The sequence below is a fragment of the Pseudophryne corroboree genome, chromosome 3, assembly GCF_028390025.1.
Source record: "Pseudophryne corroboree isolate aPseCor3 chromosome 3, aPseCor3.hap2, whole genome shotgun sequence".
Classification (NCBI taxonomy): domain Eukaryota; kingdom Metazoa; phylum Chordata; class Amphibia; order Anura; family Myobatrachidae; genus Pseudophryne; species Pseudophryne corroboree.
Window position 1 is genome coordinate 409,955,499 of NC_086446.1, and position 144,179 is coordinate 410,099,677.

The window sequence follows — 144,179 nt, forward strand, 5'->3', positions numbered from 1 at the left end:
TCCAGTAAATGACCCCCGCTCCCCATGTAAAACATGACATTCATATCCTACTCATCCAACAACACAATAGTGGTACTCTTTTCTATGCATGTCAGACCACTTGCATGCCACAGTTTTTATTCACTGTCCAGTTTCTCAGTAGGTTTCATGAATTGTCCACAATTATACATAAAAGATAAAGAGAGTACAGGTATCAAGGGACATATAAAATAGAAAATGCTAAATCACATGCTAAAGAGACAGCACAATCAAACCAGAGAAACTGAAGCGCCGACTGAGAATGAATGATGGGGGCAATAACCAATGAGATTTGTTTTCAAACTGCAAGGCAGCCAATTGAAAATGGGAAAGGGCGAGAGTGGTAGGAGCAGTGGTTTAGGTTGCCCCCTGCTGCCACTATAAAGCAGAATAGCCAGTACAGGTAGCAATGTGACAGGAAAGGGTTATGAAGGCAGCTGCAATCGACAGAGCTCTGATGGAGAAAAAATATTTGCTTAAAGAAAACTCAATCTGACAGTAAGGTCTCACAGTAAGAAGTACTGATATAGCTCAGTAATAATACGGAAAAAATTTACAGCTACAACATTTTTCTCTGGAAGTTTTGCTTGATAGTGTCTGGGTGCCCCTGCCTTACTTGCTTATTTTTAGGGACTCCCTCTGGAATCTGCAGGAGTGAAGGTCAATACTTTCTTGTTCAGTATACAATTCATGGAATCTTCACTGTTATTAAACTGTATGTATTAGGATTATTAATTTGTGAGATTATTTTTATTAAAATAAAATTGCACTTTGATACGTTATGATTATCTACGTATACACAGTCTATTTGCCAAAATAAATATGCAAGATATCTGTCAGTTTTCAGGGCATATCTGCAATTTTACAGAATCCCCTAAATGTATTCAAGGGTGGGGGGTGCAGCAGATATTGGGGATATGGACTCGGAGCTTAACCCTGGTAGCTAACACCTTCTCCAGATGGCATCAGCAGCTGTATCTTATGGGCTACAGACTGCAAGCGTTATGCTAAGTACACACTAGACGATGTGTGTGCCCTGCGATATCAGCTGCGAAGGGATCCAGCGAGGGTGTCAGCATTGGCAAGTGCATACACACTTGCCAATGCCGGCAGCAACAAAGCGATGTTGGGAGCCATGCTGTATTTGGCAGCATTGCCTTCGCTGGCGATGTTGCCCATCGGACCTGCATGCAGATCTGATGGAGGATGTCGCTGATGACGAGCAGGAGCGTGTACACACTAGACGATCCTAACGATGTGTTGTTCCGATCGATTGGAATCGGGCACATCATTCAAAATATCGTCTAGTGTGTACCCAGCATTACAGTAGAGGGATCCGTAGCATCCCTCCCCGGCACTCTCTGCTCACACATGCATGGTCAGCACACCGCACATTTGCAGTAGTGCTGAAGGAGAAATTAAGTGAGCTCATTAGTGATCACTTCATTTCTACAACGCCACAGGGATGGACTCCTTTTGCTTTCCCTGTGAGTGCTTTTTTAATACATCTGGACGATAATAAATGTATTATTGTCATGATTATTGGCGATAAGAAATTATAATTACTGGGTGTAGGACCTGATAATAAATATGCCACTTAAAGTCATTTTTTTTAAATTGTGTTATATAATGTAATTTATTTAAGCTGAGACTTGTACATCAACACTCATCCTACAGTCATGTGCTTTATGGGCACAGAACTCCTTGGTGACTTCTAATATCCATATCATTTATGGTCTTTCCATAAAGTGCTATAATTTTGTTAATGCCCACTTACCTGATTACAGACAAGTTGATAGAAATATGTATGCATATAATACTGATGTTTGTTGTCCACCTTAGAACATCCTAACAGCAGCCATCTTGTTCAGAGGAGGTCATGTACTTGGAATCTGCCATTATATCTTTGCAGACTGCAATGACACATATCTACAGATTTACCTTTTAAATGTTTATGAACTATTCATGAATGCTGGAGCCTTATTTTATGAGCATTGCAATTTATGGGATATTCATGATGGCTCTAATTAACCAAATGTTCAAGTTGAGGGATTCATAAACATTTATGACTTATTCATTAAATGTCATGACTACAGTATTTCAGGATTACTAAGGGAGACATTTTCTAAATGCACTTTGATCATTAACAAAATGTCCTACTTTATTCTTCTCTACGTACTATATATGCTGTATTCTGTCCAGCAAATAATCTGGTGTATTCTGCTACATACTGTATGTGCTAGTATATTTGCTTTTGTGTGTTTTGCTAGTATATTCTGTTCTACATACAGTAGGAGATGATGTATTCTGTTCAACATATGTATCAATGTTTTCTGTTCTCTCTCTCTCTCTCTCTCTCTCTATATATATATATATATATATATACAGGGAAAGGTATGGCACTCCAAAAGCTCTATTTGTATAATGCCGGTGCCTCCGTAAAACCGAAGTAATATAACAAAGTACAGACGTGGCACTCACGGTAACTCCAAGGAATCACACAGTCAACAGAATTAGTTGTAACATTTCAGTGGACACCCCACTGTCGTCAGTCTGACGACAGTGGGGTGTCCACTGAAACGTTACAACTAATTCTGTTGACTGTGTGATTCCTTGGAGTTGCCGTGAGTGCCACGTCTGTACTTTGATATATATATATATATATATATATATATATATATATATATATATGTACCTTGTAATCCGGCACTTCCAAACAATTATGTCAAAAAACTGTTTGCCCATGCTAAATTCAAATATTCCCTTATTGCAACAGTAGCAATAAGCACGTCACTCCAATGGATCAATGTCCTATTTTATTCGATGAAATATGATATACAAATCATGTGCATAAAAATATAGCCTGACAAAATCAGTCACATGCAGCCTGTCATGTATCTCAATGGCTCATTTCTGGACTTTCTAGGGTCCCGTCATCAGGATGAATCCAGTGCTGCTGTAGTCTAGCATGACTACTGAGTAGATAAGTAAAAGAAAAAACAGAAAAAATGAAAAGGGGACTTTCTCTTTCATTTGTTCTGTTTTAAGAAAAACGTTATTGCGCTATATATCATATTTTTTCAAGTTCCAGTTGTAAAGAAGAGCTCCTAATCTTGAGGACTAACTGACTCTATGCGGGTGATACGCAATGATTAATCTGTCCAATCGTGAGGGGAACCAATAAAATAACTTTGAATTCTATCCTGTCTCTGCATACTACACTTTTGTGTTTCTTTCTGATTTTCAGGGACTGAAAAAATCATATATATATATATATATATATATATATATATATATCTATCTTCCCTAACCACCTTTTTGGGTAGTTTATCAGATCATTCTGAAACAAGAGCCCTCATACCAAAGTACACGCACATAGACACAGATCAGTATTTCAATTGTTGAATGGTTCTTAAGAACTCTTCTGTACATTTTAATAAAAAAAATAAAAAAAAAATATAAAAAAATAATTTTATGTTTGCAATAGATTATTGCTTAAAGAAATACCGCTAGATCAATATCTATGTTTAAACCATGTGGTTATAAAGTGTGGTTCTAAAGTTTCTTCTATCAATATTGTGTTGTGTGTCTTGTTTCATTGCAATATTGATAGAAGAAACCACTCAAGGACCCGGACATTCCAACCAATGGAAAATAGAAGCATGAACAGGAAAGATTACTTAAAACCCCTTCTACTCGATCCAGGACCGTCACAAAAAAACAGGAAAATATCCACCGTACACTCCTAGAAATTTTGCATATCAGGAACGAAATCAGCAGTGCAACACGAAGAAACAAAAAATGCTATGAGCCTGATGAATGTTATAGAATCTAATCATATAGGACCAACATTACCAGGAAAAAATCCCCCAAAATTTATTTTTTAAAGGAAGAAGAAAGTGATGATGAGGAGATTTTTTTAGACTTGGGACACAAATCATGAAAATCACCAGATCAAATGAAGTCAATACAGAAAAAAAGAAGGAAGCACTTACGTGACGACCAAGAGAAATGAGAGGAGGAAAAAGAAAACATAAATTAAATACACAACAAGATATGACATTAGAGAAGCAACCTATATTCAATCTTAGTTCAAGAACTCTTACAAAAGAGGAATAATCAATGTTGAAAAAAGGCTTAAAATTTGCCCCTCAATCAAGTATCAACAAATTTGATTTGTACATCGACATGCAAAAGTTTGTAAGAAAACTGTGTACTGTATAAAGATTTTTTTCTCAAAAGACCCACTCACACGTGAAGTCACAAATCCTTCCAGCGAATACCATCATTCAAATTGTAAACCCAAATCAACCTTTTTTTCCGTCTCACAGTAAAGGACCTCACATAATCACGTTTCAGAAATTGGTTGAATAAAATATAAGAAAGATACCCGAAAAAATGAAAATTCATAACAACCTCTCAGAAAAGGAAAAGAAAGCATTAGTTCTGAAGAAAGACACATTGATTATTATAAAACCTGCAGACAAGGGGGAAGGAGTGACCAAGAATCAATAAGTCTACTATCTGACGAAACTACTAATGGGAAATTGAAAATAGATCCAACAATGGAATTACAACAGCGGGTAAAATTTGGAAGAAGGTCTACAAATAGGGATACTAACACAAAAAGAATTCAGCTTCATCTACCTGGATCATCCAAACATTCCAATGTTTTACCATCTTCCAAAAATTCATAAACATCTGAATGAACCACCCGGAAGACCAATTATCGCTGGCAGGGCTGTTTCTAGCCAATTTGGCTCCCAGTGCGAGATTTAAAAATGTGCCCCCCATGACATAAAAAATGTGCCCCCCCACACACACACCTAGATAAAAAACAACAACTTGCGCGCCACCCGGCAAGGGGGCGTGGCCTCATCTAAATGGGTGTGGCCTCATCTAAATGGGCATGGCCTCGTCTGAAAAGACTACCTCACAATCCAGTTTTTGACCCTGCTCCAACAGATCACGACCACCACAGGAGAAAAAAATTCTACCATATTAAGCCCCACACAGTAATGCCCCCTGCACCATATTATGCCACACACCGCAATGCCCTTGATACATTAAATCCCCACACTACGGCAGGCAAGAGTCCCCATTTCACACATTACGGCAGGTGTCCCCATTTTACACATTGAGAGAGAGAGAGAATACTTACAGAGGCGATTACCGCTCTTCGGCCCGCCTCACCAGTCGCTCCTCGCGCCGGCCTTTTCCTCTTCCTAACTTCGATCCCCCTCTGCACTCTGCTCGGGGGGGGGGGGGGGGGGTGAGAGTTTCGCGGAGTGACGGGGTTGCGTCGTGACGTAACAACGCAACCGCGTCATTCCATGATTCTCTGCCCCCCGAGCGGGTTACTCAGGGAGAAATAGGAGGGGGATGCAGGGAGCCACAGTTAGTGCCGTGGCGGGCGCCCAGTGCGGTTGCACTGCTCGCCTGCCCCAAGAAACGGCCCTGATCGCTGGCATTGGATCATTAACAAGCAACCTCTCAAAATACATAGATTTCTATCTTCAACCATTGGTTTCATCACAAAATAAGTCACCTCAAAGACACAACTAGCATACTGCAGACAATCCAACAATCGGAGTGGAAAAGTACATACACACTTTATACGAGTGATGTAAAATCCCTCTGTCAAAGTCGAAAAATATTGCAGTACACACATCACGTACAAACTACACTCAGATGGCCTCCGTGCGTGTACTTGTTCTGCTGTGCGTGTGCATATTCGCAATTTGCGTATGGTCGCTCCCGCGGTCCTGCGCATTAGCGCGTGGTATGGGTATTTACGGTAGAGTTTGTGAACGCATGGAAAAGCCGTCAAAACACGTGACATATTTAATCCAAATAGTGCACAATGTACACATAGTCTCCCCGCACCACATCAGCAAGTTACAACAGTTTAAATGGTATCAGAACAAAGGGATTCACCTTTACAGGATAGGAGGGGACAGAACAAGGTTATAAGGTGGTGTTTGGTATCCAGCTGTAGGGTATTTTAAGGGTAATATTCCGGTGTTGGTTTGCAGAAGATCGCACGTTCCTGCGAATAGTTATGTGCAGGAGCAGAATATAGATATAAACTGTATTTACTGTACATTAGGCATGCGGCGGGAACCCATAGGAGACCACCAACAAGTGCATCTTGAACAGACATCGCCCACCTATTCAAACCAACCTATGACCTCTCCTGTACTGTAAATGACAATCCCTGTGTCCAATGGACAAAGAGATTACAGTATCCATTGTGTTAAGTTTTGGAAGATTGTATAAAAGGAGCCAGCTGCAGGCCTGGTCACACAAGACTCTCAAAGTTATCTATCTAGATGACCGAGGACTAGACTGGGTAGCGCGGCGAAATCCAAACAATTATGTACCATTTACTGTAGCCATTATTCTCTTGTATTGTATTGCTTTGTTATTGTATCCCCCTTTCAGTAATAATATGTTGTGGTGTCGGAACCCAGCAGTTTAAATACAATCTGGTGTCGTGTTTACCTTTCCCTGCTAAGGTTTAAAGTGTATTACTATCGCATGCAAAGCTGTTAAGGGTTCACGGTGTATCTTTGGGTGTGTACGCGCTGCGTGTACTTTGTACAGTAGGCGCGGCGTTTGTACGCAAAGTCCGTACACGGTGCGGGACTCTGTACGCTAATGGTGTAATAAGTACGTAGGTTGTGGATTAAGTATAGCGGCCGCAGCGGCTTCATTTAAAGTGTATAAAATGTCTTTTAAAGTGTTGCTTTTAGTCCTGTATGTAAACCAGCGTTTACAATTGAGGGCATCGTCCGATTTCCACATACTCACAGCCTAACAGGTCATAGCAGACTTAATCTATCAGCAAAAGGGTGGACAGAAAGTGTCCTACGTAACCTTTTCATAGACGATGGATAGACTGAAAACCCTACTTGTGTGCTGATTAGATGACGTCTGCTCTGTATGGTTTGCAAATATGTGTAACGAAGATCTCTGAATTCTATTATTATGTGGAATTTAGATCTGGTTACGGTTATCATTCAGGGTGCTGGGGGAAACAAATGTCTTTTTTTTCTTGCTTAGAAATACCCCTCCCTTTCGAGCACCTGAATGATATCACTAAGCTAATTGAGCATCTACCAATATATATGTTTGTTGTGAGAGGCAGAGAGGTTTCTGCATTAGGAGGAGGTGCAGGCCCTGACATGCCACATGGAGCATTATGGGGTTGCTCCAAGGTAGGTAGCTCTTAGATTAGACATATTGTAGTAAGGAGCCATTATCATGTGGCTCCTTGCTGGTTAATCTTAGACCCAGATTGGGGTAATGGAGGTGTGAGGTGTGGTGCCTCTGGACTGGCTGAGCTGGATGGCCTTAGTGTGGCATACCTTTACATTCTATTAACACTTTTCACTTATTAATTTTTTAACACTATTTCTCTATTTTAATTGCATTTCATTTTTGTATCACTTTCTCTATAGCTTCGGCTTCCTAAATACTAATTTATTAACATTATAGTTTTTTTCACTGGTATGCTACGCTGGGCTTTCTGGCTTATGCTGGTGTTTTGGGGTGCCACACCCTGGACCTAGATATAGCGCTAGGGACCCCAAATATACAGAGACGCCTTGATGCGGCTTTGGGGCTTATTCACACATTTGCGCAAATATGTGTAACGAAGATCTCTAAATTCTATTATTATGTGGAATTTATATCTGGTTACGGTTATCATTCAGGGTGCTGGGGGAAACAAATGCCTTTTTTTCTTGCTTAGAAATACCCCTCCCTTTCGAGCACCTGAATGATATCACTAAGCTAATTGAGCATCTACCAATATATATGTTTGTTGTGAGAGGCAGAGAGGTTTCTGCATTAGGAGGAGGTGCAGGCCCTGACATGCCACATGGAGCATTATGGGGTTGCTCCAAGGTAGGTAGCTCTTAGCTTAGACATATTGTAGTAATGAGCCATTATCATGTGGCTCCTTGCTGGTTAATCTTAGACCCAGATTGGGGTAATGGAGGTGTGAGGTGTGGTGCCTCTGGACTGGCTGAGCTGGATGGCCTTAGTGTGGCATACCTTCACATTCTATTAACACTTTCCACTTATTAATTTTTTAACACTATTTCTCTATTTTAATTGCATTTCATTTTTGTATCACTTTCTCTATAGCTTCGGCTTCCTAAATACTAATTTATTAACATTATAGTTTTTTTCACTGGTATGCTACGCTGGGCTTTCTGGCTTATGCTGGTGTTTTGGGGTGCCACACCCTGCACCTAGATATAGCGCTAGGGACCCCAAATATACAGAGACGCCTTGATGCGGCTTTGGGGCTTATTCACACATTTGCGCAAATATGTGTAACGAAGATCTCTGAATTCTATTATTATGTGGAATTTATATCTGGTTACGGTTATCATTCAGGGTGCTGGGGGAAACAAATGTCTTTTTTTCTTGCTTAGAAATTCCCCTCCCTTTCGAGCACCTGAATGATATCACTAAGCTAATTGAGCATCTACCAATATATATGGTTTGCAGAGGTGCTGGTAGAACCCGTAAAACAACAGGAAAAAAGCTATTTAAAAATCTGTGAAATTTTTTTGGTGCCAAAAAGCGTACACAAAAGACACCCATACTTTGCATACCCTCTCACATTGTTGCCATAAAACTAAAACTTTTGTTTAAGCTGTATTGCCTCTGGGGTAAAGCTGCCTATCTGAATAAATTGAAATTTTCTGTACAGAAAAACCAAAGTGTATTTGAGTGAGCGAACGTAGGAGTGAGTGGATATTGAACCCAGGGAATTCGGGATCCCACAGTGTGGTACACCAAGTGAGTGGAGGCTTGGTGGCGTGAGGCGGCTGACTCACGTTAATATAGATTGAAATACGCAAATCATGAGGAGATTTGCAGAGGAGCATAATAGGGAATTGTGCATTGTGTAGTATTGAAGTAAAAAGGTTTTTTGTTACGCTCCGAGCAGAGGGTCACAGTTTGTACATTGACCCGTGGTTGTACGGCAGATAGGTAACAAGTACCTATACACTGTGCGATTGGACCGCGCATTTGTGGGTGTGATAGATAGTGCAACTTGATACCCTTTTTTATGAGCTTTTGCGTAGAATCGCGGTATCATTAGCGCTATATAGAGCATACGCAAGCGTGATTTGTGTATAAAAAGTGTATAGGGCGTTTTCGCTGGTCTCTCTCAGGAAGATCTCCAGCGGCAGATATTTACTGGAAAAGGTAAGTCACTCCTAACACTTCCAGTAAATAGAAACCAATAGGGCCTCACTGGGTACGCGGTGTTCACTATTGGAGTGAGTCGTGGTACTCAGCGGAGAAGGAGCGAGTGAAAGTGCTAGGTGTCTTTCACCGTCTCTCTGCGGTGTGCATTGGGGATTGCGTTTATTGGCAAAAAGTCTGCGATGGGATCCAATTGCACAAGCAGTGGGCGTTTGGTAGCTAGGGTTCAGGCTGAAGAAGAGTTGGGACCGAGAAGGTCATACTCAGGACCAAGAAGGTCAGAATTGTGACCGAGAGGGTCAGCAAGGTTTATTATGTGTGAAAAGTATGGTTCACACACGGAGGCTTTTTGCAATGAATGGTTACGTATGACTGACAAAGATAGGGTACCATTCCCTAGGGTGGGCAGCTTTGAACCGAAGGTATTGCAGAACTTAAGGATAAGGATATGTCTGATAAAATCCAGAAAACAAAGGATTAGACATACAGATTGTTTAAACTTATGGCAGCAAGAGGGGGATGTACAAAGGGAATTAGCTCGCGCAGCAGGTTCCAAACCTAGCGGGAAAACAATGGTGACCGCACCACCACCACCATGTATTGTTGGGGAGAAAGTGGCTACAAGCAATGGTGCAATGGTACAGGATAGGAATGTGATTGATAAATGTACTAACGCTAACCCTTGCCAGCTGTATCCCATTTTAAATTTTCCTCAGGATTGTGAGCAGGAAGATGATCCCAGCACGATATCGGCACTCTCTTTAGCAGCCACCATACAAGATACTCAAGTGGGCACAGACCAACCATCAAGAGTTGTAGCAAGGCCCCCTAGCAGAGGGATAAGTGAGGTCGTGTCCACAGGTAAGTACGGTACCATACACTATGCAGAAACAATAGCTCCCCACATTGTAGAATCAAACCAGAAGGACGTAATTGAACTAAATCCTGTCAGGGTGATTGCAGTTCCCAACGGGAGAACTGACGCTCAGGGAGTAACTCCCATCAGGAACATTGCCATGCATTGTCCCTGGTCCCGGGCAGAGTTAAGGTCAATTATGTCTGAATTTCCCGATCTCAGGAAAGATCTAGTCGGATGCCAGAGATTCATTAAAGAGTTAGGTAACGCCCATGAGCCTACAAATAAAGATTGGCGAACAGTGCTACGAGTGTGTTTACCCTCAAATACTGACACCACGAAATTCATAGCAGACAGTAAGTTAGATGCAGACGTACCTCTCACTGATGAATACAATCAGGAGAACGTAAAGCAAATCAATCTACAACTAGGAGTGTATTTCCCTACTGTTGTCAAATGGAATAAAATTTTCTCCATAAGACAAAAGGAAGGTGAAATGGCATCCGAATATTTCCATCGAGCACTGAAGGAAATGGCTAGATACACTGGGATCGAGGACATTAAAGATAATACACATCACAGGGAGGTAGCTGTTACTGTATTAATGGACGGGTTGAAGGAGGCATTAAGAACAAGGGTACAAACCTCTCTTCCTAACTGGAGAGGTATCTCGGTGGCTGCATTGAGAGAGTCCACTATCGAGCACGACCGGAACATCAGTAAGCACAGGGAGTCTCAGGGAGATAAGCTGATGACAGTGAGTATAAATGCTCTTACAACAAAATCACATCAGCCAAAACCCCAGACCCCTGATGGTAAGCCACATGTAGTAAAATGTTATAATTGTCAGAAGGAAAGACATTTTGCAAAGGATTGTAGGAATAAAGGTACACACAACGTATACCGACCCCTAGACCAGAATACGAACCACACTACAATGCACATAATTGGGATCAGGGACCATATAGAAGAGATTATGAGCCACATAGAGGGGAAACAAGAAGGTACCCACCAAGGAGGGACTGGCAGGCCTCCGAAAAATCACAGCTACCCCCCTCACATATTGTAGCTGCCAATGCGCTGCGAGAGGGTACCCATACACAATAGGGGTTGGGCCACACCAGTAGTCTGCAGCCAGTGAAATTGATTGGGTGGAGGATGAGAATGTTGGTGAAGGAGGATTTAGTGCAGACACTGATACGCATGATTATATGGAATACCAGAATCAGACTTTCACAGCGAGACCTGACATCAGTGACAACCCACTGGAAGGAGTAGACTTTACCTTCTACAATGACGGTAGTTGCCACAGACAGACAGAATCGGGAGACTTGTGCACTGGATATGCAGTTGTAGATGACGAAGGTATCATAGAAGCTGAACCCCTGGGCCCACAGCACTCAGCACAAGTTGCTGAGCTGGTCACACTAACCAGAGCATGTGAATTGGCCAAGGGTAAGTCAGCTAATATATACACAGATTCTAGGTACGCTTTTGGAGTAGTGCATGATTTCGGGGGCCCTATGGCACCTCAGAAATTTCATGACGGCAGCTGGCACACCTGTAGCGCATGTGTCCCACATAAAAAGGCTTTTGACAGCAATACAGGAACCAGACAGGGTGGCTGTTATCAAGTGCAAAGCACACACTTACAACCAAGACCCAATTTCACTTGGTAACAGCCGGGCAAATGAAGCTGCTTAATCAGCAGCAAGCACCCCCATACAAATGAACATCACATCACTGATGACATTTAACACGATCAACACACAACAATTAATCGAAATGCAAAATTTGTGTTCCCTACAGGAAAAGGCAGTCTGGAGGGCAAAGGGGTATGGCCAGGAGTACTCAGGACTGTGGACAGGTGGACAAGGTAAGCAGGTGGCCCCCAGAGCATATCTTCCAAGCCTAGCTGAGGTGGCACACGGTTTGCCTCATCTGGGCAAAGAGGGTATGTGCAAATTGGTAAGAGCCTACTGGTGTGCACCAGGATTCTCTTCGCATGCAGGTAAGAGAGCAATGACATGTTTTACTTGCTTGAGGAAGAATATTGGAAAGAGAATACCAACAGAGCCATCCCATATCCCTCCTACAGACGGACCTTTTCAGGTAATACAAATCGACTTCATACAGTTACCACCCTGTAGGAATTTGAAATATGTGTTAGTTTGTGTTGATGTATTTTCCAACTGGGTAGAAGCGTTCCCTGCTGCCACAAATACTGCTATGTTTACTGCAAAGAAAATTGTGCAGGAATTTGTGTGTAGATATGGTATCCCTAGAATAATTGAAAGTGACAGGGGTACCCATTTTACAGGTGAAGTCTTTCAGGTCATGTGCAAACTGAAGGGAATTAATAGCAAGCTGCATACTCCGTACCGTCCACAGGCAAGTGCAAAGGTAGAGAGAGCGAACAGCACTATTAAGAACAAGCTGAGCAAATTAATGGCTGAGACTGGATTGTCGTGGCCAGAAGCTTTGCCACTAGTGTTGTACAGCATCAGAACCACTCCCAGGTCTCCCCTTAACTTATCACCCTTTGAAATTCTTTTTGTTCGACAACCTCATGTAATGATAGACCCCCAGGATGATTTGAAATGTAATAATGAAGTGACTGTGAAATATTTGGTTGGGATGAGCCAGCAGCTAAAAAATCAACAAAGAAATTTAAAGCTGGTGATCCCTGACCTACCGAAGAGTAATTGTCTTGACATTGAACCTGGGGATTATGTGATGATTCGAAATTTCTTACGCTCAGGTTGTCTCATAGACATTAAAGTATGATGTTGTCTGCGCTAACTCCTTTACGGAAAAAAGAAAGACAGATAGAAAAGAAAATCAGGGGAAAAAGGAGGGAGAATTTAAGACAAAAGTGACAAACAAAAATGGTGCAGCCGTAGATTAAACCAGTACCCTCACTGGTTGGGGTTAATTACATACAAAATTCTTGGCGCAACATTTGAAGACAGAGACTGATGTCAGACTGAATATAACATTTAATAATCTCAAATTAAAAAATAGCTTATTGAGCATAAAGTTAAAAATGATTAGTTCATTCAATGGGTATAGTCAATATAGAACACTCTGTAATGAATCAATTTTAAATTAAAATAAAATAAAAAGTCAATGCCTCAACGGCAAAAAATGTCCTGAGACCTGGTATCCTTAGCCAAATAGGCTTGTGATGTATCTCATTAAACCAGTCTATATCAATATTTCAACGGTGCAGCCTCTTGTCTTTTTACACTTTGCTGTGCAAATGATTTAATCCACACTGGGAACCTTTCCGCAACATGCAGTCATTAGGGTAACTTTATGGGGGTAAGTCCACTACTTTCTGGTGACACTTTAGCTGATTACAGCGCTCATGTACCTCTCGCTGGTAGTGTGGTGGATCCCCATCTCCGCCGTCCTCGTTCCCCTCTGCTAATGTCAGCCGCCTCCCAGAGCCGCGGTGATCTGTCGCTCTACACAGCTTGCAGTCTGTGGAACGCACCGCTCTGGCTTCCGGTTTTGCGGTCTCCGGCTTCTGGTGACATTAGCCGGCGTATGTGTGTGGTCCGTAGAAGATTTGGGCTCGTCCTTGCTGTAGAACAATGGTGCAGCTTCCAACACGTTTCCCCCCTTAGGGGCTTCGTCAGGGATAGCTGCTTCCAAAACGTAATCCTCTTTTAAAGGTTACATGGATCCCTTAATTGATCCTTAATTGCATAATTGCTTCTTAACTCTTGCATAGCATAAAAAAAGCTTTCACATATGCAGAAAAATTCATTCAGTCTGACATGAAATAGAAGAAAGGAAGAAGGAAGGTTAAAAAAGGGGGAAAGATGTGCACATATACATATGCACATCTGGACACAAGAAAAAATAGGGGTACTACATTGTAACTGTTTCTTGTACTTTTTTAATTTATTATAAAAAGGCAGCCAAGTCAAAATCTATATTAAGACCCTTGGGGGTGATTGTATCAATTTGATAAATCCACTTTGCTTCCTCCTTAGATATTTCCGTTATTTTGTCGCCACCTCTCCAGTTGTTTCTAATCTTTTTTATCCCTATAAAATTCAATCCTGCAGGGTTACTATTATGATGGGTCTTGAAATGTACTGGGACACTGTGTGTTTCTACATTATTTTTTATATTGCGTATATGTTCTGCAATTCGGCTTTTTAGAGGTCTAATGGTCCTGCCTACATATTGTTGCCCACAAGGGCATTCTAGTAGGTAGATAACCCCCTTTGTATCGCACGTAATTTCATCTTCTACTTTAAATTCCCTTCCATTGGTGTTTGAGGAGAAGGTTTGGATAACTTTAGTACTTGTCTTTTTTGAATTTTTACAATTCTGGCATCTCAAACAATGGTGAAATCCCTTTTTTCTTCTTCCCTTGCTCATCCAAGTTTGTGTTTTCTCTGTTATTGCATCAGGTGGTAGAGTGCTTTTTACTAGTGAAGATCTAATGTTCTTAGCTCTACGGTATATCATCCGTGGTTTCTTAGGGAGTACTCTGCTTAATTTTTCATCTTTTAATAAAATCGGCCAGTATTTGTGCAAGATTCTTTCCAAGTTGTGTGATTGAGAACTGTATTGGGTAATAAACGCCACTTCATTCTCCATTGTGTCTTCCTTCTTTTTTGGAGCCAATAACGTTTTTCTATCCGCATTTAGTACTTCCTCATAATTAGATTTTATTTCTACTTCATCGTATCCTTTTTCCATGAATCTCTTCGTCATTTCATCAGCCTGTTTTTTAAAATCTTCTTTTTTTGAGCAATTCCTTTTAAGTCTCTTAAACTGGCCCTTTGGAATATTGCGGAGCCAGTTTGGATGATGAGCGCTGGTTTTCTCAATGTAGGTATTGCAGTCCACTTATTTAATGTGCGTTCTAGTTTCCAATGTGCTGTTTTCCACATAAATTTCCAAATCCAGAAACATTGCTTTTTCCTTACTGCAATTGGCGGTGAAATGAAGATTTAATTCATTACGATTCATATGAATGATGAAATTATCCAGTTCTTCTTGGGTTCCTGACCAAATGAATATAACATCATCTATGAATCTTTTCCATAGCTTGATGTTCTCCCGCCTGGGATTGTTGTTCCAGATGTTTCGGTTTTCCCATTCTGCTACAAATAGATTTGCGTATCCCGGCGCGAATTTCGTGCCCATCGCGGTTCCGCGAATTTGCCTGTAGTACGTGTTTTCAAACCAAAAATAATTGTGACCTAAAATTAAATTAATGGACTCAATAATGAAGTTAATCTGGCGATGATGAATGTTGCTATCCTCACATAGAATTTTTTCCACAAATCTGCATCCTGCATCATGTTCAATTACACTGTATAGAGAGGTTATATCGCAAGTGACTAAAATGTAGTCATCCTTCCATTCGAAGTCCTCTAGACCTTGCAGAATGTCCATTGAATCCCTTAAATGACTTTTTTGTTTGGAAACTAATGGCTGCAGAAATTTGTCAATGTATTCGGATAAATTACTCGTAAGGGAATTAATTCCGGCAACTATTGGCCTTCCTGGCGGATTCTTTTTATCTTTATGTATCTTCGGCAAGATATAGAATACAGGTAATATCGGGTGTTCTTGATTGATGTACTCATATTCTTTTTTATTTAGGATTCCAAGGTGTAGTGCTTCCCTTAGCAAATTTTCCAATTCTATTTTATATTCCCCTGTGGGGTCCTTGGATAGTATCTCATAAGTGGACGAATCTTCCAAGATTTTCTTTGCTTCTTTTATATATTGTGACCTATCCATAACCACCAGGCCGCCTCCTTTATCCGCTGGTTTGATACATATGTTGGTATTAGCTTCCAGTTCTTTTAATGCTTCCTTTTCCTGTTTTGACAAGTTGTATTTTCTATTCTTGGTACTGAGATCTTCTATCTCCTTTTCTACCATGCGCTGAAATGTCTCCACAAAGGGACCCTTTTGGTGACTTGGGAAGAACTTAGATCGTTTTTTAAGAGCGGTATGTTCATACATGGAGGTAGTGTTGTCTTCCATTTTTTTCTGTAGGCGTCCTCATAAAGTATTTTTTTAGTGTTAATTTCCGTATAAATTGATGTAAACTAATATATGTATCGAATTTATTTAAATTCTTTTGAGGTGCATACTTTAGCCCTTTACTCAAGACTTTTTCCTGATGTTTGCTTAAGATGGTACTACTGATATTGAAAATCCCCTCTGTTTTTACTTCCTTATTTTTGGTCTTGCTCCTTTCAAGTACTCCTCCTCTCTTTCCTCGCTTGGTCTTAACTTTCTTTTTTGGTTTGAATTCCGCTCTGTTTTTTTTATTGGCGTGGTTAGCCCTGCCAGTCCTAAAAAACGATCCATATTTTCATCAGCACTGCCATCATGTTCCTGATCTCTCCTTTTATTGCCTACTATGGCATCTCTTCCTTTGGTATAGGTTTCTAAGTTCATGAGCAGTTCTTTTTTTGTTATGATACTTTCCCTCTTGGCTTCATTTATTCCCTTTTGGTACCCTTCCATGGCCTTAAAGTACCTATGTTCATAGTTGGATATGTTTTTCTGTCTATCCTCATATGTTCTTTGATTGGATGTTGTCCTATCTCTTGGAAAATTCCTCCTTCTTACTTCACCACCATTCCTCCATTCATTGTATTGTGTTCGTCCCCTCGGGGTATGTTGTCTTTCCCGATTGATGTAATCCTGCTTAATTCCATATCTTCCATAGTCCGTTCTTTTGAAGGAATATAGTCTTCCTCTTTTTCCATATTGCTGATCTTGATGGAAATTCCTCTGTTGATACTGCATTTTACCTATCCCCCTTGACCTGATCTCATTTTGATTCCTAATTTCTCTATCTTCTTGTTCGATTTGTAGGCGATTCACTTCCTGAGTTCCCCTACTCGTTTTCTTTCTGTAACCATCCCTATAGTGATAAAGCTGAATATTTATCGTATATAGATCACTTTAAGAGGTCTAAGAACACTGTACGCTATCTACGTAAGAAGTACCGTAAGGGTACGCAAGTTGCGTAGCGATCGCTCAGCCGTAGTCGAGACGCTCAAGCGTCACGTTCGCTTACGGCCCAGTGATCACAGGCAGGCACGCTATTGGCTGCCGACTAACGTAATGATTCGCTATAGCGTAGCGGACGCTCGGGACCACGAGGAGATCACCAGCGGTGCAGACGCTCCCAACGTTAAACCTTTATATCTATACCTTTAACTATGAAATACACAGTAAACCTTAGTGTGGTGATAGAGTGTAAGTGCAACCTGGTGTAACCTGATTAACTACAAAGCTGCTTGAGCGTAATCGACGCTCAGAGAATACTTAACACTATAAAGAATACACAGATACCTGGGCTTAGGGTCCGAAACCTATTATATGTATTATGACTATTATACTTGCAAAAAGGAATCACAGTACAAATGATACACTACAATATAACATAAACCAACTAACCAGATAACTACACAGGAAATAACATACAATACAATTAAAGGAAAATACGAGAGAAAGAGAAAGGAGAGAGAGAGATGGCTCACAATAACATCAAGACAATATGATTGCGGAGAAACACTTACGCACAAGGGGAAACGATCGCATGCGCCTCGATATCCAGCTCCCGATTATCAGCAATGAGAACCGTTGAAGAGAGTGCACTGGATACGGTCGGCCTGCCTATTTATGCCCCACACACAATACAATTCAATGGTCCCTACAATCTCATTGTTCATTGGACATAGGAATTCGGCTTCGTATTATAACAAAAGGTCATAGGTTGATTCATACAGGTGGGCTGTGACTATTTCCAACTGCTCAGGTGGGAGGGAAACTGGGTTTCCCGCCGCATGGGTAATAAAGTGCAAATAAAGTAAATGTTCATAAACTTCTTATGTCCATAACTATTCGCACGAGCGATTGATCTGCTTCAAACCAACACCGGAATATTTCTAATTAAATATTCTTCCGATGGATACTAAACACCACTGTATTACTCCTGTCTGACCCTTCGTATCAAACAAAGAGGGATTCCTCTGTTCATAAACATTCTATATTAACCAAACTTTCAGAATCTATCAAAGGGACCATGATCTATAAAATACATTATTTGTGAAAATATGTAACGATTGAGTCGCACGCTACGACTACACAAACTTTACCGTAAATACGCATACCGTGCACCAGCGGGTGCACGCAACAGCGGGTATGCGCCTTCACGGGAGAGCGCACGCATGCGCAGCGTGGACCAGTGTGAGGTGCAAATATGGCAGTGTGTATAGAGATATTTTTCTGACTTTGACAATAGTCCTGAAGATCTCTTCTGTACTTTTTTTGTTTAATTTTAATCACTTCATCCTCTACTGAATTGAGGTGTTGTTGTGTTATATCCTCCAGTTTTTTGTATTCTTCAAGGTGTTGAATTGGGGAAAGTTTTACTTGTACTACCCCAATTTCCTTTTCAATCACCTTCAGGCTCCTTTGCCTATCTTTGACAATAAGCTCCATCAATTTACGTGAGCAGTCATCCAAAATTTGATTCCATTGTATCCCAAATGACTCATCGGTTGAGGCAAATGAAGCTTCCTTATTAATTCTGAGACCTCTCGGAATTAACTTGTTTTCCAAATATTTAGTTAGCGTGGTGGCGTCCCACCATTGCTTTATCTCTGATATGAGTAATTTCTCATATCTGAGAAAAAGAGTACACACATTGTCCGTTTGAGCAACTGTTTCCTGAGGTGGTTCTTCCTCACAAAAAATGTTTTTTAGTTTTTCCATTCGTTCCTGTCTTAGAATCAACATTTTTATGTATATAATAGGTTTGGAGTGCAGCTGACAATCTCTAGGGTTAATTAATGGAACTTAAAGTATGATGTTGTCTGCGCTAACTCCTTTACGGAAAAAAGAAAGACAGATAGAAAAGAAAATCAGGGGAAAAAGGAGGGAGAATTTAAGACAAAAGTGACAAACAAAAATGGTGCAGCCGTAGATTAAACCAGTACCCTCACTGGTTGGGGTTAATTACATACAAAATTCTTGGCGCAACATTTGAAGACAGAGACTGATGTCAGACTGAATATAACATTTAATAATCTCAAATTAAAAAATAGCTTATTGAGCATAAAGTTAAAAATGATTAGTTCATTCAATGGGTATAGTCAATATAGAACACTCTGTAATGAACCAATTTTAAATTAAAATAAAATAAAAAGTCAATGCCTCAACGGCAAAAAATGTCCTGAGACCTGGTATCCTTAGCCAAATAGGCTTGTGATGTATCTCATTAAACCAGTCTATATCAATATTTCAACGGTGCAGCCTCTTGTCTTTCTACACTTTGCTGTGCAAATGATTTAATCCACACTGGGAACCTTTCCGCAACATGCAGTCATTAGGGTAACTTTATGGGGGTAAGTCCACTACTTTCTGGTGACACTTTAGCTGATTACAGCGCTCATGTACCTCTCGCTGGTAGTGTGGTGGATCCCCGTCTCCGCCGTCCTCGTTCCCCTCTGCTAATGTCAGCCGCCTCCCAGAGCCGCGGTGATCTGTCGCTCTACACAGCTTGCAGTCTGTGGAACGCATCGCTCTGGCTTCCGGTTTTGCGGTCTCCGGCTTCTGGTGACGTTAGCCGGCGTATGTGTGTGGTCTGTAGAAGATTTGGGCTCGTCCTTGCTGTAGAACAATGGTGCAGCTTCCAACGCGTTTCCCCCCTTAGGGGCTTCGTCAGGGATAGCTGCTTCCAAAACGTAATCCTCTTTTAAAGGTTACATGGATCCCTTAATTGATCCTTAATTGCATAATTGCTTCTTAACTCTTGCATAGCATAAAAAAAGCTTTCACATATGCAGAAAAATTCATTCAGTCTGACATGAAATAGAAGAAAGGAAGAAGGAAGGTTAAAAAAGGGGGAAAGATGTGCACATATACATATGCACATCTGGACACAAGAAAAAATAGGGGTACTACATTGTAACTGTTTCTTGTACTTTTTTAATTTATTATAAAAAGGCAGCCAAGTCAAAATCTATATTAAGACCCTTGGGGGTGATTGTATCAATTTGATAAATCCACTTTGCTTCCTCCTTAGATATTTCCGTTATTTTGTCGCCACCTCTCCAGTTGTTTCTAATCTTTTTTATCCCTATAAAATTCAATCCTGCAGGGTTACAATTATGATGGGTCTTGAAATGTACTGGGACACTGTGTGTTTCTACATTATTTTTTATATTGCGTATATGTTCTGCAATTCGGCTTTTTAGAGGTCTAATGGTCCTGCCTACATATTGTTGCCCACAAGGGCATTCTAGTAGGTAGATAACCCCCTTTGTATCGCACGTAATTTCATCTTCTACTTTAAATTCCCTTCCATTGGTGTTTGAGGAGAAGGTTTGGATAACTTTAGTACTTGTCTTTTTTGAATTTTTACAATTCTGGCATCTCAAACAATGGTGAAATCCCTTTTTTTCTTCTTCCCTTGCTCATCCAAGTTTGTGTTTTCTCTGTTATTGCATCAGGTGGTAGAGTGCTTTTTACTAGTGAAGATCTAATGTTCTTAGCTCTACGGTATATCATCCGTGGTTTCTTAGGGAGTACTCTGCTTAATTTTTCATCTTTTAATAAAATCGGCCAGTATTTGTGCAAGATTCTTTCCAAGTTGTGTGATTGAGAACTGTATTGGGTAATAAACGCCACTTCATTCTCCATTGTGTCTTCCTTCTTTTTTGGAGCCAATAACGTTTTTCTATCCGCATTTAGTACTTCCTCATAATTAGATCTTCACTAGTAAAAAGCACTCTACCACCTGATGCAATAACAGAGAAAACACAAACTTGGATGAGCAAGGGAAGAAGAAAAAAGGGATTTCACCATTGTTTGAGATGCCAGAATTGTAAAAATTCAAAAAAGACAAGTACTAAAGTTATCCAAACCTTCTCCTTAAACACCAATGGAAGGGAATTTAAAGTAGAAGATGAAATTACTTGCGATACAAAGGGGGTTATCTACCTACTAGAATGCCCTTGTGGGCAACAATATGTAGGCAGGACCATTAGACCTCTAAAAAGCCGAATTGCAGAACATATACGCAATATAAAAAATAATGTAGAAACACACAGTGTCCCAGTACATTTCAAGACCCATCATAATAGTAACCCTGCAGGATTGAATTTTATAGGGATAAAAAAGATTAGAAACAACTGGAGAGGTGGCGACAAAATAACGGAAATATCTAAGGAGGAAGCAAAGTGGATTTATCAAATTGATACAATCACCCCCAAGGGTCTTAATATAGATTTTGACTTGGCTGCCTTTTTATAATAAATTAAAAAAGTACAAGAAACAGTTACAATGTAGTACCCCTATTTTTTCTTGTGTCCAGATGTGCATATGTATATGTGCACATCTTTCCCCCTTTTTTAACCTTCCTTCTTCCTTTCTTCTATTTCATGTCAGACTTAATGAATTTTTCTGCATATGTGAAAGCTTTTTTTATGCTATGCAAGAGTTAAGAAGCAATTATGCAATTAAGGATCAATTAAGGGATCCATGTAACCTTTAAAAGAGGATTACGTTTTGGAAGCAGCTATCCCTGACGAAGCCCCTAAGGGGGGAAACGCGTTGGAAGCTGCACCATTGTTCTACAGCAAGGACGAGCCCAAATCTTCTACGGACCACACACATACGCCGGCTAACGTCACCAGAAGCCGGAGACCGCAAAACCGGAAGCCAGAGCGGTGCGTTCCACAGACTGCAAGCTGTGTAGAGCGACAGATCACCGCGGCTCTGGGAGGCGGCTGACATTAGCAGAGGGGAACGAGGACGGCGGAGACGGGGATCCACCACACTACCAGCGAGAGGTACATGAGCGCTGTAATCAGCTAAAGTGTCACCAGAAAGTAGTGGACTTACCCCCATAAAGTTACCCTAATGACTGCATGTTGCGGAAAGGTTCCCAGTGTGGATTAAATCATTTGCACAGCAAAGTGTAGAAAGACAAGAGGCTGCACCGTTGAAATATTGATATAGACTGGTTTAATGAGATACATCACAAGCCTATTTGGCTAAGGATACCAGGTCTCAGGACATTTTTTGCCGTTGAGGCATTGACTTTTTATTTTATTTTAATTTAAAATTGGTTCATTACAGAGTGTTCTATATTGACTATACCCATTGAATGAACTAATCATTTTTAACTTTATGCTCAATAAGCTATTTTTTAATTTGAGATTATTAAATGTTATATTCAGTCTGACATCAGTCTCTGTCTTCAAATGTTGCGCCAAGAATTTTGTATGTCTCATAGACAGGTGGGAAGGACCATACCAAGTCTTGTTAACCAGCACGACAGCATTGAAGGTCGCCGAAAGAGAGACTTGGGTCCACTCGTCCCACTGCAAGAAGGTCGCTGACCCGGAGAGAACTTGTGACAAAGAGCAGAGTGTAGAGAATCTCGTAACACTGGAGTGTCTGTTCCGGGAAAGTTGAGTGGCAGGACTGTTGAAGGGCATCTGAGCACAGAGAGTAACAAGATCTAGAACGGTTGTCGTACCATTTTTCTTTTTTCACCCCCCCCCCTGCATTTTCCTTTCTTTTTCTCCTTCTTATTTTCCTCCTTTCCCCTAACGAAATGGATCGATCACAAGAGACTGCGTTTCGGGTTCTGTTAGTAATTATGGTTTTGATCAGGACAGTTTGTTTTGGTGAGGGTCCCAGAGAGGTCGAGCAGGGATCTGGAATGGGTTCTGATGGCGAGTATGAATTTGTAGGATCTCAGGAGCAGCAAATCACTTTAGTAAAGGCTGGCATCAGTAAGCGCTCTGGTAGTCAGGGAGCTCGGAGGCACTGTGAGGGGTTATTGTCTGATGAATATTGTATTTGTAGGAATTGTGAGAATATAGTAGAGGATAGGTGCATCCAACCTTAATATCAACATGGACCGCCATCCGTTGAGTGATTACCACTCACTAGTGGGTAAGGTCTTAAACCAGACAGAATGCTGGGTGTGCTCACAAGTACCTCAAGGTCAGAGTAAGTCAGGATTAGTACCATACCCTTTAGCAATAGATGAGGTACTCGAATTGTGGGGTGGGAGACTGGTGGACAAGAAATTCAATATCTCTAAGCCCCCTAGTTTGAAGCTCCACCAGTATCATGTAGACAGGTCCTTATTGTGTTTTAATATTTCCAATTACCGAAAACCGGGAAATTGGGAAGTGACGTGGAATAACCAGACAATGACCTTTTCACACAGAGCTGATAGGATACCCATAGACTCTGAACTTGTACGCCAAATAGCCAACAGTGGGAGGTATTTCCGGTATAGGTATACTCGTGGAAGCAAGACCATGTGGGTTGGAAAAGTATTGTCAGGGTACTGTGCTCATATCATCCAGCCCGATACTTGTACTGAGCAGATGGGAGAACTAGGGACTGGTTTCTTTACTTGGAAAATTTGTAATATGGTGATATTATATTTTGTTCCCTATGTTCTCCCAGATGATGCCTATTTCATATGTGGGAGGAAGGCATACAAGTGGCTTGCCCCGAGCTCAGAGGGATTGTGTTATATTGGGAGAGTACTACCAGAGGTCATGACCATAACCCATGAGAAAATGAAAGACGTTCACCGCAGTGCTCAGGCTCCTTATACTCATACTCACTACAAACACATCATCAAGAGACACCTCATAGATAGGGCAGAGCATGCAGCCTCTGATTTGATCCACGAATCCACCGGGATTCAGTTCCTTCTCACATTAGACATTACCCGTACTGCCAGAGGAACTATAAATTATAGGTATATCCATGTGCTAGTGAACTTGATAGATAATATCACTGAGATGTATGACGACACCTTCAGGTATACGGGAAGGGAGTTATAAGCTTACAAGAAGGAACTGATTCAGCACAGAATGGTCACAACCGTGACAGGTGGGTACTGTGTTACCCTGGCAACTTAATATGGTGTGAAGTGCTGTACTTATATTACAAACAGCACTGACGACCCAACGGAGATTATCGATCAAAAGATGGACAATATCTTGCAGTTGAAGTGGGAGTTCAGGAGGAAGCACAACCTTACCTTAGCGACTGTGAGTAATGAACTGACCGGCTGGGTCTCATAGTTGAACCCACACAAATGGTTCTCAGGTTTAGGAGAGTGGGCTCAGAATGTCATTATGAGTGTGGGGAAGTTTCTCCTTTGTATCCTGGGAGTCGTCATAATTATTGGTTCGATATTTAGGTGTGTTCAAATTCTAATGCGGCGCAAGCACAGCACAAATTTGATGAGTCTAAGGAGCAAGGGCGCTGTTATAGCAGCAGATTTAATTTATGACCCATCCATAGAGACAGTGTTATGATAAGGATTGCAAATGAATTTCATGGCCTGTTTCTGTCACCCGTTTTTCTTTTGTCTCCCCCTCTGCCCAGAAACATCCATCCGGAAAAGACATCAGCCCTACCCAAAATGTTTATGTGAATGTATTTTTATATATGTGTCTTATCTTCATCTCTGCAACCTCCAGCTAATGGCACACATAGTCAACAGGTGATATCCACATATACTAGCACTCACATAAGTTTCCCCATCCATGTATCATCAACTAAATGTGCACCCCATTTGTTGGAACAAGAAGCCGAAAAGAGTTCGGTAATGTTTGTTGGCCCATTTACAGACCCTTAATACGGGATGAGAAGGATTTAATGTATACTTCGCATATACCTCGAAGCTTATTTAGAACATATACGGCACGATGATATATGCCCCTCAGACATGGATTCATACATACATGCTTTTACTATACCACTAGGTCATATATTTCCCACCTACAACTGTCTCCCGACCATCCAAACTTCTGTAGATATTGTGTAGATATTTTTCTGTTTATTGATTAGGTAGTGGCAGTTATTGGTGACTGCCAAAGGGTGGACTGTCAAAGGCGAAAAATATTGCCGTACACACATCACGTACAAACTACACACAGATGGCCTCCGTGCGTGTACTTGTTCTGCTGTGCGTGCGCATATTCGCAATTTGCGTATGGTCGCTCCCGCGGTCCTGCGCATTAGCGCGTGGTATGGGTATTTATGATAGAGTTTGTGAACGCATGGAAAAGCCATCAAAACACGTGACATATTTAATCCAAATAGTGCACAATGTACACATAGTCTCCCCGCACCACATCAGCAAGTAATAACAGTTTAAATGGTATCAGAAGAAAGGGATTCACCTTTACAGGATAGGAGGGGACAGAACAAGGTTATAAGGTGGTGTTTGGTATCCAGCTGTAGGGTATTTTAAGGGTAATATTCCGGTGTTGGTTTGCAGAAGATCGCACGTTCCTGCGAATAGTTATGTGCAGGAGCAGAATATAGATATAAACTGTATTTACTGTACATTAGGTATGCGGCGGGAACCCATAGGAGACCACCCACAAGTGCATCTTGAACAGACATCGCCCACCTATTCAAACCAACCTATGACCTCTCCTGTACTGTAAATGACAATCCCTGTGTCCAATGGACAAAGAGATTACAGTATCCATTGTGTTAAGTTTTGGAAGATTGTATAAAAGGAGCCAGCTGCAGGCCTGGTCACACAAGACTCTCAAAGTTATCTATCTAGATGCCCGAGGACCAGACTGGGTAGCGCAGCGAAATCCAAACAAGTATGTACCATTGATTGTAGCCATTATTCTCTTGTATTGTATTGCTTTGTTATTGTATCCCCCTTTCAGTAATAATATGTTGTGGTGTCGGAACCCAGCAGTTTAAATACAATCTGGTGTCGTGTTTTCCTTTCCCTGCTAAGGTTTAAAGTGTATTACTATCGCATGCATAGCTGTTGAGGATTCACGGTGTATCTTTGGGTGTGTACGCGCTGCGTGTACTTTGTACAGTCAGCACGGCGTTTGTACACAGAGTCCGTACACGGTACGGGACTCTGTACGCTAATGATATAAGTACGTAGGTTGTGGATTAAGTATAGCGGCCGCAGCGGCTTCATTTAAAGTGTATGAAATGTCTTTTTAAAGTGTTGCTTTTAGTCCTGTATGTAAACCAGCATTTACACCTCTATACTTGCATTGGACACAATGAAGGTTGCGAAGCCACCCACTCTTTTCTATCAATGGAAACAGATATAAGTAATGAACAAATTAACTTCATTATGTACAGTATAGATTTCAAACTGAAAAAGCAACTACTTCTGATACAATGATGAGTTTTATATCCAAAAACAGGGAACAGCCATGGGAGCGTCATTTGCACCAAGCTACGCTAACCTGTTCGTAGCTTGGTGGGAGGAGTCACAAATTTGGAATGACAACTTATACTGGAAACACATAATTTGTTGGAAGACGTACGTAGATGACCTCTTCTTTATCTGGGAATGTTCACATAAACTTCTGGAAGAATTCATACAATATATGAATAATAACAACTTGAATCTTGAATTCACCACAAACAATAGCAAGGAGATAATAGTATTCCTATATTTAGAAATATACATATAGAGGAAAATACTTTAAAGACCAGAAACCACAGTAAAGAGGTGAACAGAAATAATACTTTACCGGTGTCAAGTAACCATCATAGAAAATGGATCCACAATATACCTAGTAGCCAATTTAGACGTATATGACGTAACTGCACAGACAATGCAATGTTCCTTGAACAGAGTAAGAAATTAAAGGAAGATTTCATACATAAAGGATACGAAGAATCGTTTCTACAAAAATGAAATGGATAAGATCTCAGACGTTCCAAGAACTGATATGTTGAAATATAAACAAAAAAACAGAGAAAATACAACAAGAAACTTCCTTCATAATCCAATATACCAGCAATTTTAAAGAAATAGAATTTTTTTTACAGGCTCACTGGCATATACTGCACCTTGATGAAACCCGATGATCAGAACTTTCAGAACGCCCCACATGAGCAGCACCAGAGGTGTAAGTTCTAGCCATGGTCCATGGCAGCAGCACCCTCCCACCCAAGACGTTCCAGATAGTGGCATGTCCAGCATCAAGGGGGAAGTTAAAAAGAAATAAAATGAAATATTATCAGCACATTATATGATACACCTTCAGAATTTAGGAAACTATATCATTCTTTAGAAATATATATTTTCTTGCTTGCTTATTACACCAACTGTATCCCAATCACTATTCACTCAAGCAGGCAGACAGAGCATACACTAGATCATCTGCAATCTGCAATCACAGGCTAAGTGGCAAAGTAATTTTCTTATGTCTATAAGAAGGACCACATGTCCTCAAACAAAACAGGCCCTGCGGGTGCGGCGGCCCACCGGGAATCTTCCCTGTGAACCCTATGGCCAATCCGCCTCTGCCCATGAGTCTTCTATAGGAAGGCAAATTCCCCTCAGTCAGCGGACAGCTGCAAAATCGTTCGCATCACACTCACTATCAAATGTTTTTCCCATTCTGTGCAGTCAATACCTACTCCTCCAGTGCGAAGCAATCGGGCTGATCGGGGAATGCATATGTTTTTCCAGACACAAACACACCGTCAGTTAGGCCAATTACCACAGACAAACGGTGTTCCTGTCAATCACCTTTCTGTCAATCACCTTGCGAATGCCCGTATGATCAAAATTTTCACACCATCCTTTCGCTGAGGTCCGTCACTCATGCGCATTGCGGTGCTTACGCATGCGCAGTGGTTCGATAATCACCTGCTGTGCAAAAATGCACAGCAGTGATGAGGTCTGAATCGGGCCCTTAGTGTGTTAAACGTGTCATTGGTATATTGTGCTCCACCTATGTGTTTATGTATTATATTAAGAGATGAACAAACTCGGTTCTCTGAGAACTGAGCCCAATCAAACTTCTGGGATCCGAGGGAATCCAAGCTGTGATTCGGGTTTTCCTGCCAAGCTCGGATTCCAAAATGAGGCAAAATGTCATATTCCCAACGTTAGATCTCGCATGTTTTGGATTCTCTCGCAGTGATTTTGGCACCATTTCACACAGGACTCTGGAAAGACAACACATCCACTAGACTACCAGGCATTGGGGGTAATTCAGACCTGATCGCTGCTATGCACTTTCACACAGCGGGCAATCAGGTCCAAACTGCGCATGCATATGCGCCGCAATGCGCAGGCGCATCGCACGGGTACAAAGCGGATCGCCGGTCAGCGATGGGTTTGTGCGACGGATCCGTTCTCATGGGCGATCGCAAGGAGATTAACAGGAAGAAGGCGTTTGTGGGTGGCAACTGACCGTTTTCAGCGAGTGTCTGGAAAAACACAGGCATGTCCATACGTTTGCAGGGAGGGTTCCTGACGTCAATTGCGGTCCTGAACAGGCTGATGTGATCGCAGCGGCTGAGTAAGTCCTGGGCTGAGCAGAGACTGCACAAAATCTCTTGTACAACTCTGCTACACATGTGTTCGCACACTTGCACAGCTTAAATACACTCCCACTGTAGGCGGCAACTATCCAATCGCAGCAGTGCAAAAATCACTTGCTAGCAATCAGGTCTGAATTATCCTCATTATAGCAATATTTATATTAGGCCCATAAATGGTTCAATACAGACAGACCAGAGTTCCTCCTAAGGGCAACATTATTATTTTGCTTAACCCATTACTGGTGCACAGCCAGTCACACTGGTGGTGTAACTGCCGGCAGTGCAGCCCAGAGCTCTTAATACAGGGGCAGCAATAATCATGGGTGCACACTGGTGTTCTCTTTACGTTACTGCCTGCAGTGCAGCATTAACCCTTAATTGTAGCACACTGGTGTGTGCCGCCATTACTATAATAAGTGCAATGATTTGCAGCAGCATGTAAAACATATAAACTTGTGTATTTTCAGAGCTGGGCCATGCCACTGCATTAATAATATAAGCACAGTGAACCACAGCAGTGTGTACATAAAAATAAATATAACTCCCCCAAAAAACAAACAGAAAAGAAAAGGTTTGTGTTCAGGGTCTGGCCAAGCCCCACTGTGTTAACAAACATAAGCACTGTGAGTACACAGCGTGAGTGGTCATTTGTGGTAAAAACAAAAACGTGTTTTTTTTTACTACTTGTGTGTTTACAATAATGCTCAGTAGGTGCCATACACCACTGTGTTAATAAATATAAGCACTGTGAATCTGCAGTGTGAAATTGTCTTTTGTGCAAAAAAAATGCAAAAGGTTTTGTTTTGTTTATTTTGTACAACTTGTGCATTCAATAAAGTCCATTTGGTGATGTGCCCCACTGCGTTAATAAATATAAGCATATGAGTTGATATGGATCACAATCAGTCAATAGAAGAGCAAGAACATCAACCAAGTACTTGTGCTATGGCTATTGCCAGTCATGATAGAACTACAACATCTACTAAGGTGGTCCAGGGGGCAGAAAGTTTAGGAAAGGACACCTGAAATCAAAATCTTTCACAATGTTAGAAAAAAGGGGTAGAGGTGTCACATTAAAAACCAACAAATCAGTGAGAAAAAAAAGAACACTAAGGCTGAAGAACAAACTATGTGTTCACAAATCCCTGAGGAGAGTCTAGGGATGTCCACGTTAGATACATATGTGTGAGTCTGACTATACTTTACCTCCTTGCACCATTTCTGTACCATAAGTAAATATAGGGATGAGCAATACAAGTAAAGATGATGATGATGATGATATCATAATATAAATGTAGAATTTCAGACATGGGGGCGGGCGCACATCTCTAATTATATTGCATATAGGTGTTGGTCTACATCAATTTTGGATTTAAGAAAGGGGTTAGCTATGCAAAATAATTTTAAACACAACTAAATAAGTTAAAACAACTTACATAATGCAAACAGCCACAACTGCCACACTAAATCAATTCAATTATAACACACCATTTTAGTAGTCTAGGATACATAAAAAACATCATTTACAGATATGTACTTATACATTTTTTAGAATAGCAATGTTTTAATCTAATTTTGCAGAGCTGTTACATATGTGCCCTCAGACACCTATCCTCAATTGCGCCAAATAGCCCTGTTTTGTGCACCACATACTTTGTGACTAAAGTTACTGCAGGTACACACTTGTTCATTTTACTTATGTTTACACTCATGATTGAAAGTCCCAAACGGCGTGTCAATTCTTGCATACATCTTTACAATCTTCTGTAACTTGCGATCCATGATCCTCATCTGTCAAAAAGAATCTGCTGAAAAGATTGTGAATCCTCTACAAATTGCCTAGCTACATTGCTGCCAGATGTAAACACAATTCGCATAATGGGTTGGAAAAGGGCTGGAATGAACAACACATAAAACATACAGAAGGAGAACTGGAAGCATATCACCATTTCTGTACCGTAGTACCGTAGTGTAGACTACAGTACATAGGCTATAACGAATCCCTACATTTTTTAAGTATTTGCATACTAGAAATAACATTGAATTGATATTCGAATCACCAATTTAGTGATTTTACATTTCTATCAAATCCCACAGTCAATAGTGCGGACATGAACCGCAATAATATTTTCAAAAACGATTATTTCAATGAAATATTGCTTATTTAATTACTATAGGTAAAAGCATACCAAAACTTCTTAATTATATATATATATATATATATATATATATAGAGAGAGAGAGATACAGTATACTAGCTGAATACCCATGCTTCGCTACAGAATTTTAAGTATAATCACAAAGACTTTGTAGTGTGGGAACCTGGACAAAGGGATACCTAAAGCTAACTGGTTAGATTATCACAGAATATCAGCAATTAAACCTATGACAGGACGTGCTCCGCCTGCCTCTGCCAATCTTTGTCTGGCTGCACCTCCTAGCGGGCTTTGCCCAGATTGAAACTGTCAAAAGTCTGGTGCCACTGGCGTATTTATAATGGGTGCAATGTTTGTGGTGCACACGCACACCGTACACCCTGCACCTATTAATTTAAATACTTACCCTACGGAGTCCTGCGGGGCAGCGCAGCGCCATTTTCCCATGATTTGCGCATGTGCAGTAGGAAAATCACTGTGAAAATGGCCACTGCACAATTTTACCTGTGATTTGCTCATGCGATCTAGGCTCTGGGACAGCGCTTAGTGCCCAGAGCTTTACAGCACTGCCGGCTAGATAGGAGGAGCTGGATGGCTTTAGTGTGGCATACCTTTACATTCTATTAACACTTTTCACTTATTAATTTTCTAACACTATTTCTCTATTTTAATTACATTTCATGTTTGTATCACCCCCTCTATAGCTTCGGCTTCCTAAATACTAATTTATTAACACTATAGTTTTTTACACTGGTATGTCACGCTGTGCTTTCTGGCTCATTCTGGTGTTTTGGGGTGCCACACCCTGCACCTAGATATAGCGCTAGGGACCCCAAATATACAGAGAGGCCTTGATGCGGCTTTGGGGCTTAACCACACATTTGCGCAAATATGTGTAACGAAGATCTCTGAATTCTATTATCATGTGGGATTTATATCTGGTTACTGTTATCCATTCAGTGTGCTGGGGAAACAATTGCTTTTTTTCTAGATAGGAGGAGGCCCAGACAAAGCCTGCACACGGGCCTCCTCCTCTCTAGAAATGCCCCAGGTTGGTGCTGAGGAGAATAACCCGCCTCCTTCTCTGCCCCATCCCGCCTCTGATGCTGCCCTGCTTAGTGCTTTAAATGCTGTGACGACAGGCCAAGCTCCGCCCGCTACATGTCAAATATGTAAGGTTTGCAGAGATAGGCTGACTCCATTCCAAAGGGCCCTAGGTCTTGCTTAGCTTCTCACTCTCCTTAGGGCGTCTCCTTTGAGGTAAAAAGGTAACAATGGGGGTCATTCTGAGTTCGCTAGCAGATTTCGGTCGCAGCGCAGAGATCAGGCAAAAAAACGGCACTTCAGCGCATGCGTATGCGCCGCAATGCACACGCGCATCGTACTATTACACCGAACGATGTAGTTTCACACAAGGTCTAACGAAGCATTTCAGTCGCACTGCTTGCCGCAGAGTGATTGACAGGAAGTGGGCTTTTCTGGGTGTCAACTGACCTTTTTCAGGGAGTGTGTGGAAAAACACAGGCATGCCAGATAAAAATGCAGGCGTGGTTGGGGAAACGCAGGCATGGCTCCCCAAATGCAGGGCGTGGTCGTGACGTCAAAACAGGAACTGAATAGTTTGAAGTGATCGCTAGCGCTGAGTAGGTCTGGAGCTACTCTGACACTACACAAAAATATTTTGTAGCCGCTCTGCGATCCTTTCGTTCACACTTCTGCTAAGCTAAAATACACTCCTAGAGGGCGGTGGCTTAGTGTTTGCACGGCTGCTAAAAGCAGCTAACGAGCGAACAACTCAGAATGAGGGCCCATGTTTGCACAACACTTAAGGTCATTGGGAGAGCTGTTGGTACCCTTTACACAGCAGATAAGCAGTTGCTATCAAGCTTGCCTTTAGGAAAGTTTAGATTTTTTTCTAATGGTGCATGGCCACGCCTCCTGTGACTAGACCACACCCCCTGAAAAGTACCTGGGCCCAGCCAGGCTCTCTGCTGCCCTGCTCATCAGCAAACATTTACAGGTGAAACTCAGAAAATTAGAATATTGTGCAAAAGTTCATTTATTTCAATAATTCAACTTAAAAGGTGAAAATAATATATTATATAGACTATATGAGATATTTCAAGCCTTTATTTGTTATAATTTTGATTATTTAGGCTTACAGTTTAGGATAACCCCAAATCCAAAATCTCAGAAAATTAGAATATTACAAAAAATAAATAAAAAAGGATTTTAAATACAGAAATGTCGGCCCTCTGAGAAGTATAATCATACATATGTACTCAGTACTTGGTTTGTCCCCTTTTGCATGAATTACTGCCTTAATGCGGCGTGGAATGGATTCTATCAGCCTGTGGCACTGCTGAGGTGTTATGGAAGGGGTGTAGTATGAGTGTGCGGCCAGCATACCGGCGCTGTGCTCACTATGCTATTTATTTTCCCTCTAGGGGGGTTGTTGACCCCCAAGAGGCAGAACAGTTGTTGGTATGCTGGGTGTCAGGATTCCGGCGTCGGTATACTGAGTGCCGGGATCCCAACAGGCGGCATACTGAATACCACCCTTATGGAAGACCAGGATGCAATAGCGGCCTTTAGCTCTTCTGCATTGTTCGGTCTCATGTCTCTCATCTTTCTCTTGGCAATGCCCCATAGATTGTCTATGGAGTTCAGGTCAGGCGAGTTTGCTGGCCAATCCAGCACAGTAATCCCACGGTCATTGAACCAGGTTTTGGTACTTTTGGTAGTGTAGTGTAGATAAGTCCTGCTGGAAAATGAAGTCAGCATCTCCATAAAGCTTGTCTGCTGAAGGAAGCATGAAATGCTCTAAAATGTCCTGGTAGACGGCTACGTTGACTCTGGACTTAATAAAGCACAGTGGACCAACACCAGCAGATTTCATGGCTCCCCAAATCAACGCAGACTGTGGAAACTTCACACTGGACTTCAAGCATCTTGGATTGTGTGCCTCTTCATTCTTCCTACATACTCTGGGACCTTGGTTTCCAAATGAGATGCAAAATTTGCTCTCATCAGAAAGAGGACTTTGGACCACTGAGCAACAGACCAGTTATTTTTTTCTTTAGCCCAGGTCCAGGATCCGTCTATGTGTGGTGGGTCTTGATGCACTAAATCCAGCCTCAGTCCACTCCTTGTGAAGCTCCCCCACACTTTTGAGTGGCCTTTTCCTGACAATCCTCTCCAGGCTGCGGTCATCCCTGCTGCTTGTGCATCTTTTTCTTCCACACTTTTCCCTTCCACTTAACTTTCTAATAATGTGCTTTGATACAACACTTTGAGAACATCCAACTTCTTTTGCTATTTCCTTTTGAGGCTTTCCCTCCTTGTGGAGGGTGTCAATGGTGGTTTTCTGCACAACTGTCAGGTCAGCAGTCTTCCCCATGATTGTGAATTGTACTGAACCAGACTGAGAGACCATTTAAATGCTCGGGAACCCTTTGCAGATGGTTTGGATTAATTAGCTGATTAGGGTGTGACACTTTGAGCCTACAATATTGAACCTTTTCACAATATTCTAATTTTCTGAGATTTTGGATTTGGGGTTTTCTTAAGCTGTAAGGTACAATCATCAAAATTATAACAAATAAAGGCCTGAAATATCTCACTTTGCATGTAATAAGTCTATATAATATATTAGTTTCACCATTTAAGATGAATTATTGAAATAAATGAACTTGTGCATGATATTCTAATTTTCTGAGTTTAACCTGTATACCTTCACATACCAATCAATTCATCCAGGTAGTGCAGCTGTATGAATAACTTTTCTGTAGAGGGCACCATAATTCTTAACCTGGTCTGCCTCTTGTCCCAGGGAATGAGACCTGTTCTGTGCATCAGAATGTGGCAAAGTACCCTATTTGCCACAGTAACTACTAAAAAAACCTTACTAAATATTAGTGATGTGCACCGGACATTTTTCGGGTTTTGTGTTTTGGTTTTGGATTCGGTTCCGCGGCCGTGTTTTGGATTCGGACGCATTTTGGCAAAACCTCCCTGAAAATTTTTTGTCGGATTCGGGTGTGTTTTGGATTCGGGTGTTTTTTTTACAAAAACCCCTCAAAAACAGCTTAAATCATAGAATTTGGGGGTCATTTTGATCCCATAGTATTATTAACCTCAATAACCATAATTTCCACTAATTTTCAGTCTATTCTGAACACCTCACACCTCACAATATTATTTTTAGTCCTAAAATTTGCACCGAGGTCGCTGGATGACTAAGCTAAGCGACCCAAGTGGCCGACACAAACACCTGGCCCATCTAGGAGTGGCACTGCAGTGTCAGACAGGATGGCACTTCAAAAAAATAGTCCCCAAACAGCACATGATGCAAAGAAAAAAAGAGGCGCAATGAGGTAGCTGTGTGACTAAGCTAAGCGACCCAAGTGGCCGACACAAACACCTGGCCCATCTAGGAGTGGCACTGCAGTGTCAGACAGGATGGCACTTCAAAAAAATAGTCCCCAAACAGCACATGATGCAAAGAAAAAAAGAGGTGCACCAAGGTCGCTGGATGGCTAAGCGACACAAGTGGCCGACAAACACCTGGCCCATCTAGGAGTGGTACTGCAGTGTCAGGCAGGATGGCACTTCAAAAAAATTGTCCCCAAACAGCACATGATGCAAAGAAAAATGAAAGAAAAAAGAGGTGCAAGATGGAATTGTCCTTGGGCCCTCCCACCCACCCTTATGTTGTATAAACAGGACATGCACACTTTAACAAACCCATCATTTCAGTGACAGAGTCTGTCACACAACTGTGACTGAAATGACTGATTGGTTTGGGCCCCCACCAAAAAAGAAGCAATCTCTCCTTGCACAAACTGGCTCTACAGAGGCAAGATGTCCACCTCCTCCTCATCGTCCGATTCCTCACCCCTTTCACTGTGTACATCCCCCTCCTCACAGATTATTAATTCATCCCCACTGGAATCCACCATTTCATGTCCCTGTGTACTTTCCGGAGGCAATTGCTGGTGAATGTCTCCACGGAGGAATTGATTATAATTCATTTTGATGAACATCATCTTCTCCACATTTTCTGGAAGTAACCTCGTACGCTGATTGCTGACAAGGTGAGCGGCTGCACTAAACACTCTTTCGGAGTACACACTGGAGGGTGGGCAACTTAGGTATAATAAAGCCAGTTTCTGCAAGGGCCTCCAAATTGCCTCTTTTTCCTGCCAGTATAAGTACGGACTGTCTGACGTGCCTACTTGGATGCGGTCACTCATATAATCCTTCACCATTCTTTCAATGGTGAGAGAATCATCTGCAGTGACAGTAGACGACATGTCAGTAATCGTTGGCAGGTCCTTCAGTCCGGACCAGATGTCAGCACTTGCTCCAGACTGCCCTGCATCACCGCCAGTGGGTGGGCTCGGAATTCTTAGCCTTTTCCTCGCACCCCCAGTTGCGGGAGAATGTGAAGGAGGAGCTGTTGACGGGTCACGTTCCGCTTGACTTGACAATTTTCTCACCAGCAGGTCTTTGAACCTCTGCAGACTTGTGTCTGCCGGAAAGAGAGATACAACGTAGGTTTTAAATCTAGGATCGAGCACGGTGGCCAAAATGTAGTGCTCTGATTTCAACAGATTGACCACCCGTGAATCCTGGTTAAGCGAATTAAGGGCTCCATCCACAAGTCCCACATGCCTAGCGGAATCGCTCTGTTTTAGCTCCTCCTTCAATGTCTCCAGCTTCTTCTGCAAAAGCCTGATGAGGGGAATGACCTGACTCAGGCCGGCAGTGTCTGAACTGACTTCACGTGTGGCAAGTTCAAAGGGTTGCAGAACCTTGCACAACGTTGAAATCATTCTCCACTGCGCTTGAGTCAGGTGCATTCCCCCTCCTTTGCCTATATCGTAGGCAGATGTATAGGCTTGAATGGCCTTTTGCTGCTCCTCCATCCTCTGAAGCATATAGAGGGTTGAATTCCACCTCGTTACCACCTCTTGCTTCAGATGATAGCAGGGCAGGTTCAGGACTGTTTGCTGGTGCTCCAGTCTTCGGCACGCGGTGGCTGAATGCCGAAAGTGGCCCGCAATTCTTCGGGCCACCGACAGCATCTCTTGCACGCCCCTGTCGTTTTTTAAATAATTCTGCACCACCAAATTCAATGTATGTGCAAAACATGGGACGTGCTGGAATTTGCCCAGATGTAATGCACGCACAATATTGCTGGCGTTGTCCGATGTCACAAATCCCCAGGATAGTCCATTTGGGGTAAGCCATTCTGCGATGATGTTCCTCAGTTTCCGTAAGAGGTTGTCAGCTGTGTGCCTGTTCTGGAAAGCGGTGATACAAAGCGTAGCCTGCCTAGGAACGAGTTGGCGTTTGCGAGATGCTGCTACTGGTGCCGCCGATGCTGTTCTTGCTGCGGGAGGCAATACATCTACCCAGTGAGCTGTCACAGTCATATAGTCCTGAGTCTGCCCTGCTCCACTTGTCCACATGTCCGTGGTTAAGTGGACATTGGGTACAACTGCATTTTTTAGGACACTGGTGACTCTTTTTCTGAGGTCTGTGTACATTTTTGGTATCGCCTGCCTAGAGAAATGGAACCTAGATGGTATTTGGTACCGGGGACACAGTATCTCAATCAAGTCTGTAGTTGCCTGTGAATTAACGGTGGATAACGGAAACATGTTTCTCACCGCCCAGGCTGCCAAGGCCTGAGTTATCCGCTTTGCAGCAGGATGACTGCTGTGATATTTCATCTTCCTCGCAAAGGACTGGAAGTAGTACAAGTGGTCTTCCGACTTCCCCTCTGGGATGACGATCGACTCCCAGCAGCAACAACAGAAGCGCCAGCAGCAGGAGGCGTTACACTCAAGGATGCATTGGAGGAATCCCAGGCAGGAGAGGACTCGTCAGACTTGACAGTGACATGGCCTGCAGGACTATTGGCTTTCCTGTGTGAGGAAATTGACACTGAGGGAGTTGGTGGTGTGGTTTGCAGGAGCTTGGTTACAAGAGGAAGGGATTTAGTGGTCAGTGGACTGCTTCCGCTGTCATCCAAAGTTTTTGAACTTGTCACTGACTTATGATGAATGCGCTGCAGGTGACGTATAAGGGAGGATGTTCCGAGGTGGTTAACGTCCTTACCCCTACTTATTACAGCTTGACAAAGGCAACACATGGCTTGACACCTGTTGTCCGCATTTGTGTTAAAATAATTCCACACCGAAGAGCTGATTTTTTTTGTAATTTGACCAGGCATGTCAATGGCCATATTCGTCCCACGGACAACAGGTGTCTCCCCGGGTGCCTGACTTAAACAAACCACCTCACCATCAGAATCCTCCTTGTCAATTTCCTCCTCAGCGCCAGCAACACCCATATCCTCATCCTGGTGTACTTCAACAGTGACATCTTCAATTTGACTATCAGGAACTGGACTGCGGGTGCTCCTTCCAGCACTTGCAGGGGGCGTGCAAATGGTGGAAGGCGCCACCTCTTCCCGTCCAGTGTTGGGAAGGTCAGGCATCGCAGCCGACAAAATTGGACTCTCCTTGGGGATTTGTGAATTAGAAGAACGCACAGTTCTTTGCTGTGCTTTTGCCAGCTTAAGTCTTTTCATTTTTCTAGCGAGAGGATGAGTGCTTCCATCCTCATGTGAAGCTGAACCACTAGCCATGAACATAGGCCAGGGCCTCAGCCGTTCCTTGCCACTCCGTGTTGTAAATGGCATATTGGCAAGTTTACGCTTCTCCTCAGACGCTTTTAATTTAGATTTTTGGGTCATTTTACTGAACTTTTGTGTTTTGGATTTTACATGCTCTCTACTATGACATTGGGCATCGGCCTTGGCAGATGATGTTGATGGCATTTCATCGTCTCGGCCATGACTAGTGGCAGCAGCTTCAGCACGAGGTGGAAGTGGATCTTGATCTTTCCCTATTTTACCCTCCACATTTTTGTTCTCCATTTTTTAATGTGTGGAATTATATGCCAGTAGCAATAGCAATGGCCTACTACTACATATACTGCGCACAACTGAAATGCACCACAGGTATGGATGGATAGTATGCTTGACGACACAGAGGTAGGTAGAGCAGTGGCCTACTGTACCGTACTGCTATAACATACTGGTGGTCAGCAAACTGTGCAAAACTGAAATGCACCACAGGTATGGATGGATAGTATACTTGACGACACAGAGGAAGGTAGAGCAGTGGCCTACTGTACCGTAATGCTATATATTATATACTGGTGGTCAGCAAACTGTGCAAAACTTAAATGCACCACAGGTATGGATGGATAGTATACTTGACGACACAGAGGTAGGTAGAGCAGTGGCCTACTGTACCGGACTGCTATATATTATATACTGGTGGTCAGCAAACTGTGCAAAACTGAAATGCACCACAGGTATGGATGGATAGTATACTTGACGACACAGAGGTAGGTAGAGCAGTGGCCTACTGTACCGTACTGCTATATATTATATACTGGTGGTCAGCAAACTGTGCAAAACTGAAATGCACCACAGGTATGGATGGATAGTATACTTGACGACACAGAGTTAGGTAGAGCAGTGGCCTTCTGTACCGTACTCCTATATATTATATACTGGTGGTCAGCAAAATTATGCACTGTACTCCTACTATATACTACAATGCAGCACAGATATGGAGCGTTTTTCAGGCAGAGAACGTATAATACTGGTGGTCACTGGTCAGCAAAACTCTGCACTGTACTCCTCCTATATAATACTGCTGGTCCCCAGTCCCCACAATAAAGCAGTGTGAGCACAGATATATGCAGCACACTGAGCACAGATATGGAGCGTTTTTCAGGCAGACAACGTATAATACTGGTGGTCACTGGTCAGCAAAACTCTGCACTGTACTCCTCCTATATAATATACTGCTGGCCCCCAGTCCCCACAATAAAGCAGTGTGAGCACAGATATATGCAGCACACTGAGCACAGATATGGAGCGTTTTTCAGGCAGAGAACGTATAATACTGGTGGTCACTGGTCAGCAAAACTCTGCACTGTACTCCTCCTATATAATATACTGGTGGTCCCCAGTACCCACAATAAAGCAGTCTGAGCACAGATATATGCAGCACACTGAGCACAGATATGGAGCGTTTTTCAGGCAGACAACGTATAATACTGGTGGTCACTGGTCAGCAAAACTCTGCACTGTACTCCTCCTATATAATATACTGCTGGTCCCCAGTACCCACAATAAAGCAGTGTGAGCACAGATATATGCAGCACATTGAGCACAGATATGGAGCGTTTTTCAGGCAGACAACGTATAATACTGGTGGTCACTGGTCAGCAAAACTCTGCACTGTACTCCTCCTATATAATATACTGGTGGTCCCCAGTACCCACAATAAAGCAGTGTGAGCACAGATATATGCAGCACACTGAGCACAGATATGGAGCGTTTTTCAGGCAGACAACGTATAATACTGGTGGTCACTGGTCAGCAAAACTCTGCACTGTACTCCTCCTATATAATATACTGGTGGTCCCCAGTACCCACAATAAAGCAGTGTGAGCACAGATATATGCAGCACACTGAGCACAGATATGGAGCATTTTTCAGGCAGACAACGTATAATACTGGTGGTCACTAGTGATGAGCGGGTTCGGTTTCTCGGAAACCGAACCCCCCCGAACTTCACGCTTTTTACACGGGTCCGAGGCAGACTCGGATCTTCCCGCCTTGCTCGGCTAACTCGAGCGCGCCCGAACGTCATCATCCCGCTGTCGGATTCTCGCGAGGCTCGTATTCTATCGCGAGACTCGGATTCTATATAAGGAGCCGCGCGTCGCCGCCATTTTCACACGTGCATTGAGATTGATAGGGAGAGGACGTGGCTGGCGTCCTCTCCATTTAGATAGAGAGTGAGACACTTGATTTACTGGAGCATTAGGAGTACTCAGAGAGTGCAGAGTTTTGCTGATAGTTATACTAGTGACCACCAGTTTTATTTATTATTTAATATAATCCGTTCTCTGCCTGAAAAAAAAACGATACACAGTCACATACCATATCTGTGCTCAGCCTCAGTGTGCTGCATGATAATATCATCTATGTATATCTGACTGTGCTGAGTAGTGCTCACTGCTCACACAGCTTAATTGTGGGGGAGACTGGGGAGCAGTTATAGCAGGAGTACATATTTAACAGTGCACACTTTTGCTGCCAGAGTGCCAGTGTGACTGACCAGCAGTGACCACCAGTATATTGTCTGCCTGAAAAAGTTAAACACTCGTGTGGTGTGTTTTTTTTTTATTCTATAAACGCATTCTGCTGACAGTGTCCAGCAGGTCCGTCATTCATTATATTTCTATCTTCTTCATACTAGTAGTTTAGGAGTCTGCAGTGCTGACAGTGTCCAGCAGGTTCGTCATTATATAATATATACCTGTCCTGCAGTAGTGATATATATATATTTTTTATATCATTATCATCCAGTCTATACTAGCAGATGCAGTACGGTAGTCCACGGCTGTAGCTACCTCTGTGTCGGCAGTCGCTCGTCCATAATTGTATACCTACCTGTGGTGGTTTTTTTTTTTCTATCTTCTTCATACTAGTAGTTTAGGAGTCTGCAGTGCTGACAGTGTCCAGCAAGTCCGTCATTATATAATATATACCTGTCCTGCAGTAGTGATATATATATATATTTTATATCATTATCATCCAGTCTATACTAGCAGACGCAGTACGGTAGTCCACGGCTGTAGCTACCTCTGTGTCGGCACTGGCAGTCGCTCTTCCATAATTGTATACCTACCTGTGGTGGTTTTTTTTTTCTATCTTCTTCATACTAGTAGTTTAGGAGTCTGCAGTGCTGACAGTGTCCAGCAGGTCCGTCATTATATAATATATACCTGTCCTGCAGTAGTGATATATATATATTTTTTATATCATTATCATCCAGTCTATACTAGCAGACGCAGTACGGTAGTCCACGGCTGTAGCTACCTCTGTGTCGGCACTGGCAGTCGCTCGTCCATAATTGTATACCTACCTGTGGTGGTTTTTTTTTTTCTATCTTCTTCATACTAGTAGTTTAGGAGTCTGCAGTGCTGACAGTGTCCAGCAGGTCCATCATTATACAATATATACCTGTCCTGCAGTAGTGATATATATATATTTTTTATATCATTATCATCCAGTCTATACTAGCAGACGCAGTACGGTAGTCCACGGCTGTAGCTACCTCTGTGTCAGCAGTCGCTCGTCCATAATTGTATACCTACCTGTGGTGGTTTTTTTTTTTTCTATCTTCTTCATACTAGTAGTTTAGGAGTCTGCAGTGCTGACAGTGTCCAGCAGGTCCGTCATTATACAATATATACCTGTCCACCTCGTGCTGAAGCTGCTGCCACTAGTCATGGCCGAGACGATGAAATGCCATCAACGTCGTCTACCAAGGCCGATGCCCAATGTCATAGTACAGAGCATGTAAAATCCAAAACACCAAATATCAGTAAAAAAAGGACTCAAAAATCTAAAATAAAATCGTCGGAGGAGAAGCGTAAACTTGCCAATATGCCATTTACCACACGGAGTGGCAAGGAACGGCTGAGGCCCTGGCCTATGTTCATGGCTAGTGGTTCAGCTTCACATGAGGATGGAAGCACTCAGCCTCTCGCTAGAAAAATGAAAAGACTTAAGCTGGCAAAAGCACAGCAAAGAACTGTGCGTTCTTCGAAATCACAAATCCACAAGGAGAGTCTAATTGTGTCGGTTGCGATGCCTGACCTTCCCAACACTGGACATGAAGAGCATGCGCCTTCCACCATTTGCACGCCCCCTGCAAGTGCTGGAAGGAGCACCCGCAGTCCAGTTCCTGATAGTCAGATTGAAGATGTCAGTGTTGAAGTACACCAGGATGAGGAGGATATGGGTGTTGCTGGCGCTGGGGAGGAAATTGACCAGGAAGATTCTGATGGTGAGGTGGTTTGTTTAAGTCAGGCACCCGGGGAGACACCTGTTGTCCGTGGGAGGAATATGGCCATTGACATGCCTGGTGAAAATACCAAAAAAATCAGCTCTTCGGTGTGGAAGTATTTCAACAGAAATGCGGACAACATTTGTCAAGCCGTGTGTTGCCTTTGTCAAGCTGTAATAAGTAGGGGTAAGGACGTTAACCACTTCGGAACATCCTCCCTTATACGTCACCTGCAGCGCATTCATCATAAGTCAGTGACAAGTTCAAAAACTTTGGGCGACAGCGGAAGCAGTCCACTGACCAGTAAATCCCTTCCTCTTGTAACCAAGCTCACGCAAACCACCCCACCAACTCCCTCAGTGTCAATTTCCTCCTTCCCCAGGAATGCCAATAGTCCTGCAGGCCATGTCACTGGCAATTCTGACGAGTCCTCTCCTGCCTGGGATTCCTCCGATGCATCCTTGCGTGTAACGCCTACTGCTGCTGGCGCTGCTGTTGTTGCTGCTGGGAGTCGATGGTCATCCCAGAGGGGAAGTCGTAAGACCACTTTTACTACTTCCACCAAGCAATTGACTGTCCAACAGTCCTTTGCGAGGAAGATGAAATATCACAGCAGTCATCCTGCTGCAAAGCGGATAACTGAGGCCTTGGCATCCTGGGCGGTGAGAAACGTGGTTCCGGTATCCATCATTACTGCAGAGCCAACTAGAGACTTGTTGGAGGTACTGTGTCCCCGGTACCAAATACCATCTAGGTTCCATTTCTCTAGGCATTTCTGAGGCAGGCGATACCGAAAATGTACACAGACCTCAGAAAAAGACTCACCAGTGTCCTAAAAAATGCAGTTGTACCCAATGTCCACTTAACCACGGACATGTGGACAAGTAGAGCAGGGTAGACTCAGGACTATATGACTGTGACAGCCCACTGGGTAGATGTATTGACTCCCGCCGCAAGAATAGCAGCGGCGGCACCAGTAGCAGCATCTCGCAAACGCCAACTCTTTCCTAGGCAGGCTACGCTTTGTATCACCGCTTTCCAGAATACGCACACAGCTGAAAACCTCTTACGGCAACTGAGGAAGATCATCGCAGAATGGCTTACCCCAATTGGACTCTCCTGTGGATTTTTGGCATCGGACAACGCCAGCAATATTGTGTGTGCATTAAATCTGGGCAAATTCCAGCACGTCCCATGTTTTGCACATACCTTGAATTTGGTGGTGCAGAATTATTTAAAAAACGACAGGGGCGTGCAAGAGATGCTGTCGGTGGCCAGAAGAATTGCGGCACACTTTCGGCGTACAGGCACCACGTACAGAAGACTGGAGCACCACCAAAAACGCCTGAACCTGCCCTGCCATCATCTGAAGCAAGAAGTGGTAACGAGGTGGAATTCAACCCTCTATATGCTTCAGAGGTTGGAGGAGCAGCAAAAGGCCATTCAAGCCTATACAACTGAGCACGATATAGGAGGTGGAATGCACCTGTCTCAAGCGCAGTGGAGAATGATTTCAACGTTGTGCAAGGTTCTGCAACCTTTTGAGCTTGCCACACGTGAAGTCAGTTCAGACACTGCCAGCCTGAGTCAGGTCATTCCCCTCATCAGGCTTTTGCAGAAGAAGCTGGAGACATTGAAGGAGGAGCTAACACAGAGCGATTCCGCTAGGCATGTGGGACTTGTGGATGGAGCCCTTAATTCGCTTAACAAGGATTCACGGGTGGTCAATCTGTTGAAATCAGAGCACTACATTTTGGCCACCGTGCTCGATCCTAGATTTAAAACCTACCTTGGATCTCTCTTTCCGGCAGACACAAGTCTGCTGGGGTTCAAAGAACTGCTGGTGAGAAAATTGTCAAGTCAAGCGGAACGCGACCTGTCAACATCTCCTCCTTCACATTCTCCCGCAACTGGGGGTGCGAGGAAAAGGCTCAGAATTCCGAGCCCACCCGCTGGCGGTGATGCAGGGCAGTCTGGAGCGACTGCTGATGCTGACATCTGGTCCGGACTGAAGGACCTGACAACGATTACGGACATGTCGTCTACTGTCACTGCATATGATTCTCTCCCCATTGAAAGAATGGTGGAGGATTATATGAGTGACCGCATCCAAGTAGGCACGTCAGACAGTCCGTACTTATACTGGCAGGAAAAAGAGGCAATTTGGAGGCCCTTGCACAAACTGGCTTTATTCTACCTAAGTTGCCCTCCCACAAGTGTGTACTCCGAAAGAGTGTTTAGTACCGCCGCTCACCTTGTCAGCAATCGGCGTACGAGGTTACATCCAGAAAATGTGGAGAAGATGATGTTCATTAAAATGAATTATAATCAATTCCTCCGTGGAGACATTGACCAGCAGCAATTGCCTCCACAAAGTACACAGGGAGCTGAGATGGTGGATTCCAGTGGGGACGAATTGATAATCTGTGAGGAGGGGGATGTACACGGTGATATATCGGAGGATGATGATGAGGTGGACATCTTGCCTCTGTAGAGCCAGTTTGTGCAAGGAGAGATTAATTGCTTCTTTTTCGGTGGGGGTCCAAACCAACCCGTCATTTCAGTCACAGTCGTGTGGCAGACCCTGTCACTGAAATGATGGGTTGGTTAAAGTGTGCATGTCCTGTTTATACAACATAAGGGTGGGTGGGAGGGCCCAAGGACAATTCCATCTTGCACCTCTTTTTTCTTTCATTTTTCTTTGCGTCATGTGCTGTTTGGGGAGTAGTTTTTGGAAGGGCCATCCTGCGTGACACTGCAGTGCCACTCCTAGATGGGCCAGGTGTTTGTGTCGGCCACTTGGGTCGCTTATCTTAGTCACACAGCTACCTCATTGCGCCTCTTTTTTTCTTTGCGTCATGTGCTGTTTGGGGGGTGTTTTTTGGAAGGGCCATCCTGCGTGACACTGCAGTGCCACTCCTAGATGGGCCAGGTGTTTGTGTCGGCCACTTGGGTCGCTGAGCTTAGTCATCCAGCGACCTCGGTGCAAATTTTAGGACTAAAAATAATATTGTGAGGTGTGAGGTGTTCAGAATAGACTGAACATGAGTGGAAATTATGGTTATTGAGGTTAATAATACTTTGGGATCAAAATGACCCCCAAATTCTATGATTTAAGCTGTTTTTTAGGGTTTTTTGAGAAAAAAAACACCCGAATCCAAAACACACCCGAATCCGACAAAAAAAATTCGGTGAGGTTTTGCCAAAACGCGTTCGAACCCAAAACACGGCCGCGGAACCGAACCCAAAACCCGAAAAATTTCCGGTGCTCATCACTAGTGGTCACTGGTCAGCAAAACTGCACTGTACTCCTCCTATATTATATACTGGTGGTCCCCAGTACCCACAATAAAGCAGTGTGAGCACAGATATATGCAGCACACTGAGCACAGATATGGAGCGTTTTTCAGGCAGACAACGTATACTGGTGGTCACTGGTCAGCAAAACTCTGCACTGTACTCCTCCTATATAATACTGCTGGTCCCCAGTCCCCACAATAAAGCAGTGTGAGCACAGATATATGCAGCACACTGAGCACAGATATGGAGCATTTTTCAGGCAGACAACGTATAATACTGGTGGTCACTGGTCAGCAAAACTCTGCACTGTACTCCTCCTATAATACTGCTGGTCCCCAGAATAAAGATATGCAGCCCCCTGAAACAAAGTGAGAGGACGCCAGCCACGTCCTCTCACTATCATTTCCAATGCACGAGTGAAAAATGGCGGCGACGCGCGGCTCCTTATATATAATCCGAATCTCGCGAGAATCCGACAGCGGGATGATGACGTTCGGGCGCGCTCGGGTTAACCGAGCCATACGGGAGAATCCGAGTATGCCTCGGACCCGTGTAAAATGGGTGAAGTTCGGGGGGGTTCGGTTTCCGAGCAACCGAACCCGCTCATCTCTACTAAATATATGAGACACCACCAATGTAAAAAAACCTTCATTGGTGGTGTCTCATTTATTAACTACAACTTTTGCAACACTGGTATACAGTTGTCACTTGATGAATTCTCAATTCTCAAAACAGAGGACACCAAAACATTTGGATGTCTTCATTTTGTAATTATATTCAAGTTCTATTGAAAATTATGTATGTTGCTAATTTCAACATTTTGCGCACATTAAGGTGGAATTGTGTTTGCTTGACTATAGCTAGCATTACATAATGAAATAGTTTTAAAATTCAGGATTCAGAAGAACTGAAACTGAAATTTTCTTTAGGAAGCTACAGCTCCGTCCCCCAAACTCATCTTAGCATAAGGAATTCCTACCTTTTTTAAGGATTTTTTTTCTTTTATTTTGTTCCCTGGACTACCACCTTGTCCCCTAGTCCACTATGAGCACATCTAGAACTCAGCATTTTGCAGTCCCCTGCAACACAGATGACCCTGATAAGTGACTATTGCACTTACTGTAACCCACTCCTTTTAGAATGTAAGTTGTCAGGGCCGTCTTTTCGTATGGGCTGAATGGGCTCTTGCCCAAGGGCCCCAGGAGTATAAGGGCCCTAGGCTGATAGCTGAGGGTCCCCTCTTTCCAGGGGTACCAGATTTTTAAAAATCGGCCTTGGGGAACCAGAGATATCTTACTTGGAAGCAGTAGTCCCCATCCAAGCCTGTTAATTGCTCTTCCCAGCCAGATATCTCGGGTTCTGTCTAACTTAAGAGTTTTTCTGAGGGTATAATCAAAATCTGTGATTCTCCCCTTTTGGTGGACACTAGCAGCTTGTCTCTACTATGCCCAGAACCAGAGATATCAGCCTCCCAGCAGCTGTCCCTGCTCCAGCTCCACACGCCTAATATGCAGTTTTAGATTTTCGTTGGTGAATTGCTCTGGCTCCTGAACTCTCATACTGAAGTCCCCAGAACCTTCTGAAAGGTGGGACTCTCTAGTGTATTATCCCATTCAAAGCTAAGAAATATATTTTCAGGAACTGGAGATATCTGCAATCAAGCAAGCTGCCCTCCCACCAGAAAATGATAAATATTAAACCCCCTCCAATATCCACCCCTTCCCTACTTATTAAACACCCCCTACCATCCTGGAAGTTATGTATCCTGGCCACTTCATTCAGCTCAATGCTCACCTTTACAGTTTAGTGTTCTCTCTCCTTCCCCATCTATGCAGTAAAGGAGTAATTCGAAGAAATTACTGCTCCAGGTCCTACGTGCTGAGCGGAAGATAGAACACCCCCTACTGCCTGCAGAACATCAAAGCTGCCACTGATATCACCCCCCACCCCTAACGCTGGAGGATGGGTAGGGGGCCCAGTGCATTGCTGTGCCCAGGGGCCTACACTGCTGTTAAGATGGAACTGCTTTAAGTTGTCATGGACAGGGTCCTTCACCTTACATCTCATGTCTGTCCACTCTCTGTTTTCCTCACATGTCCTTGTCATATCTTATGCTGAACTGATTTGATTCTACATGCATTAAAAATTGTATTTATTATTTATTTACTGTAATTAGCATCAACATATTATGTAGCTCTTTATAGAGGCACTTCATCATTCAACCTCTGCCCCAGGATAGATCACAGTTCAAATTCTGTACCACACACAATAGAGTCAGTAAACCTACAAGTATATGTTTGATCTGCAGAAGGCACCTGAAAAAAATCTATTGTTGAGCGATGAACCCTGGATTCGCAGAGACCTCTTTTGATTTAGGCATGTTGTAAATTACTGTTGATATGGACAGAAATTGATAAGATATTAATATCAGATTGTTATTCTAAAGAAGGGCATACACTATACAATTGTCTGGCAGATCATCTGCCAGATCTGACAGGTTTGAATCAAAATATGGTAATGTATGAGAGCAAATGACAATCAACCATGCTCCCCTCTGTACATGAGTTGTTTGCACTATTATTGTTATGCATGAACTCATATGTGCCAACTTTTGGGTAGCATGGAGAGGGACACTGTGTGCCTGCTGAAGGTATGCATCCAAATAAGGGGTGTGACTTTGGGGCATGGGACATGACTTTACAGCATAGGTCCTGTCCATGCATCATACATACTGTATAACAGAGGGGAGACCCATACAGTGGGAATCCCTCCACCATCATTCCATCAGCCCTAGCTAGTTGGCACCAGGTTGGTTCCAACAGGGGAGTGAGGACCCCCTCTTGGATCCAACAAGCCCTAGTGCCTTTATTACTAGGGATCTTCTTTGTAACCCCTTGATGGTGGGTACATGTTTGAATTAAGCCTTGGGGGGCCAGCCATGGGGCACTTAAGATGGTGGGCTGAGCCAACTCCACCAGCCCTCCACCGCTTATCATCATCACCCCCAGGGGTGTATAAATGGGGGGGAACCATTGCATTCTTAACCTTTCTAATAGAATTCTAGGATCTTTGAAGGAGCTGGTCTTTCAACATCATAGGATTGGTACCAGGGCCATACCTGGGGTGGTGCAGGTGATGCCTTGCACACTACGTGGTTATCATGTGGGCATACCATCTGCATCAACCCCAATTCGTGCAGGTCGACCGCTGCAGAGCTGGATGCTGTAGATATCAGAGAAGGCATCATGTATGCCCTTGATGTGCTCCACCTCCCCTTATTTTCTCATGCGGGACTTCCGAGTATAGGAGGCGGCTGCGCCAGTACTCTTTCTGGCATGGGGCACTAAAATGTCTAGTTACGACTCTGCTTGGTACTGTAGATCAAACACTATGGATTTTTATAAAAGAAGATTACTCCTTTCCAGTTTTGTATATTTTAACAAAGATCCATAAAGATACTTGTAATCTGCCAGGCAACCCAATTGTGGCAGGTAATCACTCGATTACCTCTAACCAATTATTACTCATAGATCACCACCTTTAACCAGTGGTAATGAAAGGAAAATCCCACCCGATAGACACTAAAGATGTATTGAATACTTTGAGTGGTATTAAATGGGCAGAGGGTCTGGTCACTGGTGAAGTAACATCACTAAATAAAATCATTAAGCATAACACAACAGAGATGATTTGCAGAGTCTGTTATATGTTGACTACTAGTGTCCCTAAATGCAGTTTTTCTACTAAAATGTTGCTCATTTTAGACCTTTTTATGGCATATACTCTGAGAAAGCGATGATATTGGATGTATTTTTGTTACATTGCTCATAATGTACCTACTGTAGTTACTGAATGTCCTTCCCCATTGCATTGCAACATAAAGATAAAAATTCACCTAATTAAGGGGGTCTTTCCGAGTTGTTCGCTCATTGCCAAAAATGCGCATGCTTCGCAGTGTGCATGTGGTTAGTATTTTAACACAAAATTTAGTAGATTTACTCACGCCCGAACGAAGATTTTTCCTCGTTGAAGTGATCGTAGTGTGATTGACAGGAAGTGGGTGTTTCTGGGTGGAAACTGGCCGTTTTCTGGGAGTGTGCGGAAAAACGCAGGCGTGCCAGGGAAAAACGCGGGAGTGTCTGGAGAAACGGGGGAGTGGCTGGCCGGACGCTGGGCGTGTGTGTGACGTCAAACCAGGAACGAAACTGACTGAACTGATCGCTATTTGTGAGTAAGTCTCGAGCTACTCAGAAACTGCTAAGAAATTTCTTTTCGCTATTCTGCGAATCTTTCGTTCGCAATTCTGCTAAGCTAAGATACACTCCCAGAGGGCGGCGGCTTAGCGTGTGCTATGCTGCTAAAGGCAGCTAGCGAGCGAACAACTCAGAATCACCCCCTAAAAGTATAGGATAATATGTGACCGCTAGCACTATAGAGTGACCATATTATCCCTTTTACCTGCGACGCTCATGGATTATACAGGTTCTGTGGCTGATTAAAAGTAAAAACCAACTCAAATGTAGGCTTGAAGTCAGCCAGCCACAGAACCTGTGTAATCCATGAGTGTCCCAGGTAAAAGGGATAATATGGTCACTCAGCACTATGCTGTGCCAATGTAAAGTTGAAACCTCCTTTCAAAGAGAGTAGCTAACCATATCCTGCTTTCCAAAGTTCAATGATGATGCATTGCAGGACTGATGTGCCTAGTTTCATCTGTTTTGCACTATGTTAATGATGTCCACAAAAACAAATCTTTCCACACAATTGTCTACAGAATTCGTTGGTTCAATAACCCAATAAAACATCTGTGGTCATCTTGTTTTGTCCATACCCACTACGATTTATCAGTGTGTAGAAAGTAACAACTGTGATTGCCGATCAGTCCTGTAATATATACATTCTGAAACAGCTGCTTGTGATTTCAATGTTTTAACAGCTGTTTTATGGGTCAGCAGATCCGTACTGGACACAACAGCCGCCACTTTGAAAAAGAGGGCATATTGGACCATCAAGGCTGATTACTGAGACTTGAACTGTCATAATGAAATCCAATGCTTCCACGTAACTGAAATAAAATGACATTACAAATCATATTGCTTGTTTTCTCTGCAAGCAACTACCCTATTCCTTTTGTGCTAGCAATCCTCTCCGTAGTGATCAGATTTAATCCTTCATATGTTTAAATTGCATCCAGGCAATCCCAATATGTGTAATGAAAATCAGTTAGGTACAAATAATCCACTCACCCATGAGAAGGCTTGATCAGTGATTATAACCCAGGGCTATTACATGCTTTTGAAATGGCAGAGGAGTAATTGCACAGCCTGTGTACCTATCATCAGATAATCCACTCCAGTGATGGTGACAAATTACTCTAAATACTGCTATGAAAAGCCGACGGGAGAACAGTTAAACACAGCCCTATATTGAGTTTATGTTATCTTGGGTTGTGTGTGATTTTGCAAGTGATAATGGTGTCTGGTATATAGAGATGCAAATTGTACCATATTACATAAGGTATATAGATAAGTTTTGCACTATAGCACTACACTTATGTAATTATTACTGCAGGCACAAAAAAGCTGATGCACAGTTTTAGCAAAATAGTGAATACAAAAATGACAGAGTTCTACACATTTAGAGAGCAATACGCATCTTGAGATGTGTATGCCTCCGCATCAGCAACATGTGCACCTCATCTTCATCAGCAGTAATATGCCTCTTAGAGCATCATTGTTGTAGACATACCCTTACTGAACTCTGCCGTAACAACAACAACACCCCTTCCTACCACATACCTCCCAAAATGACCCTCTCCAAGAGGGACAGAATGCTCTGATCCTGGACTTCCCTCTTAATTTATGATTGTCCTCACCTGTGCTGAAATACCTTTCTTATCCATTAACCTGTTCAAAACAGGTGCCGGCAATCATAAATTAAGTGGAAAGTCCAGAAGCAGAGCATTATGTCCCTCCTGAAGAGGGTCATGTTGGGAGGTATGCTACCATTGTTCCAACACTCCGGTTATAAGGCTCTATGGGGTCAATTCAATTCAGCACGTGCCTCACAGTGCGCGTGGCTCACCTGCCAACCTTATCCGCTTATCTCTGATCAAAACTTACATTTCCTGTAGTATATACTGCTGCACCTGTGTATAAAACCCACATGAACCCTTTGGCTCATATATTGGTACTCTACTACTAGCCAGTGCCTCCTCAGCCCTTTACCACACCGCACATCCCTGCTTTGCGGTACCTCCAGTGTCGAATTGGGGCATGAAGGGCCCATCGGGATAATGTACCCTGTGGGTATATTTACTAAAGTTCAATTTTGACATAGGGGGTCATTCCGAGTTGATCGCTAGCTGAAATTGATCGCTGCGCAGCGATGTTGCAAAAAATGGCATTTCTGCGCATGCGTCGCAATACGCACGCGCGATGTACTTTCACAACGGCCAATGTAGTTTCACACAAGGTCTAGCGAAGCTTTTCAGATGCACTGCTGGCCGCAGAGTGATTGACAGGAAGTGGGCGTTTCTGGGTGTCAACTGACCGTTTTCAGGGAGTGATCGGAAAAACGAAGGCATGCCAGGAAAAACGCAGGTGTGCCAGGAAAAACGCAGGCGTGGCTGGGCGAACGCAGGGCGTGTTTGTGACGTCAAAACAGGAACTGAACAGTCTGAAGTGATCGCAAGCGCTGAGTAGGTCTGGAGCTGCTCTGAAACTGCACTATTTTTTTTCGTAGCCGCTCTGCGATCCTTTCGTTCGCACTTCTGCTAAACTAAAATACACTCCCAGTGGGCAGCATATCGTTTGCACAGCTGCTAAAAACTGCTAGCGAGCGATCAACTTGGAATTAGTGATGTGCACCGGAAATTTTTCGGGTTTTGTGTTTTGGTTTTGGGTTCGGTTCCGCGGCCGTGTTTTGGATTCGGACCGAGGTCGCTGGATGGCTAAGCTAAGCGACACAAGTGGCCGACACAAACACCTGGCCCATCTAGGAGTGGCACTGCAGTGTCAGGCAGGATGGCACTTCAAAAAAAATTGTCCCCAAACAGCACATGATGCAAAGAAAAAAAGAGGCGCAATGAGGTAGCTGTGTGACTAAGCTTAAAGCGACCCAAGTGGCCGACACAAACACTTGGCCCATCTAGGAGTGGCACTGCAGTGTCAGACAGGATGGCACTTGAAAAAAATACTCCCCAAACAGCACATGATGCAAAGAAAAAAAGAGGCGCACCAAGGTCGCTGTGTGACTAAGCTAAGTGACACAAGTGGCCGACACAAACACCTGGCCCATCTAGGAGTGGCACTGTAGTGTCACGCAGGATGGCCCTTCAAAAAAATACTCCCCAGACAGCACATGATGCAAAGAAAAAAAGAGGCGCAATGAGGTAGCTGTGTGACTAAGCTAAGCGACCCTAGTGGCCAACACAAACACCTGGCCCATCTAGGAGTGGCACTGCAGTGTCACGCAGGATGGCCCTTCAAAAAAATACTCCCCAAACAGCACATGACGCAAAGAAAAAAAGAGGCGCAATGAGGTAGCTGTGTGACTAAGATAAGCGACCCAAGTGGCCGACACAAACACCTGGCCCATCTAGGAGTGGCACTGTAGTGTCAGACAGGATGGCACTTCAAAAAAATTGTCCCCAAACAGCACATGATGCAAAGAAAAATGAAAGAAAAAAGAGGTGCAAGATGGAATTGTCCTTGGGCCCTCCCACCCACCCTTATGTTGTATAAACAGGACATGCACACTTTAACGAACCCATCATTTCAGCGACAGGGTCTGCCACACGACTGTGACTGAAATGACTGGTTGGTTTGGGCCCCCACCAAAAAAGAAGCAATCAATCTCTCCTTGCACAAACTGGCTCTACAGAGGCAAGATGTCCACCTCATCATCATCGTCCGATTCATCACCCCTTTCACTGTGTACATCCCCCTCCTCACAGATTATTAATTCATCCCCACTGAAATCCACCATCTCAGGTCCCCGTGCACTTTCTGGAGGCAATTGCTGCTGGTGAATGTCTCCACAGAGGAATTGATTGTAATTCATTTTAATGAACATCATCTTCTCCACATTTTCTGGAAGTAACCTCGTACGCCGATTGCTGACAAGGTGAGCGGCGGCACTAAACACTCTTTCGGAGTACACACTGGAGGGAGGGCAACTTAGGTAGAATAAAGCCAGTTTCTGCAAGGGCCTCCAAATTGCCTCTTTTTCCTGCCAGTATACGTACGGACTGTCTGACGTGCCTACTTGGATGCGATCACTCATATAATCCTCCACCATTCTTTCAATGGTGAGAGAATCATATGCAGTGACAGTAGACGACATGTCAGTAATCGTTGGCAGGTCCTTCAGTCCGGACCAGATGTCAGCACTCACTCCAAACTGCCCTGCATCACCGCCAGCGGGTGGGCTCGGAATTCTTAGCCTTTTCCTCGCACCCCCAGTTGCGGGAGAATGTGAAGGAGGAGCTGTTGACGGGTCACGTTCCGCTTGACTTGACAATTTTCTCACCAGCAGGTCTTTGAACCCCTGCAGACTTGTGTCTGCCGGAAAGAGAGATACAACGTAGGTTTTAAATCTAGGATCGAGCACGGTGGCCAAAATGTAGTGCTCTGATTTCAACAGATTGACCACCCGTGAATCCTGGTTAAGCGAATGAAGGGCTCCATCCACAAGTCCCACATGCCTAGCGGAATCGCTCTGTTTTAGCTCCTCCTTCAATGTCTCCAGCTTCTTCTGCAAAAGCCTGATGAGGGGAATGACCTGACTCAGGCTGGCAGTGTCTGAACTGACTTCACGTGTGGCAAGTTCAAAGGGTTGCAGAACCTTGCACAACGTTGAAATCATTCTCCACTGCGCTTGAGACAGGTGCATTCCACCTCCTTTGCCTATATCGTGGCCAGATGTATAGGCTTGAATGGACTTTTGCTGCTCCTCCATCCTCTGAAGCATATAGAGGGTTGAATTCCACCTCGTTACCACCTCCTGCTTCAGATGATGGCAGGGCAGGTTCAGGTGTGTTTGGTGGTGCTCCAGTCTTCTGTACGCGGTGCCTGAACACCGAAAGTGGCCCGCAATTCTCCGGGCCACCGACAGCATCTCTTGCACGCCCCTGTCGTTTTTTAAATAATTCTGCACCACCAAATTCAAGGTATGTGCAAAACATGGGACGTGCTGGAATTTGCCCAGATGTAATGCATGCACAATATTGCTGGCGTTGTCCGATGTCACAAATCCCCAGGAGAGTCCAATTGGGGTAAGCCATTCTGCGATGATCTTCCTCAGTTGCCGTAAGAGGTTTTCAGCTGTGTGCGTATTCTGGAAAGCGGTGATACAAAGCGTAGCCTGCCTAGGAACGAGTTGGCGTTTGCGAGATGCTGCTACTGGTGCCGCCGCTGCTGTTCTTGCAGCGGGAGGCAATACATCTACCCAGTGGGCTGTCACAGTCATATAGTCCTGAGTCTGCCCTACTCCACTTGTCCACATGTCCGTGGTTAAGTGGACATTGGGTACAACTGCATTATTTAGGACACTGGTGACTCTTTTTCTGAGGTCTGTGTACATTTTCGGTATCGCCTGCCTAGAGAAATGGAACCTAGATGGTATTTGGTACCGGGGACACAGTACCTCAATCAAGTCTATAGTTGGCTCTGAAGTAACGATGGATACCGGAACCACGTTTCTCACCGCCCAGGCTGCCAAGGCCTGAGTTATCTGCTTTGCAGCAGGATGACTGCTGTGATATTTCATCTTCCTCGCAAAGGACTGTTGGACAGTCAATTCCTTACTGGAAGTAGTACAAGTGGTCTTCCGACTTCCCCTCTGGGGTGCCGATCGACTCCCAGCAGCAACAACAGCAGCGCCAGCAGCAGTAGGCGTTACACTCAAGGATGCATCGGAGGAATCCCAGGCAGGAGAGGACTCGTCAGACTTGCCAGTGACATGGCCTGCAGGACTATTGGCTTTCCTGGGTAAGGAGGAAATTGACACTGAGGGAGTTGGTGGTGTGGTTTGCGGGAGCTTGGTTACAAGAGGAAGGGATTTAGTGATCAGTGGACTGCTTCCGCTGTCGCCCAAAGTTTTTGAACTTGTCACTGACTTATGATGAATGCGCTGCAGGTGACGTATAAGTGATGATGTTCCGAGGTGGTTAACGTCCTTACCCCTACTTATTACAGCTTGACAAAGGCAACACACGGCTTGACACCTGTTGTCCGCATTTGTGTTGAAATAATTCCACACCGAAGAGCTGATTTTTTTTTGTATTTTGACCAGGCATGTCAATGGCCATATTCGTCCCACGGACAACAGGTGTCTCCCCGGGTGCCTGACTTAAACAAACCACCTCACCATCAGAATCCTCCTTGTCAGTTTCCTCCCCAGCGCCAGCAACACCCATATCCTCATCCTGGTGTACTTCAACACTGACATCTTCCATTTGACTATCAGGAACTGGACTGCGGGTGCTCCTTCCAGCACTTGCAGGGGGCGTGCAAATGGTGGAAGGCGCAAGCTCTTCCCGTCCAGTGTTGGGAAGGTCAGGCATCGCAACCGACACAATTGGACTCTCCTTGGGGATTTGTGATTTCGAAGAACGCACAGTTCTTTGCTGTGCTTTTGCCAGCTTAAGTCTTTTCTTTTTTCTAGCAAGAGGATGAGTGCTTCCATCCTTATGTGAAGCTGAACCACTAGCCATGAACATAGGCCAGGGCCTCAGCCGTTCCTTGCCACTCCGTGTCGTAAATGGCATATTGGCAAGTTTACCCTTCTCCTCAGACGCTTTTAATCTTGATTTTTGGGTCATTTTACTGATCTTCTGTGTTTTGGATTTTACATGCTCTGTACTATGACATTGGGCATCGGCCTTGGCAGATGACGTTGATGGCATTTCATCGTCTCGGCCATGACTAGTGGCAGCAGCTTCAGCACGAGGTGGAAGTGGATCTTGATCTTTCCCTATTTTTTTAACCTCCACATTTTTGTTCTCCATATTTTAATGCGCACAACTAAAAGGCACCACAGGTATACAATGTAGATGGATGGATAGTATACTTTATGGATGACGAGTGACGACACAGAGGTAGGTATAGCAGTGGCCTACCGTACTGCTATATACAGTATAATGGACCTGGTGGACACTGTCAGCAGACTGCGTTTATAGTATAAAAAAAAAAGACACCACAGGTATACAATGTAGATGGATGGATAGTGTACTTATGGACGACGAGTGACGACACAGAGGTAGGTACAGCAGTGGCCTACCGTACTGCTATATACAGTATAATGGACCTGGTGGACACTGTCAGCAGACTGCGTTTATAGTATAAAAAAAAAAGACACCACAGGCATACAATGTAGATGGATGGATAGTATACTTATGGACGACGAGTGACGACACAGAGGTAGGTACAGCAGTGGCCTACCGTACTGCTATATACAGTATAATGGACCTGGTGGACACTGTCAGCAGACTGCGTTTATAGTATATAAAAAAAGACACCACAGGTATACAATGTAGATGGATGGATAGTATACTTATGGACGACGAGTGACGACACAGAGGTAGGTACAGCAGTGGCCTACCGTACTGCTATATACAGTATAATGGACCTGGTGGACACTGTCAGCAGACTGCGTTTATAGTATAAAAAAAAAGACACCACAGGAGTGTTTTTCAGGCAGACAAACGTATACTGGTGGTCACTGTCAGCAAAACTGTGCACTGTACTCCTGCTATAGCTGCTCCCTAGTCCCCACAATTAAGCAGTGTGAGCACTCAGCACAGATATATCATGCAGCACACTGAGCACAAATATGGTATGGAGCGTTTTTTTCAGGCAGAGAACGGATAAAAAACTGATGGTCACTATTAGCAAAACTCTGCACTGTACTCCTCCTAACAGCTGCTCCCCAATCCTCCCCACAATAAGCTAAGCAATCAGATCAACTGTGTAGTATATAACTATATAAATGGAGAGGACGCCAGCCACGTCCTCTCCCTATCAATCTCAATGCACGTGTGAAAATGGCGGCGACGCGCGGCTGCTTATATAGAATCCGAATCTTGCGAGAATCCGACAGCGGGATGATGACGTTCGGGCGCGCTCGGGTTAACCGAGCCATACGGGAGAATCCGAGTATGGCTCGGACCCGTCTAAAAAGGGTTAAGTTCGGGGGGGTTCGGTTTCTCGGAAACCGAACCCGCTCATCACTACTTGGAATGACCCCCATAGTCTTTATGAATCTAAAAAAATTGCCTGAAATCGAGTCCATTTGATTTTCTAAATCCATTCAAAAATCCTACATTTACTAAAAAACGATTTTGCATTCGATTTTCAAATAGAATTTGATTTTGATTCATGTTTAGAAGGGATTTTGTGTTGAGGATTTGAAATCCCTTCCAAAATCGAACCGCAAATCCCCATTAATTAAAGGGGAGGCTCTCTTTTACACTGTTTTATACATGAAAACCTAACTGATGATTTTTTTTTTAAATCTTACAGCTGCAATAGTTGCCAATAAGCTTAGCCCTGATCTGCCTTCCTGCCTGCCTTCCACTTTCTGTGCTCACAGTCAGTTGTTGGTAACAAAACCTTTGCCTGCTCCCTGTTTATTGCATAATCTGGGGCTAGTGGATTATTTAATGCATGATTATGCAATAGATGGCAACAGAGCACAATATCAGACACTTTTGCCAAATGATATAACAATATGCCTCCTGAATTTTCTATTTTTAATGGACCAAATGTGCATTCTGTCATGGATTGGATGTCTATATGTTCATCTTTATATTTATGCTCAGCAGGAGTTTGATGATTTTAAATGGACAAACAGAAATGGGGTGGGCTGCTCCCCCTGGTATCCCCCTAGTACACTGACTAATACCTGTAACAATACTTGAACCTATCTGGTAATAGAATTTCAGAGATATTTGTTACATGAATTTGCAAATAGTGGCTCAAGAGATTCCCATGTATTTGCAAATTCATGTAACAAATATCTCAGAAATTCTATCAGGTTCAAGTATGGTTACAGGTAATAGTCATTGTGTTGGGAGGATACCAGGGGGAAAAGCTTTCTGTTTGCCGTTACCCCTCCCCTTTTCTAGTACCTGATAAGTACCGGTATATCCAGAGTGATTGAGCTGCTACCACTGTTTGTTTGCATGTGTGATAAGGCATTGAATGAAAGCAGCATTTGCAAGGCATGCTGGTCCTTGTAGTGCTAATGGGAGATTTTAGGGGTGGCTCCCAGGTAAGCTAGACCTCAATCAGGATGTATTTTTATATGAACTTTTATCATGAGGCCTTACTGTAGACAAATCACATGGCCCTATGTGGGCACTGCTGTTATGTAGTGTAGGACTGCTGATGTCAGAGAAACCATGAAGTGGCTCAGGAGCGTCCCATGTATTTGCAAATTCATGTAACAAATATCTCTGAAATTCTATTACCAGATGCCAGGAGCAACAGCCATAGCCTAAATCACCTGTTGTGAGGGAAAGGGGGTATTTGAACAATATAGGAACAAATACTATTAGCTGCTTCATTAACGCATATAGGTAACTTACCCAACAACCATCCCTCTGGCATTTGACTCATTTCAAATTTTGCAGACAGGGATGATTTGCTGAGGATGTAGGCTTCTTGGCACAAACCAGGATAGCCAGTAACAACACTTATGCATTTAAGTTTCATTTTATCATCTGACAAGTGTCAGATATTGTGCTATGCTGCTACAGTATCTATTGCACATTCATGGACTTGTATAAAAATGTGCAGTATTCAATGAATGAAGCTGCTGATGTTGCTCTGATTAAGGTCTTTTCTCAGTCAGGAGGTGATTTACATACTGCAGATAGGTGCACAACATACCATAACCTTGGACAGCCATTATTCCTACAGTTAAATGCTCCACATGTTTTTGGGTACTGTAAAAGTAATCACAATCAATTTCCGACCAATAGAATGGTGTTTAGAAGCACAAATCAAATGTCTAACATGATTCAGTTAATTTGGGGATTTAAAGTTCGATTTAGAGTTCGATTCAGAGTTCGATTTCAAATCAAATATTAGTAAATGAGGGGATCTTATATTCGACTATGGGAAAAAATTGATGTTTTTCTGAAATTCTTGATGGGATTTGAGTTGAATTCACTTTTTAAATTGATTTGAAATTCAATTGTGCCTTTAGTAAATCTCTTCAATCAATTTGAATGGAAATCGAATGCCAAATCCCTAGAAAATCAAAATTTAACTATAGTAAATATACCCCCTGATGGTAATTGGAGCAACAATAAATGTACTTTTTCCAGGTAACTTAGCACACTCTGGCCCTGATTCTGAGTCACATGTCAACATTTTATACTGCACAGCTTTTAGCAGCATTGCACATGCTAAGCCGCCACCCTCTGGGAGTGTATCTTAGCTTAGTAGAAGTGCGAACGAAAGATTAGCAGAATTGCGAATAGAAATTTCTTAGCAGTTTCTGAGTAGCTCCAGACTTACTCAGCCATTGCGACCAGCTCAGTCCTTTTCGTTCCTGGTTTGACGTCACAAACACACCCAGCGTTTGCCCAACCACTCCCCCGTTTCTCCAGCCACTCCTGCGTTTTACAACTCGAACGCCTGCGTTTTTCCGCACACTCCCATAAAACGTCCAGTTTCGGCCCAGAAACACCCACTTCCTGTCAATCACACTCCGATCAGCACAGCGATGAAAAAGCTTTGTTATGCCGTGAGTAAAATACCTAACTTTTGTGTAAAATAACTAAGCGCATGCGCTCTGCGAACATTGCGCATGCGCAGTAAGCGACTAATCGCAGTATAGCAAAAATCGGCAACGAGCGAACAACTCGGATTGACCCCCATTGCACATGCATCTAAGTCGCATTGCATATGTGTCCCGATCAGTTGAGGAAAATCCACCACTGCTCTACCATCCTTAACCCCCGATTTATCAAGCCTTGGAGAGTGAAAAATTGCACGGTGATAAAGTACCAACCAATCAGCTCCTAACTAGAGATGTGCACCGGAAATTTTTTGGATTTTGTGTTTTGGTTTTGGATTCGGTTCCGTGGCCGTGTTTTGGATTTGGCAAAACCTCCCTGAAAATTTTTTGTCGGATTCGGGTGGTTTTTTTAAAAAACCCCTCAAAAACAGCTTAAATCATAGAATTTCGGGGTAATTTTGATCCCATAGTATTATTAACCTCAATAACCATAGTTTTCACTAATTTCCAGTCTATTCTGAACACCTCACACCTCACAATATTATTTTTAGTCCTAAAATTTGCACCAAGGTCGCTGGATGACTAAGCTAAGCGACCCAAGTGGGCAGCACAAACACCTGGCCCATCTAGGAGTGGCACTGCAGTGTCAGACAGGATGGCACTTAAAAACATTGGCCCCAAACAGCACATGATGCAAAGAAAAGAAAAAAAGAGGTGCACTGTGGTCGCTGGATGGCTAAGCTAAGCGACACAAACACCTCAATATCACAGGAATTATTTGTTCTAATCAATGGTATTATTGGCCCAAATCACTGGAAGAAAATGACAAAATCACAGGAATTATTTGTTCTAACCAATGGTATTATTGGTCCAAATCACTGGAAGAAAATGACAAAATCACAGGAATTATTTGTTCTAATCAATGGTATTATTGGTCCAAATCACTGGAAAAAAATGACAAAATCACTGGAATTATTTGGCAAGATCACTGTAATTAATAATTATAAATCACTGATATTAATTGGTAAAATCTCGCTATCGCCTGCCTAGTGAAGTGGAATCTAGATGGAATTTTGTACCGGGGACACAATAACTTCATCAATTGTCTAAATCCCACTGCACTAATGGCGGAAAACGGGCACATGTCTAACAGCGCACTGATTATACTGAGAACTGATTATACTGATCACTGATGATACTACGGAGAACTGACACTGAGCAGCGAGAACAGCACTGGACTATTGTACTGTAGTATACTGGTCACCACAATGCAGCACTGACACTGAGCACAGATATTAAGCACTGATCAGGATACTAGAAGTGACACAGAGCAGCAAGATACAGCAATGGCCTACTGTACTGTACTACTATATACTGGTGGTCACCACAATGCTGCACACTGAGCACAGATATTACCAGGTGTATCTCACACATCGCTCAGTACAGATTACAGGATGTATAATCACCAGGTGTATCACACGCCGTACAGTATAGTATACAGGGTGTATAATCCCCAGGTGTATCTCACACATCGCTCAGTACAGTATATAGGGTGTATAATCCCCAGGTGTATCTCACACATTGCTCAGTACAGTATATAGGGTGTATAATCATCACCAGGTGTATCACACGCCGCACAGTACAGTATACAGGGTATATAATCCCCAGGTGTATCTCACACATCGCTCAGTACAGTATATAGGGTGTATAATCCCCAGGTGTATCTCACACATCACTCAGTACAGTATATAGGGTGTATAATCATCACCAGGTGTATCACACGCTGCACAGTACAGTATACAGGGTGTATAATCATCCACAGGTGTATCATACGCCGCACAGTACAGTATACCGGGTGTATAATCCCCAGGTGTATCTCACACATCGCTCACTACAGATTACAGGATGTATAAAATCACCAGGTGTATAACACACGTCGCACAGTACAGTATACATACTGGTCACTACAATGCAGCAGATATTGATACTGATCAGGATACTAGAAGTGACACAGAGCTGCAAGATACAGCAATGGCCTACTGTACTGTACTATATGTATACTGCTGGTCACCAAAATGCTGCACTGTCCTACTATATACTGCTCACAATAATGCAGCACAGAGATAGTATACTTGACACAGAGCTGCAAGATACAGCAATGGCCTACTGTACTGTACTATATGTATACTGCTGGTCACCAAAATGCTGCACTGTCCTACTATATACTGCTCACAATAATGCAGCACAGAGATAGTATACTTGACACAGAGCTGCAAGATACAGCAATGGCCTACTGTACTGTACTACTATAATTATATACTGGTGGTCCCCTGTCCCCACAATGCAGCACACTGAGCACAGATATTTGCAGCACACTGAGCTCAGATATGGAGCGTTTTTAGGCAGAGAACGTAGATATTTTCAGCACACTGAGCACAGATATTTGCAGCACACTGAGCACAGATATTTGCAGCACACTGAGCACAATTACGGAGCTTTTCAGGGAGAGAACGCAGCCACGTCCTCTCCATTCAATCTCCAATGCACGAGTGAAAATGGCGGTGACCTGCCGGTTCTTGCCCTTGTGGTGCCTCGGGCAAAATGATAGGGGCGTGGTCAGTTACGCCCCCATTTGTGCCCCCTGTAGCGCAGCTGGAAGAGAAAAAAAATATGTATACTTACTATCCCCGCTCCTAATTCCAGACCGCTGCAGACAGCCGCCGGCGCCGCTCCTTTCCTCGGATCAGCATAGACACTAGAGGTCAATTATGACCCCTAGTATCTGTGCCACAATGCTGTGCGGTGCGCGATGACGTCATCGCGCACCGCACAGCAAAGGTCCCCTCCACGAAGGGAAAGTAGACGCGTAGCGTCTGGTTCCCTTCACAGCGGGGGACCAGCGGGTGGGGGCACAGCGGCGGGGGGCACAGTAGCGGATCTTGCCATGGTGCGGCGCCCTCCGGATGGCGTCGGCGCCCTCTGGATGGTGTCGGCGCCCTCTGGATGGCGTCGGCGCCCTCCAGAAGGCGGCGCCCCGGGCAAAAGTCCTGCTTGCCCGTGGCAAGATCTGCTACTGCATGCATGCCAAATCTAGTGAGATCGCTCATTTCACCGCTGGGTGAAATGAGCAGGCCCCCCCGTCCTCCCCACCTTGCTCAGCACACATCGCACTGAATGCTGAGCGTGGAGAGAGATGTGTCCTGAGCGTTCATGCTAGAACGCTTAGAACACATCTCTGGGCACACATCCCCGTGTGTAGCAGCCTTTTCTGTCATTTCATAGATGCTGATTGATTGCTTTGGGCAGTTTCTCCCCTTTATCCCTCTCTGACACTTGATATATCTACCACTCTTTCACAAATGACACACCTATTACAGATACCAAGCAGGTACATTTCCCTTTGTCATTCTTTCTGACCTTTTTGCATAAGCTAGCAGTACTTCTCTATTTCCCTCTCTTTTGTCTAGTGGGAGATCATCAGAAACTGGAGCCTGGGGAGGGGTTGTTCTGTAATGTCAAGGGGGTTATTGGCTAGAATAAGGAAAATCATCATGTTCCCATTCACATTAATCTTCACTCTCTGAAGGGTCACTCCCACTTGATCCAGATGAAGATGTCAACACCAACATCAGGGCATTTTTGGTGCACCATATCACGTTGGAATGTGGGTAACTCCCGTTACCCGGGATCTCCACTCTCTCTTTCGCTTCGTAGGTCAGTGAGCAGGACTGTCCATCAGCACTGGCATTGAACTAGCTGCTTCAGTAGTTGGCTAGTCTAGATGACCATGTCTGTTCTAGAGCTCTAAGGTGTGCCATCTGCAAGTAGGATGTGGTGACTAAGGGGTCTATTCATGAAGCAGTGAAAAGAGTGGAGAAGTGAGCCAGTGGAGAAGTTGCCCATGGCAACCAATCAGCTGCTCTGTATAATTTTATAGTATGCAAATTTTAAATGTTACGTCAATGCTGATTGGTTGCCATGGGCAGCTTTTCCACTGGCTCACTTCTCCACACTTTTCACTGCTTCATGAATAGACCCCTATGTAATCCTTGAAGTATGATCTACACTAGTCCAAGGGTTCCAATTTGAAGGCCCTGTAATTATCATCATTCCTTTTATCTAGCTCTTCTTTGTGGTAAACAGGGGTGTGCTACTAAGAGCTTGAGAGAAGCTATTTCTGTAAAAATAAAATAAAGTCACAAACTTCCCAGTTAAATTGATGAAAGAACTAGAGGAATTTGTCTGAATTTGGTTTGGTTTGGGCTTGTCCCATACAGTTATTCATGTTTTCAGCATGTTCTTTATATGTTTCTTTTTATTCCTCTATGTGTAGAATTACCACTGGTCTATTTCTTCTCAGTAGAAAACCAAGAAACAAATGTATCACCCCATCATGCCATACACACTGTACATCTAATGCATTCCAGACAATTTAAGTACACAATATCTATCAACATCAGAACACTAAATAAAAAAAAAAATCAGAAGTATTTTTAGATATGTGCTTCAGGAATCTCATCTGTAAACATTCTTTTTACCACAAAATGACTTAATCATAAGTATCCCATAGTGTTCAACGATGATTATTAGGGTGGTCAATCAAGAGGTTTGGCTGTTCTCTCTGCATCACATATCCCTTTCATATGGGTCCAGCAACAAAATGAGGACGGCAGATGGCTCTTTATCAAAGGCACAATAGCAAACATGACGTACTCATTTGCAGTGTTCCTACCCAAAATCATTTTAAATTCGTCAAAATTGCTCACTGAAATCTGATTAAGTTTTTACTACTACTATATCTGCCATTTTGTTTTACTGTGTAACTGCATAACACACCATTGTGATATATTACATATAAGATAAAATAGAGATCTCATACATACAGATGGCATTCCAGCGGCAGCCACAGATTATACAAATTGCTTGACAGTGCTGGGGATTAAGAATTGAGGAGTGCATCAGTAATATTAACATCAAGTACTTACCTGTGGAGTGGACAAAATTAAAGCCGTCGGAGTCTGGTAATGGAACTCTTATATAGGTGACAAATGTGGTGTTTATATGTGTGTGCAACCCTAATCAGCTTTGGATCTTGAACCAGCAACCAGGACATATTATTTTTTTGTGCTCTGTGTGCACTGGCGGGGATTGGCGGAGGCTTTGGCAGACAAGATGTTAATCTTGTTATTATAGCTTTCTGCTTTGCGCCGGTAAAGAGGCGAAGAAGGAAATGTTATACCTGCATGATAATTGTGGGTTTAACACATCTACCCCCTAATTCTGTTACTTAAGTTGATAAATTTACTTTGGAAATATGTGGAATGAGTACTTTTCATATGTAATACATATATACAGACTTGTCCTGTTACAGCCTTGCTGTGTAGCGTACACAGCATGACTTCCGGTTAACGAGATTCACGGGTGAAAGCGTACACATGCGCCCGTGATCCATTTGCTTCTATGGATAGCCGTGGCTGCAAATGGATCACAGCCTTCTGCGGCAAAGCTCATCAAGGGATTAAATGCGGCAAGGCAGTAGTAGGACACATCTGTAATAAAGGCACAGTGGGGTCTATTTTCTAAGCCTTAGAGAGAGAGATAAAGTAGATGGAGATAAAGTACCAGCCAATCAGCTCCTAGCTTCCATGTTACAGGCTGGGTTTGAAAAATGACAGTTAGTAGCTGGTTGGCCATGATAAAGCAGTGATAAAATAGGATTTTAATACCTACCGGTAAATCCTTTTCTCTTAGTCCGTAGAAGATGCTGGGGTCACTTCAAGAACCATGGGGTATAGACGGGCTCCGCAGGAGACATGGGCACTTTAAGACTTTCAAAGGGTGTGACCTGGCTCCTCCCTCTATGCCCCTCCTCCAGACTCCAGTTTAAGGAAACTGTGCCCAGGGAGACAGACATTTCGAGGAAAAGGATTTATTGTTAAACCACGGTGAGCATCTTACCAGCTCACACCTCAAGCATGCCGCAGAACGTGGCATTCAATAGACCACAAGCCAATGGCATGAAAAATTTTCAGCACTATGCTGACAAAAACCGTAACACAACCTGTGTGAAACCACAACCAATAACTGGGGTAACTTTAAGAACCATGGGGTTTACACCAAAGCTCTAGAACGGGCGGGAGAGCGCGGATGACTCTGCAGCACCGATTGACCAAACTTAAGGTCTTCATCGGCCAAGGCGTCAAACTTGTAGAACTTTGCAAATGTGTTTGACCCCAACCAAGTAACTGCTCATCAAAGTTGCAATGCAGAGACCCCCGGACAGCCGCCCAGGATGAGCCCACCTTTCTAGTAGAATGGGCTTTCACCGATACCGGTAACGGCAATCCAGTCATGGAATGAGAGTGCTGAATGGTGTTCCAGATCCAGCATGCAATGATCTGCTTGGAAGCAGGACACCCAACCTTGTTGGGAGCATACAGGACAAACAGCGCCGCTGTTTTCCTAATCTGAGCCGTTCTGGTGACATAAATCTTCAAAGCTCTGACTACATCCAGAGATCTGGCCTGAGCGAAGGCGTCAGAAGCCTCAGGCACCACAATAGGTTGGTTGATGTGGAAAGAGGAAACCACCTTTGGTAGAAATTGCTGACGTGTCCTCAATTCAGCTCTATCTTCCTGGAAGATCAAATAAGGGCTCTTGTGAGACAAGGCAGCTAACTCAGACACCCGCCTTGCAGATGCCAAGGCCAATAGGATGACCACTTTCCAAGTGAGGAATTTCAACTCCACCTTCCGGAAAGATGTAAACCAATGTGATTGAAGGAACTGCAACACCACATTACGATCCCAAGGTGCCCATGGAGGCACAAATGAAGGTTGGACGCACAACACGTTTTTCACACAAAACTGAACTTCCGGAAGGGAAGCTATTTGTTTCAGAAAGAAAATTGCCAATGCTGAAAACTGGACCATAATGGAGTCCAACTGCAGTTTGCATTTCCCCCAGCCTGTAGGAAACGGAGAAAAAATGCCCTAACTGAAACACTTCCGTTGAAACGCTCTTGGATTCACACCAAGACACATATTTTCTCCAAAAATGGTGGTAATGTTTAGACATTACTCCTTTCCTGGCCTGAATAAGAGTGGGCATGACTTCCTTGGGAATACCCTTTCGGGGTAGGATTCGGCGCTCAACAGTCATGCCGTCAAATGTAGCCGCGGCAAGTCTAGGTACACGCACGGTACCTACCGTAGTAGGTCCTCGCGAAGAGGAAAAGGCCCAGGATCTTTTAACGATCAACTCCTGAAGATCTGGGCACCAAGCCCTCCTTGGCCAGTCTGGGGCAGTGAAAATTGCCCGAACCGTTGTTCTTCTTCTTATCCTGAGAACTTTTGGGATCAGTGGAAGTGGAAGGAATACACTGACCGGAATAGCCACTAGTTCACCAGAGCATCTACTGCTATTGCTGAGGGTCTCTTGACCTGGAACAATTTTTCTGAATCTTCTCGTTGAGACGAGAAGTCATCCTGTCTACTAGAGGAACTCCCCAAAGACGTGTCACCTCTGCGAAGACTTCTTGGTAGAGGTCTCACTCTCCCGGACGTAGATCGTGTCTGCTGAGGAAGCATGCTTCCCAGTTGTACACCGGAATGAAAATTGCAGACAGAGCCCTTGCATATTTTTCTGCCCAGAGGAGGATCTTCGTCACCTCTGCCATTTCCGCTCTGATTTTTGTTCCGCCTTGCTGTTACCTTATCCAACTGGATCTGCACGGGGTGATCTTGAAGAAGATGTACCGCCTGTTGAAGGCCGTTGTAATTGGCTCTCAATTCCAGCATATTCATGTGAAGGCAGGCTTCCCGACTTTAGCATTTTTCTTGGAAGCGTTTCTCTTGAGTGACAGCTCCCCAGCCTCGGAGACTTGCATCCGTGGTTACCAGGACCCAGTCCTGAATCCCGAACCTGCGTCCCTCTAGTGCGAGGTGTGGAGCCACCACAGGAGCGAAATCCTGGCTTTTGACAACAGGATTATCTTCCCGTGTATGTGTAGGGGGGAACCGGACCCCTCGTCCAACAGGACCCACTAGAACACCTTGGCAAGGAACCTGCCAACTGAATGGCCTTGTAGGCCGCAACCATCTTTTCTAATGTATTGATGGACTGACACTCTAGCTGGTTTCGGAATTTTTATGACCAGACTCTAGATCTCCAGAGCCTTTTCCACTGGAAGAAAAAACTCTCTGTAGTATCTAGTATTATTCCCAAAACCGACAACTGCGTTGATGGGCCATCAGTGATTCTGGCAAGTTCAGGAGCCAACCCTGTTGAAGAACTGTCAGGGAGAGTGCAACGTTTTGCACCAACTGGTTTCTTGATCTCGCCGTTATCAGGAGACCGTCCCAGTACGGGAGAAATGTGACTCCGTACTAGAGAAGGAGAACCATCATTACCGCCATCACCCTGGTGAAATTGGTAATGACCATCCTGAATAGCAAACCTCAGGTAAATCTAATGCGGAGGAAAATGTAATTAGACCTCCTTTATTCTTTTTTCAGATTGGATCTCACTGCCCTGAGAGATTCCATCTTGAATTTGAATTTCTTTAAATAGAATTTAAGGGATGTCAGCTTTAGGATTGGTCTGACCTAGCCGTCTGGCTTCGGGAGCACGAAGATGCTTGAATAACAGCCTACTCCCTATTGTCACAGGGTACGCCAGGACCATGACCTGATCCTGACACAACTCTAGTGTTGCGTCGCATACTACCTCCCCGTCTGGAGGAGAATCAGTAATAATGAAGAATTGGTGAGGGAAAATGCCTGGAAACTCCAGTATGGACCCTTGGGACACTATTCGTAAAACCCACGGGTCCAAGTCTGTTCCAGGTCCGACTGAAAAGTTTTAGACGTGGCCCCACCGGAGTGGGCTCCCGCAAGAGAGTCCCAGCGTCATGCGGTGGATCTGGCAGAAACAGAGGATGATTTCTACGCCTGTGATCTTGAAGAGGCTGCTGACCTCTTCCCTTTTCTCCTTCCTCTACCTGCAAAGAAAAAAGAGAAATCCATATCTATTGGGCCGACATGACTGCATCCGACAATTATGCGTCATCATCCGTTGTGAGGGAACATAGGCCCAGAAGGTAGACTTACCAGCGGCATCTGCCGAGATCAAATTAACTAGGCCATCACCAGGCTTCACCTTCATCGGGCAGAGACTCCATATCTTCTCGGAGTCAGCCTCAGCATTCCATTGGTGAATCCACAACACCCTACTAGCCGAGACCGCCATGGAATCGGCCCGCGAACCCAAGAGTCCTCTATCCCTTGCAGTCACACATGCTGCAGCGTCCTTGATATGACCCAACGTAAGGAGTATCCCATCTCTCCCCAGGGTATCTATAACGGATGACCAGGCAACCGACCATTTTTGAATACTACTACTCCCCATGCGCATGTAACGGCAGGTCTAACTGACGTACGCGTGGACACATAACTAGAACATAACGTAGCTTCCTACATATGATCCGCTGGCTTTGTGACAGGGCCCCGTGCAGAACAGGGGGTAACACCCACTTATTCTATCCGTGGCGGGAAAAGAATAAACAATCGGAATCCTCCTAAGAATTGGAAATCATCTTGTCAGGGCTGACCCAGACCTACTCAAACGAGAATGAAGAATGTTACTTCAGCAGAATTATAAATATATATATATATATATATAAAAATACTACAGATGTGCACCGGAAATTTTCGGGTTTTGTGTTTTGGTTTTGGATTCGGTTCCGCGACCGTGTTTTGGATTCGGACGCGTTTTGGCAAAACCTCCCTGAAAATTATTTGTTGGATTCGGGTGTGTTTTGGATTCGGGTGGGTTTTTTTTAAAAAACCCACAAAAAAAGCTTAAATCATAGATTTTGGGGGTAATGTTGATCCCATAGTATTATTAACCTCAATAACCATAATTTCCACTCATTTCCAGTCTATTCTGAATACCTCAGACCTCAGAATATTATTTTTAGTCCTAAAATTTGATTCGAGGTCGCTGGATGACTAAGCTAAGCGACCCAAGTGGGCGGCACAAACACCTGGCCCATCTAGGAGTGGCACTGCAGTGTCAGACAGGATGGCACTTAAAAACATTAGCCCCAAACATCACATGATGCAGAGATAAATAAATAAAAAAAGAGGTGCAAGATGGAATTGTCCTTGGACCCTCCCACCCACCCTTATGTTGTATAAACAGGACATGCACACTTTAACAAACCCATAATTTCAGCCACAGGGTCTGCCACACGACTGTTGCTGAAATGACTGATTGGTTTGGGCCCCCACCAAAAAAGAAGCAATCAATTTCTCCTTGCACAAACTGGCTCTACAGAGGCAAGATGTCCACGTCCTCCTCATCGTCTGATTCATCACCCCTTTCACTGTGTACATCCCACTCCTCACAGATTATTAATTCGTCTCCACTGGAATCCACCATCTCAGGTCCCTGTGTACTTTCTGGAGGCAATTGCTAGTGAATGTCTCCACGGAGGAATTTATAATTCATTTTGATGAACATCATCTTCACCACATTTTGTGGAAGTAACCTCGTACGCCGATCGCTGACAAGGTGACCGTCTGCACTAAACACTCTTTCGGAGTACACACTGGAGGGGCGGCAACTTAGGTTAAATTAAGCCAGTTTGTGCAAGGGCCTCCAAATTGCCTCTTTTTCCTGCCAGTATACGTACGGACTGTCTGACGTGCCTACTTGGATGCTGTCACTCATATAATCCTCCACCATTCTTTCAATGGTGACAGAATAATATGCAGTGACAGTAGACGACATGTCAGTAATCGTTGGCAGGTCCTTCAGTCCGGACCAGATGTCAACACTCGCTCCAGACTGCCCTGCATCACCGCCAGCGGGTGGGCTCGGAATTCTTAGCCTTTTCCTCGCAGCCCCAGTTGCGGGAGAATGTGAAGGAGGAGCTGTTGACGGGTCACGTTCCGCTTGACTTGACAAGTGTCTCACCAGCAGGTCTTGTGTCTGCCGGAAAGAGAGATACAACGTAGGCTTTAAACCTAGGATCGAGCACGGTGGCCAAAATGTAGTGCTCTGATTTCAACAGATTGACCACCCGTGAATCCTGGTTAAGCGAATGAAGGGCTCCATCCATAAGTCCCACATGCCTAGCGGAATCGCTCTGTTTTAGCTCCTCCTTCAATCTCTCCAGCTGCTTCTGCAAAAGCCTGATGAGGGGAATGACCTGACTCAGGCTGGCAGTGTCTGAACTGACTTCATGTGTGGCAAGTTCAAAGGGTTGCAGAACCTTGCACAACGTTGAAGTCATTCTCCACTGCGCTTGAGTCAGGTGCATTCCCCCTCCTTTGCCTATATCGTAGGCAGATGTATAGGCTTGAATGGCCTTTTGCTGCTCCTCCATCCTCTGAAGCATATAGAGGGTTGAATTCCACCTCGTTAACACCTCTTGCTTCAGATGATGGCAGGGCAGGTTCAGGAGTGATTGCTGGTGCTCCAGTCTTCGGCACGCGGTGGCTGAATGCCAAAAGTGGCCCACAATTCTTCGGGCCACCGACAGCATCTCTTGCACGCCCCTGTCGTTTTTTAAATAATTCTGCACCACCAAATTCAATGTATGTGCAAAACATGGGACGTGCTGTAATTTGCCCACATGTAATGCACGCACAATATTGGTGGGGTTGTCCGATGTCACAAATCCCCAGGAGAGTCCAATTGGGGTAAGCCATTCTGCGATGATGTTCCTCAGTTTCCGTAAGAGGTTGTCAGCTGTGTGCCTCTTATGGAAAGCGGTGATACAAAGTGTAGCCTGCCTAGGAATGAGTTGGCGTTTGCGAGATGCTGCTACTGGTGCCGCCGCTGCTGTTCTTGCTGTGGGAGGCAATACATCTACCCAGTAGACTGTCACAGTCATATAGTCCTGAGTCTGCCCTGCTACACTTGTCCACATGTCCGTGGTTAAGTGGACATTGGGTACAACTGCATTTTTTTAGGACACTGGTGAGTCTTTTTCTGATGTCTGTGTACATTCTCGGTATCGCCTGCCTAGAGAAGTGGAACCTTGATGGTATTTGGTACCGGGGACACACTACCTCAAGAAATTCTCTAATTCCCTATGAATTAACGGTGGATACCGGACACACGTTTAACACCAACACAGCTGCCAAGGCCTGAGTGATCTGCTTTGCAGCAGGATGACTGCTGTGATATTTCATCTTCCTCGCAAAAGACTGTTGGACAGTCAATTGCTTACTGGAAGTAGTACAAGTGGTCTTCCGACTTCCCCTCTGGGATGACAATCGACTCCCAGCAGCAACAACAGCAGCGCCAGCAGCAGTAGGCTTTACACTCAAGGATCCATCGGAGGAATCCCAGTTAGGAGAGGACTCGTCAGACTTGCCAGTGACATGGCCTGCAGGACTATTGGCGTTCCTGTCTAAGGAGGATATTGACACTGAGGGAGTTGGTGGTGTGGTTTGCGGGAGCTTGGGTACAAGAGGAAGGGATTTAGTTGTCAGTGGACTGCTTCCGCTGTCACCCAAAGTTTTTGAACTTGTCAATGACTTCTGATGAATGCGCTCCAGATGACTTATAAGGGAGGATGTTCCTAGGTGGTTAATGTCCTTACCCCTACTTATTACAGCTTGACAAAGGCAACACACGGCTTGACACCTGTGGTCCGCATTTCTGTTAAAATAATTCCACACCGAAGAGGTGATTTTTTTTGTAATTTGACCAGGCATGTCAATGGCCATATTCATCACACGGACAGCAGGTGTCTCCCCGGGTGCCTGACTTAAACAAACCACCTCACCATCAGAATCCTCCTTGTCAATTTCCTCCTCAGCGCCAGCAACACCCATATCCTCATCCTGGTGTACTTCAACAGTGACATCTTCAATTTGACTATCAGGAACTGGACTGCGGGTGCTCCTTCCAGCACTTGCAGGGGGCGTGCAAATGGTGGAAGGCGCCACCTCTTCCCGTCCAGTGTTGGGAAGGTCAGGCATCGCAACTGACACAATTGGACTCTCCTTGGGGATTTGTGATTTAGAAGAACGCACAGTTCTTTGCTGTGCTTTTGCCAGCTTAAGTCTTTTCATTTTTCTAGCGGGAGGATGAGTACTTCCATCCTCATGTGAAGCTGAACCACTAGCCATGAACATAGGCCAGGGCCTCAGCCGTTCCTTGCCACTCTGTGTCGTAAATGGCATATTGGCAAGTTTACGCTTCTCCTCAGACTCTTTTAATTTTGATTTTTGGGTCATTTTACTGAACTTTTGTTTTTTGGATTTTACATGCTCTCTACTATGACATTGGGCATCGGTCTTGGCAGACGACGTTGATGGCATTTCATCGTCTCGGCCATGACTAGTGGCAGCAGCTTCAGCACAAGGTGGAAGTGGATCTTGATCTTTCCCTATTTTACCCTCCACATTTTTGTTCTCCATTTTTTAATGTGTGGAATTATATGCCAGTAATATATCAATAGCAATGGCCTACTGTACTGTACTATATGTATACTGCTGGTCACCAAAATGCTGCACTGTCCTACTATATACTGCTCACAATAATGCAGCACAGAGATAGTATACTTGACACAGAGCTGCAAGATACAGCAATGGCCTACTGCACTGTACTATATGTATACTGCTGGTCACCAAAATGCTGCACTGTCCTACTATATACTGCTCACAATAATGCAGCACAAAGATAGTATACTTGACACAGAGCTGCAAGATACAGCAATGGCCTTCTGTACTGTACTATATGTATACTGCTGGTCACAAAAATGCTGCACTGTCCTACTATATACTGCTCACAATAATGCAGCACAGAGATAGTATACTTGACACAGAGCTGCAAGATACAGCAATGGCCTACTGTACTGTACTATATGTATACTGCTGGTCACCAAAATGCTGCACTGTCCTACTATATACTGCTCACAATAATGCAGCACAGAGATAGTATACTTGACACAGAGCTGCAAGATACAGCAATGGCCTACTTTACTGTACTATATGTATACTGCTGGTCACCAAAATGCTGCACTGTCCTACTATATACTGCTCACAATAATGCAGCACAGATATGGATAGTATACTTGACACAGAGCTGCAAGATACAGCAATGGCCTACTGTACTGTACTATATGTTTACTGCTGGTCACCAAAATGCTGCACTGTCCTACTATATACTGCTCACAATAATGCAGCACAGAGATAGTATACTTGACACAGAGCTGCAAGATACAGCAATGGCCTACTGTACAGTACTACTATAATTATATACTGGTGGTCCCCACAATGCAGCACACTGAGCACAGATATTTGCAGCACACTGAGCACAGATATGGAGTAGAGAACGTAGATATTTTCAGCACACTGAGCACAGATATTTGCAGCACACTGAGCACAGATACGGAGCTTTTCAGGGAGAGAACGCAGCCACGTCCTCTCCGTTCAATCTCCAATGCACGAGTGAAAATGGCGGCGACGCATGGCTCTTTATATAGAATACGAATCTCGCGAGAATCCGACAGCGGGATGATGATGTTCGGCCGCGTTCGGATTAACCGAGCAAGGCGGGAAGATACGAGGCTACCTCGGACCCGTGTAAAATAGGTGAAGTTCAGGTGGGTTCGGATCTCAACGAACCGAACCCGCTCATCTCTAATAAATACATATACATATATATACATACATACAAATATACATACAGACATATATACACACATAGACCCCTTTGTTCGGAACAGCAGGGTCCACAGTGACGTTAATATGTCCTTATTATGTACTAATCATGTACTAAATGCTCTTCCTTTTTTTTTTTGGGGGGGGGGGAATCTCACTAGGAAGCATTATGGTCGACACCGGAATTAGCATCTGTGTCGGTATAAGGGAGTAGTAACTGGGCAAAATAACCTGTTTGCGACCCCGAGGGGTCTGAGGAAAATATAGCTATGAACAAGACATCCATAGATATTCCTGTGTCTATTACGCCGATTTATTCAACCTTACTATATATATATATATATATATATATATATATATATATGTATATATATATATATGTATATATATAATATACATAGCCCTTTCTGATATGCATCACATTAACATGCAATTCTTTACCCAGTCATATATCGGTGGTGCCTAAAGGGCCACCACTCGCATCTGTGTCCTTAATATAGTTTTCACTTGGTAAAAATATTCATCCACTTACATGTTGACACACATGTACCAAGTACCATCAGGAGTCGGCCGTGCCGACAGGGTCACTCCCACAGCCATTTGTGGGAAGCACTCCGCTTCAGACATGCAGACACACGTGTACCAAACATGTCAGAGAGACACAGATAGAGTTTGCCAGCTCATAACCCAGCACTTAATCAACAGTTCTGAACATTATAGAATGCCCCCAAACCTGCAGCGCTTTTATATTAAACATATATAGCACCAATTTGACTGTGCCCCCCCCCCCTGTTTTGCACCCTGATACATTCAGCAGTGTGAGGAAAGACCAGTGTCTCTGCAATAGAAAAAGGCGCTGGCTGTGTGAGTTGTGAAGGCTAAGCCCCGCCCCCGTAATGGCGCGCTTCAGTTCCGCTATTTTAGTTAAAATCTTTATACTGGCGGGGGTTAGGACAGTGCCCCAGCACCTATGTCCCCTCTTGCCAGTCTTATAATTGAGGTATATATGCTGCCCAGGGCGCCTTTCCCCCCGCGCCCTGCACCCTGAAGTGCCTCTGAGTGTGGGAGCATGGCACGCAGCGTGGCCGCTGTGCGGTTCCTCAAAGCCGTCACTGAAGTCTTCTGATCTTCTTCTACTCACCTGTCTTCTGACTTCTGGCTCTGCAAGGGGGGTGACGGCGGGCTCTGGGAACGAGCATCTAGGCGTACCTAGCGATCAGACCCTCAGGAGCTAATGGTGTCCTGTAGCCAAAGAAGCAGACCCTTTAAACTCACAGAAGTAGGTCTGACTTCTCTCCCCTAAGTCCCACGAAGCAGGGAGACTGTTGCCAGCAGTTCTCCCTGAACATAAAAAACCTAACATAAAGTCTTTTCAGAGAAACTCAGTAGAGCTCCTCAGTGTGCATCCAGTCTGCCTGGGCACATATTCTAAACTGGAGTCTGGAGGAGGGGCATAGAGGGAGGAGCCAGGTCACACCCTTTGAAAGTCTTAAAGTGCCCATGTCTCCTGCGGATCCCGTCTATACCCCATGGTTCTTGAAGTGACCCCAGCATCCTCTAGGACGTATGAGAAAGAAGTGATAAGTGAAAGATGATAAGGCACCAGCCAATCAGCTCCTAATTGTCATTTTTCAAATCTGTAATGATTGGCTGGTGCGTTATCAACTACCACTTATCACTGCTTTATAACTTCTCCAGACTTAATACATCTTCCCCATAATGATATGTTGCGTGGTTTTGTTATATTTTCATAAAACGTATAAATTCTTGAGATTTTTAAAACCTATAAAATCCTAAAACATTTTTTGAAAATACCTAATTTTAGTTTTCTAGGGCCTACTAATTACATATAACCACTCCCAGTTACAAGAGTTTTTTGGGCTGCACCCTCTCTATAGAATGCTTTCCCTGGCACAACAAGACTTTCTTTTAGTATACAAGCCTTCAAGGATTATGTGAAAACTAACCTCTTCATGCAAGCTTATCAAATGTCAGAAACACCCAGTCACCCACTTTACCTCCATTAGCTTTTCTACCTGGTGAAAACAGCTATACTCAGTTCACTTTTCATACTCAAACAACTTTCTGACCTCAAGTCAACACTTTTGTATGACTACTGGGTCTATTCATGAAGCAATGAAAAGTGTGGAGAAGTGAGCCAGTGGAGAAGTTGCCCATGGCAACCAATCAGTTGCTACGTATAATTTTATAGAATGCACTTTAAAAATGTTACCTTAACACTGATTGGTTGCCATAGGCAACTTTTCCACTGGCTCACTTCTCCACTCTTTTCACTGCTTCATGAATAGACCCTGGGGGTCATTCAGACCCAACCGCTATTGTGTTCCATGCGCAGCTGCCGCATCCCTGATGGATACGACTGCAATGTAATTGACAGCGGCGGGCATTTTCGGGGTGGCGACGTGGCGTTGGGGGGGCTGAGTGGGGCCAAACAGGGGCGGGCCCAGCAAAGCCGTCTCTTGCAGCGGGCGAGGCGTGCCTTTGCACTGGGCGCCTACCACGGCTCTTTTATTGGTTTCTGGTGCTCCCCCTCCTCCTGTTATTACTATTCCGCTTTGTGTAATGACACGTGTGCGTTGTGACATCATGACGCAAATGCATCATTATGCAAAACTCCGCCCCCGAGCGGAGTACTAATAATGGGGTGGAGGGGGAGCCAGGACATAGCAACGAACTGTGTGAGGAGCTGCGGCCACTGTACACTCGTCCTCCGCCCCAGCACAGCTCAAGAGCCCCTGATAGATGTACGTTACCTGCCGGTACAGGAGGAATAGTGCTGATCACAGCCATTTCATAGCAGAACCTCGTCCCTATTTGCGCAGGCACTGTGCCTCCTTTCCTTTAGTTATGTAACTCAGGTCAGGTGCCTGTTACATACATATAGCTGCCTGCTTAAAAGTGCTACAGTAAAGCTGCTGCACTGTTTGTCCTTAATTACACTCTACAGGCCCTGTACTGTACATGCAAATTCGCTGAAACAAGTCTGATCATATCATAGGGCAGAGTTTCCCAGATGCCATATTATGATCCAGGGGGGTAGATGTATGAACGGTCGGCCAAGCCGTCTCTTTGCACGAGGCGCCTGCCGCTTCTCTTTTGGTAGATTCTGGTACTCCCCTTCCTCCCCATCATTACTACTCTGCTCGGGGGGCGGAGTTTCACTTAATGACATCACAATGCAAATGTGTCATTACGTGAAACTCTGCCCTCAAGCTGATTACTAATGACGGGGTGGAGGTGGAGCCAGTACACAGCAACGGGCGGGCTGGCAGGCGAACAGGCAGGAGGAGGGAGATGCGGGCAGCCTGGCGGGCTGTAAACATCCCAAAGAGCACTACACAGTCCTCGCAACTAGCATTACACAGCCCTGGCAACTGACATTACACTGTGTAATGTCAGTTGCCTTGGCAACGAGCAGGTAATTTAAAAGTAATTAGAAGCTTTACTGTAGGGCATAATGTATCAAGAGCATTGCGGTGTGTGGCATAATATGGTGCAGGGGGCATTACTGTGCGGGCTTAATATGGTGGAATTTATATTTTTTGCCTGTAGTGGTTGTGACCTGTTGGTGCAGTGTCAAAAACTGGGGTGTAAGGTAGTCTTTTCAGGCGAGACCATGCCCATTTTAGCGAGACCACTCCTATTTTAACGAGGACGTGCACATTTCTATTTTTTTATATCTGGGGGGGGGGGGGGGGGCATTTTTTTTATGTCAATGGGGGGGGGGCGCATTTTGAAATATCGCACTGGGAGCCAAATTGGTTAGAAAGAGCCCTGGGGCCGGGACGTCTCACGCAGCTGCTCCAATAAAAACGATGGCAGCTGACAGTCTAGCAGCCCAGCTTATCTTAGCTGCGCTGCCAGGGGTCAACCTTAGTTTTGATGCATCCGCAATTTGTGGATGCATTGGAAGGCGGCTTTACACATGTTGGGCGGCCTTGCCCTGTGCTGGGCGGCCCTCAGCATGTGCAAAGATGAACTCAGATCTGGCTGCATATGCAGCGATCTGCAGCCATCTCTGAATAACCCCCTCTGTACATTATATAGCCCACTATGGATGTATTACAGTACATTGCAATTTGGCTGAACCAATATGCACTCAACATACATAACAAACTATTATTTACCTGTAGAGGGCCCTCTTGCCTCTGCTTGTCTGTTATTACATTGTCTTGTTTTATTACTGTGTTTACAATTGTAGAGTGCAACAAAATATGCTGACGCTACTGTATATAAAAATGTAATAACTAGAATTAGTAAGAACAATATGGACTGGAGGAAGAGGGAGAAGGGAAATAACAGTTTCCAAACTATTCTGACACACTGTTAAACATTTTACCCTATTCATGGCAAAATAACTGTATTCAATGTTCCATGAATGTGGGCAGCAGCATTTCCACAGTTAAAGCAGAATTAGATTCCTAAACATGGATTTAGGGGTTTATGTACTAAGCCTTGGAGAGAGATAAAGTGGATGGAGATAAAGTACCAACCAACCAACCAGCTCTTGTCATTTTTCAAATATATGTCAGTTTAGTAGCTGATTAGCTGGTACTTTATCTCTGTTCACTTTATTTCTCTACAAAGGCTTAGTACGTAGACACCTCCATCTCTTTTTAAGTTCTCCTATTCACTATTATAAGACTGTAATGATGCTGTGTGAAGCTGAATTTCTACTTCCTACTATGTGATATTTTGCAGCCAATAATATTTTTCATTTATTTTTTGGACTTTGAACCCAAGGCAAGAGACTTATAATGATTACGACAAATGAAAAATTTCACAAAATCACAGGCCCCATAGCAAAACTGAAGCATATGTTTAGTAATGTACTTGCTCGGTGTAGTGTAAAAGTTATAAGTTGCTACTGTATAAACTTGCTTACTATAAAATGTATCTTAAGTTTCGCTGTGATCTACATGTGAATGCAGCCTATCAATTCACTAGGAATCAGTGACATGACAGTGTCATGATGTACTTTGTGTTAGGAGAAGCTTGACAGAGTAGTAGGTGGTTAGCCCAACTCTGGGAATCTCTCATACATATACTGTGGGGGCCAAATGTAATAAAAACATTAAAAACATTTTGTTATCCCTAATGCACACTGAGTGGAAAATAAATAATACTACATAATAATCAGATAATACGGAGATCTTAGTTGCGTATATCTGCAGATATAGGGTTAAGCCCCCAGGCCGATCGGCAAGGCCCTCCCTTTTAGAACCTGAGTGACATCACAATCTGATTGAGCAGCTTGCCAATAAATGTATATTGTAAGCTAAATGTAATAAACCTGTGAAATTTGGAAAGTGCTGATATTTTGTCAAATTTGAAGGAAGATTAGCAATGTTTTAATTGACTATTTTAAGCTGGGTACTCACTAGGTGATTTTTATTAGCAATATGGATGATAACAACATTTCTGGACGATATAGGACTGAATTCAGACCTGGTTGCAACAACAAAATTTTTCTCTAATGGGCAAAATCATATGCACTGCAGGTGGGGCAGATATAACATGTGCAATGAGAGTTAAGGGACCTACACACTGCGCCGCAGAGCTGCCCGACGGGCGACCCGGCGGCGGGGGGCAGTGACGGGGAGTGAAGTTTCTTCACTCCCCCCGTCACTCGGCTCCATAGCAGTGCAGCCAAATATGGACGAGATCGTCCATATTGGCCTGCATGCACAAAAGACGGGGCACCAGCGATGAACGAGCGCGGGACCGCGCATCATTCATCGCTGGTGCCTCCACACTGAAAGATATGAACGGTATCTCGTTCATATCTTTCACTCATGTCACCCAGTGTGTAGGGCCCATGAGATTTGGGTGGGGTGTGTTCAAACTGAAATTTAAATTGCAGCGTAAAAATAAAGCAGCCAGTATTTACCCTGCACAGAAACAAAATAAACCACCCAAATCTAAAGGTGCATACACACGGAGAGATTTTGACTATGAGAGATTTTGACTGAGCGATTTCCCTTGAACTGGCAGTGGGAGATTTTGACTAACTTTTCCAGCGATTTTGATTAACTTTACCAGCGATTTTGACTATGGGCGATTTAGGCTAACTCATTCAAGCAAGGGGATGCTTTTTCTTTCCCGGCGACATATCCAAAATTGACTTGCCTGCACAGTCTATTTTTAGCAGCGATAGCGACCTGGCGGGGACGCGCATCGCTATCGCTGGCTGTGTACACATGGAGAGATATGCACTAACTTTCTGAGTGATTTTGACTATATAGTCAAAATCGCTCAGTTATATCGCTCCATGTGTATGCACCTTTACTCTCTCTGCACATGTTATATCTGCCCCACCTGCAGTGCACATGGTTTTGCCCATTAGAGAAAGATTTTGCTGCTGTGATCAGGTCTGTGTGTACATACTATTTTGTCAACAAAGCGGGCTTCCACGGGTCGTTGATGAGATCTTCTGTTGTTTGTACATGCAGGTCAGTTTAGACAATATCGTCTGAAACTGCATGTTCAAGTTGGTGGCAGGATGACGTTACTGAATGATATCGTTAGCAATATCGTTCAGTGTGTAGCTTGTTTGCCCGAGAATCTAAGTGCAAACACTGACGATATCGCTTATGGAGCATATCGTCTAGTGGGGTGTATTACGACTGCACGGCGCTCTGGATCCCAGCTACCAGCATACCGGGGCCGGGATCTCGACCGCCGGAATGCCAGCAGGGGGACGAGCGCAAAAAGATCCCCTTGCGGGCTTGCTGTGTTCTCCACGTTGTGGGCACAGTGGCAGGCTATTTATTCTCCCTCCAGGGGTGTCGTGGACACCCCAAGAGGGAGATTAGGTCACTAGGTGACAGTATATCGGCAGTCGGGATCCCGGCGCCAGTATGCTGAGTGCCTCCTGTCTTGAGTACCCTCCTCACTGGCAAATCACCAAAATATGGGCACTTACAAAACTCACAGGCTGTAACATTTGGCTCTTGGCATCAGGGGAGTTGCATACAGCAAGGTACCTGTACTGTAATTCTGTGCATGAATGAAGAAGCCAGAAACACACAATGATCTGGTGGTAAGCAAATCCAGTTCCAAAAAGCAGTTTACATACAGTAGGCTTAGAGGATGATGACTGAGTGTAAGTGCTGACCATTCATTAAGTCAGCATGAGTCATGGGGCAGATGTACTATGCCTTGGAGAGGGATAAAGTGGACAGAGATAAACTACCAAACAATCAGCTCCTTACTGTCACTTTAACATGGAAGTTAGTAGCTAATTGGCTGGTACTTTATCTCTTTCCACTTTACCACTATCCAAGGCTTGGTACATCTCCCCCATCTGACCAGTGTAATGCTGGTGTTGTTCAGTGGCAATATGATCATGCTAAAAGCTATTGAGGAACGCAGTGGCTTACTACACAAAGTTTGCCTTACAGAAATGCTGAGACTGGGTTATAGCCTTTACAGGTTCAGCATATTCTACTTCTAAATGAGTTTGTAGACTGCATCTTCATGAAGGTTTGCTGTATGCCAATATGGCTGCCTCCACTATAGGTGGTGGGAACACTTTTATTACATGGCAAAATGGAAAGTTTCCTATAATGGCTCTACTGTAGTTCTGAGAAATTAAGCACAGATATAACAATGAGTTAACGCCTACAGGGAATTGTTTGCTACAGAATATTTGTCTATTTGTAAAGCCAAGGACATATATTATGTAATTAGGTTCCTCTTCTCTGAAATTCTAAAGACACTGATGTTGTATTATGAAAAATAATAGCTTACTGAATGGCAGGGGCAGAACGCTAAAACTGCCAATCGGAACCTCTCTAATTCCATTCAAATTATTTTATTTTAACCAATATAAAGACTTATTATGCTTAGTTTGAAAAGGGAAAATGTATATGGAGAAAAGGGATCATGTTAGAAAGCAGGTGGCAAAGCAGAAAGAAAAGATTCATGGGGTATTCAAAAGCAGAGCACAGTATTGTGTCCTGAAATGACAGTACAATATAACAACTTCAATAAAATACTCTTTCAAAGGAGAGAGAAAAAAACTTCTTTCACCAGTCATTTTCTGAATACTATTTTCTGAACTGCCTGCCAAAACCTGCCAACTAATGCACTTTGAATTTTTGTCAATAATAACCACAGATCTTCTCTCTCCCCATGCCTGTACAGTGTAATAGAGTGTTTCCCTGCTACTACAGTAACATACGGGTATGCATTATTTTAGATCCAATCCCACAATTCATCTGTGGTTGTGCAGATGGCCGCTGATTTACTGCCAGTTTAACCCTTACTCTATGGCACAAGAACCATAATAACAGAGAACCATACTTTTGTGTACATTTACTGTTGTCTTTTACAGGCACACCAGTTTAATGTTCTGTATTCCATGGCTTTAAATCATTTTACTAAAGCCCAGTACCCACGGGCCGATGCAGGAGAGATGTGTGCTGAGCGAAACGCTCAGCAAATATTTCTCCTGCCGCTCAGCACAGCGCGATCTGTGCTGAGCGTGTGGGGGGAGACGCGGGGGGGGGGGGGGGGGGCGCTCACTTCACACAGCGGGTGAAGTGAGTGACCCGCTAGATTGGCCTGCATGCAGGCCAATCTAGCAGCAGCGATAGCGATGTGCGGGGCCGCGCATCGCTATCGTTGAGGGGGCTACACACGGAGCGATCATGCTGATATTCTAAGCAATCTAGTCAGATTGCTTAGAATATCGCTCCGTGAGTACCCCCCTTAACTCTCTGAGTGCTACAAACAAATTCTGCAACATTAACATAAGGCACCATTCCATGTTGGTCCTCGAATGGTGGAATGGGACTTTTGATATATACAAGATTTATGTCTACAGATGAGTGAATACATTTGGATTTCATACTGATATTTGCATAAGGACAAAACTTAGCAAACTATGGGGCAGATGTATTAAGCCTGGAGAAGTGATAAAGCAGTGATAAGTGCAAGGTGATAACGCACCAGCCAATCAGCTTCAATATGTAAATTTACAGTTAGGATCTAATTGGCTGGTGCGTTATCATCATCTTGCACTTATCATGGCTTTAACCACTTCTCCAGGCTTATTATGTTACTTTCTTTTTTTTTTTTTTTTAAACTCTTTATTTATACCAGGAGAGACAAAAAAGTTTATATAACAGATACATTTGTACAATAAAAAGTGAAAATCAGTCTCCATGGAGTTTTTTTTTTCTTTTCACAAACAATTGGGTTAACTGTTAAGAAACAAACAGAGATGTCCCCCAAAAGGGGACCATATACAAGGGAAAAAGAAACAGAGAGGGGTTAGAGAGAAAGGAAAAAGGGGGAACGGGAAGAAAAAGGAGAGGGTCAGATGCAGCAAAAAAGAACAGAGCCGATCTATGCCATGCGGAGATTATGTTACTTTCAATTAAACATTTTTTAAAGAAAAAAAACTATGATTTTAGAAATTAAGCTCAGAAAGCATTGGAGCTGGTAGATTAAGGAAGACACAGAGACCATTTATGAAATTCTTAAAAAATATTTAAAAGATACATATTACTGCACGTACTGTATCTATATACTATACGGAAACAACATTTTTTAAATAAAAGAAACCAATGTTGTTAAATAAGACTGCATTGGAAATGATAAGAGAAAAAAGAGCTAATTTAAACAGTTAAAACTACTGACAATTCATTACAGTAAGCTAAAGAATGTAGCAACTTATGTAAAAAGCAAGTTGGGAAAGATAGAGGCTAAAAATACAAATTGCTAAAGATAATTCTAATCGTAAAATGTTTTTCCAAGCACACAAACAACAAGATAATGAAATGGATATTACTGGTCTTTTAAATGATAAACAAGGAAGAAAAATGTATCAAAAAGGAGGAAAAAAATGCCAGTGAATATGTTGTGTAGCAACAGCCTATACACATCAAATAGAAATTATCTAATACAGCAGGAAGTAGACGATTTTTATAAATGATTTATCATTTTGAGCCGAATCAGAACAATAAATGGTCCACATTGTCCAGTGTGACCTACACACCAGTGTCGGACTGGGACATGAAGGGCCCACCAGGGGAATGCTGTTGTAGGGGCCCATGCTTAAAGGTGTAGCAAGGTTCCAGTGGGGGTGTGGCCAGCCACCACAGAGGTTTGGTTAACCATTACATGTTCTGTGCCCCTTGGTAAATATATATTAAACCAAATTATTGTGAAGTATAATGTAACATATGTATAATGCATAACTCCAGTGCACTAGGATAGTCTGGAACTTGTTTCCTAGGGAGGAGGGGCCATAGGCAGCAGGGCCCACCGGTGGTTTCCCCTGTTCCGCTGTGGGCCAGTCCGACCATGCTACACACTATCACGCGCTCCCATGGGTCGTTCGCCGTAACTTCCTATCGGCCATACATGCACGCCAATTTGATGATATTATCAATGATTTTCAGCAAATTGTCTAGTGTGAATGCCCTACCTACATATATACCTGGTTTATCGTTAACAAACAAATGATCACACGACGCAAGATATATTGTTTGGTCATTTGTACGCATTTGTGTGCACAGTGAATAGTTCCACATTTTGCCCTATAGAAAGGACTGATGTTCACATTTTCAGGGCCTCATTCTTATTTGGATGCAAAACAAAAAAGAAAGTATCTGTGCACCTGGTAAAACCATGTGGATACGGTCATTAGGTCGACAAGACTTAGGTCGACAGTCATTAGGTCGACTACTATTGGCCGACGTGCATTAGGTCTACATGGCCACTAGGTCGACATGGTCATTAGGTTGGCATGTACTAGGTCGACATGGAAAAAGGTCGACATGAGTTTTTCACACTTTTTTCATTTTTGTACTTTTCCACATGGACTACCGCTGCGCGAGGCACCTTACCCAAATGCGAGGGGACACGGTGCATTAATTGGGGTTCCCCATCACTTTACGAAGAAAACGACACCAAAAAAAGTAACAAAACTCATGTCGACCTTTTTCCATGTTGACCTAATGACCATTTCGACCTAGTGACCATGTCGACCAATAGTGTCTAATGCATGTCGACCAATAGTGATCGGCCTAATGACTGTTGACCTAAGTCTTGTCGACTTAATGACCCATATCCAAACCATGTTGCACTGCAGGAGTGGCAGATGTAAAATGTGCAGAGAGATTTAGATTTGGGTGGGATGTGTCCCAACTGAATCTAAATTGCAGTGTAAAAATAAGCAGTCTAACATTTCTGGGCTACATGATAAAGCAGCCAGTATTTACCCTGCACAGAAAAACTAAAAATGTATTTGCTTTGTTTAGAGATGTGCGGCGGGCACTTTTCGTGTTTTGTGTTTTGGTTTTGGATCTGGATCCCCGCTCGTGTTTTGGATCTGGATTGGTTTTGCCAAAACCACCCTTTCGGGTTTTGGTTTTGGATCTGGATGATTTTTGAAAAATACACAAAAACAGCTAAAATCACAGAATTTGGGGGTAATTTTGATCCTATGGTATTATTAACCTGAATAACATTAATTTCCACTCATTTCCAGTCTATTCTGAACACCTCAGACCTCACAATGTTGTTTTTAGGCCAAAAGGTTGCACTGAGGTCGCTGGATGACTAAGCTAAGCGACCAAAGTGGGCGGCACAAACACCTGTCCCATCAAGGAGTGGTACTGCACTGGCAGACAGGATGGCAGATTTAAAAAAATAGGCCCCAAAGAGCACATAAATGCAAAGAAAAAAAAGAGGTGCAATGAGGTAGCTGGATGGCTAAGCTATGCGACACAAGTGTGCGGCACAAACACCTGACCCATCTACAGTAAGAGTAGCACTGCAGTGGCAGATAGGATGACAGATTTAAAAAATACGCCCCTAACAGCACATCATGCAAAGAAGAAAAAAAGGTGCGCCAAGGTTGCTGAATGACTAAGCTAAACGACACAAGCGTGTGGCACAAACAATTGGCCCATCTAGGAGTGGCACGCATTGGACCATCTAGGAGTGGTACTGCGCTGGCAGACAGGATGGCAGATTTAAAAAATAGGCCCCAAAGAGCACATAAATGCAAAAAAAAAAAGAGGTGCAATGAGGTAGCTGGATGGCTAAGCGACACAAGTGTGCGGCACAAACACCTGGCCCATCTAGGAGTAGCACTGCAGTGTCAGACAGGATGACACATTTTAAAAAATAGGCCCCAAACAGCACATCACGCAAAGAAGAAAAAGAGTTGCACCGAGGTTGCTGTATGACTAAGCTAAGCGACACAATTGTGTGGCACAACACTTGGCCCATCTAGGAGTGGCATGCATTGGCTGAATGTTGAAAGTGGCCCATAATTTTTAGGGCCACCGACAGCATCTCCTGCACGCCCCTTTCATTTCTCGAAAAATTCTGCACCACCAAATTAATTGTATGTGCAAAACATGGGACGTGCTGGAATTTGCCCAGAAGTAATACAGGTTGAGTATCCCATATCCAAATATTCCGAAATACGGAATATTCCGAAATACGGACTTTTTTGAGTGAGAGTGAGATAGTGAAACCTTTGTTTTTTGATGGCTCAATGTACACAAACTTTGTTTAATACACAAAGTTATTAATAATATTGTATTAAATGGCCTTCAGGCTGTGTATATAAGGTGTATATGAAACATAAATGAATTGTGTGAATGTAGACACACTTTGTTTAATGCACAAAGTTATAAAAAATATTGGCTAAAATTACCTTCATGCTGTGTGTATGAGGTGTATATGTAACATAAATGCATTCTGTGCTTAGATTTAGGTCCCATCACCATGATGTCTCATTATGGTATGCAATTATTCCAAAATACGGAAAAATCCCATATCCAAAATACCTCTGGTCCCAAGCATTTTGGATAAGGGATACTCAACCTGTACACACACAATATTGGTGGCACAGGAGAGTTTACCCCTAAACCACACACACATGGCAAAGCCTATAAAAGTCGATTGGATAATAATAACCCTTTTATTTGGACGGAGTAATATAACAATATGCGGCACAGAAAAGCGTACCCCTAAACCACACACACGGCAAAACCTGTAAAAATAATTTGGATAATAATAATCCTTTTATTTGGACGGAGGTATATAAGAATATGCGGCACAGAAGAGCATACCCCTAAACCACACAGGGCAAACCCTGTAAAAATTAGTTGGATTAAATATTAATAACCCCTTTATTTGGAGTAAATAATATACAGCACAGGACAGCACCACTGGACTTATACTGCAGTACCCTTGAACTTATACGTAAATACCACTGGACTGGACTTATATGGCAGTACCACTGGACTTATACGGGAGTACCACTGGACTTATATGGCAGTATCCCTGGGCTTATATGGCTGCACCACTGGATTGGATTTATACGGCAGTAACACTGGACTTATATGGCAGTACCACTGGACAGGACTTATACGGCAATACCAATGGACTTATACGGCAGTACCACTGTACTGGACTTATACTGCAGTACCACTGGACTTATACGGCAGTACCACTGGATTTATATGGTAGTACCACTGGACTGGACTTATACGGCAGTACCACTGGACTTATATGGCAGTATCACTGGACTTATACGACAGTACCACTGGACTTATACGGCAGTATCACTGGACTTATACGGCAGTATCACTGGACTTATATGGCAGTACCACTGGACTTATACGGCAGTACCACTGGACTTATATGGCAGTACCCTGTGACTTATACGGCAGCAGCACTGGACTTATGCAGCACAGAACACCACCACTGGACTTATGGCAGCACAGGACACCACCACTGCACTGGACTTGTACAGCAGCAGCACTGGACTTATGGCAGCACAGGACACCACCAGTGGACTTATGGCAGCACAGGACACCACAACTGGACTTATGGCAGCACAGGACACCACCACTGGACTAATGCATCACACAACACAGCACCACTGCACTGGACCTATACAGCAGCAGCACTGGACTTATGGCAGCACAGGACACCACCACTGGACTTATTCAGCACAGGACACCGCAACTGGACTAATGCAGCACAACACAGCACCACTGCACTGGACTTGTACAGCAGCAGCACTGGACTTATGGCAGGACAGGACACCACCAGTGGACTTATGGCAGCACAGGACACCACCACTGGACTTATGGCAGCACAGGACACCACCACTGGACTAATGCATCACACAACACAGCACCACTGCACTGGACCTATACAGCAGCAGCACTGGACTTATGGCAGCACAGGACACCACCACTGGACTTATGGCAGCACAGGACACCGCAACTGGACTAATTCAGCACAACACAGCACCACTGCACTGGACTTATACAGCAGCAGCACTGGACTTATGGCAGCACAGGACACACCACTGTGACTGGACTGATGCAGCACAAGACACCACCACTGGACTGATGCAGCACAAGACAGCACTGGAATGACACATAAAAGTAGGTCGCACACCACTTTCCCGCACAGATAGACACTGAGGAGACACGTCCTCTCGCTACACTCGCCAGGACTGGAATGAAATTGGTGGCGACGTGTGGCTCCTTATATGGAATCCAAGATCTGCGAGAATCCGACAACGGGATGATGACATTTTGCCTCGTTCTGGTTTCCGAGTCTGGTGGGAAAACCCGAACCAGACTCGGATCCAGGCTCAGGTAGTGAAGTTCGGAAAGTTCGGTTCTCAGAGAACCGAACCCGCTCATCTCTACTTTCCTTTCATTGTAACATGGTTTGTTCCAGACAAAGGGGATCATTCCGAGTTGATCGCTCATTGCCGATTTTCGCAACGGAGCAATTAAGGCTAAAATGCGCATGCGCATGGTACGCAGTGGGCATGCACTAAGTATTTTAACACAAAACTTAGTAGATTTACTCATGTCCGAATGAAGAATTTTCATTGTTGTAGTGATCGGAGTGTGATTGACAGGAAGTGGGTGTTTCTGGGCGGAAACTGTCCGTTTTCACGGAGTGTGCGGAAAAACGCAGGCGTGGCAGGGAAAAACGCGGGAGTGTCTGGAGAAACGGGGGAGTGGCTGGCCGAACGCAGGGCGTCAAACCAGGAACGAAACGGCCTGAGCTGATCGCAATCTAGGAGTAAGTCTGGAGCTACTCAGAAACTGCTAAGAATTTTCTATTCGCAATTCTGCTAATCTTTCGTTCACTATTCTGCTAAGCTAAGATACACTCCCAGAGGGCGGCTGTCTAGCGTGTGCAATGCTGCTAAAATCTGCTAGCGAGCGAACAACTCGGAATGACCCCCAAAGTTACTTGCCTTTTTTGCTTTACTTCCAAATCAGAATCATCCAACCCAGTCCAAAGTGAACATGTCAACATCCTGTCTGCTCCAATGCACAGATAACCATCAGACACAATCCTTCCCATATTTATAATATAAATATGCATTTCATAAGCACATAGTTATAATTACATAAAGTATAATGTCCTGTTAAACTATTTGATAATAATTTATAGATATGAATGTGCAAGCCGTATTCCCTGAATATAATTGGCTATTGGACAAAGTAAATCACATATGCAGTATGCACACTGTGGTCCTCATGTAAAATTGCAAATATGCATCTATTTTTCTGCAAAAAAATATACCAGGTACAGAAAAAAAAATTCCTTATAAGATTCCTTATAATCAGGGGGACAGAAGGAGGAGGAAAGGAGCACACAAGCATAGGCAGAGTACAGTAAGTGCCTGCTAATACATGGATTCTGATGCATAACAGCTGACCAGGAGGTGCATCTCTTGCACATGCTCAATACTTGGTTCAAAATAAGCAATGATGATGATGAGGATGATATTAGCAATCAGTAACAATAGCTAAATGCTTTTTATTTTGATTGGCTGATGGTGGATTGACTTTCCCAACTGATTGCACTTAATTTGTGTGGCTACTGTATATGAGATTTGTCGGTTTGCATTACCTACTTTTAAGCTTTACAACCAAAAAGAAGTTGAAGATGCCCATTGCTTCCAAAAGCTGTAAGGCCACAGATGTAGGGATGCAGTGCCGTAACTAGGCATTTTAGTGCTGTGTGCAAGAAACGGCATTGGCGCCCCCCGTGTAAAACATGTGCAGTGCGCGCCGCAGCTGTGCACACATTTTTAAGGGGCATGGCTTCATAGGGAAGGGGTGTGGCCACAAAATAGTCCCCTGTTTACACATTACGGCAGACAGTCCCCCTTTTTACACACTGCGGCAGACAGCGTCCCCTTTTTACACATTACGGCAGGCAGTCCCCCTTTTTACACATTACGGCAGACAGTCCCCCTTTTTACAAATTACGGTAGACAGCGTCCCCATATTTACTCATTACGGTAGACAGCGTCCCCCTTTTTACACATTATGGTAGACAGTGTCCCCCTTTTTACACACATTACGGCAGACAGAGTCCCCCTTTTTACACATTACGGCAGACAGCGTCCCCTTTTTACACACATTACGGCAGACAGTGTCCCCCTTTTTACACATTACGGCAGACATCGTCCCCTTTTTACACACATTACGGCAGACAGCGTACCCCTTTTTAGACATTACGGCAGACAGCGTACCCTTTTTACACATTACGGCAGACAGCGTCCCGTTTTTACACATTATGGCAGACAGCGTCCCCTTTTTACACACATTACGGCAGACAGCGTCCCCCTTTTTACACATTATGGCAGGCAGCGTCCCCTTTTTACACATTACAGCAGACAGCGTCCCCTTTTTTGACATTACGGCAGACAGCGTCCCTTTATACACATTACGGCAGACAGCGTCCCCTTTTTTTACACATTACGGTAGACAGTGTACCCTTTTTACACATTACGGCAGACAGCATCCCTGTCAGGCACCCCCCCTCCCCCACACGCTGATTGTTGGCCTCAGTAGTCAGTACTGCTGGAGGTGAGGCCAACAATCAGCGTGTGCGTGGGGGGGGGGTGCCCGCTAGGACAGTGCTGCTGGAGGTGAGGCCAACACTGGCAGGCACACTGATTCATTCACCAAGTGACGATTGCCCTCCCCCCCTCCCCCCGGAAGGCACATACCACAGGGTCAGGCTCTGCCTGTTTCGATCGGCGCCTCTCCTCTCTGTGTGGCCGCTTGGGAGCAGGCTGGAACTGAAATCCAGCCCACGCGGTCCACTGCGCTGCGGCTGCCTGACTCCTAGTCCTTAGGTTTAGCCGGTCCGGTAGCGGCGCAGCCCGCTCAGTCTCCCGCCCTCCACGCGCTGCTGCCTGTTGGTCACATGCACAGTGCAGGAGGAGGGAGGGGAGGCTACCGCGGGCATGAGCCGGCTCTGGTACCAGCGTCAGCTGTCAAATCAGTGTGCACTGACAGCCTGCTGGGGCCGGGCCGGCACAAATGAAAATAAATAAATAAATACCAAGCGCACCCATCGCAAGTGCGCTGTGTGCGAGGCACACACCAAGTTACGGCTCTGTGGGGATGTTTCTAACTAATCAGTATTGTATTGCCTAAATAACAGTGAGAGCGGGAATATAAACAAATGGGCAACTAGTCAGGTAAGCAGTTTTAGGACAACTACTTTCAATTGCTTTTGTACCCGCAAACATTATGCCAAAAGTTCAATGTACAGTAATGCTAGTATATGCTTCCTGTAGAAATGCTTCAGAAACAATGAAAATTATCTCATAATCAATGGCGGATTTTACCTATGGGCTGCAGGACTGCATCCCCCACCCCTTCCCTCGTAAAATCCATCACTTCAGTGAGCTCTCTGTGACTGCACTGGCTCAGTGGCTCACTGTGACTGGCAGTGACATTCTGTTGGAGGTCCTACCTACCAGTCACCCGCAGGATAGGCAGTCTCATTAGGAGGTGTTTCCTCCTTCCAGAAATGTCAGACTGGGCTGCGATTAGCAGAGAGCTGGCTTCCTGTGGGAAGCCGCACCCTGAGTGATCGTCAGCCCAATACGGCTTCCATGGGTTGTAACTGATGCAGTCCATAGAAGCCGGGAGTTTGCGCATGCGCACTCAAGCAGCCGCTTGAGTGCTTGCGCAGGTCCCAGCACTTGCCAGATCCATTATACAGACACCGGAACCCGGCTGTCCGGGGGCTGGCTCTCTCCTCTCCCTCTCCAGCTTGTGCAGCGGCAGGCCATCTATCTGAAAAACATAGGTGCCGCTGCTGCTCATAATTATTCAGCCACTTAAAGTAACCCCATGGTTACACAACAGCCATCCGAGCTGCCCTTGTCAATACATAGTAGACAGATACAATACCATGCCCAAAAGATTATGTATCAGCCCGGGATGCCCATGTAATTATTTCCTAAACAGAGCGGGTCCTCTGTTTAGCATACAATTACATGGGCATCCCGGCTATATACCGAGCAGAGGTATCCACATGACTAACTGCCAACCAAATGTGACCTTTTGATTAAATATATTTGAGAGATTTCCACATGATTAGTATGCAACTCAAAGCCGGCCCAACCCATTTTGATGCCCTAGGCAAGATTTTGCTGGTGCCCCCTAACACCACCACTAGTTCTGCCTTTTACCCAACATCCCTCTCTCAGCACAGCACCAATCACCCAGCATCACAGAAGCAGCTAGCAACACCCATCGCCCATAGCAATACTAACTTTGGTGCCCTATGCTAGCAACAGCATTAGCGCCCCACCCGCATATTTTAAATAGGGACAGTGCGCTGCCGAAAAGGTACGTGTTCTTGCTGGGAAGGGACATGGACACACAATTGTACCCCCTATTTAAATTACGTCACACAGTAGTGTCCCTAATTCACATTATGCCACTCAGTAGTCCCCTTTACCTTATATATGTTATTCCACATGGTAGTGCAACTTATACACATAATGCCACACAGTAGTAGCGCCCCTTATACATATAATGCTACACAGTAATGCCCCTTACATATATGCCACACATTATTTCACCCCAACCTCACACCTCCTGCACAGAACTCATCTGGCCAATAAAACTGTGATCTCAGTTTGCCTGGAATCCGCAGATATTGTAGCCTGGGCCAGCTGCAGGGAGTTAGTCAGTGCTGGTTCAACCTGCTGAACTCCGCAAAGGACCATGGGAGGCAAAGCTGCTGCAGCTAGGCATGTGCAGCTGTCCCCCTCCAGGACCAGTGGCCATTTACGTTACTGGCTGCCATTGCCTCTACTGTCTCTGCTCCCTGCTCCAGCACTGCCGCTCAGCTGCATGAGCTGACACCCGATCAGAGCTGAGAGCTTCAATCGCAGTAGCCAGTCAGAACAAAGTCGATTGCGCCATCAAGCATCCCGCAAACCACCGTTGCCCGTTGTCAAACTTAACTAGCCCGAGGCTTGCAATGCATTCTATATGCCCGAGACATTTGTCTAGTTTGCATATGCCTAGGATCAGCTCTGAAGATGTCTATTTTAATCCAGCCAGACATGCTCACTTCATTACAGTATATACAAGTTGCCCACATGTTTAAATGATTTGCTAACTAGAGTCAGGCCGGCGCTACCCGCTCAGCGAAGGGATGCAGTGCAGGGAGGCGCTGGGACGGAGAGGCGCTTCCCCTGCTCTGCATCCCTTCCCTGCTGCGCCGTCCTGTCCCCCCTGCTGCTGCTGCGCCTGTCACTGTATGACAGGCACTGGCAGCGGCGCCTGCAGCGTGAATAGCCTCCTCCCTCCCCTCCCCTCCCCTCACCTGTGTGACAGTACAGCGCTGCGTATGGGACAGAAGGGGGCGGAGCTACATGGGGCAGGAGGGGGCTGGGCAAAAAAAAGGGTCAGAAGGGGGCGGAGCTACACGGACCAGGCTGCTGTACAGAGGGAGACTGGCTTAGGTAAGTGAAGGGTGAGAGAGAAATGTGTGTATTGTGTGTGTGAATTGTGTGTGTGTGTGTGTGTGTGAGGTATGTCTGTGTGCGTGCGCTTTATGGATGCTACTACTGGGGGGGGGCATTACGAATAACGATGCTACTACTGGGGGGGCATTACATGTAAGGACGCTACTACTACTGGGGGGGCAATACATGTAAGGACGCTACTACTACTACTGGGGGGTGGCATTACATGTAAGGACGCTACTACTACTGGGGGGGAATTACATGTAAGGACGCTACTACTACAGGGGGGCATTACGTGTAACGACGCTACTAATGGGGGGCCATTACGTGTAAGGATGTGCTACTACTGGGGGGAGGGGCATTACATGTAAGGACGCTACTACTACTGGAGGGGTATTACATATAAGGACGCTACTACTACAGGGGGGGCATTATGTGTAACGATGCTACTAATGGGGGGCCATTACGTGTAAGGACGCTACTACTGGGGGCTCATTACGTATAAGGACAATACTACTACTTGGGGGCATTATGTATAGGACGCTACTATTACTGGGGGGACATTACATATAACAATGCTACTACTACTGGGGGAGGGCATTACGTATAAGGATGCTACTACTGGGGGGGCATTATGTATAAGGATGGTACTACTACTGGGGGCGCATTACGTATAAGGACGCTACTACTACTGGGGGGGCATTACTTATAAGGATGCTACTACTACTAAGGGGGAATTACATGTAAGGATGCTACTACTACAGGAGGGCATTATGTGTAACAAAGCTACTAATAGGGGGCCATTACGTGTAAGGACGGGCTACTACTGGGGGGAGGGGCATTACATGTAAGGACGCTACTACTACTGGGGGGTATTACATATAAGGATGCTACTACTACAGGGGGGGCATTACGTCTAACGATGCTGCTAATGGGGGGCCATTACGTGTAAGGACGCTACTACTACTGGGGGGGTATTACATATAAGAACGCTACTACTACAGGGGGGGCATTACATCTAACGACGCTACTAATGGGGGGCCATTACGTGTAAGGACGCTACTACTACTGGGGGGCAGGGGCATTACATGTAAGGACGCTACTACTACTGGGGGGGCATTACATATAAGGACGCTACTACTACAGGGGGGGCATTACGTGTAACGATGCTACTAATGGGGGGCCATTACATGTAATGGCGCTACTACTGGGGGCTTATTACGTATAAGGACAATACTACTACTTGGGGGCATTATGTATAGGACGCTACTATTACTGGGGGGACATTACATATAGCAATGCTACTACTACTGGGGGGAGGGCATTACGTATAAGGATGCTACTACTGGGGGGGCATTATGTATGAGGATGGTACTACTATTGGGGGCGCATTACGTATAAGGACGCTACTACTACTGGGGGGGCATTATGTATAAGGATGCTACTACTACTAGGGGGGAATTACATGTAAGGACGCTACTACTACAGGGGGGCATTACGTGTAACAACGCTACTAATGGGGGGCCATTACGTGTAAGGACGGGCTACTACTGGGGGGAGGGGCATTACATGTAAGGACGCTACTACTACTGGGGGGGTATTACATATAAGGACGCTACTACTACAGGGGGGGGGGCATTACGTCTAACGACGCTACTAATGGGGGGCCATTACATGTAAGGACGCTACTACTACTGGGGGGTATTACATATAAGAACACTACTACTACAGGGGGGGCATTACATCTAACGACGCTACTAATGGGGGGCCATTACGTGTAAGGACGCTACTACTACTGGGGGGCAGGGGCATTACATGTAAGGACGCTACTACTACTGGGGGGTATTACATATAAGGACGCTACTACTACAGGGGGGGCATTACGTGTAACGATGCTACTAATGGGGGGCCATTACGTGTAATGACGCTACTACTGGGGGCTCATTATGTATAAGGACAATACTACTACTTGGGGGCATTATGTATAGGACGCTACTATTACTGGGGGGACATTACATATAACAATGCTACTACTACTGGGGGGAGGGCATTACGTATAAGGATGCTACTACTGGGGGGGGCATGATGTATAAGGATGGTACTACTACTGGGGGTGCATTACGTATAGGGACGCTACTACTACTGGGGGGGCATTACGTATAAGGACGCTACTACTACTAGGGGGGAATTACATGTAAGGACGCTACTACTACAGGGGGGCATTATGTGTAACGACGCTACTAATGGGGGGCCATTACGTGTAAGGACGGGCTACTACTGGGGGGAGGGGAATTACATGTAAGTACGCTACTACTACTGGGGGGGTATTACATATAAGGACGCTACTACTACAGGGGGGCATTACGTCTAACGACGCTACTATTGGGGGGCCATTACGTGTAAGGACGCTACTACTACTGGGGGGGGTATTACATATAAGTACGCTACTACTACAGGGGGGCATTACATCTAATGACGCTACTAATGGGGGGCCATTACGTGTAAGGACGCTACTACTACTGGGGGGCAGGGGCATTACATGTAAGGACGCTACTACTACTGGGGGGGCATTACATATAAGGACGCTACTACTACAGGGGGGGCATTATGTGTAACGATGCTACTAATAGGGGGCCATTACGTGTAATGGCGCTACTACTGGGGGCTCATTACGTATAAGGACAATACTACTACTTGGGGGCATTATGTATAGGATGCTACTATTACTGGGGGGACATTACATATAACAATGCTACTACTACTGGGGGGAGGGCATTACGTATAAGGATGCTACTACTGGGGGGGCATTATGTATAAGGATGGTACTACTACTGGGGGCGCATTACGTATAAGGACGCTACTACTACTGGGGGGGCATTACGTATAAGGATGCTACTACTACTAGGGGGGAATTACATGTAAGGACGTTACTACTACAGGGGGGCATTACGTGTAACGACGCTACTAATGGGGGGCCATTATGTGTAAGGACGGGCTACTACTGGGGGGAGGGGCATTACATGTAAGGACGCTACTACTACTGGGGGGGTATTACATATAAGGACGCTACTACTACAGGGGGGGCATTACGTCTAACGACGCTACTAATGGGGGGCCATTACGTGTAGGGACGCTACTACTACTGGGGGGTATTACATATAAGAACGCTACTACTACAGGGGGGGCATTACATCTAACGACGCTACTAATGGGGGGCCATTACGTGTAAGGATGCTACTACTACTGGGGGGCAGGGGCATTACATGTAAGGACGCTACTACTACTGGGGGGGCATTACATATAAGGACGCTACTACTACAGGGGTGGCATTACGTGTAACGATGCTACTAATGGGGGGCCATTACGTGTAATGACGCTACTACTGGGGGCTCATTACGTATAAGGACAATACTACTACTTGGGGGCATTATGTATAGGACGCTACTATTACTGGGGGGACATTACATATAACAATGCTACTACTACTGGGGGGACATTACATATAACAATGCTACTACTACTGGGGGGAGGGCATTACGTATAAGAATGCTACTACTGGGGGGGGGCATTATGTATAAGGATGGTACTACTACTGGGGGCGCATTACATATAAGGACGCTACTACTACTGGGGGGGCATTACGTATAAGGACGCTACTACTACTAGGGGGGAATTACGTAATAAGTACGCTTCTACTACTGGGGGTGCACTACGTATAAGGATGCTAATACTACTGGGGGGGCATTACGTATAAGGACGCGTCTACTACTGGGGGTGCACTACGTATAAGGACACTACTACTACTGTGGGTGCATTATGTGTAAGGATGCTACTACTACTGGGGGGGCATTATGCATAAGGATGCTATTACTACTGGGGGGGCATTATGTATAAGGATGCTATTACTACTGGGGGGCATTATGTATAAGCATGCTACTACTACTGGGGGTGCACTACGTATAAGGACGCTACTACTACTGGGGGTGCACTATGTATAAGGACGCTACTACTACTGGGGGGGCATTATGCATAAGGATGCTACTACTACTGGGGTGCATTACATATAAGGACGCTACTACTACGGGTGGGGCATTACGTATAAGATGAATAAGATTGTGCTACATTGTGGCATAATTTTGAATGGGGGTACTATTGTGTGGCTATGCCCCTTACTTGTGAGACCACACCCATTTTCCCGGCGCACGCCAAAGGAATATGGGAGGGCGCAAATTTATAGTTTGCAGGGGGCGCCAATCACCCTAGCACCGGCCCTGCTAGAGGTGTCCATTAATTGTATAGCATCTACATTTATTCATTTTAGAAAATATCAGACAGAACTATACACATGATTAGATTAAAGTTGCCTACTGCAATTCATTACATACTTTCTGGAGATGCAGATATGTTTAAATAGTATAACAGCTGTAGCCCTCTAGCAGATTACATGACAGTCAGTTGTGCCTACATGCTTAAGCACCACCTGTTGTCATCCACCTGATTTCATTGTTATGCCAACAAGCAGTAGCGCAACAGATACCTCTTTTTAAGTCAGGTGTTCCTCCCATAGCATTTCATTTGCTGGGATGCAGTCAGGATCCTGGTAGTCCGGATCCCAACATTCAGAATACAACCCATACTCTGCCTGGACATTTCTGACGATGTGTGGGTATCATTTGCAAATTCATGTAATTTCATTGCGTGTATAATGTCACACCTGTATATTTTTTCCTTTTGCCCTTTCTTCTGCTTTGTGGTTTCATCTTTCACGCTAGCTGCCCTGGTAATATACAATGGGTACTGCATTCAGGGCGTCATCACAAGAGATTCTGCTTGAGATGCGCTTTACAAACACCTTACATTACTTTTGTCTACTATAGCTGTAGGCTGCCTGTCTAAAATGAAGTGGTTGTGGCACCTCTGGCAGACTCGGGAAGCCCTCCTGAACCTCCTTTCTCCTCCTAAAATAAATGATTCAGTATACCCAGGTGGAGGCCATGCCATGTCCCCCATGGACCACATGGCCCTAGGTTGCATAATGGGTAATCTGTCCCTGAGTACACACAGCCATATCTTGCGCCTACTGCATACACAAACGCAGTGGTGCAAGTAGAAATATTTTCTTAGTGGTACTGAGTGCCGAAAATGGGCGTGGCCATGTGTTGTGAGGGTGTGTGGCCGCATGGCACAAGTGGGAGTGGCTACATGACACTAGTTGCAAAGCAACACTACAAAGCCCCTTTTCTTTTTACTCTGGAGGCAAGGCTAGAAATATATAGTACTACCTCCAGTATAATACTAATATATACTGATACCCCCAGTATAATAGAAATATATAGTACTACCTCCAGTATGATAGAAATATATAGTGATACCCCCAGTATAATAGAAATATATAGTAATGCCCCCAGTATAATAAATATATATAGTAATACCCCCAATGTAATAACAATATATAATAATGCCTCCATTATAACAGGAATATATAGTGTAGTAGTGTCCACATTACAATAGAAATATGTAGTAATACTAGAGAAGTAATACCCCCATAATAATAGACATATATAGTAGTGTCCACATTATATTAGAAATACCAAAAGTACAAAGAAGTGGGCGCTAGTGTAATGACCTGGGAACACTTGGAACAACCACACAATTAATGATACATTAGTGCTGATGACTTGTACCTGCTCCTCGGACTGCAGCTGCTTATATTGAGTTGCTGAGTCTCAATAGTTACAAAAGAAAAACAAAGATTTTAAAGAAGCGCCATCCGTAGAGCAAGGTGCATTTATTAAAAATATTTATTTAATCATAAAATATATATCAGCATATAAACACTCACAATATAATATTATGAATATTCACATTATCCACAAACCACCCTCAGCTGAAAACATATACTGTAGGTCTAATTGTAAAAAACCAATGGGTTGGTAAGAACCTTTTGTTAATGAAAATTAAAAAGGAATTTATACCACAGCTGTTGGTAAAAAAAAAAAAAGCGCTCTTTTTAGAGACAAATAAAAAACATTGATTTAAAATTTTCCAGTCACGGACATCACTGCTCCTGTATTGTTATAAAGGCTTCATATAATTGACCACTTCAAATAATTATAGCCATGCCGCATGTACTTCCAGAGAAAGTTCTATTAAATGAATTATAGCTCCAACAGTTCCATGAATATGTTACCCCCTCACCTGTCGCTTTGAAAATAATCCAGGTGGATAGCAATATAGGGGTTAAAGTCTCAATGCAGGAGTTTTAATCTCAGGATATGTGGAGCCATACTGTCAGGTACCTGTATGGAGCCGAAGTGACGGAGCCATGCTGATATATATTTTATGATTAAATAAATATTTTTAAGGATTGCACCTTGCTCTACGGATGGCGCTTCTTTAAAATCGTTGTTTATATTAGAAATGAATGCTCCCAGCAAGAGACGCTATGGGAAAGTGCAATCAGGCTCCTCTCTTCACGCCAGCCACAGCCACCAGAGGAGGAAGTGTGATGTAGCATTATGACATCACCGTTGCGCTCCCAGTAACCCTGACAAACTGGGAGGCGCTGTCTTGCTGCCAAGCACCATAGTCTTGTTACTTTGTGGTGCATTATAATTGTGGTAATGGCGGTCACGGGCAGGGGTTAAAGTGAGCCGGAACAGGGCGGAACTGCGTTCCGTCAGTTCTACTTGGAGACGGAACGCAGTTACGCCTCCTCCGGCTCACCTTACCCGATGTGTGGCGGCGCCGCAGGGAGATGCCGGTCGCCTGCTGAGATTGTGTTATCAGCGGCGGCCGGCTCTCCCTGCACAGCCGGCGGAAGAAGCTCACTACCGAGCTCCTGCTTCCCGCTCCCCGGCTCAGTGTGCGCTATAAATAGAGATGTCATGACGTCTCTCTCATAGTGCTGGGGAGCGGAGTGAAGCAGATGCCAGGAGAATCACAGCAGGAGCGGGGATTGGTAAGTATGGTGTGTGTTTTTTTTTTAAATATGTGACTACTACTGGGGGCATAACTACAGGGGGGGGGGGGGCTAACTCCAAGGGGGCAAGCTACTGGGGCATTACTACTTGTGGCAAATTACTGGGGGCAAACTACATGGGGCAAACCTACAGGGGCACATTACTAATGAGGGCATAACTACAGGGGCACATTACTACTGGGGCATAACTACTGGGGCGCATTGCTACTGGGGGTATAACTACAGGGGCATTACTACTGGGGGCATAACAACAGGGGCTAAACTACTGGGGGCATTACTACTTGGCACAAACTACTGGGGACAAACTACATGGGGCTAAACTACAGGGGCGCATTACTACTGGGGGCATAACTACAGGGGCATTACTACTGGGGGCATAACTACAGGGGCATTACTAGGGGCAAACTACTTGGGGGCAAACTACATGGGGCTAAACTACAGGGGCACATTACTACTGGGGGCATAACTACAGGGGCGCCTTACTACTGGGGGCATTACTACTGGGGGCATTACTACTTGGGGCAAACTACATGGGGCTAAACTACATGGGCTAAATGACTGGGGGCATTACTACAGGCGACATTACTACTAGGGGCAATACTACACAGGGGCATTACCATTAAGGGCATTACTAATGGGGGCACTAATAATGAGGGCATTGTAAATGGGGCACTTCATAAGAGGCATCACTACTGGGGACATAAGGGGCACTACTACTGGGAGCATTGCATAAGGGACACCACTACTATGGGCTCTATATAAGGGGCACTACCACTGTGGGCACTACCAGTACAGTGGACATTGCATAAGGAGCACTACTACTGTGGGTATTGTAAAAGGGGCGCTACTACTGTGGGCATTCTGTATTACGGGGTGCTACTACTGTCGGCATTATGTGTATTGGGGGTGCTACTATGGTGGGCATTATTAATATTGTGTGACCACGCCCCTTTATTTTGTAGACCTACGGCGCGCGCAATACCTTTATTGTATAGGCGCCGGAGGGGGGGGGGGTGGTGAGTTCCACCACCTCTCTAGGACCACTTTAAGCACTGGTCACGGGTGCAAAGTGTGTGGCAGGTGGTACTGAGTACCCACTGCCATATTCTTGAGGGTACTCCGTACCTGAGCGTACCCGCATACTTGCACCACTGCAGAAACGTGATATGGGCAGTCTCCCTTTTTTTAAGACCATTCTCATACCAGCAGTTACTGAACACCTTTTTTCTATGAACAAAGTGTTAAAAATTAAAGTGTTGAAAGTCGCTAGGGAAACATCCATGCCAATTGCTTACTGTTGACAGGTTGAAATAAATAAAAAGCACACATCATTTCTAGAGGTGAAGAGAATAAAATTGAAGAGAAGAGAAAAGAGAGTCAGTGATGAAAACACCTTCTGGCTCACTCTGCTTTCAATTTCCTGCTTTAATTTTGCATTTACACTGTCAGAGAAAGTTACATCACGGTGAGAGGCCACTGATCACATCAACATTTTTAAAGATTATTTTTTGGATGGCACCATCACTATCTATTTGGCTGGAGACAGTTCCCATCTACATCATTTGCATAAACTGTCAAGTCCCTGGAAAATTAACCACTCCATGACCAAAACAATGAGAATCAGAAAAAGTACTTCAAAGATATGAAATAAACAACTACAATATGTGTGTGTTTCTGCTGGTTAACCTGTTTATAATAGACTGCATTAATCATTTTATATTGGCCACTTTGCTCCAATGAGTTTGTAGCACCTGCTACTAAAAGACTCTCTGTGGACCTGTGCCAGTTTAGACCCTTGCCTAGTGCCTGATAGACCTTAGGGGACCTGCTTTCCATCCACCTCGTTTACTTGCCCTTTTCGTTTTTATTACAAAGGGACTGGTTTCTGACCAGCGATCTCGGATTCCTAACTATAGGAGGGGAGAGCAGGGCCTTCACAGTGCTAAAGACCCAGTTTGACTGGTAGTAACTGTATACCCAGTCCTATAATCAGCAAGATACAGTATAAAATGTGAAATGATCACAGTATAATTTGTGCAGTAATATGGCCAGTAAAATATAATTTGTCCCATTAATTATTGTCCACACAATGTAACTTGCCTCTAATAATAATCACTAGGGTATAAATTGCCTAGAGTAATAATGCCCACAATAATGGGCACCATGTTGGCAGAGTATAGCGGTGCCTGGTGCAGTGACGTCAGTCCACACACTTAATGAGCTTAAACAGTAATGCAAGTTTATTCAGTAAACACACAGGTGACTTGGATGTATTGTAATAGGCAATTGGCCGCTTATATCAGACAAGGTAACACAGCAATGGTAGCGGTACTTATCAGTCTGTTTGCGTGGCTGAAGTATATCAGCAGGGGTTGTATCCGGTGGTGAGGAATGGAGGACTGCACGGCCATGCAGTCTGACTCCCGCTGTGAAGAAGGTGTGCCGCCCAGCTCTGTGATAGCTCTGGAGGCGCAGTACATGCAGGAACACTGTAAGTCTCTCACTCTGTTCATACACTGAGCTCCGCTCCCGGTCTCAGCTCTACACGCACTGTCACTAAGATGGAGGATCAGAGCATATACTAAGCTCCACCTCCGAAAGACATTGGCACAAGGGAACAAACACTAGGGGATGAGCCCATAGGATCCTATTGTATAAGGAGACAGGCACAGAGCGCACAATCTACTAACACATAATTGTAATTTGCCAACAGATGTCAGTCAGAATGGTATTTGCCCTGAGTAATGATGCCTACTAGGATATAATTCTCTGGAATTCCCTACCTCTTCCCCTCAGACTCTCCACCTCTCTACAAAACTTAAAACGGGCTTTCAAGACCTACTTCTTCACCAAACCCAGCCAAATCTCAGCCTAACCCTCTGTTCCACGCCATCTATGTACCCCGTCTGTGTCACCCCTGTCTGTCTCTGTCTACCCCTCACCTTTAGAATGTAAGCTCTCACGAGTAGGGCCCTCTTCCCTCATGTGCTTATCCTTTCTCTTACTTTAATAATCTTCAACTGCATCAACTCCAGCAGTCCTCTGCCACCTGATACTTATTTCAGTGTTATCTGCTGATGTAGCTTTGTTTATTTATCCTGTACTTGTCCTATATTGTCTTCAACTGTATGTTGCTGTTTTCCTGTTTTGATTATTTGTTTATGTAGTCTGTAATTGGGTGCTGTGGAACCCTTGTGGCTCCATATAAATAAAGGATAATAATAATAATAATAATAATAATAATAATTTGTCCCAGAAATATTGCCCATCAAAGTGCCCCATTGATGCCTACAAGGATAACATTTTACCCAAGTAATAACCCCCAAAATATTGTGCTACCAGTAACAATGACTTCTAGTATATACTTTACCCCAGTAATAAAACCCAGTCAGATGCAATTCACCCGTCAGTCAAATGTTTTCATTCTGCCTCCTTTTGCATCTTCCAGATTTGTTGTGACATGCTCAATATTATATATAACATGATACTAAGATGTGCACCACTGGTTTCTAAATGTCTGTCAATGGAGCTAACTTTAAGCCAGCAGCACGTAAGTCATGCAGGGCCACTAAGATGATTTCCCAGCCTCTCCAAAAATTGATGCGGCCCTCCACTCAGGTTACACACACGTCCTTTTACAAAAACAGGTACTATACAGTAGAGAGCTGTTGGTTTGCACATTCACTGTCCCCACAGACAATCTCTTGTAGTCCTTACTCAATCTAATTGCATACTGCGGTTGACCTAAAGTGACGTCACCGCTGAGCAGAAAGTTCCCATCATTGGTTACAATGTAGCGCATAGGCGCTACATTGTAACACTGCCGTGTGCTGCCTGTCAGTGAGGACAGGACCACACAGCTGATCAGGAGAGTGCTACAACGTGGCGCTCCCTGATTGGCTGAAGAAACCCACTTAGACAGAAGTCAGAGTGGGTTTCTGGCATTCGTGGAAAGGTGACCCATGTGCAAACATGGGTCCCCTTTCAGTTCGTGGTCGGGACACCGTTTTTTTTTTTTCAAGTACGTGGATTACCCCTGGATTTCCCGAGGAGCCTGGACCCCTGGATCTCGTGAGTATAATTTCTTCAACAGGTACCCCTTGGATTCTACTGGAGAAGAGGACCGACCTGCGTGGGAACTTAAGGTAAGTATGTATGTATGTGTGTATGTATGTAATAAAATTATACTTTCACGGTGTGTGTGTCTTGTCTTTTTTTGGGTATTTTTTCAGTAGTAGTACTACAGGTACCAGCGGGCCAGTTTTTCCGCCGCATGCTGGTACTTGTGGTTCTCCAAGTACCAGCATGCGGGGGAGGCTTGCTGGGCCTTGTAGTACTGCTACTAAAAACAATATCTTTTCTTTTACAACAAAGGCTATCAGCCTCCCCATCCGCAGCCCATTGGATGGGGGGGGACAGCCTCGGGCTTCACCCCTGGCCCTTGGGTGGCTGGGGGGGGGGACCCCTTGATTGAAGGGGTCCCCACTCCCCCAGGGTACCCCGGCCAGGAGTGACTAGTTGGATTTTTGATGCCACGGCCGCAGGGCACTATATAAAAGTGACCCCCGGCTGTGGCATTATCTGTCCAGCTAGTGGAGCCCGGTGCTGGTTTTAAAAATACGGGGGACCCCTACTCTTTTTGTCCCCCGTATTTTTGGGACCAGGACCAGGCGCAGAGCCCGATGCTGGTTGCTTAAATATGGGGGAACCCCTGTCATTTTTCCCCCCATATTTTTGCAACCAGGATCGGCTCAAAGAGCCCGAGGCTGGTTATGCTTAGGAGGGGGGACCCCACGCATTTTTTTTTATTATTTTACAGTGTTTAATTTAAAATAAATAAATAAAGAAACCCCAGCACGGATCACACAGATCCGGCCGAGATTGATTGTAAAAAAAGTCGGCAGTGTTTTGCTAATCACTGCCGTAAAAATAGAAAAAAACCCACGAATGACATCGACATCGGAACAAAAGAAAAACCCGAATACGACAGCTTAGTAAATTAGTCGTAATCAATTCAAAAAGTTGCAGTTTTACACTTTCGATGTCATTCGTGATTGAACTTTGACCTGAAACGGGAAAATACGAATCTTAGTAAATTTACCCCAGGGATGGGTATTAATAATTCAAATATATTTTAGGAAAAGTGTCCAAACCAATGGGAAATTGTTGGATTGGCTTTTGTTTTAAAGGATCTGGGACAGTTTGGAGTATGAAAGATGTTTTTTTGATTGACTAGCAGAGGCATCCATCGGTCAGGAGGGGGCATCACGTCAGCGTTTCGGAGGCGGTATTGCGGTGTTGTGGGGGGTGCGGTCTGGACAACGCACGCGTTGATTATTTAAGTCACCTTTGACTTTTAGGAAAGTAAGTTAACAGGAAATAATTCATACAGAATCAAACATCATCAAGATCCAGACAAGGAATGTCGACAACCACTGAATCTGGTATGTGACCACTAAATGTGGGATTTGGCAGTGCCTTATACAACAAATCTCATTTAAATGTCTCATCCCACGAAATGAAGACTTTTTTTTTTAATGGATGTAATTCAAGATGCATGAGTGTGCATTTTAGAAAACTGATAATATTGAAGATGTGCGCCAGACCAATTTTGCTGGTTTTGGTTCTAATTGTTGTGACTGGTTTTGTACTTTTTTTCAAAAATGTACAAAAAATCAAATCAAATAATTTGGGCCTTTTTGTTCCTACAGTATTATTAACCTCAATAACATCAATCCCTAGTAATTTTTAATCAGTTTTGACCAACTCACAGCTCACAACATTATCCAGTTTTGGCCAAAGGAAGAAGCAAGCTGGCTGGTTACTAAGCGACAAAGCAGCAACACAAGCACACGGCAGTCTATAGGACATCTAGAAAATGTTGCCACACAGCAGTGTCAGAAATAAAAAAAAGTGGTGCAAGATGGAATTGTCCTTGGACATGTCGGATATTAAAAATGACATGCACAGTTTAACAAACCAAGTACTTCAGTGACAGGGACTACTATTTTTGAGGCTGACGTGCTTGGTTTGTTTGGGCCCCCTCAACACAAGCTTCAATTGGCTTAATGCAGCTAAGCTAACAGCTCTGCAGTGGCAAGATGTAATCCTCACCCCCATCAAGTGTGTATATCATCCTCATACAATATCAATTCATCCCCGCTGGAATCCACCATTACAGAAGTCTCTGTACTTTGATGTAATTTCTGGTAAAAGTCTTCCTCATGGAATTTTCATTAATTTTGATGAACATCATCTTTTCCACATTATGAGGAAGTATTACACACTGGAGGGTAGGAAGCTTAAGTAAGGCAAAACCAATTTGTACAAGGGCCTCCAAATTACTTTTTTTCCCCTTCCAGTAGTCAAACAGACCACTGTGCAGGGCATTCAAAGGGCTTTTATATACAGCATACCTGAACAAATGCAGAGGGGTATAGTGTACCAGAACAGTACAAACAATAGAACAATATAATTATTTTTCACTTTGCAGCTCAACTCACATTGCAGCAATTCAAAGGGCTTTTATATGTGCATGAATAATAAACACACAGAGGTACAGTGCGCCAGAACAGTACAAACAATAGAACACATTTTTTATTTTTCACTTCACAGATCATCTCACACTGCAGCATTTCAAAGGGCTTTTATATGTATGTGACTAATAAACGCACAGGTGCACAGTGGACCAGAACAGTACAAACAACAGAACAATATATGTTTTATATTTTGTTTACATGCAGTTTGGCTCACACTGTGTGGAGTCAGACTGCTTTTATGTGTATGTGAACAAACACACAGGGGTATAGTGCACACAGGTTGTACAAACTTAAAATAAACAAAAATTTTACTTTTTTCAACTTTTTTACTTTTTTTGCAGATGACAATACACACTGTAGTACGTATATATGATTGCAGCGGGTGAGGTATGGCCTGCAGAGTCAAAATGTATAAGATAATAGCTAGAAACTGATTGATTGATAAGGGCAACTTATCCACTTTATTTCTCTTGGAGCTTTGATAATCATCCCCTATTTCTTTAGTCCTTCTGATTTCTATATGAAGAATCTAGTGGGGTAAACAGTATGCTAAGCAGTCAATGTGAATACAGTATATGGAATTATTAATGCAGTATTGGATTCGTAGAGCACATCTGAGCAGTGTCCATGGTTGATTCCAGTCTTCTTATAACCTGATCTCTTTGAAGTATTAATCAGCCCTGGCCATCCTGTGGCTCTCCAACTTTTGTGAAACTGCACATACCAGCATGCCCTGCCACAGTTTTAGAATTCCCTAATAGCAAAACTGTGGCAGGGCATGCTGTGGCTTGTAGTTTCATAACAGCTGGAGAGCCACAGGTTGGACAGGCCTGGTAGAAATGCATGTATAATCAAGGTACAGCAACAAACCAGACTGCCCTCACCTCCAGGCTCTTCAGAGATTGCACACCATGAACAAGAGGGGCCATGGGGGACAGTTTGCATCACAGGGATCCCTCCAAAATGCACCTGTAATGTGCGTAGGTGTGGAATGTGTGACTTATAACTCAGACTGTTGTTTTCCTGATCTGTGTGTTATTGTCTAAAGCAGTGGTTCTCAAACTGTGTTTCATGGTACCCTGGGGTGTCGTGGGACACTTGCAGGGGTGCCTCAGGTTGGTTGCGGGAGAAAATGAAGGATGACCTATTGATGGGTCACGTTCAGCTTGAGTTGACAATTTTCTCACCAGCAGGTCTTTGCACCTCTGCAGACTCGTGTCTGCTGGAAAGAGAGATACAGCGTAAGCTTTAAACCTAGGATCAAGCACGGTGGCCAAAATGTAGTGCTCTGATTTCAACAGATTGACCACCCTTGAATCCTGGCAAAGTGAATGAAGGGCTCCGTTTTAGCACTTCTTTCAATTTATTCAGCTGTTTCTGCAAAAGCCTGATGAGGGTAGGGCCGGCCCGACGCATACGCGAAGTACGCAGATGCGTAGAGTGCCAGAGTGAAGAGGGCACTGCGTCTGTGCGGCGGGTCCCAAAGCTGCAGCTGACATTGATCAGCAGAGTACAGCCACGCAGAACACGTATATACTGTCCCCACCATGCTGCTCCCTGGATGCAGAGGTGATTGGACTGCAGCCAGCGGACACAGATTGCGGACTGCAAATTGCGGACACACAGCCCTGGCCACCTGCAGCTTTGGATGCAGGAGCACTGTCCCTCAGCCGGCCGCCAGCACTAATCCCAGCCGGACACCTCTGCGGACACCGTACCCAGGCTTGGGGAGGCTGTAAGGGAAGAGGTGGGGGCTGAGAGGAGCGGAAGATGGAGCAGTGCCAGTGGTTATGGAGAAGGTGCACAGTAGGACAGTGGAGGAGGTGCTGGCACACTTCAGCGTCAATGAGAGCACGGGACTGGGTTTGGGGCAGGTAAAGGAGAGAAGTGGGTCCAATAGTATGTCAGTCGGCTCTCAACCCTGTAGTGTCACATCCCAGCAGCAGCTGGAGTATCATCCCTTCATTTGCAAGCACCACATACAAGCCGCTGCTGCCAGAGGCCAGGGATCCAGAATCACACTGCATGCATCTCTGTTGTCCCAAGAGACAAAGCTGGGCCACAGTAGCCGGTGAGTGTGTGTCTGCTGTGTTGCCGACTGCTGAAGCACAGAAGGACTGGGGAGGAAGCATCACGGGGTGTAGGGAGCAAGGACCTGGGGAGAGTGTGTATGAAGCAGGGACTGCAGCGTGATGTGTGTGTATAGGGAGCAGGGACCGCAGGGCGTGTGTATAGGGACTACAGGGAGGGTGTTTGTAGGGAGTAGGGAACAAGGACTAGGGGGGAGTGTGTAGGACACAGGCACATCAGGGTGGGGTGTGTGTGTAGTGAGCAGAGACCGCAAAGGGGGGGTGGGTGTAGGGAGCGAGGGACCACAGGGTTGGTGCTTGTGTGTGTAGGGAGCAGGCACCACATATTATATATACATATATACTCTAGTGTGTGTATGCGTGTTTGGCATTATGAATTGGGCATCTACTGTCACCCCAGCTTCGGTCACCCACTATCCCCCTGTCACCCAGCCTCAGTCACCCATTATCTCCCTGTAACCCTTGCCTCAATCACCCACTATCTACCTGCCACCCATGCTTTACCAGTCACCCACTATCTCCCCATCACCCCTGCGTCAGTCACCCACTATCTCCCTGTCACCCCTGCCCAGTCACCCACTATCTCCCTGTCACCCCTGCCCAATCACCCACTATATCCTTGCATCCCCTGTCACCCACTACTGTATCTACCTGTCACCCACTATCCCCCTGTCAACCCTGCCTCATTAGTCATCCACTATCTACTTGTCACCCCTGCCTCCCCTGTCACCCACTCTCTGTCTGTCATCCCTGCCTCCCCGGTTACCTACTATATCCCTGTACCCTTGGGGGTACAATTATGTGGCTATGCCCCTTTCTTGTGAGACCGCACCCTTTTTGTGGCACGCGGTGTCCCTTTAAGAAGTTTATCCCATCAAAGGGCGCCAAAATTGATATTTGCTTACCAAAAAAAAATAAGCTTGGGCCGGCCCTGGATGAGGGGAATGACCTGACTCAAGCTGGCAGTGTCTGAACTGACTTCACGTGTGGAAAGTTTGAAGGGTTGGAGAACCTTGCACAAGACGGAAATCATTCTCCACTGCGCTTGAGTCAGGTGCATTCCCCCTCCTTTGCCTATATCATAGGTGGATGTATAGGCTTGAATGGCCTTTTGCTGCTCCTCTATCCTCTGAAGCATATAGAGTGTTGAATTCCACCTCGTTACCACCTCTTGCTTCAGGTGATGGCAGGGCAGGTTCAGAAGTGTTTGCTGGCGCTCCAGTCTTTGGCATGCAGTCTCTGAATGTTGAAAGTGGCCCGCATTTTTTTTGGCCACCGACAGCATCTCCTGCACACCCCTGTAATTATTCAAAAAATTCTGCACCACCAAATGAATTGTATGTGCAAAACATGGGACGCGCTGTAATTTTCCCAGATGTAATGCACGCACAATATAGGTGGCGTTGTCCGATATTACAAATCTCCAGGAGAGTTTAAGTGGGGTAAGCGATTGTGCGATGATGTCCATCAGTTTCCGTAAGAGGTTGTCAGCGGTGTGCCTCTTACGGAAACCGGTGATACACAGTGTAGCCTGCCTAGGAAAGTGTTGGCATTTGTGAGATGCTGCTACTGGTGCCGCTGCTGCTGTTGTTGCTGCGGGAGGAAATACATCTACCCAGTGGGCTGCCACAGTCATGTAGTCCTTAGATTGCCCTGCTCCACTTGTCCACATGTCCGTTGTTAAGTTGACACTGGGTACAACCGCATTTTTCAGGACACTTAGGGTAGTTTTCTTAATGTCCCTGTACAGTCCGGGAATCACTTGCCTAGTGAAGTGGAATCTAGATGGGATTTGATACCGGGGACACAGTACAGTACGTCCATCAACTGTCTAAATCCCACTGCACTAATGGCGGATACCGGACGCATGTCTAACACCAGCACAGTTGCTATAGCCTCAGTAATCTGCTTTGCAACAGGGTGACTGCTGTCATATTTCATCTTCCTTGCAAAGGACTCTTGGACAGTCAATTGCTTAGTTGAAGTAGTACAAGTGGTCATCTGACTTCCCCCCTGGGATAACGTTCGACTCCCAACAGAAACAACAGCAGCGGCAGCAGCAGCAGTAGGCGTACCACTCAAGGATCCTCCGGAGGAATCCCGGTTAGGAGAGGACTCGTCAGTCATGACAGTGACATGGCCTGCGGGACTACTTTCATTCTTGACTGAGGAGGACATTGACGTTGAGGGAGTTGGTGGTGTGGCTTGCAGGAGCTTGTGCACAACAGAAAAAAGGGATTTAGGTGTCAGTGAACTGCTTACGCTCTTACCCAAAGTTTCTGAACTTGACAATGACTTCTGATGAATGTGCTGCAGGTGACGTATAAGGGAGGATGTTCCTAGGTGGTTAACGTCCTTACCCCTACTCAGAGCCGGCCCTAACCAATATGATGCCCTAGGCAAGATTTTGACTAGTGCCCCCAGCACCACCGCTAGTTCCGCCTCTGACCCTGCACCCCTTTCCCAGCACCATCACGTCCCACCCATAGCAGTCCTTTTTTGTTTTCCTACCCCCTGTAATTTAAATAAGAACAGTGTGCACATTCGGCACACAGCCCAAAAAGGTATGTGTTTTTTCTGGCAAGGGGCATGGCCACACAATAGTACCCCCAATTCAAATTATGCCTCACAGTAGTGCAACTTTATTCACAATTTATCATATGATAGTGTCCCTTATTCACATTACATCACACAGTAGTACCACTTTTCCTTATATACGTTACTTCTCACAGTAGTGCCCCTCATTCACATAACATCATACTGAATTGCTCCTTATTCACATTACACCACACCATATTGCTCTTTATTCTCATTACACCACACCATATTGCTCTTTATTCACATTACACCACACCATATTGCTCCTTATTCACATTACACCACACCATATTGCTCTTTATTCATATTAGACCACATAGTAGTGCCCTTTCTATACGTTACGCCACACAGTAGAACACCTTATACACATAATGCCACACATTGGTGATGCATTTATACACATAATACCACACAGTAATGCCCCTTACACATATGACACACATTATTAATGTCCTTATAAACATACAGTAGTGCGCCTTACCCATTATGCCAACCCTTATTAATGCCCTTATACACATAATTTCCCTTACACATATGCCGCACATTGTTAATGCCCTTATACACATAATGACATACATAATGTCCCTTACACATACTGTATGCCGCACATTATTAGTGCCCTTATACACATAATGACACACATAGTGCCCTTACACATATGTTACACATTATTAATGCCCTTATACAAATAATGACACATATAGTTTTTGGCGTGAGTCAACTGGCAGCTCTGCTAACGTTGGGTGCGTATTTTTTATGAAAATGCATCTTATTTGCATTGCTATGTGGCTAGGATGCACAAGCAGCTTCTGTTGATTAAAATGATAATGCCTATATATTGTGTGCGACTGTGGCAGTATCTGCACACAGAATATAGGCATGCCGCATATCATTTTAATCAGCAGAAGCTGCTTGTGCCCCTAGGCATACCAGATGCCCTAGGCAATTGCCTAGTTTGCCTATGCCTAAGGCCGGCTCTGCCCCTACTTATTATGAATTGACAAAGGTAACTCACGGCTTGACACCTGTTGTCCGCATTTGTGGAAAAATAATTCCACACCGAAGAGGTGACTTTTTTGGTATTTTGCCAGGGCATGACAATGGGCTTTCTCATCCCATGGACAACATTTGTCTCCACTGGTGCCTTATTCAAACAAACCACATCACCATCAGAATCCTCATTGTCCACTTCCTCCTCAGCGCCAGCTACACCAATATCCTTCTCATCCTGGTGTACATCTACAGTGACATCCTCAATCTCAATATCAGCAACTGGATTGGCAGTGCTCTTCCCCGCACTTGCAGGGGCCATGCAAATGGTGGTAGGAGCCGCCTCTTTCCATACAGTCTTGGGAAGGTCCGGCCTAGCCATTGCAACAGCGGACACGCTTGGACTCTCCTTGGGGATTTGTGATATCTCTGAACGCACAGTTGTTTTTTCCTTTCAAGTGGGAGGAGGGCTTCCATCCTCATGAGAAGCTGAGCCACCAGTCATGAACATAGGCCAAGGCCTTAGCCTTTCCTTGCCACTTCATGTTATGAATGGCATATTGCCAATTTTACGTTTCTCATCAGAATTTCTTTTTTTTCTGATTATTCAATTTTGCTTCTTGGATTTTACATGCCCTCTATGACATTAGGCATCCGCATTAGCAGACAACATTGATGGAATTGCTTTGTCAATGTCATGACTGGTAGCAGCAGCAGCTTCAGCAGTAGTACTAGGAACTGGAAGTGGTTCCTGATCTTCCACTATTTTTTCCTCCAAATTGTTGTTCTCCATTTCACAGGACAGTACCCCTTTATTATTACAGCACACAGAACAGTGCCCCTTTACTTTCACAGTACCCCTGTATTCTTACAGCATATGGGCCAGTGTGCTTTTATTTGAACAACACAAGCACCCCTGAATTTTTACAGCATACAGGGCCAGTGTAATATTATTTTAACAGCAGCACCCCTTTATTATGACAGCATAAAGGACCAGTGTGCCTTTATTTGAACAACTGAAGCACCTCTGAATTTTTACAACATACAGGGCAAGTGTAATATTATTTGAACAACTGCACCCCTGAATTTTTACAGCATACAGGGCCAGTGTATTATTTTAATAGCTGCACCCTTATATTTTTACAGCATACAGGACCAATGTGCTTTTATTTGAACAACAGAAGCACCCCTGAATTTTTGCAGCATACAGGGCCAGTGTAAAATTATTTTAACGGCAGTACCCCTATATTTCTACAGAATACAGGACCAGTGTGCTTTTATTTGAACAACTGCACCCCTGAATTTTTACAGCATGTAGGGCCAGAGTGATATTATTTTAACAGCAGCCCCCCTATATTTTACAGCATACAGGACCAGTGTGCTTTTATTTGAACTACTGCACCTCTGAAATTTTACAGCATACAAGGCCAGTGTGATATTATTTTAACAGCAGCACCCCTATATTTTTACAGCATACAGGACCAGTGTGCTTTTATTTGAACAACAGAAGCACCCATGAATTTTTACAGCATACAGGGCCAGTGTAATATTATTTTAACAGCTGCACCCCAATATTTTTACAGCATACAGGACCAGTGTGCTTTTATTTGAGCAACTGCACCCCATAATTTTTGCAGCATACAGGGCCAGTGTAATCTTATTTTAACAGCAGCACCCTTATATTTTTACAGCATACAGGACCAGTATGCTTTTATTTGAACAACTGCACCCCATAATTTTTACAGCATACAGGGCCAGTGTAATATTATTTTAACAGCAGCACCTCTATATTTTTACAGCATACAGGACCAGTGTGCTTTTATTTGAACAACTGCACCCCTGAATTTTTACAGCATACAGGGCCAGTGTAATATTATTTTAACAGCAGCACCCCTTTATTTTTACAGCATACAGGACCAGTGTGCTTTTATTTAAACAACTGCACCCCTGAATTTTTACAGCATACAGGATCAGTGTGCTTTTATTTTAACAACTGCAGCCCTGAATTTTTACAGCATACAGGAGGACAGTGCCCCTGCTCCCTGTACAACACAGTGACAGCCAGGACAGCAACACCCATGTACAGCTGCAGCAACCCTGACACCCCTATATTTTTACAGCATACAGGACCAGTGTGCTTTTATTTGAACAATTGCACTCCTGAATTTTTACAGCATACAGGGCCAGTGTAATATTATTTTAACAACTGCACCCCTGAATTTTTACAGCATACAGGATCAGTGTGCTTTTATTTGAACAAGAGAAGCACCCCTGAATTTTCAGAGCATACAGGGCCAGTGTAATATTATTTTAACAGCAGCATCACTATATTTTTACAGCATACATGACCAGTGTGCTTTTATTTTTGCAACAAAAGCACCCCATAATTTTTTAAGCATACAAGAATGGGCAGCACCCCTGTATTTTCACAGCATACAGGACCAGTGTGCTTTTATTTTAACAACTGCACCCCTGAATTTTTACAGCATACAGGAGGACAGAGCCCCTGCTCCCTTTACAACACAGTGACAGCCAGGACACTGTCAAAGTCAGAAAAATATCACTCTGCACGTTGCCATATATGCACCTCATGCGCGTGCCTGCTGCACGTGCACATTCTCTCCCGTGCGTGCGGATACTCGCAGCCGCCCATGGCGCCTCGGCCATGTGCTCGAGCGTGTGGTATGTGCATTTACGGTAGACTTTGTGTGCATCTAGCGGGCGACTCAATCGTTTAATGATAGAACCAAATAGCATGTTTTATAGGTAATGTTCCCTTTAGTAATAACTGTAAGTTTGTTTAATGTGACTTGTTCACGGACTTGGGAATCCCTCTTTGCGTGGTACAAAGGGTCTGTTTAAGGTTGAACAGTGGTGTCTGGTACCTAACCGAAGAGTATTTTAATAGCAATAATCCGGTGTTGGTTAGGTAAAGATTAATCGCTCCTGCGTGTAGTTGTGGCCATTAGTAGTTTCTGGACATATTCTATATTTGCAGTTCATTATCCATGCGGCGGGAATCCGGAGATTCCCACCCACCTGAGCTGTTTGAAATAGTCACAGCCCACCTGTTCAAATCCACCTATGACCTTTTGTTATAGTGCAGAGAGACATTCCTGTGTCCAATGAACAATAAGGTTGTAGGGCCCTTTGAAGTACACTGTATGTTGTGTATATAAGGGTCACTGTCCCCAGACCGGCCAGTACTCTCTCTTCAACAGTTATCGCTGATAATTGGAGGACTGGATTCCGGTTGCGCCTGCGAGTGTTCCCCGTATGGTATGTTTCTCTGTTGCCACTTTGTTACCAGTGTAATGTTAGCCATTCATTCTTAGTCTATGTATTTGTATTTGCGATTGTTTACTATTGCGTATATTTCTGTCTAGATATCCTGTTCGAATTATATGTTAGCCTGTAGTGTATGACTTGTTAACGGTTTCTCTTTTTGATATAACTAGAAGCTTGTTAGTAAAGGTGTTGGATCCTTAGCATGGTATCGTGTGTTCATTACATTGCATTGGGTAATAGGAGTGTTACGATCGCTCAAACAGCTTTAGTGTTAACAAGGTCAAACAGCGTTATATCGCTACAGTGTTTCAGTACAAGATTTACAGTATAAGAGTATCCTTTCTGTGAGTTACATTCAAGGTTTACTGATTGTCATCTTGTGAGCGTCTGCGCCGCTCGTGATCTCCTCGTGGTCTCGAGCGTCCGCTACGCTGGTAGCGCAGCATTACGGTAGTCGCTCGCCTATAGCGTGCTCGACACCACGCATAAAGCTGTGAGCGAGCGTGCCGCATGTGCGTCTCGATCACGGCCGAGCGTATGTTACGCTAAGTGCGTACCCTTACGGTACCCCATACGCCAATCGCGTACTGTGTCTCTTACCCATTATTGTGAAGGTTATAAGGTAATCAAATCAGCATTATCAATTGAGGGCTCGTCCGTCCTCCACATATCCTCACTACTGTAATCAGACTCTGGGGGATATTCAATTATCCGCAAATTCGCGGCAATTTTGCGCCCGAAAATTTTTCGCGGCAATCGGCCGAAAATTGTCGCGAAAACGCTCCGTTTTTCCATTTTCCGCAAATTCGCGGCAATTTTTCGCCCGAAATTTTTTTCGCGGTAATCGGCCGAAAATTGCCGCGAAAACGCTCCATTTTTCGTCCTATTCAATTCCGACCGGGTTTCACGTGAAAATTCTTGCAGTGAAAAGTGCAGGTGAAAATTGAGAAATCAGCCTGTACCCCAAAAAATGCTAAACTAACATAGGAAAACAGAAGAGAAGTGTGTTAGAGATCATATTAGAGAGTTTTTGGGGACTTAAATTGTGTGAAATGGCGGTTATATGCATTTTTTTTTAAATGCAAAAAAATTATAGAAAGCAAGTTTTTTTGAGCAAAATAAATGCTCTCATTAAATTTGGGGTACATGAAAATGGGTATAAGTTTATATTTGGGTCATTTTAGGGTACTTTAAAAAAAAGAGGAAACAGACCGATTACTCCCATCTGCAAGCCTAAAAAACACCTGTCCCACTCATAAAGCACCCCAATATACCTGTCCCATACCTTGAACCCCAATTTCCATCACTTTTTACTTTTTCACCCCGAAAATGACATGTCATTATTGGCCAATTAAAAATAATTAAAAACTTCAACGTGCCTAATTAGTCATAAAGGGGGGTGTCCCAGGAGTTCTGTACCATATCCAAAAAATTTTACCTTAAAATAGTGACTTTTCCCAACTTTTCACCTGCTTCAGAGAAGGTGAAGTGAAATTAGTGAAAACATGATCACCGATACATTTTCCAGGATAATTGAATAGGCTGTAATTGCATTTCACGTGAAAAGTCCGGTTTTTCACCCGAAAACCGGACTTTTCACGTGAAAAGTCCGTTATCACTGCTAATTGAATATGGCCCTTTATCTGTCAGCAAAGGGCGGGAACGCAGTATCCCTTCGTATCCGTATTGGTGGTGAGGGATACAGTGGTGCTGACTAGATAAGCGTCTGTTACGCTACGCTGTAGGAGTGCTGGGGTGGAATCCAGAATCGGAGGTAAGAACAATACGTTAGTATCTTTTAAAACTGTTTATTTCTGTTTTTGCATACGCACACACGCACGCACACATCTACATTGTTGCAGCTCACTTTCTTGTTGCCATTAGAATTGATTATTAGACACGTGCTGAAGAAATCTGGTGCTATTTAGTTGAGATTAAATAGGATAATTGTTAAGGGAATAATTGTAAAGGACACGCACACAGCATAGCAAATACTGTGTGGTGTACGGTAAGCGATCATAGCTGAATATCGTTTACATTGATAGAAGCGTGTTAATTGTGTCGCTGTGGGCATATCCGCACTTTGTGCATACGTGTCTCGGACAACGTGCAAAATCACGCACGTGACGCAAAGGCATACGCACGCGGCGTGTTTTACGCAACGGAGCGTACGGATACGCCCACTGAGACTCAAATCACACAATAACCTTGTTTAGGGTGGGCGGTGTAGTACAGCCACCTGATAATAGCACACGGTTGTTCAGTTTTTTTCCAAAAAGTATTAGTTAAAAGAAAACCTTTTTCTACTGCAAAACCCAGGGATTAGACCCCTACCTGTATGAAAGGAATTTCTGTACAGAAAAAGATCAGTGTGTATATGAGTGAGTAGGAGTGAGTGTGGAACTTAAGGTATTATTTTTGTGAACCCACAAATCGGGATCCCGTCGGAGACCACATCAGGTGAGTGGACACTTGGTGGCGTGGGACTAGCTCACCCGCGTTAACATTGTATAAGGTAAAGGAGCAAGTAGTTTCCGCAGACAAAAGGACTGCGAGGTATTTAAGCGCAGCCCCGGGGGTTTGGCGTAGCACCCATATAGTCAAGTTAAAGCTCCGGCTGAAGGTTTCGCAGCCTAAACAACCGATTCCGCTGGTCGTAAGGCGGATAAGTAATAGTTACTTATACGCAGTGCGACTGTACCGCACGTAATTGTGTGCATTAGTTTGTTACCTTGATACCCATCAACAATTTACTGTGGGATCATAAACGCTATTTGTACATTCTAACGTGATTTGTGTAGGTGTTTGTTATTTTAAGGGAGTTTCGCTGTTCACTCAGGAAATCTCTAACAACCAATACTTACTGGGGAGGGTAGCATACTCCCACGCGCCCCAGTAAATAGAGGTTACAGGACGGAAGTGAGTGAAGGCACTAGTTGAACTTTCACCGTCGCATTACCGAGGGCAAGTTGGTCTGTTTGTAAGAATTAGCTAAGACAGCAATATCTGCAAATGATGGGGGCCAGTTGTTCAAAGAAGGGACGTCCAACAAGGGTTCACGTTGGTAGTTGCTGGCCCAAAGGGTCCGCACGGTATATAAGGTGTGAAAAATACGGATCACACACACAGGTATTATGCAAAGAATGGGAACGTATGACAGAGGATGATGGGGAACAGTTTCCCCGGGTAGGCAGTCTGAACCCTGATGTATTGCAGAATTTAAGAAAAAGGATAGGTCTAATAAAATCTGCAAAGCAGAGGATTAGACATTATGATTGTTTACAGATATGGCAACAGGAAAGTGAAATACAACAGGAATTAGCTCAGAAAGCAATTCCAAATCCTGGTAGAAATCTAATAGCAACGGCACCACCACCATACATAGTAGGGGACAAAGTGGCTACAGAGAATGACATGCGGGTGTACGATAAGAGTGCACTTAATCAATGTAGTAGTGATAAGGTTAAGATAAAAGTTAATGCAAATGTTGATACTAACGCTAACCCATGCAAGTTGTTCCCTATGTTAAACTTCCCCCAGGAATACGACCAAGAAGATGAGCCCACTACGATTTCAGCTCTCTCTCTAGCGGCCACCATAAGCGATACTTCAGTGGGCATCGCCCAACCAGTAAGATTGGCATCTAAAGCCCATAGCTCAGGGACAGGTGAGGTTGTGTCTACAGGTAAGTACGGCACTGTACAATATGCTGAAACTATTGCACCATACACTGAAGAATCAAACCAGAGTGAAGTAATTAACATTAACCCTGTTAGAGTAATAGCGGTCCCCAATGGTAAGACTGACACAAATAAAGCCACACCCATTAGGAATATTGCTATGCACTGTCCCTGGTCCCGAGCAGAATTGAGAACAATTTTGTCTGAATTTCCTGATCCCAGAAAATATTTAGCCGCATGCCAGAGGTTCATTAAGGACCTAGGTAACTCCACTGAACCTAACAACAAAGATTGGCGGACACTACTACGGGCATGTCTGCCCTCTAGTATTGACCCCATAAAGTTTATAGCCGACTGTAAATTAGATGAGGAGGTACCCCTTACGGACGAATATAATCAAGACAATGTAACCAGAATCAATCTGCAGTTGGGAATATACTTCCCAGCTGTAGTAAAATGGAACAAAATATTCTCCATTAAACAAATGGAAGGGGAAACTGCCCCTGACTATTTCCACAGGGCATTGGAGGAAATGGCTAAATATACTGGGATCGTGGACATTGAGGCAAATATACAGCATAGAGAGGTAGCGTGTCCGTCTTGATGGACGGTTTAAAGGAGGTATTAAGGAGTAGAGTACAAACTACTCAACCTAACTGGAGAGGTATGTCGGTGGCCGCCTTAAGAGAGACTGCTGTTGGGCACGACAGGAACATCACAAGACGCAGGGAGTCACAAAGTGATAGACTGATGGCAATAAGTATCCAGGCCCTTACAACAAGGCCGCCTCAGTCCCGATCACAGATCCCTGGTGGTAAGCCGCATGTGGTAAAATGTTACAATTGTAACAGGGAAGGACATTTTGCATGTAACTGTACAAATAACTCACATAATGCACATAAAAACCCTAGACAACGACATGACATACGAAATTGGGATCAAGGGCCGCAGAGACGGAGTTATGAGCCACACGCAGGGGAAACAAGAAGGTATCCCCCAAAAAGAGACTGGCAAGTCTCTGATAATACCCATTTACCCCCTTCACAGGTAATAGCTGCCAGCGCGATGCAGGGAGGTCACCACGCACCATAGGGGTGTGGTCACACCTGTAATCTGCAGCCAGTGAAATTGATTGCGAGCCTTGGAAGTGAACCCGAGGTTACAATTGATGTAGCTGGTAAATCTCTAAATTTCCTTGTAGATACGGGGGCGGCCAAGTCAGTGATAAATTCGACCGTGGGCATGAGAACCACTGGTAAAACAATTCCAGCCATGGGAGTAACAGGAGTAGTACGACAATACCCTTTAAGCAAACCAACAGAGGTTACGATAGGGCCTTTGCATACCAAGCATTCTTTTCTGCTGGCTGCATCGGCTCCGACTAATCTCTTAGGGAGAGATTTACTGTGCAAAATGGGATGCGTCATATATTGTACTCCTGAAGGTGTGTTCTTGGACATACCCGAAAACCACGCTCAGGAAGCACAAGATATGTTAGACTCCCCAACAAGATTAATGTCACACACTGTTGTTGTAAATAGGTGTCCGTCCAGGGTAGAAGAAATGATTTCTCAGATACCGGAATCACTTTGGACCAAGGACGGACAAGACACTGGATTGATGGCAAATGTAGCCCCAGTAGTTGTGCAAGTAAAAGATGGTAGGATAGCTCCAAAAATCCCACAGTACCCTCTGAAGCCAGAGGTGGAGTTAGGAGTTTACCCTGTAATAGAGCGCTTGCTACAACAGGGCATTCTGGTAAGGACGTCCAGCACTGCCAATAGTCCCATCTTCCCTGTTAAAAAGAGTGGGGGGAGGGGTTATAGATTAGTACAGGATCTAAGAGGGGTCAACAAAATAGTTGAGAATCAATTCCCCGTAGTGCCAAATCCAGCTGTCATCCTAATGCAAATCCCTCCCACTGCCAAATTTTTCACTGTGATTGACCTCTGCTCCGCTTTCTTCTCGGTACCTCTACACCCTGACAGCCAATACTTATTTGCATTTACATACAGAGGAGTTCAATATACATGGACTCGCTTACCCCAAGGTTTCATAGACAGTCCAAGTATTTTCTCACAGGCCTTGCATGATTGTTTACAGTCTTTCCAACCAGAGAGGAAAGAGTAGCCCAGACGCGCTGTCACAGCTGCCAGAAGGGATTGTCAGTCCCTAAAAATGTTTTAGAATAAGAAAGTGAAAACTGGCGCTTATGTGTTTCTCCAATAGTAATTAATGACTGTGGATCAATTTCAATAAAAATGACAAAATTTATTACCTATACATCACAAACTAAAAACATCCGAAACGTATATATCAGATATAAAATTAAGGCATAAATGGAGCTAAGAAATATTTGAAAGTGGCTGCTTTTAGTGTCCACAAAGGATCCCGGACTAAGTGCCGTGTGCAAAGTTCTCTGGTGAGAAGGAATGAGTACAGCTGGTATTATCCGTATTGATGGAGACTTCCAGAGGTTTGGAAATTTTTCAGCAAGCAAGCTGTGGCATTGGAACAAACTGGGTCTCTCCAATCAGTGCTGTACAGATGAAATTCCTCAGAGTTCCAAATGGCAGGTTTTAAAAGTCCATATCTGGATCCGTCTTGAAAGTGGGACACTTGTAGTAGTCGTGGCAGCTTCAACACTTAACGCGTTTCCCTAGGTTAAGTCACCTAGCTTCATCAAACTTTCAAGACGGATCCAGATATGGACTTTTAAAACCTGCCATTTGGAACTCTGAGGAATTTCATCTGTACAGCACTGATTGGAGAGACCCAGTTTGTTCCAATGCCACAGCTTGCTTGCTGAAAAATTTCCAAACCTCTGGAAGTCTCCATCAATACGGGTAATACCAGCTGTACTCATTCCTTCTCACCAGAGAACTTTGCACACGGCACTTAGTCCGGGATCCTTTGTGGACACTAAAAGCAGCCACTTTCAAATATTTCTTAGCTCCATTTATGCCTTAATTTTATATCTGATATATACGTTTCGGATGTTTTTAGTTTGTGATGTATAGGTAATAAATTTTGTCATTTTTATTGAAATTGATCCACAGTCATTAATTACTATTGGAGAAACACATAAGCGCCAGTTTTCACTTTCTTATTTCCAACCAGAGAGTGGATCAGTATTGATCCAGTACGTGGACGATTTACTACTGTGTTCAGATTCACTGGAAGCGTCCGTGAGAGATACGAAACAACTCCTGTTTCATCTTTCAGACACAGGACACAAGGTTTCCAAAGACAAGTTACAATTATGCCAGACCTGTGTGAAGTATTTGGGACACTGTCTAACACAAGGACTGAGACACCTTACCGCTGATAGAATTCAAGCAATTCGTGACATGACCCTGCCACAAACCCAGCAACAGATTAGAACATTTTTAGGAATGTGTGGGTATTGCCGTAACTGGATCCCAGGTTTTTCCATACTGGCCTTACCTTTGCAGGAAATGGTCTCATCAAGCAAGCCTGATCGGATTTCGCACACAGACGAATCTGAGATGGCATTTGAGAGACTTAAACAGTGCCTAACGCAGGCACCAGCATTAGGTATGCCAGACTATGGGAAACCCTTTGAGCTGTACGGAACAGAGAGTGCTGGGTGCGCAGCAGGTGTATTAACCCAGAAGCATGGTGATGCCAGCAGGCCGGTAGCTTACTACAGCGCCCAGCTTGACACGGTAGCGCGATCCCTCCCCACATGCTTGCGAAGTGTTGCAGCGATAGCATTGCTAGTTACAAAAAGCGAAGATGTAGTGCTAGGACACAACCTCACAATTCATACACCACATGCAGTGTCAGCCTTACTAAATTCTGCCCAAACCAGACACGTCTCATCAGCGCGGTTTACAAGATGGGAATTGGCATTGATGGCCCCCGTAAACATTACCATAAGGAGATGCAGCGCATTAAATCCTGCAACATATCTCCCAGGTGTGCCTGGACAGGCACAAAGGGTGGAGGATGAGAGTAATGGTGAAGGAGGATTTAATACAGAGGATGACACACATGATTGTATGGAATATTTGACCCAAAATTTCACGGCAAGGCCTGACATCAGTGACAACCCACTGGAAGATGTAGATTTTACTTTCTACACTGACGGTAGTTGTCACAGACAGACGGACTCGGGAGACTTGTGTACTGGATACGCAGTCGTAGATGACCAAGGTACCATAGAAGCAGAACCGCTAGGCCCACCTCACTCAGCACAAGTTGCTGAACTGGTTGCCCTAACCAGAGCATGTGAATTGGCTAAGGGCAAGTCAGCCAATATCTACACAGATTCTAGGTACGCATTCGGAGTAGTCCATGATTTCGGAGCCCTATGGCGCCTCAGAAATTTCATGACGGCAGCTGGCACACCAGTAGCGCATGCAGCCCACAACAAAAGACTTCTAACAGCGATACAGGAACCCGACAGAGTGGCTGTTATCAAGTGTAAAGCTCACACATATAGCCAAGACCCGGTATCACTTGGTAACAGCCGAGCAGACGAAGCTGCTAAATCAGCAGCTAGTGACCCCATACAAACAGATAGTACACGACTGATGGTATTTAATACTGTAAACACACAGAAATTGTGTGAAATGCAAAATTTGTGTTCACCACAGGAAAAGGCAGTCTGGAGGTCAAAAGGATATGGCCAGGAGTCCTCAGGACTCTGGACAGATGGACATGGTAAACCAGTGGCACCAAGAGCATACCTTCCAAGTCTAGCGGAAGCAGCACACGGGCTGACTCATCTAGGCAAAGAAGGGATGTGCAAGCTAGTAAGAGCTTATTGGTGCGCCCCAGGATTTTCTTCCCATGCGGGTAAGAGAGCGATGACATGCCTCACCTGCTTGAGGAAGAATATTGGAAAGGCAATACCGACAGAGCCATCTCATATCCCTCCAACAGATGGCCCTTTCTAGGTGATACAAATTGATTTCATACAATTGCCACCTTGTAGAAATTTAAAGTATGTTTTGGTCTGTATTGATGTGTTTTCAAATTGGGTTGAAGCATTTCCCGCGCCACAAATACTGCTGTATTTACTGCAAAGAAAATTGTGCAGGAATTTGTGTGTACGTACGGTATCCCTAGAATAATTGAAAGTGATAGGGGTACCCACTTTACAGGTGAAGTCTTTCAAACAATGTGTAAGTTGATGGGAATTAATAGTAAGCTGCATACTCCGTATCGCCCCCAGGCGAGTGCAAAGGTGGAAAGAGTTAACAGCACTATTAAAAATAAATTGAGCAAGGTAATGACTGAAACAGGACTGCTATGGCCCGAAGCTTTGCCAATTGTATTGTACAGCATCAGAACCACTCCCAGGTCACCTCTTAATCTGTCTCCTTTTGAAATTCTGTTTGGTCGACAACCCCATGTTATGATTAACCCCCAGGATGATTTGAAATGTAACAATGAAGTAACCGTAAAGTACTTGGTTAAGATGAGTAAGCAATTGAGGAATCAGAATGATAATCTAAAGTTAGTGATTCCTGATCTGCCAGATAGTAATTGTCATGACATTGAACCTGGGGATTATGTAATGATACGGAATTTTCTACGCTCAGGTTGCCTAATTGACATATGGGAAGGACCATACCAAGTCTTATTGATTAGCACGACAGCATTGAAGGTTGCCGAGAGAGAGACTTGGGTCCACACGTCTCATTGTAAAAAGGTTGCGGATCCAGAGAGGTCCCGTAACAAAGAACAGACGGTAGAGGTTGTATAACTAGAGTGTCTGTTCAGGGAAGATTGAGACGACACCTGAGCGCTGAGGATAATAAGACCAGAAGCTTGTCGAGCCAGATTTCTTTTTCCCATTTGTTATTTTCTCCAGTTCCCACCTCCCTCATTTTTCCTTTCCCCCTTCTTATTTTCTCCTTTTACTCCTCTAAGATGAACTTGCCCCAAGAGACTGTGATCCGGATTTTCCTGTTGACCCTGATGTTGACCAGAGCAGTCTGTTTCGGTGAGAGTACCATGGAAGTCGAGAAAGGATCTGGAATGGGTTCTGATGACCAGGATGGAGGCGTAGTTTTCCAAGAACAACATAATCACCGAGTAAAGGCGAGTATCAGAAAACGATCTGGTAGCATTGACAATAGAAGGAATTGTGAAGGATTGTTAGCTGAAGAGAATTGCATCTGTAGACATTGTGACAATATAGTTGAGGATGGGTGCATAAAGAAATGTCAGTCCAGTTTTAATATCCATATGGATCGGCATCCATTGAGTGACTATCACTCCTTAGTGGGTAAAGTATTAAATCAGACAGATTGTTGGGTATGCTCTCAAGTACCTCAAGGCCATAGCAAATCAGGACTAGTACCATTCCCTTTAACGGTAGGAGAGGTACTTGAGCTAAGTGGTGGGAGGCCGGTGGACAAGAGGTTTAATATCTCTAGTCCTCCTAGTTTGAAGCTCCACCAATATCATGTGGATAGGTCCTTAGTGTGCTTTAACATTTCCAATCCCCGAAAGCCGGGAAATTGGGAAGTGTCATGGAGTAATCAAGCCATGACATTCTCACATAGAGCCGACAGATTGCCCATAGACACAGAACTTATACGCCAGATAGCCGACCATAGGAAATTCTTTCGGTATAGGTACACCCTAGGAACTAGAACCATGCAAGTTGGAGAAGTATCACCAGGATACTGTGCACATGTCGTACAAACAGATACGTGTACTAAACAGATGGAAGAATTAGGGCTAGGAGAGTTCATATGGAAAGTTTGTAATATGGTTATGTCACACTCCGTCCCATATGTTCTCCCCGATGATGCATATTTCATATGCGGGAGGAAGGCGTATAAGTGGCTTGCCCCAAACTCAGAAGGGTTATGTTATATTGGAAAAGTACTGCCTGAGGTAATGACTGTACCCCACACTAAAATGAAAGATATTCACCGAGGTGCCCAAGCTCCTTATACTCACACTCATTATGAGCACATCGTTAAACGGCACCTGATAGAAAGAACAGAGCATTCAGCCTCTGACCTGATCCATGAATCCACCGGGATTCAATTCCTACTCGCATTAGATATCACTCGTACCGCCAGAGGAGTGATAAATTACAAATATATATCTGCGCTTGCAAATTTATTAGACAATATCACTGAAATGTATGACGACACATTCAGGTATACGGGGAGAGAGTTACAAGCCTACAAAACAGAACTGGTTCAGCATAGGATGATTCTCAATTATCTCACAGCTGTGACAGGCGGGTATTGTGTTACCCTAGCGACTCAATATGGAATAAAGTGTTGCACGTATATTACAAACAGCACGGAGGACCCAGCCGAGGTCATAGACCAAAAGATGGATGACATCTTGCAATTAAAATGGGAGTTCCGAAGGAAACACAATCTCACCCTTGCTGCTGTGGGTAATGAGCTGACCAGTTGGGTGTCATGGTTGAACCCACGAAATTGGTTCTCTGGTTTAGGAGAATGGGCCCAAGGTATTATCATGGATGTAGGGACATTTCTTTTGTGTATTCTGGGTGTCGTCATATTGGTCGGTCTGATATTTAGATGCGTTCGGGTTTTAACGAAGTGTAAACGTAGTGCCCGAGTGATGAGTTTAAGAAGTGAAGATACTGCAATAACAACGACTAATTTGATTTATGACCCAACGATAGAGACAATGTTGTGATGAAAATGTGATTCCATGGTCCGTTTCTTTCACCCGTTTCTCCTTTGTTTTTCTCCAAGGTACAAGACCCTCTTGGAAGAAGGATTCGAAGACCACATTTATACAAAGATGTTTTTTTTATGGACTATGTTGCCGGCCCCCAATATCCCTAGTGACTTTAATGAAAACGGTAGCCCAGAACTTTAGTGATTTAAAATTTTATGGACATTGAAACGGCTTTGCTCGCATTATAGCAAAAGCCCAAAGAGACTACAGTCAACATGTACATCGAGACAAGACACAAGACAAGACCTCAATCAACAAATGTATATTAAACTCACATATGTATCATCAACTAAAATGTGCTCCCCCATTTTGTTGCAACCAAAAGCCGAAAAGAGCTCGGTAAAGTTTGACAGCCCATCCACAGGCCCGTAATATGGGATAAGAAGGAATTCAAATGTATACTTCGCAATACCTCGAAGCTTGATTTAAAACATGTACGGCACGATGATACATGACCCCTCAAACATGGACTCATACATACATGCTTCTACTATCTCACTAGGTCATACCTTTTTCCCACCTTCTTCTCTTCTCCCTTACCCAATCATAGAAATGTATTTTTACATGGCATATATTTTTCTCTTTTTGAACTGTTTTCAGGAAGTGGCAGTTATTGATGACTGCCAAAGGGTGGACTGTCAAAGTCAGAAAAATATCACTCTGCACGTTGCCATATATGCACATCATGCGCGTGCCTGCTGCACGTGCACATTCTCTCCCGTGCGTGCGGATACTCGCAGCCGCCCATGGCGCCTCGGCCATGCGCTCGAGCGCGTGGTATGTGCATTTACGGTAGACTTTGTGTGCGTCTAGCGGGCGACTCAATCGTTTAATGATAGAACCAAATAGCATGTTTTATAGGTAATGTTCCCTTTAGTAATAACTGTAAGTTTGTTTAATGTGACTTGTTCACGGACTTGGGAATCCCTCTTTGCGTGGTACAAAGGGTCTGTTTAAGGTTGAACAGTGGTGTCTGGTACCTAACCGAAGAGTATTTTAATAGCAATAATCCGGTGTTGGTTAGGTAAAGATTAATCGCTCCTGCGTGTAGTTATGGCCATTAGTAGTTTCTGGACATATTCTATATTTGCAGTTCATTATCCATGCGGCGGGAATCCGGAGATTCCCACCCACCTGAGCTGTTTTAAATAGTCACAGCCCACCTGTTCAAATCCACCTATGACCTTTTGTTATAGTGCAGAGAGACATTCCTGTGTCCAATGAACAATAAGGTTGTAGGGCCCTTTGAAGTACACTGTATGTTGTGTATATAAGGGTCACTGTCCCCAGACCGGCCAGTACTCTCTCTTCAACAGTTATCGCTGATAATTGGAGGACTGGATTCCGGTTGCGCCTGCGAGTGTTCCCCGTATGGTATGTTTCTCTGTTGCCACTTTGTTACCCGTGTAATGTTAGCCATTCATTCTTAGTCTATGTATTTGTATTTGCGATTGTTTACTATTGCATATATTTCTGTCTAGATATCCTGTTAGAATTATATGTTAGCCTGTAGTGTATGACTTGTTAACTGTTTCTCTTTTTGATATAACTAGAAGCTTGTTAGTAAAGGTGTTGGATACTTAGCACGGTATCGTGTGTTCATTACATTGCATTGGGTAATAGGAGCGTTACGATCGCTCAAACAGCTTTAGTGTTAACAAGGTCAAACAGCGTTATATCGCTACAGTGTTTCAGTACAAGATTTACAGTATAAGAGTATCCTTTCTGTGTGTTACATTCAAGGTTTACTGATTGTCATCTTGTGAGCGTCTGCGCCGCTCGTGATCTCCTCGTGGTCTCGAGCGTCCGCTACGCTGGTAGCGTAGCATTACGGTAGTCGCTCGCCTATAGCGTGCTCGACACCACGCATAAAGCTGTGAGCGAGCGTGCCGCATGTGCGTCTCGATCACGCCCGAGCGTATGTTACGCTAAGTGCGTACCCTTACGGTACCCCATACGCCAATCGCGTACTGTGTCTCTTACCCTTTATTGTGAAGGTTATAAGGTAATCAAATCAGCATTATCAGCAGCAACACCCATGTACAGCTGCAGCACCCCTAACAGCACATGAAACACCAGTAACAGCCAGGACAGCACAGGTACACTACTGTGACAGGAGCAGCACCCCTACAGAGCACACACTGGCCCCACCCGATGCCACCACCCACAGAGAGACAGAGGTCTTTCTCACTCACTCTCCAGGTTCGGAGTGAAAATGGAGGTGACGCGCAGCTGTTTATATGGAATCCAAAACTCCAGAGAATTCGACAGCGGGATGATGACGTTTTGCCTCGTTCTGGTTTCCAAGTCTGGTGGGAAGTCCCGAGCCGGACTCGGATTCGGGCTTGGAGCATGAAGTTCAGGGGGGGGGGGGGTGGATTCGAACCCGCTCATCTCTAATATTTCTTAGTGTCTGGCACTAACTACAATCTGTTTTGCTGCTTATTGCAAGGGATACAGATTTTAATGACACCACAATTTTCCAATGTTGTCTCATTTTAAAGTCCTAGTGAAAACTCAGCACCTATGCAAGGGTTTTGTCTTACTCATCTCTACCAGTGAAAAATCATGTTAAAATGTGCATGTGCAGGTACACATTGCTGCATACAGGATAACACCATATTAATATGGTTTGCTAAGTTGTGTTAAGCCTACACCCCCCATAGAGACCTATGTTGACAAAGCTAAGGGGTGGAAAATAGTTGATCAGAAAGTATACTCCATAAATAGACCCTTTACTGAACGCCTTTAAGTTCTATGGGAAAGGGGTCTGCTAATTGCTGTGATCATAACTCATCTGTATATTAAGGCAAAGCAAGGGCTGTTTCACACACACAGGTTTTGACCGGATGGCAAAAAGCCATCCGTTTTTTCATGCCCGCCATCAGGGGGGTGCTGGGGGCACAGCTGTCCCAAGCCCAGCCTCTCTGAAGAAAGAGGAGGGCCCGGGATGCTCATGCAGCCTCCTGCCCGCCTGCCGCGGTCCCCGCCGTTCCGCTGTCATCCCTGCTGTTCTGCCGCTGTCCTCCGATCCTCCAGCAGCTGTATTGAAAAACGTCTCTCCCAAAATGGCCACCACCACAGAGGAGACAGTTATTCAAGATACTAGAGCAGCCCTCCAGTATCTTTAATAACTGTCTCCTTTGAGGCGGCAGACATTTTGAGAGTGACATTTTCAACACAGAGCTGCAGGAGGATGAAGGACAGCAGTAGAACAGACTAAAATAAATAAATAAATAATTATTCCTACCTTAAATACAGAGACTTGAGACTTTTTTTTTGGAATATATATTTATTTTTATTTTACTTTTTTATCGGGAAGGGAAGGGGGGCTTCCTATTTTGTCAATCCCGGGCCCCACAATTTCTGATGGCAGCCCTGCATTTTTTTCCCGGGTGTGTTTTTTAATGAAGTATTGTTGCCATTGGGGGCTTTCACACAACACGACCCCGTGTCCACTGAATAGTCCGGCTGCCGTGCCGGGGCCATACCATCCTTGTAGGCAGTGTAGACTGTGTGTGAATGGAAGCTTTCACACACAACGGCTGTTTTCTTTTGCTGCTGGTGCTGCACATGCGCACAGCAGTAAGCACGGCTGAAAGCCGTTGTGTGTGAAAGGCTTTGCGTGCCGGTAAAAAAAACAGATGACTTTTGTCTGTCTTTTTGCCGCCCAGACAAAACCTGTGTGTGTGTGAAACAACCCTTAGTCTACCACAAATAGTCTGTTCAGTAACACCTCCCTCCTAACATACTGTAGGGACCTGCAGCACAGAAGTGGAGGCTTGGTTTTATTCATTTAGTTTCTTCAAGCATAGTATTCGCATCAGTAATGCAGTCTTCAATACATATTCATTTGAAATTGTAGCTTTGCTCTTTAGCAGACCCCGACATCTTGTTTTATTTAGAGAAAACATGTAAAAAGTGACAGAACCCATCTACTGTGACAGATTATTAAATACATTATTACATCTGTGCATAATGTAGATTATTGTGTATTTATAGTATAAAAAGGTGTGCTATATCAAATATATATTGTTGACCCTGGAATGAGTTTGCTGTTGGGTCCTACATGCAGCAGGCTGACACTGACTGTATCCCATTACAAATGCTGTTTTGCGAATGTATAAAAACATGAAATGGGGTTATTTCAAGTTCAGCCTGCAATGTGCTCCTTAATAGCTAGCCATCACTTTTATTAGCCACATTTACAAATGTACAAGTTTACCCGGTTGAGTCATATCATTCCACAGTGAGTGCCATTACATGTGACTTTATTTTTTATATTCACAATAAAATCACCTTTTCCAGTATCTTATTCTTGCAGAAATGTAGACATATTATTAAAATGCCATAGAAACACTAGTCTGTCCCTTCATATAGCTTTATATTGTACTAGGCCTTAATAGTTTTTAAACAATGCATTAAAATGGAAATATATACATTGGTGCTTATGTAGATGCACAGTCATCTCAGGTTGCACCCAGCTCAAGATAAGTTGCATTTGCGTCAGGCAAATGTCATGCCTAACAACTGTCTATACTTATGCCCCATAATATACACAGATGTGGCTTAGCATTGGTAGTAAATGTCACATGGCTCAATTTATACACAAAATTAAAATAATTGTTCTTGACTATCAATAATCTTCTATATCTATATATCTATATCTATCTATCTATCTATCTATCTATCTATCTATCTATCTATCATATATATATATATATATATATATATATATATAAAAGGCAAAAAAGGAGATTGACTCACTGATTGACTCATCACAAAATCTGTTAAACCACGAGGCCTACAATCTTGAAACTTGGCAGGTAGCTTCTCCTTAGGTCCCAGGTGCTTGCTAAGAACTGGTTTTACAAATGTCACTGCCATGGAAATTGCCAAAATGTATGTATGTATGTATGTATGTATGTATGTATGTATGTATGTATGTATGTGTATATGTATGTTCCAGCATAACTCCGGAATTCCTGCAGCAATTTACACCAAACTTGGTACACATATGACTTACAATCTGGGAACAAACGCTGTGGGGGTAACACACCCCTTGCACCCCTGGGGGGAGCAGAAGCACAGAGTATATCAGGAGACAGCATAACCCTGGAATGCCTGGTCCAGTTTACACCAAACTTGGTACACCTATGACTTACAATCTGGGAACAAACACTGTGAGGGTAAGACACCCCTAGCACCCTTAGGGGTGGGACAGCAGCTCAAAGTATTTCAGGAGACAGCAGAACTCCAATTTACACCAAACTTGTTACACATATGACTTACAATCTAGGAACAAACACTGTGTGGGTAAAACACCTCTAGCACCCCTAGGGGTGAGCCAGCAGCACAGAGTATTTCAGCAGGCCGCATAACTCTGGAATGTCTGGTGCAATTTACACCAAACTGTGTGCACATATGACTTTGAACAAAAACTGTTGGGGTAACACACCCCTAGCACCCTTAGGGGTGGGCCAGCAGCACAGACTATATCAGGACATGCATGATATGTCAATGATGACAGGGCTGTATGTGACATTGGCAGGGACATGATGTGAGGAGGGGAATGGAGGTAGCAGGAAGCCACACGCTGAGAGTTATATAGTGGGAGGAGCAGGGTCCCCAGCAGCACAGAGTATATTAGGCGATGCATGATATCTCAGGCAGGACACGGTTGCATGTGACAGGAGCAGTGACATGATGTAAGGAGGGGAATGGAGGTAGCACGAACCCATACACTGAGAGTTATATAGTGGAAGTAGCAGGGTCCCCCAGCAGCACAGAGTATATCATAATGCATAATGTGCTGCGCTATATAAGAAACTGTAAATAAATCACTCATTTCACAGGGGCACTGACATGATGTGAGGAGGGGAATGGAGGCAGCAAGAAGCCACAGACTGAGAGTTGTATAGTGGGAAGAGCAGAGTCCCTTGGGGGGACCAAAAAGTGGTCCGGCCACTACGCAAAGTGCGTCAGGGAAGCAATATATGCCTAGACAACACTAGATCTCCAACCAACGTAAATTAATGAACAACTATAATTCTAATTTACCATCCTCATCCCATAGCAAAGCATGGGTATTCAGCTAGTTGATAAATATGCATAAAATATAAATTAAATATATGTTTGTGTCCTATATATACAGTATCTATATAATATATATATATATATGTATGTATGTATATATATATATATATATATATATATATAAAAGGAAAATAAAAAAGATTCCTGCAATAGTCCAAATGGAAATGAAAATTAAGTAATGTGAATAGATGGCACTGGCGCATTTATAATGGGTACAGTGTGTGTAGTGCACACAGGCCCCCGGGGTCCAGGGGAACCGACCTCGCACACCCCGCAGCCTTGTTATTCAATACTTACCCTCCAGAGTCCCCTTTCGCGCATGTGCACTAAGAAAATCACTGGGAAAATGGCAGTTTTCCCAGAGACCTGCACATGCACACTAGACTCTGGGATGGCGCTAAGGTACCCTAGTGACCCTAGTGCCCAGAGTCTACAGCTAGAGAGGAGCTAGAGAGAAGGAGGCCCAGATGCACTCTGCACATGGGCCTCCTCCTCTCTTGAAGTGCCCCTGATTGATTGCTACAACATAATATAGAGTAGTTATTAATGATTTAGGCACTATCAGCTGGATAGACTTGAGTAGTGCAAAACTCTGCATTTACACTAGAGTGCGTCTTTTCCTATGTACGTTTGCAAATGTGTTCAGCTCTGAATGAATCCCATAACATACCTAGCTGCTTTAACTGGATATTTATGACTTAATGAGTTCATTGCATGAGCCACACGTAAATATACATAATGGAATTTGAATCACACTGAATAGTCTTGCATGGCCCTATAAGCTTTATATTTTTGATTTTGTATTGGACAAGGTTTTGACAACTTCAATATCTTTTTCCCTGAATAACTATTTGCTTGAAAGCTTTTAAGTCTGAATATGTGACTATGTGAAGAGTTTTCACTTGTTCCTCTAATTTTATGATTTCAGCTGGAGCTGAGATCTCAGTTTTGGACTGTTAACTACATTTTGGTTACTGGACCATACAACTGTATGTATTTCCTTTTGGATGATGTTGAATAATTTGCACTCTTTCCAAGATACTACACAATTTTTAATTGTGAATGAAATAGATACATTTTAATTTCCACAGTAGCTTATATACAGTAGTTGCTGTATGGTTTATATGGTAGGCCAGGCATGTCCAAACTGCGGCCCTCCAGCTGTTGAGAAACAACACATCCCAGCATGCCCTGACACAGCTTTAGCATTTTCTGACCGCAAAACTGTGTCAGGGCATGCTGGGATATGTAGTTTCACAACAGCTGGAGGGCCGCAGTTTGGACATGCCTGTGGTAGGCGTAGCATACAGAGTAGCTACTGTAATACTTATAACTTGAATTGTTCTCATGGTTGTAGAGATCTCAAGGGAGCTAATTGGCTGGCCCACCATTTATCATACGCAACAAGTTTAATCATTCTCAATGAGTTTTATCACTCGTTGATAAATGGACCTCCAAATTTGAAAATGTAATATGATAATGATAAACATTTGCTAGAAATCCAGAATATTCAAAAACATAAATAAAAAGAAGTGCCCCTTATACTCATATTGCCCACAGTAGCAATGCCCCTTATACACATAATGCCCACAGTAGTGCTCCTTATACACAGCTCTACCTCTGTCATTCCAGCAGCTCACCACCCATGTCTCTCCAGCAGCTCCATGCCCTATGTCCGCCCCACTGCCTCTCTGTGTCCCTCCAGCCCTATTCTGTCTTGTTTTCAGCATGCACAGATCTTGCTCCTCTTCATGGCTCTTCATTTAGCGACGGTGACGGCATGACAACACTTATGCAGTGCTGGAAAAGGAAGAGGCTGGCAACTGAGGAGGGGACAAATGCCGTCCAACAGACACAGCATGTGTGAGTACCAGGAGGGGCAGGACACAGGTGGAGGAGGACAATGAAGCCGCCAGGACCCGAGGAAGGGGTAGGTAGCTGCAGCTCATCAGTGACACTAGCGCTACCTGCATCATCTAGTGACGTGGGTGGTGGGGCGGGCTTTTCTGTTTGAATTACTGTGCAGGGCCATGGAGGGGGTGTAACAAATTCCACCTACCATTACAGGTGGTGGAACTCAGTTTCACCTCGTTCCACCCCACTTTAACCCCTGCTCGGCATATACTGTATGAAAGCAGATAACGTAGAAAATCACCTCTCTCTACGGTATCTGCAAACATATAACAATTTTGTTATCACCATACTATTTTATGGTGACAGACGATCATTCAGATGTATTAAAAAATGATAAGGGCTCTTTTGCAGCTTAACGTTTTTCACATATTGCCAGGATACGTGTGCTAGTAGAAAAGTCGGGGCCTCTTGCTTGTGTTTGTCCCCCAGGCTGAAAGTTGCCAGCCAGCCCCTGAACTAACTGGCACTACAGTAACTTGTTTTTATTATGCACTTTTCAGTTGGAAAAAACAGAATAATAGTATTAGGTAATTAACAGATATACAAAGAGATAAGTGTATTACTAGAACAGTGCTCACAAATTTGCAATGTATACAGTAACATAGTAAAAAATAAAGATTCCTTTTTGATTACAGTATATACTCTTTAAATCATGTCAGCTCTAAGGGTCCGTGCTGACGGGGAGATTTCCCCAGAGATGTGTGCTGAGCGGTCTAGCACAGACCGGTCTAGGACAGTCTAGAACAGTCTAGCACAGACCGCTCAACTCGCATCTCTCCCCCCGCTCTCACAGCGTGATGTGCTGAGCGAGGCCAATCTAGCACCGGTGATAGCGACGCGTGGAGGTGGCAAACGCAGGATTTCTAGAGGGGGGTTTCCAAATGCAGTCCACAGACTCCCACTCTGTGGAACATTGAAGCAAGTACGGGAGTCTGGGGGAGCACCAGAAGTACCTAGTAACAACCCTGGACATTAATGTAAACATTGGTCTATTTATGCAATGGTTACTGTATGGAATAGAGTATTAATATTTAATACTATAGATGGTCTACAGTATAGGCTGTATCAAATATTGAAATAATATAAATAAGATAAGTGGTCAGGAAAAGTTAAACGTACTGTAATAAATAAATTAATAAATTAATAACTAGCAAACATAATAGAACCAGCACTGCACTTTCTAAGCACAAATTTTCCCACCTCATGGTAAGGCACCTGCTTCCTGGTAGCTACTCTCTGGTCCAGTGTACTGAGTGAGTCAGATCCACCTAACACTGAAAAACTTGGTAGAAGAAGTTGCTGCCACTGGGCTCTGCTCTGTCCCTTAAACTGCATGATGTGGTGGCAATTCTGGTAATTGTATTATATATACCATTGCTATTGTTGTCATCATTTGAGCCACTTGCCAAGAGGAGGGGGGTTTCCAGGCAACTGGAAACCCCCCTGCGTTTGCCTATGCGCGGAGCCGTGTATTGCTGTCGCCGGCACCCCTACAGACGGAGCGATGTTCTAAGCAATCTAGTCAGGTTGCTTAGAAATGAGCTGAACATCACTCCGTGTGTACCCCTCTTAACAGTAACAACTGGATTCTTGTAAGTAGATTTCCTTATCACTTCCATAACAGTGACCCACACTTGTAAACATTTCAGCACTTTGGGGTACTTTTGTGAAACATAACAAAACAGTAGTGTGTTACCGAGCAAAGAATAATAGTAGATTTCAGTGATTAAATGATATAAGTGCTCCAGGTACAGAGTGAGCATGAAGCTGTGTGGCATCACAGCACGTTTTGTAACCAAGTGTTATTTTCCTGATCTGTTATGTGAGAGACTTCTTTTGAACAACAATGCTTTCTCCAAGGGGGAGCTTAAGCATTAATACACATTTATCCCAGGCAATTTGGTGAAAAACAGAAGTGAAGAACCTCATTGTTTATTGAAAATATGTGATAATGGAACTGGAAGTCACATTGTTACACCTGTGTTTTTATATTTTCATTTTATTTGTGAGAACTTTTAATTTAAGCCCAAGGGTGTCATGATTTGTATATTATGCTTCTTGTTCTTACTATAGGATTAAATGATTATCACCTGAATAATTGTGATAATGATTATATGCCTGTTATAAATGTAATTTATGATCTATTGCTTGAGATGAGCGGGTTCGGTTCCCTGAATACCGAACCCCCCCTCCCCCCTCTCACCACGAACTTCACGCTCCGAGTCCGGCACGGGACTTCCCGCCAGACTTGGAAACTAGAACAAGGCACAACGTCATCATCCCGCTGTCAGATTCTTGTGGGATTTGGATCCCATATAAACAGCCGTGCATCGCCCCAATTTTCACTCCAGGTTTGTTTGAATAAGGCACCAGTGGAGGCAGTTGTTGTCCGTGGGATGAGAAAGCCCAATGTCATGCCTGGGCAAAATACCAAAAATGCCACGTCTTCGGTGTGGAATAATTTCTCCACAAATCCGACAAGTGTCAAGCTGTGTGTTGCCTTTGTCAATCCATAATAAGTAGGGGTAAGGACATTAACCACCTAGATACATTCTCCCTTATACGTCACACGGTATCCGTTTGGATGGTCGACCATGTTATGGTCGACAGTCATTAGGTCGACCACTATTGGTCAACAGTGACATGGTCAACATGGACACATGGTCGAAGCATGAAAATGGTCGACACATGAAAAGGTCGACATGAGTTCTTCACATTTTGTTTCTTTTGGGGAACTTTTCCATACTTTACGATCCACGTGGACTACGAATGGTAACGGTAATCTGTGCTGAGCGCAGCGGTAGCAGAGCGAGGCACCTTGCCCGAAGCATGGCGAGCGAAGCGAGCCATGTGAGGGGACGAGGTGCACTAGATTGTTAGCTCTTCAGAGCAGGGCCCTCTTTCCTCTTGTCTAAACCCTCTTCTTGACACATTTCACTCAGCGACCATCTTTACCTGCTTTCTCTCCTGCTGGCAAAGGCTCATCTCTATCTATGGCCGCCAGCCCCAAGTAGTACAATGATTACTCCTTCGCTACTTACATCTAAGCTGTATTATGTTTTGAGAATTGTGTTGCTCTTTGTTACCTGCACTCCATTTTTGTTATTTATTTACTGTTATGCTAAGTTTTGTCTCCCTGTACTGTCCTTTGTACGGCGCTGCGAAACACTTGTGGCGCCCTATAAATAAAATGTAATAATAATAATAATAATAATTGGGGTTCCCCGTCACTTTACGCAGAAAACGACACCAAAAAGTAAAAAAACCTCATGTCGACCTTTTCATGTGTCGACCTTTCACCTGTCGACCATTTCATGTGTCGACCATTTATCAATGTCGACCATGCCAATGTCAACCAATAGTGGCCTAATGACTGTCGACCATAACATGCACGTCACCTGCAGCACATTCATCAGAAGTCATTGTCAAGTGACAATGAAATTAAATTAAGTGAAGTACATTGTCAAGTATGTGCTGTTTGGAGCCTGGTTTTTAAAACAGCCATCCTGTCTGACACTGCAGTGCCAGTCCTAGATGGGCCAGGTGTTTGTGCCGCTTAGCTTAGTCACCCAGCGACTGTTGTGCACCTCTTTTTTTTTCTCCTTTGCATGATGTGCTGTTTGGGGCCTATTTTTTAAAACTGCCATCCTGTCTGACACTGCAGTGGTACTCCTAGATGGGCCAGGTGTTTGTGCCATGTGCCGCACACTTGTGTTGCTTAGATTAGTCACCCAGCGACCTCGGTGCACCTCTCTTTCTTTTCTTTGCATTATGTGCTCTTTGGGGCCTAGTTTTTAAAACTGCCATACTGTCTGACACTGAAGTGCCACTCTTATTTGGGCCAAGTGTTTGTCCTGCCCACTTGTGTTGCTTAGCTTAGTCATCCAGCTACCTCGTTGCACCTCTTTTTTTTCTTTGCATTATGTGCTCTTTGGGGCCTAGTTTTTAAAACTGCCATCCTGTCTAACACTGCAATGCTACTCCTAGATGGGCCAGATGTTTTTGCCGCCCACTTGTGTTGCTTAGCTTAGTCATCCAGCTACCTTGTTGCACCTCTTTTTTTCCATTGCATTATGTGCTCTTTGGGGCCTAGTTTTTAAAACTGCCATCCTGTCTGACACTGTAGTGCTACTCCTAGATGGGCCAGGTGTTTGTGTCGCCCATTTGTGTCGCTTAACTTAGTCATCCAGCTACCTTGTTGCACCTCTTTTTTTTCTTTGCATTATGTGCTCTTTGGGGCCTAGTTTTTAAAACTGCCATCCTGTCTGACACTGCAGTGCCACTCCTAGATGGGCCAGGTGTTTGTGCCTCCCACTTGTGTCGCTTAGCTTAGTCATCCAGTGACCTTGGTGCAACCTTTTGGCCTAAAAACAATATTGAGAGGTGTGAGGTGTTCAGAATAGATTGGAAGTGAGTGGAAATGAATGTTATTGAGGTTAATAATACCATAGAATCTAAATTACCCCCAAATTCTGTTATTTTAGCTGTTTTTGTGGGGGTTTTTTCAAAAATCATCCAGATCCAAAACCAAAACCCGAAAGGGTGGTTTGGCAAAACCAATCCAGATCCAAAACACGAGCGGAGATCCAGATCCAAAACCAAAACACAAAACATGAAAAGTGCCCGCCGCACATCTCTAGCTATTGAACAATTTTTCAAATGGTATTGTGATCCAGTTGTGGATACTGATAGACTATATGGAATGTGAAAGGAATCCACATTGTTAAGGGCTGGCGCTGAAACTGTTTATATAAGTAACTAGAAGAATCAGCATATTTGTTTGATGAGCAGGGATATCACATGTTACATGACTGTGTTTAGTCAGGGGCGCGAATGGGTTGGAAAACCAGCCCGGGAAATGTATTAATGCAGCCCTAATGGGGGCATGGTCTGTTGAGGGGGTGTGGTCTGTCAAGGGGGCGGATCCTTTTTCATAGGGCCTGATTCTGAGTTGGATGCAGTTGTGTCTCTGACTTTATGCTAATGCCACTATAATGCACTTCCTGGGTGTACAGTCATGCACCCGAATATGCAAGGACTGAGATGTCCACTTTCACTGTCTACAAATGCTGCAATTATGCTTTGTACATTTTTTTTTTTTAAATTCAATAAGTTTTTATTGGTTTTTACAATGCTTTAACATTTAAACTTTGCCTAAGGCAAAACATAACAAACATAATTCAAGTAACTAAAACAATTAAACAAATAAATAGTAATACAGTCAACAACATGCTTACGGTATTACATAAAAAGCATAGTGTGACGTGGTGTTATGTAATCCATTCAAAGTCAAATATAGCATTAGAGCAGTGATGACCCAGATTTACTATATATTGTACACACATCGTATTATACTTTGTCATGGGAGTATCCTACATTTGTACCCGGTCGACCATGGGCCACTCATCCCGGAGATCTCCCACATAAATCTCTCACATCAGTTAGTTAAATAAATCTAGGGCTCAGCAGTATTCAGCCGTGAAGCGAAATAGCGTGAGCTCATCCACTTTCCCCATATAGCAATAAACTTTTTTTCCGCATTCCTGGCCAGATATACAAATTTTTCATGTATGACAGAGGCATTAACCAGAGCAATCCAGGATTGTGGTGATGGGGCTTCATTAGCCATCCATAATCTGGCTACACAAACCTTTGCCAAAGCACAAAGGTTGACAACATAGCGTCGACTGGGCGGATCAAGAACTTCCTCATCTATAGATGCTAATATACAGGATATAGGTGTAAGTACGGTAGAGGGGATACCCGTATCAACTATAGTACGTATAACCTCCTCCCAAAAAATCGACACCAAAGGACAGAGCCATATCATATGCCAAAGGTCTGCTCCCAGACTGGCACATTTGGGACATTTTGAACTGTGGGATCCCCCGATATGCGACAGTCTCAGAGGGGACATATATACCCTGTGTAACACGAACAACTGAATCTGTTGATATCGAACAGATGATGTTGAAAGCCGGCACGATCCCAGAGCACCCTCCCATAGATCATCCGACACTGGACCTAGATCAAACTCCCACTTGGTCTTGAGGGAGCTAAGGGGGTCTATATGATGCATTTGAAGTAAACGGCCGTATATTTTGGAGACTAAATGACTGGATCCCACCGTCTGCAGCAGCAGTTTAACCGGGGAATCAGTAAGCACCGGCGGGCCATCGGGGAATTGGGCTGACATAGCATGCCGCAATTGGAGGAAGCGAAAAAAATACGCAGAAGGGACGTTATATTCCTGTTGAATCTGTTGGAAGGATCTAAAAAACCCATCAGTGTATAAGTGTCCCAGTGAAGTTACTCCCCATGGTTCCCACACCTCCCTGACTTGAAGCTGACACAACTCCGGCAATCCATATTTATTGTCCAGCGGAGTGTCGGGATCAGTGCCCTGTCCTTGCAATATCCGGTGCGCCAGCTTCCAAACTGTAATATATTGTTTTATGAGTGGTAGTGCCGACATTTTGACGCCTCCACAGAGAAGCAGTCTCAATGGGGAACCACCTGGGTATTCCTGCATTACCAACTGCGAGTGCAGACTTGAAGTGTCAGAATCATTAACCCACTCCCATAGATGTGCCAATTGTGATGCAAAGTAATAAAAACGAAAGTTGGGAAGAGCCAGCCCCCCTGAGGTTTTGGGCCTGGTCAAAGTATTAAGTGTCAACCGTGCTCGTTTACTAGCCCAGACCAAAGAGGACAGCAAACCATCTATCTGTTTGAAAGTTTTCTGGGGGATGTATACTGGGGATTGTTGTAGAATGTACAGGAGTTTGGGTTGAAAAACCATTTTCACCATGTTAATCCTCCCTGTAACTGTCAGGGGCAATTTCCCCCAGACCTTCACTTTATTGCGAAGATAAGATATTTGCGGTGTAATATTAAGGGAAGTAAATTTATGAGGGTCATTGGATACCCAAATGCCCAGGTATTTAAAGGAATTCACCCATCTTAGTGGGAGATCAACCAGTGGGGGGGCAGGGACCTCGCCCTAAAGCGGGATAATGGAGGATTTCTCCCAGTTGATCAGGAGTCCGGAGTAACATCCGAACTTATTAATAATATCTAAAATCTTCAGCATAGACTCAGCATAGCGATCCACAAATAGCAGGATGTCATCGGCA